This window comes from Cyanistes caeruleus, chromosome 1 (assembly GCF_971803275.1).
Source record: "Cyanistes caeruleus chromosome 1, bCyaCae1.hap1.1, whole genome shotgun sequence".
NCBI lineage: Eukaryota > Metazoa > Chordata > Aves > Passeriformes > Paridae > Cyanistes > Cyanistes caeruleus.
In genome coordinates, this window is record NC_141701.1 from 32899573 (window position 1) to 33027200 (window position 127628).

The 127628-nt window shown below is 39.1% G+C and overlaps 1 protein-coding gene and 2 long non-coding RNA genes across 4 annotated transcripts; 2 read left to right on the forward strand and 1 right to left on the reverse strand.

The window, feature by feature from the left end:
* Positions 1 to 15215: 15215 nt before the first annotated feature.
* MSC (musculin) lies at positions 15216 to 17573 on the forward strand. The gene is made up of 2 exons (XM_023921085.2): positions 15216 to 15796; positions 16531 to 17573. Exons 1-2 carry the CDS (start codon positions 15272 to 15274, stop codon positions 16615 to 16617), a joined length of 612 nt encoding a protein of 203 aa, XP_023776853.2. The 5' UTR covers positions 15216 to 15271; the 3' UTR covers positions 16618 to 17573.
* A 4163-nt stretch (positions 17574 to 21736) lies between these two features.
* Positions 21737 to 24553, reverse strand: LOC111924653 (uncharacterized). Its single transcript, XR_002861783.2, has 2 exons — positions 24357 to 24553; positions 21737 to 24008 (listed from the first exon to the last, which is right to left on the reverse strand). It is a non-coding gene; the product is annotated as an uncharacterized LOC111924653 (long non-coding RNA).
* LOC111924748 (uncharacterized) lies at positions 24534 to 112110 on the forward strand. Of its 2 annotated transcripts, none has more exons than XR_015285773.1 (4): positions 24534 to 25089; positions 102663 to 102862; positions 105145 to 105287; positions 105750 to 112110. It is a non-coding gene; the product is annotated as an uncharacterized LOC111924748 (long non-coding RNA). The 2 variants fall into 2 exon arrangements; XR_015285774.1 differs by lacking the exon at positions 24534 to 25089 and adding an exon at positions 90442 to 90719.
* The last annotated feature ends 15518 nt before the right edge of the window (positions 112111 to 127628 follow it).

Below are 127628 nucleotides of genomic sequence, written 5' to 3' on the forward strand. Positions count from 1 at the left end.
CTCTAGCATTTATAAGCTCTCTTTTACCTTTTCCAAGCTTAGATCTCAGAGATACAATTAATTAATTTTCCTTAATTGTAACACAAATAGAAAAGCTCTTGGCCATCTTCCAAGTTTTTCCCTGTTGTGCTAAGGTAATATCTACTTTTATGTCTTTTCTCATTTGTCCATAATGGGAGAAATGGCAGCCTTGCTTTTTAGCTTCATTACAATTCATTATGGAGAGAAGAGATCAAGCCCTTCAGGATGGTCTTTCCTCTCTTTTGAGTTTCTTTCCTTCTTGCATAAGGCTAGGTATTACAAATTGGAAATATAGTCCAAACTGGTATATTAATAAGTTCCATGAGTACTTTATTGCATCATTACAGAATAATTGGCCAACAACTGAATGTTCTTTTCTTTCACCTGAGTGTTGAATTTGATAAATTTACAAAAAATTTTAGTTTGTTTTTCAGAACGTAAGCAAGGAAATAAAGAACCTACCAGTTCCATGTAATAAATTTCACTGCAGGAGCTGAAACACCTGTTACAGCTGGCATATTTTACCACTGTAAGAAATAAAAAGGGAGAAAAGTCTGATGTTTGCCTACAGCAGCACTGCTGGTCTGTACCAGCCTTGGTCCAATACTCTCAGTGCACGGCAGTCAGCAGCAGCCACTACAATATGAGCTCCTCTGCTTTCACCTTACCAAGATTATTTTTAGGAAAGGAAGCTGATAAAGTGTTTAGAGCACTGACACTGTAGTATAAAAAGCAAGATTAAAGCATTGGCAGACTGTAATGAGCTGTGCAACAAAACAGTTTGCAGCGTCTCTCAGCAGTACTTTCTAAGACACTGATGGGCAAACACTAGCACTGTTGAACAAACAAAACTGACATCTGAAACATAAGCAGAGATGTGAGGGTGAACCCTTTGCTGAGAAAAAGGTTATATCTGTTTAAGTAATAGTTACTGCTCACACAGAAAAATCTATCAATTTTCACAGAGGTTGGAAGAATCATTGCAAATCATTTTGAACTTTATTGAAAGATCAAGCCAGGAGAACAGTGCTTCAGTACCATGTGAGGCTGATATTCCAAAAGCACCAAATAAGTGAGCACATCATGAATTAAGAGTAAAGTAGAGAGTTGTTATACTAGCTTGCAACTTACTTGGTAGAAACATCTCCTAAAGAAGGCAAAAACCTTCTGTTTACACCTGCACTAATTAGGTAAAATACTTTGTACAAGCAACAGAGCTTTGTCTCATGTAATTGATTAATAGGCATTGAAGTATACATAGTCTTAACTCCATAATCCTAATATGCCTCCTGAAACCAATAAAGAATACTTCCAAGCCAATGAACTTCACGGCCATGTTTTTATTTTATTAATGTTATTATTCATGTGATCAGTGCATTTTAAACTGCCTATCAACCTCTGTTGCTGTCTTTTGTCCCTAAGGAAACGTCATGCAGTGGTTACAAGGTGAATATTGTTAGCACAGTGTATATCAGTTTGAGGCTGGTCATGTTGCAGTAGATGTATGTCTAGTCCTGACAACAACATAAGACACCAGAAACATTGAAAAGGCTTCTTGCCAAAAATATAAAGAAATAAAAGCACAGCATACAATGTAGGCAACACAATCTCTGTAAGAAACTGAGTGAACTCAAATCCTCATGAAACAAAGACAATGACAGAGACAATAAAATGCCCTATCATGGAGGATGCTTTTTACCATAGCATTTGAAGAACTTTTAACACACTTGACTGCTGCATTAGCTGTCAATCAGTGCAGCCACAGATCCTAAATGAATTTCCTTCATAACTTTGATAACTAGTTTATTGTAATTCTGAATATGGTGCCATTTGTCTACCAAACACAGCTCCTATCAGAGTTCCACAAGTGTTCCTTCATGAGTTGTTTTTTTTTAAGTGACTTGTGAAAATATACCAAATCTTAAGTAGGTCCTAAGGATGAAATGCTGACAAAGTTCACAGTTATCTGTGGAAGACACACACAATAATACTGTCTGTAGAATTTGCATTTACTCACTAGTACTCATTAGCTTATTGTGCTTGTTTTATGTAGAAATAGCAGTACATGCAGAAGAGTGTGACATCACATTGAGTAACTGCTGCTAGTAGTGAAGTCACCATTATCACTGATGCAAATCAATGAATGAGAACTGTCTGGGTATGTCCCAGACAAGATGAGAGAAAGCAAAATGAAAGCAGAAGGCATGCAACACTGAAAACACAAGGCTGACAAAAAAAAAAAAAAACAAAACATAGATTTCTTGTCACCTTTTCATTAAATTACTCACTAAAAAAAACAGCCATGTCTGTATAACCAAGAATTTGAAAGTCACTAGCCATTTTTAGTGCAGGAATGGAAATCAATGTACTTTCCTGAAATCCACCTGCTGTCATAGAATCCATCTGGCTTACTTGGAGACATCTAAATTATCTCTACTTGAGAACCAGGGAAAGTAAAATATAAAATACAGAAATACAACCACTGTAAAGGTATGAACATCTATGGATGGGGAGACTCTTAAAAGATACAGGCAACACTGAGGGACTGACCCTCAGTGAGAGTCACTGAGGTTCCACAAAAGGTGTTCAAGTATTTGTCTGAATTGGAAAAATAAATGTATCTCCTAGTAGCAGAGAAGAAAATATAAGCATTAAAAAGCAGAGATACCAGGCCATACAAACTATGTCTGCACCACTCTGAGGGAGGAGATTCCAGAGAAAAGGGAAGATGGGTGTGGTCCCAGGTGTGCTGTGTGTTTATATGCCTGCCATGTGGACAACCTGCACACTGTCTGAAGGCAGGAAATGAGGACAGTCATGCAAACACTCAGGCCTGGATGTAAAGGATACTTAAGAAGCTTTCAGCTACATTTGAGATTATGTATCTGGATTTTCTGTCTTAACAGATATATGGTCCTTACAGAAGTTTCAGGATGGTTCCCAATATCTGGCAATTTCATTGAACTGAATTAAGCCAAGTTAGTTTAGTACAGTTTAAGCAGACAAGTTAAAATTTACATGAATGGATAATCAAATATCACAACTTGTTACCAGAACTGCTTTGGAAATGTAATACATGTCTGACAAGACAAACAGCCACAGACTTTATGGGTGATATTTCTATAATCACAAAACATGTCCTGTTTGAATTTGGAAGTGGGACACCACTTGAGAAAACAAACTGAATGTTAGAAATTTTGCTCTTTCAGCAGTCAGAAATGCAATCCAGGATAGTTTTGTGAAAGAGACAAGGGTTTACTTAACTGTGAAAATTAAAACAGGACAGGCATTTTAAGCTTTGGCTTGACATTTCAGTTCAGCACTCTGTACTATTTTATTTTGACTTAGAGATGATTTTGTGTGTTGAAAAGGGTTTTGTGTGTCATCACAAATCTTCGTTGATGACAAAATATTTTGAGGAATAAGACTACTGTTGGGATCCAAACCAGCTTATGAGACCACACTGCCAAACAGATGTGCATATGTCAAAGATTTATATTAGGAACAGTGGTTTAGAAAGCTTTCTTCTCAGACAAGCTCAGTGCAAAAGTATACAAAAAAAAAAAAAAAAGAAAAAAAAAGAAAAAAAGAAAAAGAAAAAAAAGAAACCCATCTTCAGAAGGGAAGGTGCACCCAGTTTAGAGACATTACTCATCCTGAGGTTCCATTGGAGTCCTGTAGAAATGCAACAGCTACGGCTTGGTTTTCCTCAAGAGCTGTTTTGATGTCCATACTGGCTGGACCTGACATAGGAAATTGATTTTTGGCAAGACACTTGTTATAACCACAGCTATTCACCAAAGCCAAGCCAAATGTTAATTTTTCCAATCCAACAAATCATTTTTTAATTTTGAAATAACAGAAGGAAAATTCATCTTATGAAACTGACAGAGGTGAGGAGAAATATTGACTCTTGATTTCCCCATTTGTTTAGACCACACATATACAAATGTATTCTACAGCTGTTTAATCATGGCTTTCTGTATTTCATATTTCAGTTTTAGCATAATCAATTTCACAAAATTATATCTAATTAAATTTATTCATTTCATCCAAAAAAGAAATTGTTGACTTTAATGGATAAATCACTGTTAGTAGCCGACAAATCTAGGCTACTAACAGTGGCTACTAACTAAAACCTAGCTAGGTTTGTGCCTTGTAATGTAGACATTAATCTTCAAGAGAAAAGAGGCAAAGTGGATGGAGATAGAGGACAATGCTGTTCACATCCTCTCTGTAGCTAAAATTCTGAGGAGAGTATGCCGTTAATTTTTCTCCTGGGAAGTAACAGAAATGTGCTTATGCACATGTGCTTATGCTTATGTGGTCCTTCTTTCAAAAAGACTGCATAATTTAATATTGATGCTTTTACCATTTAATGATAATAATACCCTTTTTTTTTTTGCTTTTTATAAATTATTCCTATAAAAATCCTGAATAAATAAAAGGGGGTAAAATTAAAAGCACTTTGCACCACTCACTGAGTAACACTTTGAAGTGATGACTTCTAAAATCTGATTTCTTAGTCTGAATGAGACTATGGACTGTTTTTTAGAACTTCATGAAAGATAACTATAAAAAGTAAGTTCAGACATAGAATGTGTCCAGTGATGGCAGTGAACGCTCCTCAACACTTTTCTACCTTTTCACTCCTCCTCTGAAGTGCCATGGAAATCTCCTTCACCCTTTCAAGAAAGATTTTTGAGAGGTCTGTAGAGGTCTGCAAATTTACCACTGCCACCCAGAAGGCTTTTTCTCAAGAATAATTTATATTTTTTAAGCTTTAAAATTTTCTCTTGGATCAACTAAAATGTTCCTCTAAACATCTCCAGTGAAGAACTGATTGCAATAAAGCAAGCTGCAAGAATATAATCTACTTTCTGTCTTCTTTGTCTGTTCATTAGTTTGTTTTTTTTTTTCCTTTGTTCCATGTGGTCATCCTCCAGACCTGGCTACCATCAGTTTTACACTAGATGAGAGAATTATCCCTACTTTCAGCTCCAGAACATCCCATTAAAGGGAGCAATGAAAAATCAGTTTGAAGTCAGGGGCTTTTCTAGGTCTTGAAATATAAAGCAATAAGAATATTAGAAACAACAGTCCTTTGCTTCTGAAAATAATGTGTTTTGATTTTTTAGTCAGAACAGAAATAGCAGCAAAACAAAACAACTCGTGTAAGTGATTCTCCATGCACACAAAACCATTTGGACCTCTGTGTGCAATCCCCTGAACTGCAAACCTCAGACAGTGACAGGAAAGATCCTCCTGCCTGCAGAGACACACATGTTGGTGGCAAAACTGAATGAAGAGGAAGCCAAGCAGCCTGGGTCTCCAATTAAGTATTGCCAAATTCACAGAGTGACTGAAGGTACTCAGAACAAACTTACATAGAGAATGAAGGATAGTTGACTACCTGCTTTGTCTCTAGATGAGTTTGGAGACTTATTTCCAGCTTATTTGTATACTAGAAGAGCACATTTGAAAGGGGGTAACTAGAAGATTTTTTGGTTCTGGTTTGTGTCTTCCTTGAAAAAGTGGGGAAATCCAGAGATGGAGGTAATTATAATGCACATCTAGACACACAGTGCTGATTTTCTCTTGCTTTTCAGATGGCAAAAATGTATAATGCAAAGCTTGATGTTAATGGTAAGGGACTAGAACCCAGACAATCAGGTGATCAGACTCAGCCAGTATGGGTAGGTCCTGCTTGACCAACCTGATCTCCTTCTATGACAAAGTGACCCAAGCTAGTGAATGAGAAGGCTGTGGACATTTTTTTTCCTGGCCTTCAATAAAGCCCTTGACACCATTTCCCACAGCATTCTCCTGAAGAAGCTGGCAGCCCATGCCTTGATGAGTGCATTTGTCACTGGGTGAAAACTGGCTGGATGGATAGGTTCGAGAGAGGAGGAGAATGGAGTTGCATCCAGCTGGTCACCATGGTTCCCCAGAGCTCAGTATCGGGGCCAGCCCTGTCTAATATCTTATCAATGATCCAGATGAGGGGATCAAAGGCACCCTCAGGCAGTTAGCCCATGAGTTTTCACATGCTTGCATCCAAGTTGCATGAGTGCTGATCTGCTGGAGGGCAGGAAGGCTCTACAGAGGGATCTGGATGGATCAATGGACCAAGGCCGGTTGCATGAAGTCAAAAAGGCCAAGTGCCGGTTCAAGCCTCTGGGTGACAACAACCCCCTGCAGTGTTACAGGCTTGAGTCCTGCAAAGCTGCCCAGTAGAAAAGGACATGGGAGTGTTGACAATGAGCTGAACATGAGCCAGCTTGTGCCCAGGTGGCCAAGAAGGCCAGTGGCATCCTGGCCTGTATCAGCAATGGTGTGGCCAGCAGGAGCAGGGCAGGGATTGTCCCCCTGTGCTCAGCACTGGTGAAACCACACCTCAAATACTGTGTGCAGTTTGGGGTCCCTCATGTGACAAACATGGAGGCACTGGGGTGTGTCCAGGAGCTGGTGGAGGGTCTGGCACACAAGTCCTGTGAGGAGCAACTGAGGTGACCAGGGTTGTTTAGAAGGGAGAAAAAAAGGGTCAGGGGAGACATTTTCTACCAGAAAGGAAGTTTTAGCAAGATGGTCTCAGTCTCTTTTCCCAAGTAACAAGTGATGAAAAAAGAAGAAATGGCCTCAGGTTGCACTGCAGAAAGTTTAGGCAGGATATTAGGAAAAATTTCTTCACTTAAAGGCTTAGCAAGCATTGGAACAGACTGCACAGGGAAGCAGTGGAGTCACCAGTCCTGGAGGTGTGTAAGATGTGTAGACATGATGCTTAGTGTTGGACTTGGCTGTGCTAAGTTAATAGCTGAACTTAATGAAATAAAAGGTATTTTCCAAACTAAATGAACCTATGACTTCTGTCCCACATCACAGCTTGGATGAGGACTCAACAACCAGCTTGTCTTCTGTCCAGAGCTGGATGTGACAACTCCACTGCCCTAATCCCTACCCAATATTCATAGAAAATATGGCACACAGGATTTACATGTACACTCAATGCAGACAACACAGTCTGCACATATAGTTTAGTGTATTCTGCAGGAGTCTTGAGTCTCCTATGAGCTTCTTAATCCACCCTTACTCTGCCCTTAAGCTAATGAAATTTGTCACCCCATGAATTTAATTAGGCTTTGCAGCAGAATATTGGGACAGTAAAAGTGGACATGGATTCCAAAGTCAGCTCATGGAAGAAAAATCTATCAGGGTCCATTACATTTAAAAACTAAACTTTTTGCTTAGAAAATTATTGAAACTCAAATTACTGCCTCTGGAAAGAGTTTTCTGGAGAAGACTATCACCCTGCTCTTGCTCTTTAAATACACTCTTCTGGACATTTGTTTTTAGCAATTTAGACAGGACTGGATTGAATTGACCCTACTATGATTCAATATAGTTTTTGTCCTAAATAATTGTCTTCTTAATTAAAAATAATCTTAATTTTTGATGTGCTCAAAAAGCAAGACAGAGGGTGGAATATGTTATCCTATTCCAAATATTTTATTCTTCCTGAATTTACATTTAAAAGAGTATCATGCATGAAAATTAGCATTGTGGCTGCTTGGAAAGAGTGAACAACACCGTCTTGGTCAGATAAAATTATTCAGCATAGTGAGAATGAGGAGAAGAACAAAAGAATAAAACTAATGTCTTTTTTTATTATTATTATTATTACATAGCCTGCTCTGTTCTGCTCCAGTTTTGCTGATCATGCTAGCATCATTGAGACACAACAAAAAGAGAGAGATGTCACAAAGCCTGTGTGCTTGCTAATCTTTGCCTCTGCCAAAAGGCAAAGTTACCCTAAGAAAGATCTTTCTAATCACATTTGTTTTCACTTCAGGCATGATCTCTGTTTCTGCCTGAAATTACCCAAGCACTGACATCTTGTTCATCTAAAGAACGCAGAGAAAGAAATGGATATCAGTGCAGTATTTCATTACTTAAGAATGCCTCCCACATTTTGGCATTTCATGTAACAAATGTAACAGGTGACATTTTGACCTACAAACTGTAATTCTTGCCACTCACTCCTAACTGTCTGAGTTGTGATACCAAACTTTGAGGTGGCTGAAATCAATTAAGATTAACTGCACCCTAAACAAGGTTTATGTTAATTTATCTACATCTCAGATGTTACAAATAGCTAAGTACAAAGACACTAGCTATGTATTTTGAGGTAAAGAATGGAAGCACATACCCTCTTCAATCTTTCTCTCACCTTTAAACCACAGTGATCTAAGTAAAATCATGTAAAGGATTGTTCTTATGTATGTTGGACATGACCTTATTCTCCTCACTTTAGTTGGGTTTGCTCCAGACAGATGGAAACTACATTTTTTTCTTTTAATGTAGGATAAAACTAAAATGTAAGTCATTTACATATTCTTGAAGTGAAACATCCCTTTGAATAGTTCTGTACTTCTTCCCTGGAAATTATCCATCATTACCACAAGTGACTACTTCTAATTGCAGAGAATTGCAGCCATCATCTATCTTCACCTATATCTTAGTTTGGCACCAGATGAAGCTTAACTTGTTAAACCTTTCAGATGTTTTTGATAAAAACAATCTGTTGTTTCACTAAAGGCATCATAAGGTGTGTTTGGACCTGACTTCCAATGTTTCTACTTATGCCAAGGATGTAGGCTTTGCTCCACATTATAGTACAACAGATATATTTGTTCCAAATCAATAAATTATGAAATAAAGAAATTAATAGATTATCCATCCAGGTCCTTCCCTTTATTTTATTACATAAATTTAATAATACAAAGAGGTTTCCAAACATAAATAACAGTCTTTTGAGACTACATAAATATCTGAAGCATTTGCTTTGTATGTCTCATCTCTGTTCAGGATGAGTGAAGTTTTAATTTTTTAAATGGTATGAGAAATCATACCTGTATCCTTCCTACTGCCTCTTGGAATGCTCTTTTAGATAAGGAAGTTGAGCAGTTAATTTTACTTTCCACGACATGATGAATAACAACCCTGAATATAATAGTTACACCTTCAAAGGTCTGTTAGTTGGTCTGGTTGTTCCTTTCTTGTCTGGAATGCAAGAGCCTGATTTTTCTACCATAAAGTGATGTCACAGGTGTTTTAAAAGCACATTTTTCACTCACAGAAGTGTTCAGTGTCTGATTAACTGATTATAGGCATCTGTTTGAGGGGGTAGGTTTATCCACATTCTACTACAAGTCTGGAATCTGATGAACTCACTGAAGCTGGTAACCATTCCCCCAAGCACAATAATAAATATATCTACTGTATCCATGACCCACCAGTTCCTCACAGACTTGGAGTCATTCATATTTCACTTTACTCTTTCGTTTTTTGCCAATAGCAGCCAAATAGTGCAGCCTTTATTAAATATTAATGCTGTGTGTCAAGTGCCCACAGAAGCAGAATGCACAGCAGCAAGATCAGGATCAAGATTGTATCCTAGAAGAAGCATGTCTATTGAATCTAAAAATCATTGTAAGAACCATATCATATCACATATCTCAGATCCAGAATTTACCCAGTAGTGATGGAGGTAATTTTATCAGTTTAAAATCTAGGCGCATTATAGGTCGACCAATTTAAATAGATGGGGAATTGAATATTATACCCAGTATTCTGTGAGGGGGAACAAAGGACAAAGTGATGCTGTCTCTTAGAAGAGGAAAAGCACCCATCCCAATCTGGCCAGCACTTGGAGCCTGAGTGCTGGTGAGGCAAGGTGTGGCAGCTGTCCTGCCTGGTGTTCAGAAGGCTGCCTAAATGCCTTCCATAGAAAATTTATTCCCTAGAGAAAATAAGGAATAATTTCATCAACGACTGAACTGCTGTGACTGCGGTCTGCATGCCTCGTGTGCCCTTCACAGCCTGCCCTCAGTACTGTTAATGACGTGATGCCAGAGTGGCGGAGTTCTCTTTGACTCTGGCTAACTCTGGGCAGTGATTTCCCTCCTCTTGCCCCCAGAGCTGTCTCACCGGCTGTGTGCCCCGGCTGAGAGCCCTCAGTGCCCTCACCAGTGGTTCCTGGGGCAGCCGCACTCCTCCGTCTGCCCTGCTGCAGCCCAGCCAGAGCAGCGAGCGTGCTGGAACATTCAAGCATAATGAAGCGCTGTGCTGGTGTTATCTCTCCCCATCTCTTCCGTCTTGCTCTGGTGGGCTTCCCTCTCAGAGTGAAACACAAGGAGGAGACTAACACAGTGTTTCCTCTTGCCTGATGTTTGCTTGTTATTCCAGCTAATTTGCTCCAAGAGAAGAAATAAACTGGGTTTGAAACAGCGCCGTTAATTCTGATCCTTTTTGACCAACTGCATATCTCCTGGCACCATTAAAAAATTTAGAATTAATGAAAAAATACTTTTCTTTTTTTTTTTAATTAAAGGAACCCCCTCCCCCCAATCCCCTTCCTCCCCCCGGCTGATTGACAAAGTGAGCAGAATCCGTGTTCTCACACCAACGGGTATCTATTACATGAGAACTTTCTTCTGGCGCCAGGAGGTATTTAGAGAGCTTGCCTGGCTATTCCACAGGGGAAATCTTGCTGAAAGTTGGGGATACCTGAGCAAAATTCACTGCTGGCCAAAATCCGGGCAAAGCAACGATCACACTGGATAATATCTCGTTAAGGTTATTGCACAAGAAATGCCGGGGAGAAGAAGCCGCTAACAGGGAGCGATTTCTTTCCTCGGGGAAGTCGCGCTCATCTCGCACTGCGGGGCGGGATCCCCTTCGGCTGAATTAGCGGCTCGGAGGACATACACGGGGGGTTGGTTGTTTGTTTGGTGGGCTTTTCCTTGGTTGGTTTGGTTGGGGGTTTTGACGGTGGAAGAGTTGTTTATTCGCCTTTTTTATTTTAAATTTAAAAGCATGTCTCCGCCTGTGCTCAGGGTTGCAGAGCGAGAAGCACGAACCCTCACCATAGCCCATAGGTAAAACCTGCCCTGCAGCCGTCCACTCAGGACACCAGTGACTGCTGCACTCCTGTGGGCCAGCAACCCCCTCCGGCCGTGTTCTCCTCCTGGAGCCGAGGGTTTCCTCGGCCCAAGCAGAGACCCCCGGCCCCGAGGCAAGAGAGAGAGAGCTCTGCCCGTCCCGCAGCTGGAGAGGCTCCCGGGAACAGAAACGGGACAGCCCCAGCTCGCAGGGAGCGAGGAGAGGGGCGGACAGGAGGGGTTTAACCTCGGCTTGTAGTCCCTTCACAAGTGAATCATCGAGCATGCCCCTTGATGGCAAGGTTTGCTCTCGCTAGGCAAAATAAATTCTAGTAAATTCTTTTTTTTTTGTTTTTGTTTTCTTTCCAGAGGTTCATTTATCATCATCTCCTGTGTGCTTTGTTTGACATGGCTTGACCCACAGATTTGATTTGATTTTGTTATATGGTGGAAAGCCACTTTCTAGGGAAGTCCATCCTGCTCCTAAGATACACGCACTCATTTCCAGCAACTCCTCCGTTTCTGCCTTCTCCCGTGATGATTTCGAGATCCCTTGGGCTAGTTCACATGGAGTATCCCCACAGAGCTGGCTGCCAGGGTTCCAGGACACGGGCACCACGGCGCTGCCTTCTTAGTAAAGCGACAAAAAAACAAGGGAATCCTTTAATGGTGCCTTGAGCCGTGCAAGACCTCGGGCTAAGGACAGGTACCCGGGGCACTGGCTGTAGAAAAGATCATTCCAGGTACAGGGGTTTTAAGTGGAGGCAAGATTGTTGGGAGAATGAGGGACAATCACACACTTCTCCCTTCGTTCTGTGCTTTTACAGAGAAATCTGAGCCAAGATGAGTCGTCTTTGCTCCAAGCTGCATTAAGCAAAGGTTATCATTCATCCACCTGCTTTTCCTACTAGACCAGCCATCTCCATCATCCATCACTTCGTGGCAGAAGCCTTGCACGGCCTTCACACAGCCTGGATGTGTGCTGTAAATGCTTGTAAATAGATGAAGACGAGCGCATTTGTCAGACGCAGTCCTCTCCTCCGGGCATCACGCCTTTCTCACCACCGCAGGAAAAACGAATAAAAAAAGCCCTTGTTACATTTAGGTCTTTCTGAGAAAGTGTAGCATACTTCGGGTGGGGCGAACTCGATAACTGCTGAGTTCGAGGAAAGGAGAAATGCCAAGGAAAAGCCGTATTTAAAGTACTTTATCGAGAGCACATCATCTTCCTCCACCCAGCTTTGTCGCTGCCAACACCCCATCAGAGGATGAGGGTGAAAGACACGGGGCTTTTAGCAGTTCGCCCTCCCATTCTCGGAGATAACCCGCGTTTTACAGACTTGGCCTCCGGTCATTTTTTCCTCTTTTGTCTTTTGCTATAATTTGTTCTGAAATTCAAGGAAGGAAATGAGAGGATTATACCCTCCAACATCCCAGGCATCCGCCGGGTTGTTAGGGCCGCGCTTTTGTCGCGGGAGCGGCGGCTCCCGGGCACAGGCGCCTCCCGGCCTGTCCGGGGATGTTCTCCATCCTCGCCGGTCCTTAGCTGCGGCATGGAACACCCTCACTTACTGCAAAAAGTCAAGAAGAGATCTGCTTTTCGTGGACTCCTCTTTGCTTGGTTGCATTTGTTTACCTAAATGCCTGGTGGAAAAGTGGGAGGAAAAAAGCCCACTTGGCCCCAATGAGCCTCCCCAGTTCAGGGATCTCCTCTCAGTGGAGAAAAGCCGATTTTTGTGTCCTCAGGGCTAACAACGGGGCAGAGGCAAAGCTCTCTGGGGGTGGGAGTCTCTGCAGCTGCTTTCCATGTAGGAGCTGTTCTAGCTGCTGCTCCAATCCCTTTACAAACACACACCGCAGACTTTGCAAACCCAGGCTGCCCCTGGACCTCGCCCAGTGTGCAGGGATAGACTGTGGAACAGGGAAGGATGCTGCCTCGGAGCTCGGGCACAGTTCGGGGTTTTGTCTTTTAAAGAAGAAAGGGGAAAGGGACTGCACCTGATGACGGTAAAGCATAAAATGCTACCTTGATATACCAGGGGCTTTCCTTACTCAGCTCACAGAGATCATAAAGGATCAAAGTCTTGACAAATGGAAGCATGATGTAATGCCCTGGCCCCATCAAAGACTTTATCCTGAAAATGATATCTTCGTCAGGGTCGCAGAAATTAGTGGTTTGATAGATGTGAGAGGAGTCAGGTCTGCTCAGTTACATCAGATGTAAAACCGAAGTAAATCCTGACTTCAGATTTACTCCGCTGCATTTCCCGCTTCCTTCACTAACCAAGAAGCAGGCAAAGACGATCTGAGGATTCAGCTCATCCTACTGCCCCCAGTGCTTTCATTAAATGAGTCAAGGTGTCCATTCATCCGCCAAGGCAGAAGCAGGCAGGAAAGGTGAGGTTTGACATTGTGGCTTTTAAGACCGGGTACCACTTTCTTCTCTGCTTAAAGAAATTCAGTACTTTCTTCCATTAATCTTTAGCAGTGAAAGCATTCAGCCTGCACCTGTATAAACAACCCAGATGGGGGGGAAAAAAGTAAACCTATATCTCTTCCCCTGCAGTATCTTTATGTATATATATATATATATATATATATATATATATATGCAGATAATGCAGTCTAATTGGGGAGAGAGAGCAATCCCCAAGACCAGTGTGCTGCCCTTTCACCGTGCAGCATGTGGGACCCAGCCTGAGCATCTACCATAGTGTCAAATCAAGTTCAAGAGATCCAGTTGCAAAATCAGCTGTCTGCATAGGTGGTTCAAGAAATGTCAAGTTTCACTTGGAAAGGCTGCCATTAAACCCGACTCTGATGTGGTTCTAGCCCCAGTGGGTGAAGTCGGGGTTTGCACAGCGTTAAGCGGCCTCAGCGAGCTGGGCTGGTGGGGAGGGGAGCAAAGCTCTGGGCCCAAAGGCGGCTGGCGGTGCCAGGAAAGTTGCGTGGCAGCAGCCGGGAAGGTTCCACTCGGTAGGGAGGGAAACGGAAGGGAAAAACCGTGAACAGAAATTGCGGGACAAGGTCTTTCCACCTGTTGTAGTCATTAAGTTCTTTTCTGAGAACTACATTTCTATTCCAGTTAATCGTATCCAAGCTCAGAAAGCCAGCAAGGAAACAAACGCTAGTTCTTCGTGTGTGCAAAAGGGAGGTTTGGGGGGAGGTGCGAGGGATACGAGTAGATAGTTGAATTTTTTAACAATATTTTTTTTTTATTTATGCCTCTGTTGAATTTGTATGCCAGCATTTCCATTGGATACAAGGTCCTCCATTCACCCGTGGACCCAATAAAAAAAAAAAAAAAATTAACCACAGAATTTGCTTTAGAAACCTGCAAGCAGCTCGGAAAGCTGTCTCGTTTAATTTGCCCTGTGACAGAGTTATACATAGCCCAATTAAATAGGTTTTAATTAATTGCTCTGAGGAGGGAGAAACCCTCGGACAAATTATATTCATTCGCTGCTATCTGGAGCTTCACCCGAAACTAAGGACACTATCAAACCACAGTACGCACATTCCAGCGACTTTTTGTATTGCTCACCACACACCGCACACCCAGCCCCCGGTGCCGCGTCTCCTGCTGCTCCTCCCGCCCCGGCGGAGGCACCGGGGCCGCACAGCAGCTTCCCGAGGCTGGGCAAGCCGGGGAAGAAAGAGCCCAGCGGGCTGAGGTCCAGTCTTGCCGCAGCGCTCGGCTGCGCCGGGGTTCATACGGTGGGAAAATCCCATGCCCTCGAAGGAAGGGCAAGAGAAAGAATGAGTGTAGGTGAGCTGACAGCAGAGCACCGGATCGCGCTTAGCCCGTGGACACAGGGAGAGGTGCGCTCGTCCCCGCGCAAACACTGGCGGGACCATCCCTGGAGATAATTTATGTCCTCCGCGGCGAGGAGAGGGGTCTGAGCAGTGAGAAAGGCGGGATGCCCAAGAGCACAGACAGACACGGAGACGTCCCGCGTGTACCCCCATGCGCGCGTGTGTGTCCCCACACAGGGGTCTGGCTCTGCGCACCGCCGCAGCAGCCGGACCTCGGGCCAGCGCGGAGAGGCGCCGCCCCCGGCGCGGGGCTCCGCAGGGCCGACCCCCGCCCCGCGCCCCTCTCCTCCCCTCCGCCCGGCAGATGGTTCGCTCCGCGGACACCCGATATATAGCGCTGTCAAGGGGCGCATCCCCCCTGCGCGCCCCCCCGCGCCCCCGCCCCGGCACGGACTCTCCGCGGCGGGGCCGCCCCGCTCTGGGCCGACTCGGCTCGGCCGTCCGCCCCCGCCTGCCTGCCGCGCTGCCCGCCTCCCCGCCGCCCGCCCGGGACCATGTCCACGGGCTCCGCCAGCGAGGCGGAGGAGCTGCCCGAGATGGACCTGCGGGCGCTGCAGCTGGACTACCCCCCGCCGCCGGCCAAGAGCCAGCCCCGCGGAGACCTCTACCCCTCGGGGGACAACTCCTCGGCGGCGGAGGAGGAGGAAGAGGAGGAAGAGGAGGAGGAGGAGGAGGACGGCGAGGGCAGCTGCGCGGCGGGGCCGGCGGGCAGCGGCTGCAAGAGGAAACGGGCGCGGGGCGGAGGCCCCGGGGGCAAGAAGGCGGCGTCGGGGCCCCGGGGGCCGCCGCCCGAGGGGAAGCAGTCCCAGCGCAACGCGGCCAACGCGCGGGAGCGGGCGCGGATGCGGGTGCTGAGCAAGGCGTTCTCCCGGCTGAAGACGAGCCTGCCCTGGGTGCCGCCCGACACCAAGCTCTCCAAGCTGGACACGCTGCGTCTGGCGTCCAGCTACATTGCCCACCTCCGGCAGCTCCTGCAGGAGGACCGCTACGAGAACGGCTACGTCCATCCTGTCAACCTGGTACGGCGCGGGGGGCGGGCGGGATGCGGCGAGGGGCGCCCCCGGGGAATCCCCGGGCACCGCTGGGGCCGATCCCCGGGCAGGGGGGCAGCGCTCAGGCCGTGCCCGCCCTGGAAGGAGCGGCGGAGCGGCCGTGGCTGCTCTGCAAATCCTCAATCACCGTGGGCGACTCCGGGGCCGCGCTTAGCCTTCGGTGATGGCGGGTGTGTCAGTCCTGGGGAGTCGGAATAGGGGACCCTAAAGATTACATTCCTTGGGCATTAGGCAAGCTTAGTGTCCGAAAAAGGAGTAACTCCGTCTGCGGGCTGGCCTGCAGCACAAGCAGAGCGTCATGAGTTCATCGGTGCAAAATTAAATGCCCGATGCTTGTCACAGGGTTAAAACATTTTCTTATATGCAGCAGAGTGATTATTTTGGAATAGTTTACATGCTTTATATTTATTAAATGACGCGAGGTTTCAGAGCAAGAGAAATGTTGCAGTTTGGATGTGAACATTGTTGCTGACTATTGCAAACCTTCTGTGGAGCGTTTAATTATAATGAAAAACGTAATGAAAATATTTGTTAGAGGAACTCGGCTCTCTCTGTGCTTCCCACAGGGACTAAAACATGATGACGTGTTTGCAACTGAACCAGAGTTAGACATCTATCAGTAATAAAGCTCCAGTTTCATACGAGGATAAACTTTCTTTATATTTAATATGAAATACCTTTTTTTTTTTTTTTGCATACAGACTTGGCCGTTTGTGGTTTCAGGAAGACCTGACTCTGACACCAAAGAAGTTTCTACTGCCAGCAGATTATGTGGAACTACTGCGTAGTCAGACTAAATTGAGGATTTCTTATTGTTGATTTTTTTTTTTTTTTTTTTAATGGGTTGGATATTTTTAAGAGCTGTGATTTATCAGCTCAGGACTAGAAGATGGGGCAAACCCCCATCTCTAACAGTGTTAAATCTGCATCCCTCATCATTCTTTCCCTTAGTGTTCTGAGGGCAGATTATTTAAAGCAGTAAATAATGGAGGTGGTTGAAATTAGAGGTTTTATGAACTGACTGCAGCAGCTGAAGTCTAAGACTTGGCTTCATCATTCTTACCACTGCCTGAGGACCTGCTGTTCTGAGGCATTTAAACTAATGGAAGAGGAATATAATGATATAGAATTAACAGCATGGACCAAAATACAATTCTACAAACTAACCCCAAACAGTGTTATTTGTATTGTAAAGCAAAACAGTATTTTAAAGTAGCTTTGAAAGTCAGATAGATTTATAATATATTTTGATGGCTTTTGTATTCATGGGTCTGGTTTACTGCAACTATGCAATTAGTCATACATTTTTTCTCTTGGTCCCTTTGATCAGCGTTTTCTTAAAAATGTGTAAGTGGACACATTCTGCTACAACCCATTGGAATTAAAGTAATTCCTTTGGTTATGTTTTGAAATTCCACATGTAAGAATGTGGGACTGTCCCTAGAAATGTGGCAGAGTTTCTGTGCCTTAATCTGGGAGGGAATTCTGCTTACTGTAAGGCCAGGGTGCATGTGTTGTAAAGACTGTGTTTGTATGATGCTGCAAAATAACAGGAATTCACAGTGTTTTAAATATTTTTCCTGTACTGTTATGCTTATCATTGAGAAGTTTACTCTCAAATGAGTTAGTGTCACATTTCCTTACAGATTCAAACATTGTAATAAAAGAGGATGCCATCAAATAACTTGCAAATGTAAATAACTCTATTTTTTTATAAATGACATTAAAAGCTTTGTTACAATGACTTACTGGTGCTGTGATAGTGTGTGACTGCATCCATATGCGAGCGTCTTTGTAATGCATGTTCTTGAAATCCACTTTTGTAAACACTGTGATCTTCCCCATCTCTTGAGGGCAGATACATCTTCAGCAAGAGTCAGATAAGAACACTTTCACCCCAAACATTTCATTTGAGGTGGAGCACTTTATCAAGCAGCAGGGATGGCCAAGTTTTACCAACTTAAAGAATGCTCTGCAATATTCTCTTCTGTGAAGCAGAAGAATAAATAAATGTAAATTAAGAAATCAATGTAATATAGTGTAATAGCTCCTTCTGCTGCTCTTTGGCATTTCCATCTGTAATGCGTTTTGCTTTTATCTGTATTTTTGCAGTGGGAAAATCAGATAAGTTTTCCTAGTTGAGAACAGAATTTTCCTCTTTTAATATTAAAACTCCTGAGATAAGATTTTATTTTTCTCAAAATATTGTATCAGCAGTAAACTCACAGTAAGGGAGGAAACTGAATTGCTTTAGAGAAGAAAAAGCCACCCCTTCCTAATATAAGCAGTGAGGAGGAATAAACATTTGTTTAACAAGAAACAGTTTAACCTAATTTGTTGCCAGGTCATTCTATGTCATAGACTTCTTGTTTTAAATACTGCATAGAAGACCAAGTCTGGCTATTGGTATGTCCTAGAAGTAGGTAAACTGCAAAAAATTGCTTTTCTTCTTGTGAAATATAAAATGATCCAGAGACACTACAAAATAAAATGAAACCACAGTCCAGGATCTGCTGAAATTGCTGCTTCTAGTGATTTGGAGGCAAGCTGTACAGAGACCATAATATAATTTAACTTCCATTTTTTCCAGAGAAAGTCTGAGAAGGAAGAGGGCTATCCTAATTTGCAGTTAATGTAGCTGAGGTGGGAAGTCACCTCATTTCCTCTAGGAAGCTTTATAAAATGAAAAGAACATAAACAATAAAGCAAAAATGAAGGACCTTTAGGAAGGCATAAGGTGTGAGAAAATACTACCAATGTTTATCTGGAGCCTAAAAAAAAGATTATTCAGCAGTTTAATGAAGGTACCGCTTGAGATAATTTCAGTTGTGATACTTAGCTGGTTTTGGCCTTGATCCCAGCTGTAATTGGTTAACGACTCTGGGAGATCAGAAAATCAAGGAAAGCTCGAGCACTTTAAACAGTATGGAAAGGTCTGTGTAGAGTGATGGGAAAAAATGTTCAGCGTGTATTCCCAAATATGAAGTGGTTAAGTAAATACAGTAGATCAAATCTGGAGGTGAGGAGTGCGATATGAAGAAAAACATAGGATTGCTTCCACCCATGCACCATACTGCATACTCTCAAGTACATTTTTCTTTGTGGCTGCATAATAAATAGAGATACTTCCTTCATAAAGTAATGAACGCACTTACTGCATTTGTTATAATAACAGACACAGCTATATGGTGGTGGTGTCCCAACAGACTGTCAGTAATTCTAGAACAGATGTAAACAGTGGTCACAGGTGACATTTCAGGCCAAAATCTGGAGAGAAAATGACAGCTTTAGATACTAAATGTTGTACAAGACTCAGATTTTTCTTTTACATACCTCTATACAGATATATATATATATATTGGTGTATACTTACTTCTCTTAATACAGCAATTAGGGATGTTTAGATTTCTTCAGTAAGGAACTGATATTTCAAATCATTAATTTTAATCCTTGGGTTCATAAATAATGTTTTTAAAAAGTAAATTAGTCTTCTTCTCTCTCAATGAGATGCATTATATGATTAGAAAAAGATCCGATAATTGAACAGGTTCCCTGTGTGTTTGTCCTGAGATGAAGGCTGCTGTCTTTCCAAGGAAATGTCAGGTAGATCAAATATTCTGGCATTCCTCACCCATAAAGACACACCAAAAATACATATAGTTTTGAAACACTTTTTTACTCAGCTAAAAGTCAGATCAGTTCTTTACATGAATGAGGTGAGTAAAGCATTCTAAAATGCTATATTTAAGCATTAATGGATTCCACTGATTGATAATAAAAGTCCCCTCTTTTTTTTATTAAGTTTTTGACAACCTGATATATTAATTTAATTTCATTTGTGGAGTCTGACTGTTTGGTTTGTTTGGATAGTTGCAGAGGTGTGAGGAAGGGAAACTTAAAATGAAAAACTACCTCACATATCTACAGTTTACGAGCACAGAAGGTAAGAAATACATATATTTTTATTAGATTTAGATAGTTTATGCTTGATGATTTTGTTATATTAATGTTCCTTGCACAAGGTAAAAAATGAACCCTTCTTGATCCCATAAAGTTATGCAGAATTTGCTGAAGCTGTTTTACAAATAAAATGCCAAATTACCTGCAACTGAGATTCAGCCAAAATCTGCTTCATGTGAAATATGACTGGCAGATTACCTGCATTGACTTCTGGGGAAAACAGTCCATATATAAAGAGGAATGCTTGCCTCCCAACAATATTTTTATGACTTTAGATTAATACAAATATTGTGTGATACTTTGCTTTGTTTCTATTCTGTGTGGGAATAGAGAATAAGGAGCAGATCCTTAGCCATGATTAATTAACCTTTCCTTTCTGATGCTTTGCTTACACAAGGAAAGTATTTCTCTCATATTGAAAACATTAACAATTCTGAGCAAAAGAAACATAGTTTGCACATAAAAAATACCTATGCCATACTTTTCCCTCTTAGTATCTTTATACATGCACTATTTAAAGAACTCTGAGATATGCTATGGATATTGAGTAAAAATTAGATTTTTTGGCTAAGTAAAGGTGACTATGTAAGATGTACAGTTGCCATAGGGTATCCCAGGTGAAAGAGGGAATTGAATAAATTATTTGAAGATCTCAATAAGTATCTGAAAGTTGCTCTGTCTTTCTTTATTGATCCTAAAAGGACCCTAAAAGGACCAGCTACACGATTCCATCAAATATAAAATTTTAGTTAAATATTTAATGTTGGTAGTGATATAGGCAGTTTGAGTATCAGAACTTTATATGAGCCAAGGAAGCTAAAAGGAATGAAGAAGGGGGTTTTAGAGACACTCAATATAAGTGTATAGTAACCCTATAAACAAATAATATATACATTATTTGGATGAAATAACATGGAAAGCTGACCATTCTAATGAGCAATAGTCACTTCTTCACAAGTAACTAATTCTATATAATAGTGAATTTGCACTTGAACCTGCAGGGCAGGTTCTCACCAAGACTTGTTCCAGTTATACCTAAGAATTAGGTTCCACCACTGGACAGAGTTTATCACACTCCATCTGAAGGATGTGCACAGAAGTGTTTTCTTCAGTGCACAGAGGACAGGTGCTGAGCTGCCTTGCAGACCCTAAATACCTATATCCAGAATTTTATTAAACTCTTTATTGCATTATAAACAGGGCTTTGGGATGAGTTGCTACATTATGCAGAAACTTGTGCTATCACAGTGCAGGCTGGTTAGGATTCAGGTACTAAGAAGGTATAGGTCTCAGTATTTTTCTTGGCCCTGAAAAATGTGTAAATTAGTAAAAAATAACCAAAAATGCCTCAGTTAGAATGCAGCATGTGAGAACCTTACTAAAGTTAAAATTCTTCCAAAAGTTAAGACAGCTGAAAAGATTAATATACTTATCTATCCAGCAAATCAAGCAAAACTGAGAACTTGTGGCTGATGTAGAGCTGAGGAATTGCTCCTGTAATGTAGGGATTCTGACAGTCTGGGGGAGTCTGAGACTAGAAATACATGGTGACACTCAGAAGAACTATAATTAACCTTGATGTGACTGGAATTTAGCAAGCAAAGGAAATCATTCTATCTTTTCATTGCGGTGAAACTATTAAAAAGAATTCACATTTTCAGGGTTAAAAATAATTCAGACTGTGGCAAGAAAAGCTCTCTATGACAACAAAGCAGTCAGAGTTGTGAGTCAGAATAATTACAAAAACATAACCCTAATCCAAGCAAACAGACTTTTTGGGACAAAAAGTCATGAGAATAACAAAGGATTGCATCACTGTGTAAGTATTCATGAAGGCCTGTGTAGTGAGCACAGCACGTATGAAGGGCACAGAAAACAGCACCTTTATCTTACAGGAATTCCTTACAGAAACAAGAAGAATAAGACCAATGGATGGTAATCCAATAATTAATGTATCACTTTTTAATTTTAATTCCAGGTTGCTGTGATGGCAGAAGCTACATTATTAGCACCTTAAATCCCATAATCAGTAAAAGATAAGAAGTAAACATAGGTATGACTGTTCATAGAAAATTTGGATTGGAACAGCACAAGCAATTAATATATTCTTTGAACTTTGATCTCTTCAAAGGGGACAACAAAAAATAAGATACATTCCTATTTGCTAGGAAGGTGATTTGAAGTCCTAAAATCTCTTATATTCCTGTGTGTGACATTTTCATAGTATGTATAGATATGCTTGAGACTTGTAAGGCCTATTAGGATAGTTCTGTATAACTGTGGAGGTTATAAAAGTTCACCCTGTGTATGCAGGAAAACCTCTGAGGCACTCAAACCCCAGAATCACAATTAAATTTCAACACATGAAAAACACACAACACTTTGGGTTGTGCCCAAGTTTTGCCCTTTTCATAGGAAAAAGAGCAAAATTTGTTGTGTTTGGGAAAGGATTGAGTAAACAGCATTTTGACATGAGAAAAAGAGGGGGGGGAAAAAAAAGAGAAAATTTAACCCTTTTCTGTAGGACCCCTGGATTAAAACTAAACTGCCAACTTGGTGAAGTTCTGTTCACTAGAAAAACTGGAGACAGAAACCAACCAACCAAAATGTACAAGTAGATCATTATAAAGAACCACCCCTCAAGAGTAAATTTGCCTTCATCCACTAGAAATGAAGTGTCAGCTGGAGGTACAGGGAGATAAATGTTTGAAATTCAGCTGTACAGATATTTGGATTACAAGTTTAGTGTTTAACAGAGTGACAGTGATGTTATGAAGCATGAGCTGAAAACTCTTGAAGGACAGTCTTGAGCTATCATATCCTGGCTAAGGTGTAACTATGTGCTATAAACAGAATCACACAGAATTCCTGAAACACAGTACCCACGTATGCATAATATGATTTGTACTATAGCCTACACTAAACCTGCCCCATGTAGATGTCACAAGTTAAAAAGAAATGGTGTTCAGAAGCATTCCTGAGCACTGCAACTTCTGTGTCTATGCTGTTACATTGTTGGAGAGGTCCTTGCATGGTTTGTGGGTTTGGTATGGGACGTGTGCCATTCTCCCAAGCACTGCCAAGACATAACTTGTGAGCCAGCAGTGGATAGGGATCATTCACAATATACAGTTTATGTCATAGTATTCTGGAGATTGAGAGTGCACAGTCATAAGTAGCATGAACACAAACTAGCCCAGGACAGGTGACCTCAAAGCCAGAGGACAGTCTTTGTAGAACAGCCCTTCATGCTATTTAGTACCTTAGACATACCCTCTGCATTTTAAGTGAAGTCTCCTGTTCACAGAACCTCCTGTGTTTTATATTTGGTTTAGATTTTTCTCTATTTTAGATTCTTCTGGGCAGAGAAGACCATGCATCCCTTCATTCTTGTGTATCTATCACCAAGAAGTCTGATATCTGACCAAGATATTACCAAACATCAGAGCAAAATGAATAAAAATCCTGACATTGCACTGTAGATCCTACTGCTGAAGCTGAATGGAATCCTTAGGATTGTAAAAGTTCTCTAAGAACACTGAGTGCAACCACTAACTGACTGCTGCCATGTTCACTACTAAACTGTATCCTCAAGTGCCACATCTATATATTTTTTTGAGGACTTCCAGGAATGGTGATTCCACCACTTCCCTGAGCAAAACAGGTAGGTGATTTAAGCTTTATGTCCAGCTCCCTTGTAATATATACCCTGGTGTGCAAGACAGTGGCAAGTTGAGCAGTGGATGGAAAGACAGCAGATCATTTTTTTCTGAGTGTAGTTTAACACTAAAATGTCACTGTACATGAGGCATCAGAGCAATACAACAACCTTTATTTCCTATTCCAGGTTTCAGTGGTTTCAAGCACTAAATAATAAATGAACACTTTTTTTTTCTTTTCACTTCTCAGATATGCCTTTACACTGTCATTATTGCAAAACCAAAAAAAAATCACTTTTTTTTTCTTCAACATTTAAGACAGAATAGACAAATTATGTTTTGCAGATTTTTTTCTGACAGCAGCTACTCTGGATACCTACAGACACAGAAAGACACATTTCCCAAACTCTGGTAATCCCAAAAAAGTGTGCCTCTGACCGAGTGTGGGGAGACAGCCCCGGGTGGCCTTCAGCATCTCTGGCTGGCACAAGTGTTTCCTCTCTGTCATCGACATGTGCCTGGCTCTCCTGCGAGGTGACTCCTGGAGAACTGGCAGCTGGCTGGGAGACATGAGCAAGAGGAAAAAAATTCAGGTGAAACAAAGAGAAAAACTCATTTGTAAAGAACCTGCAGATACAGCTGGAGGGGCTAGGATGTGTTTGGAAAAATTTCGGGGTGGGATGAACATACTCAACACTTCAAAAATATTTAATCCTCCAGAAAGAACTAGGGGGAGGTTATCTAGTTAAACCAGCTTAGAATCATGATATAGATATCATGAATGATAGAATAATTAAGGTTGGAAAAGACCTTTAATATCACCAAGTCCAACCGTCAGCTTGTGGCTTGATCACTCACTCCTAAGCATTACTTTATTTAATAAAGAAAGGAGTATAAGCATCAAATACCTCAAATCAAATCAAAGTCCTCTGCACCTGGTGCAGAGCGGGCACGTCTTTTCTTGGCACTGGGCAGCACCCGTCCCATTTTAAACTGTCCGAGAGTGCCGCCGTCTCCCCGCGGCTCCGCCGCCTCCCCAGGCGTGGCAGAGGCCCGGGCCGCCGCTGCCGCCTCGCTCCTCCCGCGGGAGCCCGGCCGCACCCCAGCAGTCCCGCCCGGCCGGAAAGCGCCGGGAGAGGCGGGATCGGCTCCGCAGGCGGGGCACGGGCGCCACCCGGTGGCTCCCTGTGTGAAGAACCTTTTCCTAATATCCACCCTAAACCTCCCCTTACACAGCCTCAGGCCATCCCCTCGGGTCCTGTCACCACAGCGCGGCCATCAGTGCCTGCCCCTCCTCTTCCCCTCATGAGGGAGCTGTAACTGCAGTGAAGTCTCCCCTCAGGCTCCTCCAGGCTGAGCAGACCAAGTGACCTTCATACGGCTTCCCCTCAAGGCCCTTCACCATCCTCACTGCCCTCCTTTGGACAGTCTTTAATAGTTTAATGTCTTTTTTTATATTGAGGAGCCTAAAACTGCCCCCAGCACTCGAGATGAGGCTGCCCCGGTGCAGAGCAGAGCAGGACAATCCCGTCCCTTGCCAGGCTGGCCATGCTGTCCCTGATGCCCCCAGAACACAGGTGGCCCTCCTGGCTAACAGGGCACTGCTGACTCAGATTCAACTTGCCATCAAGCAGAAACCAGGTACTTTTCTGTGTTGGTGCTTTCCAACCTCTCATTCCATACTCTGTCTGTACATCCAGGGTTGCTGCACCCCAGGTAGAGAATCCAGAACTTTCCCTTGTTGATCTTCATATGGTTGGCAGTCGCTCAGAGCATTAGGAATGGCAGCAGGAATGGTGTTAGGGCCCTTGGTGCCAGCGATGGCTCCTTCAATAAGCCCACAGACGGTGAGGCCTAAGGAGCCTCCTGCAGGGAAGTCTGTGTGTGCACAGGCTGCCGACAGCTCCAGTGGGCCCCTGAACTCCCTGAATGTCCCCAGCACCCCAGTTCCCTGCCAATGTGGTCAAGAAGAAACACAGGAGCAGGAAGTAGGCACAAAGGTGGTGTATGCATGGCTCTGTATAATGTAGCACCAACGGAGCCTTATCCAGAACAAAATAAAAGTATTAAAGGAAGATGGGAAGGAGAGGAGGCTCCCAGGATGCAGGGTCCAGGCTGCACCTACAGGCCTGTCCAGCTCAGCGTGACTCACTCCTGGCCAGTTTATAGCCACAGAACAATCTTTGTCCCAGCAGATTTTGTGTCTCCCCCATCAGGGCTGGGACACCTTGTGGTGAAGGGCCCTGGGGACACTCTACCACCTGCTCATGGTGTATTTCTCCAGCACAGGCTCCCCTGAGGCATTGCCTCTTTATATTGGCTGTTTTATTTGGTAAGTAATGAGAGCCTGTAATCCTGAATGGAAGGGTCAGTATGGAAAGGGACAGCTACATCTTGTGGTCAGAATGAGAGACAGGGAGTGTTCTCATTTCCTTGGCTATGGAATAATAGTGAACTTTTCATTTCTCTGTGCTTTACTTGCCTGATGGTGCTCATGTATATCTTGGGCTCCAAAAATCATCCAAAACTTTTATGAGTAAATAAAAATAAGTAAAAGAATTGGCAATATTTTGCTACTATGACTCTCTTTATATAATTAGAAAGTAACAAATATCTAATTATAGAAACAGAGTCTTAGTATGGCAATCTGTACTGATGTTTTCATAGACTGAGTGGTCCTTTTAGTTCATCTTTCCCTCATTTTTTTGCTTTAGATAAGAGAGGAAGAGATTATCTGTGGCTTCAGTACAAGAGACCTACTTGATCCAACCCCTTTGCATAACCTTCTGAAATTTTTAATGAAATGAACACAGTGTTTTGCATTCATTGCCGAACACTGGGTTTATACCCAAAGTACTGAGGTAGGAAAAGTGAGGCTGACCTGATTTCAGGCATTCAAAGCATCCAGTAAGGAATAATTTCTCAAAAGTCAGCTCTGAAAAGCTGGGGCCAGGACAACAGTGATGACATGGCAGTAATAATGCAGGGAACGTGCCTGGGGTGGGAGGGACAGGAGTCAAACTCAATCTTACACTGCACCATCACTGTTTCCAGCTGTATGCTGAGGCAATATGAGCAAACCTCATACATTCTCAAGGACCTGAAGCTGGCAACTCTCCAGCAATGGCCAGAATTGCAGTTGTTCAAGACACTTCATATTTCTTCCTTTTATTGCCTTAAACACAGAAATGAAAGAAATAAAACTTGTCCCGTTGCTTCTTATCTGGTCTGACAGCTCCTCATCCTTGCACAGGAATTAAAGAAATAAAACGTCTTCCTCTTACAACTTAACCTACTTCACATCTGCTTATATTAGGTAGCGGCTTCAGTCTTATCTCTCCAGACACAGAACAAGGGATGCAGCCAGAACAAAGAGGAGATCTGTGTCAGATAAAGAAAAAATGCAGAAAGGTTTTCTTCCTCCCCTATCCACAGAATGATTCAACAGAGAACTACTGACTGAAGTTAGGAAAATGTACCACTATCAGTACCACCCAGTAGGAATAGCAGAAATAGAACTGTGAGGATACCTAGATTTACTGTGTCCCTGTGTTCTTTCTTGTTAAGCAACCATTCCAGAAATTTGAGATGTCTCCTTATACCTTCACCTCTTCACTTTGACTCTCAGCTGATAAGCTAAAAATCCATATTGACTGGAAAATGTAGTAATAAAATACTGACTTGGATGAAAATGTTGACATCAGTGGGATAAGACTCATACTAAAAATTTAGCACATTGAGATTTTATCTCTTTCTGCTCTTTTAGTTTATGTTAGGAGCGGTGATCCAGCATGAAAAAAATTGCTGGTGTGGAAAAAAAAAGTCATTTTAGTACATCAGAAAAATATTTATTCCATTCCTGGAGCAAAGCACTTCTATCTCCTTACCCTATATTTCTTAAAAATTTTAGCAACTAAGCAAGCATCTTTAAGGAGGGCTGATACATCACTCCTTTTAGACTGATGTTGCATTGCTTGAAGGCAATCTCTGCCTTGTTAAGGATGTATCCCTGATGGTGGAGAGCTATGTTCTGGACAAAAGAAATCCTATCAACCCCTACAATCTGAATTGTTCCCTAATGTTCCTTGCACACTGAGAGCACAGATAATATAGAGATGAGATGTGATGACTGCCTCTCTGATTTGTTTTGGTTTTTCTTATGATTCCTTATGATTTTCTGACACTAGTTCCCCAAGCAGAACAGCTTCATTAGCAAGCTCCTTTCATCTTGACACTGAGGATAGTTTTTTTTTTTCCTTGCTGAAAAAGGTATTCCAAACCTTGAAATTTGTCCAGACAGAGTTTCAGATTTTATCTATAGACAATAGATTTGGACTAAAGATCTTGACAGTCTCAGATTGCAACAGATAGTAAAGAGATGATATAGGAGTACTCTTTAGGCAGCCTACTTTGTGTAGTCTATGAAAGAGCTGAAAGGCTGGGTTGCCCTGTCTAGAGGGTGAATTGGGATGTACAAAACCCTCTTCTCTCATCTGCTTCCTTAGATCTTGTTCACCTTGGTCTGCTGATAACTTAGGTGTCTAAGAAAATGTGGAATTGTTTTCTTTCCAGTTTTCTTAGGCAGTCTCTTGGAGATAGAACAAGGAGACCAACCCTCACCTTGGGAAGGGGCAGAGGATACTGCTTCCAAATCAGTGTACCTCTGCAGAGTCCCACATCTCTGACACAGAGTTCCTCCCAGTTCAAGTCTCTCCATCTCTGTTCTATGTTACCATATACAATGGACCTCAGGGTAAAAGCACATTTTATCCCAGAGTAAATTTTTATCATTTAGGATGCCAGCTAAACACAGCAGTGATTGTTTACATATGTTGGTAATTAAGTTTTCTTGAAGCAATCATTCTGCCAACTGTAATAAATCCTGCTGTAGGATTAAATGCTCATTTGAATCTTTAAGTTTAATCATTTTCAATTTTAATCCAAGAAAGAAAGAAAAGGCCAAGAAAATCTTCAAATATGACATTTAAAATATAAACTGTGGGATCTCATCTGAGTTCTTCAAAAGTAGATCATCACAAAACTGTGACTGCTGAAAGCATCTTCGACCAGTAGATTTCACAATATAAGCCTGCACCAGTGCATAACCAAAGTGATGGAACAATGACAAGAAATTATTATTACAGAATATTTCAGAAGCCCTTTGTGCTTCAGATTATGTATTTCCCAGACAAGTCAGTAGGGATTTTGAAAACCCCAAAACTTGTCACTAAAATTTTTTATGCTTCTGTGAAAAAAAAAAAAAAAAAAAAAAAAAAAAAGTCCCTTGAAACAACAAATTCTAAATGTACTGTGTGGTTTACCCATTTCCAGTAAACAGTGACACCAAGCAATATACTCACTCTTAAAATGATAAGGAATGTACACACCTTCTAATTTTAGGTATACGATTTAGATAGCAGCTAAAATAATTTGCAGAGAAACTGAAGCCCTCCAGACCTACTTTCAAAGACTTTCATAGTTTCCTTCCTATTATAGGCATATATTTTGTGTGCCTATATTTAAATAAATGGCCTTGCAGATCTGAAGCAGTGATACTGCTAAGCTCAACACCCCTAAAATGGAATAGCACAAAGGGACCTGACTCAGATGGTAGGGAATAATAGTGTCTGCCTACTGAGAGCTGGACATCCCAGAACCATAGAGGAGGTGAGAGATCCAGCTTCCCTCTGGCTCACTGGGGCAATGGGAGGAAAGGATGCATTAACAAGCTTCTTGTTAGAGTCAAGGGGTGGCTCTCAGTGAAATTGCCTACTGTTAACTCCAAGTAGCTGATGTGCCAGGCATATGGGCCTGCATCAGCACATGTAGGCAAACGTGCTCAAACCAAACCATACTAGAGTTGTTATGCGCTTGTCTGATCTTTTTAAGCATAACAATAACTTTTTTCACATTAATTTGAACCTAGAGCAATTTTTTATGTCCAGCAGTTCATTATTTGTGTCAAAGGGCACTTAGTGGGAAAGCATTTTTCTGAGGAGATTGAATTTGTGATGACAGGTAAAAAAAATTATCTTTCAAGAGGATGCATTTAGGCTGTGTGGGAAAAAAACGGTACAACCAGCATGTGAAATTTAAATGGAGGTTGAAGTAATTTGTCCAAGGAAACATTTGCTCTTATTTCATGAAGTTTGGAAAAATTCAAGCAAAGAAGGGGACTATAATACACTCCTTGTGAGGCACTAGTTCTGAAAATTTCAATGTTCATATTTTGTCATTCTATAAAACCTGAGGTTAAAAAACCAACTTTGCTCAGTTAGACTAAATCATACAACTCACTCAGTTCACACTTGACAGTTTGATGTAATATTGTTCTGCCTGAATTCATTCCAGTAACAGTTTCACACTACCACATAGCAAAACTTGCCTTATCTTTGAATCTTATTTAAGACCACTTAATTTAGAGCTTTAAAATACAGTTTTAAAATCAACCTATCATACAGGAAGGAAAAAACAAAACCCAACAAACCCAGATAAAAACTCCCAAAATGAACTTTAACAAAATTTCCTAATCAAAACAACACATTTTCAAAAGAGGTACTCAAAATGCTGGTGTTAGAAATTATTAGTGTCTGCTTATATCAACAAAACACACTGAATCCCACTGTACATTGTTCTGTTTCAATACACTGTACTCAATTGCCAATTTGAACCAGTACAGTTTTCGTCCTTTTTATCTGCCCCATAGACTTGGTAAAACATAACAATATACTAAGATATATTCTTTATTTTTTTCCATATAAGGCATATATCCAAAAGTTTTACTGCTCTATTTGGCATATATGAAAAAATATTTTGTTACATATATATTATGCAGAAGTAAAAAAAAAAAAAAAAAAAAAAAAAAAGGTAGATAAAGTGTTCAGCTATCCAGAGATTGGTATCTGTGAGAATTTGGCTTTTCAAATCTTCAAAGGCATAAAAAAAACTCCTTTGTTTGCACATTCCAGGTCTTAATCCATAGTCAGACAACTAGATTTATTTTCCTACAGCTTCCACCCTCGTATGAAGCAACTTTAAGAACAAAAGACTGTGAGTTACAGAAATTTAAGGGCTAAAGGTTTGGGTTTTTTTCTGTTGTGCCTGTAGTATTATTCTGATACCTGAGCCTTCAGTTCATTTAATGAATTATTGTTATGACAATTTAAGATTCTCAGAACACCTGCTAATGTGCATCAAAATCCACCATCAGGGAGGAGGATGCAGTTTTATCCACATTGTCTTTGCTAGAAATTTCAGTGACCTTTAATTCTTATAGTGTCTTCAGAGGGCAGAATGTTCCAGATTCTTGTAGTCCATTGTGAAGTTAAGATGGAAAATATAAGCTGTTGTAGCTGGAGAAAATAGTTGTTGCAGCCAAATATCTCTGCCTTTTGTATCAGTTTAGACTGTTTCTAAGCTTTAAAAATTGCCTTTTCTATACATTCTCACCTTTCATTAAATGTCTGCTTGTAGATTCTATTTTTTTACTTCAGTTATCTTAAGAAACTGCTGACAATTTTTTGTTTACATCTGTAAACTTTTTTTTTTTTTTAAATTAGTTTAAGCTCAGGGAAGAGGAAAATCTCAAAGGGCAGATCAGTTTCACTCTCCATGCTCATGGGTAAATACTATATCTAGTCTGTAGTTAGACTGGATCTGAGTTTTGCTGCAGTTTTGTTCACCTTTAAACAGTTTTCATTGACAAAAAACATGTTAGCATCTCTCATCTGACTGCATGAATTAAAAGGTTCAGTTCCATTTCCAAGAGATTAGTCTGACTGAAGCCTATCTTCCAGAGAAGAGTCAGGCCTCATCTCAGTGTTGCAAGAATCTACCACTACCTGTTGCAACTGCTGCAGTAGCTATTTAAAAATGTGTGTGTTATGCAAATTCATACACCCCTGGCTTTTGGGTTGATTTTTTTTTTTCCCCTGCTTGCAAGACTTCTTCTTCATCTACCTCTATATGATCTCCAGGAATTTTGTAGTAGGGAAAAAAATGGTTGCAAGAAGGGAAGCAGAGGTTGAAATTATGTTTTTATTTTTACTGCTCCCAGGGTGTGTGGAAGAGGTACCTAAGTCCTCTTCTGCTTTCCGAGCTATTTTACTAATCCTCAGCCCACTTACCCTCAGGCACTGATCCCCAGAGCCCCCTGCGGTCAGCCAGGAATAACAAACACAAATTTGATGCTGGTCTATCTTCCACCTCCTTCTCCTGCTCACTTCAGTAGCTAACATTCCCAGTCTGTATCATACAATTCAGGAGAAGCTGCAGCAGTGACCAGTTACCTTCATGGCCATTGAACCTCTGGTTTGGATCTGGCCTTAGGGAGGTAATTAATGCCATGAAGAACATTAATAATAATGTTTGGGTGGGGAAGAGACATCTATTTGCACTTCTAAACTGCAAGAATACAAGGTAATCTTTGTTCCTAGACAACCATCTAGCAATGCTCTCCCGTATCACTGTTCTGTTTTATTTTTTAGCAATAAAAAAAAGAAGTGTTATGACAGATTTTTGACTAGAGATGTAGAAAAATAGGATAGGTTTTCCCTTCTAAGTAGTGAGCACAGAATATAAATTTGTATCAATCTGTTGTGGTGTCTGAAAATGTTTTATTGGCAACGTGTCAAGCAAATTTCCTTCCTTCCTTCCTTCCTTCCTTCCTTCCTTCCTTCCTTCCTTCCTTCCTTCCTTCCTTCCTTCCTTCCTTCCTTCCTTCCTTCCTTCCTTCCTTCCTTCCTTCCTTCCTTCCTTCCTTCCTTCCTTCCTTCCTTCCTTCCTTCCTTCCTTCCTTCCTTCCTTCCTTCCTTCCTTCCTTCCTTCCTTCCTTCCTTCCTTCCTTCCTTCCTGCCTTCCTTCCTGCCTTCCTTCCTGCCTTCCTTCCTGCCTTCCTTCCTTCCTGCCTTCCTTCCTTCCTGCCTTCCTTCCTTCCTGCCTTCCTTCCTTCCTTCCTGCCTTCCTTCCTTCCTGCCTTCCTTCCTTCCTTCCTGCCTTCCTTCCTTCCTGCCTGCCTTCCTTCCTTCCTGCCTTCCTTCCTGCCTTCCTTCCTGCCTTCCTTCCTGCCTTCCTGCCTTCCTTCCTGCCTTCCTTCCTGCCTTCCTGCCTTCCTGCCTGCCTTCCTGCCTGCCTTCCTGCCTTCCTGCCTTCCTTCCTGCCTTCCTTCCTGCCTTCCTGCCTTCCTTCCTGCCTTCCTTCCTGCCTTCCTTCCTGCCTTCCTGCCTTCCTGCCTGCCTTCCTGCCTTCCTTCCTTCCTGCCTGCCTTCCTGCCTTCCTGCCTTCCTGCCTTCCTTCCTTCCTGCCTTCCTGCCTTCCTTCCTGCCTGCCTTCCTGCCTTCCTGCCTTCCTTCCTGCCTGCCTTCCTGCCTTCCTGCCTTCCTGCCTTCCTGCCTTCCTTCCTGCCTTCCTTCCTGCCTTCCTGCCTTCCTGCCTTCCTGCCTTCCTGCCTTCCTTCCTGCCTTCCTGCCTTCCTGCCTTCCTTCCTGCCTGCCTTCCTGCCTGCCTTCCTTCCTGCCTGCCTTCCTTCCTGCCTGCCTTCCTTCCTGCCTGCCTTCCTGCCTGCCTTCCTGCCTGTCTTCCTGCCTGCCTTCCTGCCTTTCTGCCTTCCTGCCTTCCTGACTTCCTGACTTCCTGACTTCCTTCCTGCCTTCCTGCCTTCCTGACTTCCTGACTTCCTGACTTCCTTCCTGCCTTCCTGCCTTCCTTCCTGCCTTCCTTCCTGCCTGCCTTCCTGCCTGCCTTCCTGCCTTCCTGCCTTCCTGCCTTCCTTCCTGCCTTCCTTCCTTCCTGCCTTCCTTCCTGCCTTCCTTCCTTCCTTCCTGCCTTCCTTCCTGCCTTCCTGCCTTCCTGCCTTCCTTCCTTCCTGCCTTCCTTCCTGCCTGCCTTCCTGCCTTCCTGCCTTCCTGCCTACCTGCCTGCCCGCCTTCCCTCTTTTTTTCCTTTTTTTTTTTTTTGATGTTCTGTAAATATGAATAGCTTTGTAGTGCAAAGCTCTTCTGTGGAAGAAAGCTAATGCTCTTCAGGTTGATATGTTGAGACTCAAATAATTTTCATATTTTCTGACTTTGCTATAATTGGTCTAAAAGTCAACAGTACCAACTTGAAATGGATTTCTGTGTCTTTCAGTTTCTGACTGGGACTCTTTGAAAGAGAAGAGAAATATTTCTATACCGCTACTACAAGAGTGGAATGTATATAAATGATAGTAATTAATGGGAGTACTTTGTGTCCTTACTGATCTAGCAAATTTATGCCTTTCATTCTCTCTTGCTATTAGAAACAAAAATATTCTCAAAATTTTTGGGCACACTGAAGAACACTTGACATGAATATTGCTGAAGCTTGGAAGAAAAGAAAACTGGCCCTGAGTTTTTTTGTATATGAAGGACAATAGACTAAAGTAAAAAAAATAGACTGATTCCAAATATCCAGATGTAAGATAAAGGAAAACAAACCAAAACAAAAAGCCTACAGCAAATTCTTTTTCCATATAGGCTTTATCTATACCATGTAGACAGATCTCTTGATGAAGGGCTGAGTTTTATAGAATGGAGACAGACTGTCACACTCTTCAGGAAATTTTCAATCTCTTCCATTCTTTTCTTAGGGACATTTTGCTCTGAGTCTTGTGCACTGAGTTAATTTAATTTGCCTAGTTCCTAAACAGATCTGTTAGCAAACTCAAAATACGGACTTGAAACTATAAGAGAACAAGAAGTGTAATGAGATACCAAATTGTTAGTACAGTGATTGTTACTGCCTGTTTCGCAAGGTGTCTGTGGTCCTCTGAATAGAGAATAGGGATAAACAGGGTATGGATGGAGTGATTTTGTTCCTAAAATCAACTCATTTTCATCTTAAATAAAACCCAACACTTCAGAATTACCATAAATGCAGTGAGTAAGAAGGTATGAAATCCATTTCTAAAATATACAAGATGCAGAAAGGGTAGAGACAAAGCTCCTCTGTTTTAATCATTTGTGCTGTAAAATGAAACTATTGGGAAAAAAAATCTATATTGATAATCATAATTAAATATATATGTAAAAGGCAAAATTCATTTTAAGACTAGCTTTTGAATTGCCATAAAAATTGATGATGGTAGAATCTGTGGGATTTGTTCCCATCTATCTCTAGTCTATAGCCTTGCAAAGAATTGAAAAGCCTGCTTTAAGGTGGTAGACACAGAGTGACTTATTCAAGCTCCTTGCTTTCACTTAAATTACATACCAACATGTAAGCAATGAGACTTCTCTCTGTTTTCCCCTCTAACCACAGCCTATGTGTAAAACCAGGTAGCAGAAATTTTAGCCCACATCTCTATTAAATTGGGTAATGACTATTCACCATGCAGTTTTTGGCAAGTACAGACGGGGCAACTGTTCAAGAAAAACAAGAAATTTCCTGCTGTATATGAACTGCTCATAAACACTTGAGCCCTGGCAATTTTTACTCAAACTCTGCAGGTCTCAGATGCCTAGTATTAATAGAGACTGCTAATTACAAGCAGTGTGGTTAAAGCAAATGCTTAGCCATACAGAACATTAATTGACACTGTTTTTGGGGAGAATGAACGTCTGTGTGTGTGGGGAACTGTTTTCCCAGTGAGAAAGCTCAGGTCGCTGCAGTTTTTGCTGGGTTTATTCATATTTTCCCAAAGCAGGTCTAGATTTAGACTACATTCTCTCCCTTAGAAGACCAAGGAGGGAACTGTGATTCCTTTCTGGCTCCCACGGTTCAAGGTGGGAGGTAGTCCGATAAAGGCTTATTCCCATCAAGTTTCCACAGCCCTACTGGCCAGGGCTTTGGGGGTGTGAAGTCAAGGTTCAGTTCACTGCCTGTGCTGTAGCTCTGCTACTCTACATTCCTGTGTCTCATGAATTGTACCTCCTGCCCCTGTGCCTCAGTTGGCTGTGCTGGGCATCATGGCAACACAACTCAACCAAACAGGATGTCCTATTCCTGTCTGAGTTATTCAGAGGGTTTGTGCTAGTGGATTCCTTTATTCATCTCATATTTCTCACCTCAGAACACAGCACAAAGCACAAAGCCTGTCTCTGGAACAGGAGATTTGCTGGCTTGTTCTGGCTGCTTCCTACCTAAGGAGTTGCCATTTTAACTTTTGACAATACTTGAAATCCCCTTCAGTCAATCTACCAGCTTTTAGGATGAAATTAAGGATGATAGGACTACCTTGGGCCAATAGCCAGGAGACTTTTTAAAATGAGTTAACCAATCAGAAAATATAAGGCATAGTGGTCATATACATCATATACTTACACAGAGGAAATGCTATTAGATGTGATCCCAAAGAATTTACCCTTTCCAGCATAAAGGGAGTTGACAGATAAACTATCACTAGTAAAAGCAAATTCTTAGTATACCATGTTTGTCCAGTGTCTTCTACTAGGTGGGAAGAATTTTACCTATATGACGAAATTTAAAGAACAGAGAGAAAAAGCCTAGGAAATTGCTACAGAAATTAAAACCTTGTCTGACCTAAGAAAGAAAAAAGTGGATTCAAACGGTTAATGACACAAACAGACATATTTGTTATTGTGGAGGTTTTTTCCTCTGAATTGTTATTGTCCAGACAGTAAAAACAAAGTGTTGCAGAAGAAAGGAGAGAGTCCTTCAGTTTAAGAAGAATTCTGTTACTTTGCACAGCGGAGTAGGGCTTAGGATCCAACAGGTTTCTAACAGGAGTCATGGCTGATGGGGTTGTATGGTGGGGCTGGAACAAGACTGAGGGAAGGACAGCTGAGGTAGTTAAGTTTACATATTCCTGTCTCACTCTAGAGTGGAAACACTTAAGTACAGTGGGGTGCATTCTAAGCCTCTCTATTTAAGGTAGGTAGGCTTTGCAGATGAACTGTGTAGTCTGCAGTGTGTTGTCTTGTAAACCTGCAGAGATGAAATGCCTGAAATAAAATGTTGCTGAAAAAACCATTTATATATTAAATAATAACAGGATCAGCTTTACATAACAACACTATAATCTCATTTGATTAGTACTGATTGGAAAATGGACACTTTACACCTCCCCTCTTCCTGTACAGAGCACTGCAGTCTCTCAGGTATTTTTAACTCTGAAACACTACATCCGAGTGCAGATTTCCCTCTGTACAAGAGAGGGCAGCCTAGTCCTGGTAATAGTACCTCCATAGCTCAGGACATCTGGAAAATCTGTTACTTTATTTGTTATGCTTGACTGTAAAAATTACTGCGAAAATTGCAAATTAATCTTTGTTCTTCATTTTATGGGGGACCGGAGGCTGCTCTAAGACTCCTTAAGGTTGAAGAAGAGTTACAAAATAAAATCCTTTGTTTTATTCATGGGAAATTCCTGCTAATGTGGTACAAATATGTGGGTTTCTTCAGTGATAAATTACTTTACAACTTGTAGTGTGAAAGCTGAGCTGAATCAGAGCCCTATGTCTGGATTGATCTCATCAATTTTGGTTCCTCAGCAGGGATTTGGCTTTTGATCACACACTTGTTAATAGATCCAAATATGCAGACACTATGGCCACTTGTGTTTAAATCCTTGCTGCTTGGGTTCATTTCATGCATTGCTTTTAGGTCTTAAAAGCTGAGAGGTGCAGTGCAGGGTCAGACTGAAGGTCTGCATTGTCTGGTAATCTGTCTCTGGGAGCGGTTATAGCAAATGCTAGGGAAAGGACTATAACAGAAAGGGTTGAACACAGAGGGATCGTTGTCTGGCATACCTTCCACCTTCCAGCAGTCACTGGTCTAAACCAACAATTTCTTGAGCCAGAGTTTGTATCTTGAGAGCCACTCTTTCCTTCCTCTGAGGACATTCCACGTGCTCAGTATACCTGAGACTGGGAAGACAATTTAAGTATTTTTCTTATTTCATTTTAAGAACAGTTTTGCTGCCTGAGAAGGACTTTCTATATTCCCAAAGCTTTCAGAAGTTAAGCCAGCTCAATCTCAATTATGCCCTGCTGTCTACTCAGACTGAGATCTTGTCCAAGTTTTATTTCCACCAAGTAACCTTCCTAAACTTGGGTATAAAAGGTATGTTATTGCTTGTTGAGTCTTTGTGCAGTACACTCCCATTGCTGCCTCAATTCTATCCATTTATTTTCTATTTCAATATATCTCACAATACTTATTTATCTGTTTCAAAGATATCTCTGGCAGGAGTGTCCTTTCTGCATTGATGTCATCTTCAAATAATAAAAAAAAGATCTGAAATAAAACATTCAGCAAAAGCCCAGACTTGGGTGACTTGGTTGCTGAGATATGGAAGACTGAGTTTTTGGAGGTGGCAATAATCCTCAGAAAAAATGCTACATCTCATTATACCCTTAAAAGAGAAAGGGGAAAAGACAGATTCATTGCCAAGGCTAGGATAGATAGGAAAAAAAAAAAAAAAAAGGAAGTAAAAATGTTTGGAGAAAATCTTCCTCATCTGCCTTTGATCATTCAAAATGTCCCACAACTTTTCTTGCTCATAATTCTTGTCATTAATGCATGTAGTATTAATGTTGCACACTCTGGCTGCTTGGGCCTTGAAGTTTTCGTGGATTAAGTCACCCTTACTTTTAGCCTTTTACATGAGACTTCTCTTCCTTGTTTAGGATATTGTGAGGCACAGAAATGAAAGGAAAGCTCGTGAGTGAAAAGTTGAACACTAGTTGGGCTATGGCTATTTTCTGTTCGATTTTTGCCACTAATCTTAAAGCTTCTGCTATGCAGACTATATGGGTAAATACTGGTAATCTTCACTGCAGAGCTGCCTTGCTAAAGAGAGGGGGTTCTGACATCCCTTGCTAGCACATCATTGACATTAACTTTCATAACATAACATTAACTAACAGAATAAGGAAACACGTGCCTTCTGAATTTTCCTCTCTTAAAGCAACTCCCATGTGATAAGGTGTTGGCAATGTGTGTATTTCTCAGTACACTCATTACAGCATTATGGTGATTTATGGATGATTTATGGATCAGCTAAGCCACACTCTTGGTGTGAATGCCCTGGTTAGCTGTGGAGGTGATGTGTGCTTAGAAGGCAGTGATTTTTCTCTAGGACTAAGTTTCAAACCCACAAAGTTCAAATGGGTTCAGAATTTACTCAAACACATTCTCACATTCCTTTATTTTACAGACAAGGGTAATGATCCTAAAAGCAACTGCCCTGCAGCATCACTGGAGTGAAAAATTGAAGGGTTGTTTTCCAAGTAATCTGACTCTATACAGCTGGATCAATAGTCAATATTGCCAGGCCTTGGCTGCCTTGCTTCTACCTAATTTTTACCATTGAAAGTCAAAATAAAGTCCAATTTGGAAGACCCTCCAGAATTTGGTGAGGAAAAGAGGACAAGAAACAATACCTGTTGTTAGTGTTCTCTACTTTTTAGTATACAATATGCATTGAAGATTGGAGCATTTCAGTAGATTTATAAATTGGACAGAAATGTGTGAGTCCCTTTAAAATTAAGAGTTGATTCCTATTATTTGCAAATTAAGACACTGGTAGAGCATATGTATTTCAGCAAAATTATCCCAAAGCTGTCCAGGTTCATGTAGTTTCACATTTTTAAAATGCCATATAAGTTAGTACTGACCAGTTTTTAATGCTAAATTTCAACCTTTAGTAAATCTAACTTTTCTAGTTGTAATTTATACTCTCTCCCCAAAATTGTTTGAGACAACTTCAAATGTACTTACAAAAATCCCTCAAAAAATTCGAGTAAGCTTGAATCAAATGAATGGAGACCTTGGAGCACAAAAGTTTCAAAAGTTTGTGCCAATTTTTTTTTTTTATTTTTTTTTTCTTTAATTATAAATTAGTCCCCTTGTCATCCAGTCATATGCCTTGAAAGTTTCTTTGATATAGAAGTGAGGTGTTTTTTTTTCCCCTCCTCCTTTTAGCCCTCTGGAAAGTCTGTTTCTAGGTAATACTGATGTGCCATGGGGTTATCCTTTACAGCTACCTCCAACAGAGACATAACAGAGACGCAGTGGGTACTGGTGTCTTCTGCATCAACTGCCTTATAGCTGCCAGAGTGAGGGAAGCAGATCAGACAGTCAGGGCTTTATGAAGGTCAGACCCAGACCTAAGACTAGTCCATGTTACAAGCAGCTACTACCGCGACACAAGATGTCTTTGTGGCAGCGCTGCTCCAGTCAGTCTGCATGTTAGAAGTGGAACAGTAACCCGACAGGGGCATGGGTGTGGCATGAAAAAGTGTTTTTCTAGCAGCAGAGGCTCCTGACCAGCAATATGTAGCAGATTTGTGACTACAGATGCCACTTGGGTGGTGCAGACTGGCTCTGATTGCTCTCAAGAATTTATCTGAGCAGCTCTTTAGAAATTCCACCTGGCGAGAGTTATAACGTACCTTTTCAGGACATTGTTACTGACTTCCTCGAACATCTGTAAATAGCTGGTTTGTGTATGTTCATGCACCGTGGAGGATAGAGTTTAGAATTTTTTTCTGAGGTTATCCTTTTAACACAGGGCCAGATTGTCAGGGGGGCAGATTTATGCTGGAGAGAACTGTTTTCTTGACTTAGTGGGTGGCATTCTCAGAGCTGAATAACAATTTCTTTGTTTTATTTCTTTTATGGTACCTTTACTCCTATGGAAAGGACCCACTGTGTCCTTTTATATGTGTGCCTTATACATGAGCAGATTGTTCTCCCGAAAGTTATGTGTTTTCGTTTTGAACACTGCTTCTCTCCCCAGCCTTTACTAACATCTCCCAAAAATCAAATTTAGAAAACCCAACCCAGAAATATATGGGCAGGTTGACAATGGCTGCATTCATTTTGGAAAGTCCTTACCCAGTGGCTAAAATGAAAAGTATCAGTAAAAAAATTATTCCCAGTCTTTCTATATTTTTTCATGGATCCTTTTAGCTGCTTCTGCACAAGAAACAGAGAGAGACTGTAATAAGTCATCTCCTTTGCTACAAGAAGCTATAATTTTGATTTTTCCCATGTCTGTATGACTTTTTTTTTCTGTTGTTACTTCACTTTCAAATTTAGACTCCACTGCACCAAAATTATAAATTTGATTGTTGAAACCTAGAAATTAGTAATGGAAGTTGTACTTTCTCAGAAGCAAATAACTGGATTTTAATTCATATATATCTACAAAAGAAATCAGAAAACAAAAATTAAACAGAAAATGTAACAATTATATCTTGAAATGAAATTCGCAAGCAAAAGTAGTTGATTTCATAGTGTTTAGTGGAACTGGTAAGAAAATGTGGGGATGTAGTGAATAGGGACAAACAAGAAGATGGTGGATTGCTTAATATTCTAATAATTTCACTAACAGTTTTCAGTCAGGAGCATTTGTCTTGAGGTTTTGAATATTTCCACTTGGATTCTTGAGTGATTTACAAGCTCTGCAAACCTAACTGGTCTTTTTTTTTTTTTTTTTCCTTTGTTTTATTTAATTTCTGAAAGAAAGGGAAAGTGACATGAAGTAGTTTAATTACACTTGGCTTCAGAAATTAAAGGTAGGAAATTCTAAAATATTGAATGTTCATTGGTAACTTTTCACCTGGTGATCATTCCCCTGACATATTATTTAGATAAAATTTTCATTCTTTTTTTTTCTTTCTATATTCAAACATTTTGTTTTTCCTTGTCTTTTTTCCCACTAATACTAATTAGCATTCTCATAAACTCTGATACAATAATTAGTATGCAGCATTAGAAGAGTTACATAGGAGGTATGAAAGTACATTGTACTTAAGTTCCTTATTTAAGTCTACATGTGACAATAAGTTTTTTTAATGTGACCTTGCTTTCTATATGAACAACAATTTTCTTAAGATTCTTAAGATAGCTGGTTTTGTTTTCTTTCTGTAAAATAAAATGCTTTCATAAGGGTATGAAATATTAAATTTTGGATAAATAAATCACCCATTCAGTCCATTATGAAAGTGTTTAACATAAGTCTGCAGTCTATTTCTGATTACTGTTGGTTTCTCCAGTTTCTCAGTTCTTCACCTGTGAATTTGGGTTCTGTGGGCTGGAACACATTTGTTGTTGCTCAGAAGACATGTGCCAGATTTGTGAAAGACTGTTTCTTCTCTCTGTCTTTTGGAGTTTTTTGTTTCTAACACAGTCTTGGAAAATAAAAGGGTCAGCTTGAGATTTTATAGCCCTTTCTTGACTTTACTCTGCCTGACTCTTAAGAAACTATTTCACTTTTTTCTTTTTAATCAAGATCTGTAAAATCTCAATTTACTGTTTATGTTTATCCCGTGGACTCATAGCAATTTTCTTTGATATATCTGTACTACCTACATATCAGAAAGATTTCAGAATTTGTACCACACGTAAGTTATAAGACATCTATTCCACAAATGCACTGAAACCTGTGCTTATCATGGAGGTATTGAACTACAAACGTGCTTCAGCACTTTGATGACTGGATAAAGTCTAAAGCTGCTTCAAATGAGCACACACCTCAACTTTTTTTCAAAGTTAGACATTATAAAAGTACATTTTAATGTCTGTTGAAAAGTGGAGAAGCTCTCAAAATGTTGGTAGGAATGATGAGAGCAGGATGAGCAATCCTGGACACATACTGTACTTAAGGCAAATGCTTTTCCTTACCAAGTCCTTGTTGTAGGTTCCTAATATGAAATTCTATGTATCTGCCTTAATATGGTTAGGGAAAAACATAGTTTTTAAAATTGTAATTACTTTCCTATCATATTCCTATATCGAGGGTAAACCAGCTCATGGTTTGAAAGAATGTCCTGAGTATTTGGCAGGTAACTTGGAGCAGAAGCAGCAGCAGTGGGCTGTGTTGGTGGTCATGTCTGGGTAGACTAAGCAGGTGCTAAACCTTGTGATACCCTTTGAGGAAATAGTGATTGTAAGCAACCTCTCAAAGGAGAGAATACAGGAGAGGAATGTGATGCTAAAAACCCAATCATTTGATGTCTTCTCCTCCAGAAATAAGCTGCTTTTCAGATGGTAGGGTCCTGACTTGCACAAACCCTGCAAAACAAATTCTTTGGTCTTTTCTCTATAGTGCTGACATTGAATTTTTACAAAGGTTGTAGTTCTGTTTTCAAAGACTTGGCTTGGGCTCCAGCTGCTCAGCACAAAGCAGTACAGAGTAAGTGGTGCCTCTGCACCATGATCAGGTTTCCTTTTTAAGACATTGGCAAAGGCTTCCCAGTAGCTGTTGATCCCAGCAGCTCATGTAAATCCAGCATGTACCCCATTTTCCTCAGTTATTTGCAGTGCAGAGACTGTATCGTAGCCAAGTCCTCTAAAGTTCTTCTTTAAGCAGCAGAATGCACCCACATTTTCTCAGTCTGCTTACATCAATGTGGGTTTTGGCAGAGGATCCACCCAAGGAACAGGCTGAGGGTCTTCTCTCCTGTATTGGTTTTCTTTGGAACAGCCTACAAATAGTTTCCATTCCTTATACACAACTCTGGCTCCTCAGCTCACTAGAGAAAAATTAACACACAGAGGTGTCCTTGTCCCCTTATGGCTAGCTTCCACTCCATTGTGAGCCACATAGCTTCACTTTTTCTACCCTTTCCCCACTCTTCTGATTTTTCTCCCTAAGAACAGCAGCTCCAAAGCATCAATAAGTACAAAAAAATTTGTAATTATATGAACTTATGTAAATGAGGTGCATCAACCCCCTGCAGTGTGTGATTTACTTAGATCAATGAAGGCTTAAGTAAGTGATGTCTCTAAACAACACCTTCAAACACACCCAGGTCATGTGACTACTGTCAGTCCCCCAAACCTATTTATTTCTGGTTTTGTAGCAGACCAGAACAGTCATGCATCTGCAGGTCCTACCTGTCTTGTCTAGAAGGTATTAATTAAATAGCAAAACAGATTCCAGAAGCAAAATTTTACCTTTGACCTCTTCCAGCTAATACCATTTGACATAAATTACTACCTGCCGTGTTGTGCCATGCTGTATCAAAGTAATCTCACACTTTTACTAGATAACTACCTTTACAGGAAAGCTATCATGTGCACAATAAATACATATTTTTCCTGTCTTATAAATCACTGGATTTAGATTTTTCAGGTGAATGGTAATATGGTGACAGCAGTGGTAGCCAAGACGTAGGACCTTGTTGCCTTTGCATGGATCTTCAAAGAAGTTCAGGAATATTATCATTTATTATGATTACCCTTGTAAGAAGGTAACAGGGACCACATTCTTCTGCCTTATAGGCTATTTGGAAAGAGAACTTGATGATCTTAGAGAGGTTGTTTATGATCTTCAGACAGAAGGTGTTACAAAACTAAAACCTTTCCTTCATACTGTGCAAGATGGTATTTCAATGGTGTCACCTATATCTTTTCAAAATAGAACTGGAGAGCAATTTCAGATTCATTCATCTTTAAACTGGAAGGAAGCCCCAAGAAATGTCTAATTTGTTACTAGTAGAGTAAATCACAGAACCTAACCCAGGCATATTTGATCCATACGTAATAAATTATGACTGAATTTAAGAATTTTTGTCCACAAAGACTCAGAATTGCACTGTTTCTTCAATAAGAGAATACCACAGGTAAGACAAACACAAATCATTTAGGAGAGAGCAAAATATTCAATCAAGATTAACCTTCAAATAAAGAAAGTTTCTTTTCTTCAGTGCTGCCACGAAAACAAACTACAGCAATGCAGGGTTAAGCAGCTCAGGCACATCACTGTGCTAATCCACCACTATTCCTTAGTAGTGTTAGTACAGTACTCAGCAGCTGTTTGGCTAACACAGTGAGGAAGTAAAGTGACTGGCTTCACCTGCAAATGTCTGTGTAGTCTTTTCTCCATAAAGATCTGCTGAGAGTGGATCTGATTCAAATGCTTCGAAGCTGTGCCATATGTTTTTTCATTTGAGACCAGTGAGATTGTTGCAGACCTCTCAGTGGGACAGAAACTTTGTGGCTGCCCACCTTGAGACTGACTGTAAAACACTGGCTTTGATCTCAGTGCCCTGAATTAACCAGAGCTCTAGTTATAGGTGAAATTGCCTCCCCATGCAGTCAGCCACAGCTGTGCTGGAGGAAGGGATGAGGGTGGGACTGTGGTCTGTGAAAATGAGATCTCACAGGAGTCCGGTTCCTAGGTTTGAGCAAACATCTACAGAACACAAAACAAACTAAAATTTTTAAATTTTTGTCATAGCAAAATGGATCTGGGTATTTTCAGAATCAGCTAAAAGCATGACCTGGATTCTGAGGGTGTTCTGAAGTTCCTTTTCCAAAGCACAAGTATCTTAGAACTTCTCAGCAATGCTATTGTACAGTTTATTTATGTTGTAGCAGAAAGGTAATATTCCCCTTTTCTCTAAATTACTTGGAAATGGTTGAACGATTTTAATGAAATTTTCCAAAATAAGTCAGCCCAAGACAGACACTTCGTCTGGGAACGTTCAACCCAAATAGTTAAAGGTTGGCACAGTTTTATAAATTACTTAAAACAGTATCTTATAATGGTAGATGCTGGGCAGCCCAGCTGTATTTGTCGCTACCAACTCTGCCCAGACTCCCTAAACTGTCAGAAAGTGTTTGTGTTTCAGAACATTATTTCTACAGTCTATTTGAATTGGCAGATGTTTGTTTTTTAGCTGCCAGCATTACATTTTGCTTGAGATAAGTGAGGTGCTGAAATTGCAACTCAGAATGTGCTTGGCTTGTAGCAATTTCAATTTATATCACAACTGTGACAAAGCAAGTGGATTCACATTTTTTGTTTTCTATTTTAAGTGTAGGGAGTTCTGTGCTGGGCGAACCAAGGTCTGCAGCACACACTGACCATGTGAAGGCTGGCTGGGGTGCCTTTTCAGCATGTTGGCTCTAATCCACATGGAGTGAGGCCTCAAGCAGGTGCACAGAATATGACTACTCACCTGCTGGAAATGTTTGGTCCAAGTATTTAGATTCTGTGTGAGTGAACTGGCTGGGGAGCATGAAAGACACATCAAATTATGAAGGGTGAGGCTGTTGCTCATTCTGTGCTGGTGGCTGAAGTACTGCTCATATCTCTGCACCCCTTACACAAATCCTGTTGATGATATGGGTGCTCTTGTTTTTCTATTCCCTCCTTGCAGAGTTCTCATCTATCAGGCTGGCAAAGGGAGCTTTCCCACTCTGAGTTTTGTGCAGTTCCAGGAGACAGTCTCAATGGCTACTGTAGAGGTCTGAATGGGCACAGAGGATCTTTTGTTCCCCCCAAGGAACCAACAGTAAATTGATTCACAACTGAATACCAAACACACAGGCTTAAAGGTAAAACTGCCACTTCCTGGCTAGGAGATAAAAAAGAAATCACCTTTCTCCTCATAATCATCAAAGATGGAGAAGGAAAATTCCAATTTTTTAAATAAAAATATATATAGTTTAGATGCATATACATAACATAGAATGTATGTTATATATAGTTAAAATTTATGTGTACAAAAATTAATAATTTTATCAAAGGATTTCAAATTTTCTTTAATTCTGATTCAATGAAGTACATTGTCAAGAAAAAACATTTAGATTGTTGCTTCAGGTTAAGAGAAAAGCAGAATTATAGGAAATAGAAACATTGTATTTCATGTTGGTTTTTTTATTTAGTTTTATAAAGTGGAACTGAACATAACATTCAAAAATCAGTGGAAAAAGCTGCACAAGATGTTCCATCTCATAGAGATCTTGGACTTTTCATTTCCCACAGAATTCCAGAATCCTGAAAGTTACCAGAAAACTGGAAAAAATATAAATTCTTAAATGATTCATTTTAGTTTTGAGAGACCTATTCTGACAGAAATACCTGCTTCTGAGTTTCTCCATGCGTAACTAATTATATACATGTTGAATTAATCCTAACAGCTGAGCATTCATATAAAAGACTAGAGAACACAGTGTGAGGAGTGTTTCTTGTACGGCTCTGAATCTCCATGGCAATCCCCATTTCAACACAGCTGACCACAGTAAGGAAGCTGTGGCAGCACCATCTGCTGTGATATACACAGAGCCCTGCATGTCTTCTCCCAGCACAGATACAGCTGTGGCTGTGTGGCTGAAAGGTGTTAGCTGAAATATCCAGCAGCTGCATTATATCTTTATCTTATCCCTCACCTGGGATCATTACTAAGCTCAGGAGTGTTCCCTATATAGGTATGCCCTCGCAATGCTTTTGGCAGATATGCTCTTCAGATAGTGATACCTGTGCAAATTAATTGGATCATTCCAAACTGTTCTCCATATTACTCTGGAGGCCTATAAATAATAGTTCCTTCCTTATGTTTGTGCTCTGTTTTCATATGAAATGGTATTTCAGCCCTTTCACTAGATGTCAAATATCGTTCATAATAGAAATAATATTTCATGATCTAGGATATGGTGTAGGTTTTGGTATGTTTGAAGTTACACTTCTTTATTTGGACATCTTTAAAATGTGTTGCTGCATAATTTTTTCTATCTTTCTAAATGTTTTGTAATTCTTTTTCAAAGGATTGTGATACTCTGTATTTTTCAAATGATTAGAAAACAGTTGTTAATAACCTTGTCTTTATTTAAAATTAGGCAAAAATTTCTGTTAAAAGACACATTTTTCTTCTGTTTGCAAAATCTTTCTTTGTTTGAAATCCCATATTCCTGTATCTAGCTAAACTTCCTGGGAAAGTCTGAGTAAAAATGCTTTGGCATGGGAAGATTAAATGGTATTTTCTGAATTAAAATATTCTGGTAGTTGTACTGGCACAGCTACAATGGCCTAAAGCAGTGTGTAGATAAGGAGTGCAAGGTCCTTTGTCTCTGCATTGTTATGAGTACTCCAATAAAGCCGTTTGAGATCTGGCCACTGTTGTGAAAAATTCCTAGTGTTCTGTCCACCCTGAGCATGTTTTTATATGCCACTGGACTGAATGCATTTTACTCTGTAAAACAACTAAATTTGCTTTTTCCAAGGAAGAAATAGCAGGAAGTCTCCTGAAAAAAATAGGATGTAAAATTCTCCTTTGTCTTCATTTATGTTGGGAATGCCATATCCAAATCTTCTCTCAGTATTAGTGAGATCCCAGCACAGGGTGCCATGCTGCTTGAAAAGTTGCTATCAGATGTTAAACTCTGTTGGGTTGGCTGTTGAGTATCCCACTAGGCTATTTGGAGGAGTGATGGTGTTAACTGGGGCATCAATCAGTACTGCCTTTTCACTTCTCTTATCTTTTCCACTCACAAATATTTTCTTTGGTATCATTAATTGCAAAAGGAAGTGTCAAAAAAACCAAACTAAAAAAAACAAACAAAAAAGAAACAATAGTGCAAACAAAGATTAATCTTTTTTCTCTTCTTAATTCTCATTCAGCCTCGCCTGGTGCAACTCACTGAGAGGTGACTTCTTCCCCTATCACACACCTGGGCACATGCAGGACTTCTCCCTCCCATGCTCCTTCCTCCCACACCATGGGAAAGCCTGGTTGTCCTCAGCCATGGCAGGGGCCCAGAGTTTTCCTGCTGTGGCATCTCAATACTGCTGCAAGACAAATAAAATCTGTTCCTGGCAATAAGAAATCTTGTGGCCTTGACACAGAGACTCCTGACCATCTCTTTCTATTCTGAAGACTAGTGGAAAGAACAACATCTGAGGAGAGTGCAACAGGTGTCCCTGAATCTCAGAAGTATTTCCATTTAATTACACAGCCAGGGACTGTGGGACTCATAAAGTTTCTGTATTTGCACCTTCGTTTGCTCTTTCACTTGCTTAGAAATGCTGCAGCTGCAGAAAGATTTAAGAAAATCTTTTCACCTTATAAAAACTGGAAATATCAAACCCTGGTGGGGTATCTAAAAGGTGAGGTTCTGGTGTAAGAATTTGTTTAACTGGCATATTTAAAAGCGAAAGTAATAAACAACATGGAACCTCATTTTTGTATATCCTGTCAGGTTTTCAGGTGTATTGAAATGAGAGCTGAGTGAATACTGCTAAAAGGACATTTAAACATTCATTCAAAGGCTTCAAATGGCTGTGGTAAGATTTTATGGGCTTTGCTAAAACATACAAATGAAAAAGTTAGTTGACAGGGAAATAGCAACATTTAAATAAATATTCTGAGGGTTTCTGTAGAGCACACCTGAAGGCATATTCAGTTGGGGTTACACCAGTTGCCAGCAGTAATATTTATATTTGCTTGAGGAAATGCAGGCCATTTTGTGAACTACTGATTTAGATGCTGTATCCATCAGGCTATATTCTGATCTTACTTGATCAAAGAATCTCTAGGTGGAACCATGACACAAACAAGAGATATTTATGGAAAGCCAAATGCCAACTCCCTGCAAAACTGTGCAGCCAATTCGCAAAATTACTGAGAGAGAGCTCTGAGCTCATGGACAGATAGATAGATAGATAGATAGATAGATAGATAGATAGATAGATAGATACATAATGTCTCTAAGTTACCAAAAAAAATAGGGGTTCAGAATGAAAAATGATGAAGTAACCTGTTCTCATCTAAATTACTTCTACATGTACTATTTTTATATCTCCTTTGAATCTACTAAGCAATCACGAGTAATGAAATTTTATTTATCTATTAAGTATTATATTTTTTTAGTCAGAATTACATTGGATGCTCATTTTTCCTTAAAACATTTAAAACCAATATATTTTATACCAATATTTCCCTCTCTATCACAAAAACCTCTATCTAGGAACTTTTTTCCTACTCACCTGAATACTTTTAGAATATCCAGTTCCCTGCAACCACTTATGAAGTAGTAAAGTGCTTCCTAGAACCTTGTATTATTTTCCATCAGCTCACTGCATGCTTTTCAGCACAGATTGGAAGGAACTTTAAGTCGCTAAAAAGTCATCAGTGAAAGGATCCTAAATATGTTAGATCTTAGCAATGCTTCTCCCTGAGGCAGATGAACCCCAGTTTATAATTCTTAAATGAGACCACAGCTCAAACTCTACTACATTTACCTTCAAAATATACTTCCAGAACTATTTCAGGAAGGAAGCAAAGATATGATGTTTCCTTGTAAATAGTAGTTTGATTACACTAGTAAGATATGTACTCAGGGAAGTATTAGGAACATTTCAAAAATAAATATGTCTGTACTGTCATCCCTTTAGAAATATATTGCATGTCTTACAGGATTATTTTTCAAAACAAGTTTCTAATGTTTTGCTTTTCTAATTCAGTACAGACATATACAGAACTGGTACTAGTCATTTTAGGAGTCTCTTATGCCTTTTCATGGCTCTTGACTCTAGATGAAAGAATTCTGTCTCTTTGAAGGTTGTAAAAGTCATAAAAGTATAACTATAACACATTTAAATCTATTCTTGAATAGCACTAAATGGATTTCTCTGTGTCTGTGTATCCATGCTCACTTGAAATATGTCTACATGCATATATTTTGTAAAGAGAAGGAATGAAATTTGGGTACAAAATGTACCTCTGTTCAGTAAATTTAAAGCAGTGACTTCATCTTAGGAAAAAAATGGAGATTTACAGATATGTATATCAAAATGTGTAATTATTTGAACAGAATGGCAAGAATTTGAGTGGAAGTTTAAGCTATGAGATATTCATTCAATTGCATTCAAAATGAAACCATTTTATAAATTTATGCTGCATTTTCGCCATCAAGGGCAATATGCTTAGCCTATTAAGTTTTATTTTACTACAAATTCCTGGCAGATTTCCCTTTCAGAGTCTCATCAACTGCAATGCTAAAGACACTGGGATCATACATTTATTCATAATACAATTTTTTAAAATACATGACCATAAGTTGGATTTTACAATCTTGTTTTTCTTATTATTTTTCTTGTAGTAATAACAGATCTGAAACATCTATTTTATGTTAAAGAAACAGCAAATCTGAAGTATCAACAAGAGGATACTATGTGTCTGTGCATGCCTCTGTGTCTTGGAAAGATCTTCTTGAATGGCAAAAGCTTGCTAATAAATATTATCCATTTGCTCCACAGTTTTCTTTTTCTTCTTTAATTTCATATGGCTCTGAGAGGATTGTAGCTCTTTGCAGAGTACACAAAAAATCACACTTTTTATTTCTTTTTCTTTTTCCTAAACAAAAAGCCTCACATTGATTACCCAGCCCTGGTCTGTGGTTCATCCAACCAAAAAACATCTCCTATGAGCATTAATTTAATTTATTTTTCATATTAGCTGGATCAACCATAGGGAAAGTGGAAGGAATAATCTTATATCTAAGGTTTTTATTTGCCTCTTTCTGGTCTTTCAAATTGGTGGGGAAAAAATGGATGGCACTAGTTTCATCAGCAGCTCTCCCTTACTTGGCTTCGTTTTAATTTTGTCTGGCATGAAGCAATGAAGCCTGTGTGAGTTATTACTGTCTCATGTCTCAGTATACAATTAATTTTTTTTCCCATTCCAAACTGCCAGGGCCCGGCTTTCATCCAATCTTTACAAAAAGGCTACTGTGTGAGGGGGTGGTTTTCATTCTTTTTCCGATCATGAAGGCAGTAGTGTAGAATTTTCTTATTTTAAGATCTCTCCTTCTGAAGAAGAGAAAAAAATCTTGAATTAGTAAGTTCTAAAGTGACATTATCCTGTAGGTAGGGCTGACTTTTTTAAAAGGGTCAGTGTATTACATAACTTTTTCCTAACTAAATGCTATCATAGGTGATAATTTCCCATCCTGCATATTCTTCTTCACTTGGTTTATAAAAAGGTAAGTTCATGCAAGTAATTGCGTCTTGGAATCTTTATATTAAATTGCAGGTTCGACATCTAATTAACTCTATTAACTGCTCTTGAAGTTATTATCTTTAAAAAATCTGAGTCTTTAGTATACTGGTCAGCTTTATAAAATTTCCTATGATTAATTTACCTGCAGATTTCTTTTATCAGAGGAAAATGGCTTTGTTTTGAAAAGTATCAAATGATATTCTGTATTTTAAGTCCCTATAGGATGCCAGTGCTCTGGAGTCAACATAAGAAACTACTCTAATTCAAATAATGTAGTTCAAGACCTCATTCAAATTTGGGCTTCTGTAATAAGAGGTTTCACAGTATAAACCCTTTTCAAAAAGAACCCAAAAACATATCTTTTACACAGACTCTGGTAATTCCAGTATTCAGATCCTGGATGATGTAGATTATGCACTTGGTCTGTGAAGAGGTCTTCTATTTTTTGTTCCTTCTGTTTCCATGTGTTTATTATTCCAATGGAAACCATTGTGGTGGTATTCACTGCTTACACTTCCTTTCTGGCTGATATTTCTCAGAAAGGTATAAGAACAGTGTGGTAGCTAATTGGGGAAAAAAAAAAGATGTATTGGGAAAGAAAAAGATGGAAAGTGAAGATGGAAAGTGAAGAGTAAGGAATACATGAAACTGATTAGAAATGTAACAGAACCCCCACTAAACTTTCTAAAAATCAGGTCAGTTATGATAACCAGTTGGCAGGACTTGGTCCTGTGTTTAAAGATGTAGCATCAGGAATAGTCATCCAATTCTATGTAATTTTTGAGCTAGATGATACATGTCTATGCCTTCACCAGTGAATTTCCATAGCTGCTAGAATTATCTTAGGTTGTCACTTCTTTGACCATGTTAATCAATTAGATTTCCATTAAGCTTCTTTCTGCGCACTAAATAGTTGCCTGCCTATCCATGGATGGCATCTGAATACATCTTTAAGGTAATGACTCTTTCAGTGGCACAGACTGGATATGAATGTAGGAAGAGAATAAAACTGTAAATCATGTCCAGATGTATCAGAAAAATTTTGAGATACATGAAGCTCTTCTTCATGTATCTCAAAAGATATCTCAAAGAACCAGTTTCAGTCTTCTGTATTTTTATACTCTTAACATCACCTAAAAGACACTGTTCATCCTCAATCCCCACCTGGGGCCCCTCAAACAATTACTATGAGCCCTTCATCTATGCCATCCTAGAATGTGTTGGAGCAGTCCTGAATTTTCCCTTTCACTTCGGAGAACTTTTAGGCCTTTACATATTGCTTGATAAATGAGAAAACAGTTAAAATACTGACTTCAACAGGCACAAAAAGGGTTGAAAGAACAAAGATTTCCTCAGCTTATGAAAGTTTACCCCAGTGATGGGAGGTGAAGATTCAAAGATTTCAGGCAGAGTGTGATGACCAGGTTGCCTTAAGCACTGACCTTACCATGAGCAGCAGGTTAGACTAGGTGAGATCCCTTCCAGCTTAAACTATCCTCTGGTTCTGTGAGCCTTTGGGACTCCAGCTCCAGAACACAACAGAGGATTATGAAACCAAATCTTCCTATAACCTGAAAAAGCCTATGTCTACAAGAAAGCAACACATTTACAATGCAACCTTTCTTCCCGATGATCATCTGCTTTAGGAGCTTACTTTTCTGAGTACTGGGTTTTGTGGTTCTCATTCCTAAAATGCTGATCTGCCAAGCACAGTTTAGAGTGTGCAGTTTCATTTGGTGGTGAAACAGCTGTACACCACTAACCCTTCTGTTTGGTTACATTGCTGCTTCAAATGAAGGAGTAGTGTCGTTTGCTAAAGCCTGTTAAATCATACAACTCCTAATCATTCCAGCATTTCTTTTCTTGGGCATGTAATTTTTGTTTTCCCTAAATGCACATATTGCACAAATGCTTGTGCTGACCTATTCATTGCCACATTTCAAGTTTCCATTTCTAGTAAATACATCTGATCATTAATAAAATAAATCAAGATGGGAAAAGTAAAGAACTACCTCAGATTAGGAACTGAAAAAATATAAATAAATGAAACTAGGAATATTATTAAAATGTCAGTCTCCAGTGCTGCTTGAAGATAGCAATAGAATGTTTCAGCAGTGCAGAATACATCTATCTGTTGATGATTAAGTATAATTGTTGATGTAATTTCAGAGAAATTAGGTAGAAATATTTACCAATTTTTGTTAAACAGGTCATAATTGGAGGGTTCTGTGAAAAGCTCACAAGCAATCATGTTTAAAACAGCACAATTGAATACATTTATAGAAACAGGATCACAAAGGTTGGCAGTGCTTTTCTGCTTTTCTTGATGAAAATAGGATGCATATATCACTTAGGACATAAATGGACCTTTGACATATTAAAAATCTCTAACAGATCCATTGTTGCACAGCTGGCCTCCACATGCATCCCGATCTGCACTTTGCAAGTCACCATATTTGATCATCACCTCAAGGTCAATACGAAAATGTTGCGCCGTTCTGATCTGTGGATTTTTAAGGACTTCCTGACATGCCGCAAAAGTGACATAGATGTCATTCATGAAGATGATACTGTTACCTGCCTAGAGGTAGAGCAGCTGCTCTAACAGCATAGTCTCTTTGTTTTTCAGCTGATGTTAAGAAAAGGTCAGGCTAGAGGCTGCAGAATGACATGTCAACTTGCAGCATGGGACAGTGCTCAGGGTGCTTCCTTTCATTCAATTTGGAATGCAACTACTTGTAAATTGGCTGGTATTTTGTCCCTCTCCACTAGCTCTTTGTTATGATTGGTTAATAATTATTTGAGTGAGTGAAACAGCTGTGTTAATCTGAAAACAGAAGAGGAATAAACACAGAAAAATTGTTTAAATATGATCTAAACAAATAGGCAAGTAGGCATTGCCTGTGTTTTTGCTATCTTGCTGACAGATGTGAAACAACCATTCAAAAAAACTAGGCAGCTTGAAAAGGACTTATCAGTGTAAACATTCTGAGGTATTTATGTAATCCCCTACCAAGCTTGTGAGAAGTATAAACCACCTTGCAGTATTTCTATCATAGTAGTAATATAATTAATGTTCTTAGTGTATCAGCTAGTAAATTAAGAAGATAATTTTGTTTTCTTTCATCCTTTAGCGTTGATAGTTGGATTTCTACAGAAAAATATCATATATGAAGGCTCAAGTCTTCTCAGCAGTAAAACCAAAATTGATTTTTTCCCCAAGAAGTAAGATAAGGCCTGTGGTGAAAGTAATGGTAGAGATACAACAAAGAAGGGTGAAAATTCAGTCTTGCTGCTTGCAGCAGCTGGAGATGTTGATGAGTGCTGGTGGCTGCTGGTGCCAGAGGAGGCCTGCCCCAGTTCCTAGAAACAGCTGCTGCCCCATCATGGCTGTTTGGTCTCATCACAGTAGCAGCATCTGGGTTAGATTTTCAGAGTTTGGGCTGTGCAAAATAAGTGACTTGTTATCCCTAGCAATGTGCTGTCATAGTTCTGAGTGTGTTTTGAGATGACTTTCATCACCAGAGTGATCAAATGTTTGTTGTTAGTACATGAGTGCAAACTGGTATTTCAGGGATAAAGTAGTTGGTGTTACAGATTCCCCATTGAGAAAATGTGTCCCATCTAAAAACGTGTTTCTTTCCTTCCTTCTTTTTTCCACCTTTCACAGCAACGTCAGCATGGTAGAAATGAAAATCCCTCCACAAGGGAGAACATTTCTGGTATTGTAGAAACTTCATTGTAGGAGACAAATCTACAACAGGACTCAATCTGCTTCAAGATGAACTTAAACAAATTTCAAAACAAAATGTGACTTTTTAAGTGAAGGTAATTGACAATCAGATTTCCAAGGGATGTTGTAGATTTGTCACCTGGCATTTCTAAAACAAGATTTTCTGTCTTTCTGTTATAAGCACTCCATTTTGACCACCAAGCCACTGAGTTCTGTTATGTTGTAGGGAAAAGTAATTATCTTCAAGGTGCGAACAACAAGCAAAAATATTCTGATTTTTGCTGGACAGTTCAGACTAGTGATTTCTTGTGAGTGGCATGATTTTCTAGGACTAGGTAGTCCTTTGTAAGATTATTAATAAGATTCTATAGTATATACACATAGCTGACCTACTATGGTCAAGCACATGTGTCCACGAAGGACCTCAGTCCTTTCACCTTTGGGCAATATTGCATGAAGGCTTATCATTAAACTTGAGATGATTGTCCAGGTGTTGCAGAAGACACAGTTCTCCAATGCATTGCAAATGGCATGAGGAATCTTAATTTCTTCTGGGTTCATCACACAAGTTCCTTGCTGTCCTAAAGTAATATCTTTTAACAGGCAAGACATCCTTCATAAAGACCCACTCCAGGCAGCAAAAGTCAATTTATTTCTGGTGTTTATTCTGTTGTTACTATTATTATGCTGCTCCTGCTCACACAAAATTTTTGGGTCTTGCCTTTTTCTGGGAAAAGATGGAGTAATATTATGCTTAATTTGCCAGATAAACCAGAATTTTCTGTTTACACCACTTACAGCTACTAGTCTTATGCACTATTCAAAGCTGCTATCATAATGGAAACTGGACTTACTTCAGCTGTTTGGGCTTTATTTTGCCATGGTTTTATAATAATAATCTCAGGGCCAGGGACAGACAAATTACTGAGGTTTCTGATCATGCATTTACAGATTATTTCTTACATCTTCACTTAACAAGCACCAAAAAGTAGTTTCTTGTTATTTTCTTTACTGGTCTGTGCTGCTGAGGAACTCAGATGAGTAATCTCTATGACAGGTGAGAGTGACCATTTGAGAAAACAGGCTCTAGGCCTAGTAGCCCTGAAGGCAAAGCATCCTAGCCTAGAGTGAAACCATGGATTAGTCAGAATTCAACAATTTAAAGCTTATACATTCAGAAAAGTGATAACAAACTTTTATTTTTAGTGCAATAAATTCTTGGGGGTTTTAGATTAGAGTAGGAAGAAAACCTGCTGACCCTAATGGGTTATTACTCAAAAAAGCATCATTTTTTGGATCGACACAGAAGCTTTTAAAGACACCCTAAACTTTTGATGCAAAGTATGTCATTGAAACAATTTTTCTTTCTGGCCAGGGATAGTTGGCTCTAACTGGAGACCTTCAAATTCAGCTCATTTATTAATAATTTTTATTATAAACAAATGATTTTTCTTGAAGGGAAAGAAACCTCAAACGTTTTATAATTCTAATTTTTCTAATGCTTAACTTTTTCTCTGAGAATGAGCTGGAATGTATTTGGGTTTTTTCCTTGGAATACAGATAAAGTATTTCAACCTGATTTAAACTCACCAAATTAACTTTTTTTTCTTTAATAATAACTTTGGTTTCCATTTTATATGCAAATACACACACAAAAAAAGCTCATTTAAAAAAGTGGGACAAATAGTCAGTTGGAGGATAGGAAAAGATTTATCTGCCTGACTCCATTTAACAGGAGAAAGAGGTTAATGCTTAACTGTGCATTTCTGTGAGGCATTTGTTATTCTAGCAATTAAACACTTACAATAAGCACTATATATGTCTTCACTGAATCCTAATTTAATCCTCACCATTTGATGACACGTCAGACCTCATCAATTTTACACCTTTTTTCCCCTGGAATGAGTTTTCATTTACCAATTTCAATCCAATTACTCTTGCTCTCCCATTTCATTAGGCCTTGTAAATGTGATCCCAAAATACTGCTGTTAACGACTGCTAGCAAGACCTCATAAATATATTTTATAATTGATGGATGTTACATAACAAATGAATGCCTTAAAAATCATGTTGAAAGGCATTAGAGCAGCATTAGTCTTAGAGGAAAAAGTGAAAACCTCTCTCTCCACATCTGGAAATAAATTCAGTTCGACAGTGTTTTCACTTGTTGTTAAAAGTTCTCTGTTTGCCTGTTGTGCTTGATAAGTTATTAGAGATGACAGACGGCATTTGACTGAAATTTACAGTCAATTACATATTTTGAACTCATGCAGAAATTCAGAATTGTACTGAAGTAGACTGAAAGTTAGCCTAAAAAAACCCTGGAAAAGATAAAATTTAGATATTGTATGTAATGTTATAGATTTGTTCACTGAAACCCAACAGAGGTCAAAATGTATGATGATGAGCACATGTGCTAGTATTTGGAAAGCCTAGGTGGAATAGAAATACAACTTCCTCAAGAATGATCACAGTTCAGCTGCATACTCAGTTGTTATAGATATGCCACTGGAGGGTGGCTTCTGCCAGGTTTGTGAGTATGTATTTTCACATTTGACTAAGTGGATTTGCAGCAACCAGTTGGCTTGAAAACAGCTCAGGGAGGTGATTAATAAAAATAGGTAGAATCATAGAGTGGTTTGGGTTGGAAGAGACCTTAAATATCATCGTGCTCCAATCCCCTGCCATGGGAAGGGATGCCAGCCACTAGATTAGATTGCTCAAAGCCCCATCCAGTCTGGCCTTGAACACTTCCCAGGATGCAACGTCCACCACTTCTCTGGAAAACCTGTTCTAGTGCCTTACTATCCTCTGAGTACAGAATTTCTTCCTAACATCTAATCTAAATCCCCCTTTGTTCTTAAAGAAATAACATAAATGTTTAAAATGTAAATGTTTAAAATGTAAATGTGAAAACCATTCCCCCTTGTCCTATCACTACTTGCCCATGTCAAGTCTTTCCCTCTCTTTTTTTTTAAACCCCCTTTAAGTACTGAAAGGCCATGATGAGGTCACCCAGAAAACCACTGTGTGTAGTCCAAGCTACTTTCATTTCCTGGGTTGAAAGAGGTGACTTTTATATATAATGTTTAGTTAACTGAATAATTCTGGGAAATCCTCAGCCATACTTTCTCTGTCTACAGTAAAGTTGTAAATTTAGTTCCTGACATGGGTGAGGCTAGGTATGCAACCATTTGGGCTGGAAGGGATCTTTGTGGACATGGCCCCAGCCTGTAGTAGTGCATAGGATTTTTTTTTGCCAGAAAAAGGGTTTGGCATTTCCCATTTTTGAACCTCTTGAATTGATGACAGCCATCTGTATGGTTCTCCTGGTCATTGATGAAGATATCAGAGAGCATTATGAAGATAAACAGAAATGAACATGAGCAGTGACATATCAGTCCCTGAAGGATGACATTCACAACCAGACTCCAATTGGACTTGTAACTGTTGACCATGCCTCTCTTTTCCAAGTGTATGGCCAGTTTTTCAGCCACATTATAGTTCCCCATACAATCCATTTCCCCTCAGTTCAGGTACAAGGATGCTGTCAGAAACAGTATTGAAGGTTTTTCTGGAGTCAGGTACTGCTTTCTCCTCATTCAAAAAAACAGATATTTCATAATAGAAAATAGTCAAGTTGGTCAGATGTGATTTTCTTTGATAAATCCTTGCTGGGTATTCCCAGTCACCTTGTATTATGTGCCTTCCAGAAAAGATATACCCTAAATTTAGGATGAAAAGCATCCTCCTCACAGCTTGGTTTGGTTTTTTTTTAATATTGACATGGCATTTGGCTTTTTCCAATATGCAAAAGCATACTGCAGTCGCTTATCAAATGTCTTTCAATTACTTATTCCAGCTCCTTTGACATCCTTGAATACCTTCTGGTATTACTTGGTGGACTTGTATGTCTGACTTACTTAAGTAGCCCCAGCTTTATCTTCCTTTGCTTTGGATAATATCTGTCTCCTATAAACTCTTCTATAATGAGTAGAGATGAGGAAGGTTTGTGAGAGATGAAGACCAAAGAAAGAAAGGAGTTGCTATCTAAGTTTTTCCCATATCCTTCAGCACAGTATAGTCTGTTGCAGTAAGAAGTGGAAAATTTTGTTGAATCTTGATTTTTCTACCAATACACCTATAGAAGCTTTTGTTTTTCATGTTCCAGATTTCATTCCACTCAGATAAAACCTCAGCCACATTTTAACCTTATTAATTGTATCTCTGCTTTATATGCCTCCTTGCTTGCCTGTTCCTGCTTTCATCTCTTGAGCATTTCTCTTTAGCAGTTTAACTCAGGTTGCTCAGCCAGCCCTTCACCTGGCATGTATGCACATGTTCATGGCTACTCAGGTCTGAGTGGATGATTCTTGTCCTTTGAAGATAATGTCCTTGAAAACGGGCCAGCTCCCCTGGCTTCTTTGTCTTCTTCAGGACTGTCCCTTCCAGTTCCCTGAGAAATCCAAAATGTAAAGTCCAGGACTGTTTTCAACTGATTGTCACGTTTAATTCTCTCCAAATCTTAAATTCTACCATATCCTTGTTAATGCTGCAAGCTATCACATCTGCATCCAGTGCTACCTTAAGCACAAGTAGCAGATCCATAATTATGGGCTTCGTCCCTAGTCCAGCACTGCATTAAAAAAAATTGTCTCTGATCATCTCCAGAAACATGGATTGCTTCTAGGTGCTGGGAGGCAGACCTTGTGATTGTGAGACTTGTTCACCTCCTTTTCTTGGCCTCAGCACCTGTTCCCAGACATAGGGAAAAACCTATGAATTCAAGACACTTCTTTATACAGATGGCCAATAGCCCTTCTTGTCACCTTTGCTTGTCTTTCCTCAGCAACCTGTGGGTCTCAGTCTCCTCTGGGACTGAAAGGCAGCATTCCTCATTATAGCTTGTATGCACATTTTTTCTGTGTTTTGCCAAAAAAATCTTTGCTTGAACCATCAACTAATGTTTTTCTAAAATAAATTAAGAACACATTCTTCATTTTTATCCCTACTCTCTGTCATGCACATCATTTGGACATCAGGATGTAAGCATGCGGGCTCATGTCTTGCCTGTCAGACTTGCAATGCTTGTAGTGCACCAAATTCACCTCTGATAAATCTTTGCAGCAGTCGGCAACTACATCACTCAAGGCCTCTGTGACAAGTCTCAATTGCAGTCAATCCATAGAATTTCTCCAGGTATTCCATCTTTGCAGAAGATTTGTCCCTGTATGTTTCCTTGATTTATTTTCACCCTTCACAGAAAATCTCCAATACATCATTTGCCATGAAACTGGCTGTTACAGGAGATGAGATTATGAAGAATAATTGCTAACAGAAGTAAGCTGCTTAAAAATCATTAATGCAGCTCAATGAAAATCGTTATTAATCTTCCCTTGAGAAAAGTGATCTATATTTAAGGTCCATGGTTTTTTTTCCTACTAGTTTTCCTTCTTTACTTTTCTTTCTGTATTCCTTCTCAGCAACACAGGTGATACTTGAATATTTGTCTGGTGGTGTTGCTTCAGGCTTTAGCTGTCAAACAACTTTAAGGGATTATGTGTTGATAACAGGAGCAATACTGTTTCCAAAGGTCTAATAAATCAGAGCAGCTGTCCATTGCCAGGGAGTCCAATGTGCTCCTGCACGCAGACTGCGAGACCTAACACACCTGCACACCCAGAAAGGGGTGGCTTTAAGTCCTTGAGCTGCTCTAATGATATCAAATAGACCATTTACTACTGACTGAACGTTCTGTGATTGTTTCTGATGAATAATTACTATTAGAACAAGCCAGGGTCTTTCATGGAAATGAGCTTCCTGCCTGTCATATAAATAGAACAGACATAGCATAACTTTCTCAGCCCCTGATATAAACTACTTCTACTGCTTAATGTTGAAGTAAATATTTTTATTCGCTTCTTTCCAAGTAAATGTTATGGATTATTCAAAAGTTCTATTAAACAATAAGACATTTAACATGCTTTTTGGCAATTTTTATTTATTTTTCTTACTTTCAACTCCAATTTGCTGTACACACAAACAAGTTAACTGTTTTAGTATCTATTCCCATGATTTTGGAGCCATCACAAAACATTATTTCATGAAGAAAAAATTTAATTTTTATATCTCAATAACTGAAATTTAGTTAGAATTGACAAAAAAACCCAAAACACCATACTTTGTACTTTTCAGTCTTGCTGTCCTCCAGATTTGCAAAGTACTCAAATCTTTCAAGCCAATATTTATTTCTGAAAGTGAACATTTATATGGACGTGCAAAAGTGGAACTAAAGGTCATAATTTAAAAAAAATTGTTTCTGTTAAATAACTCAGCTTGTTAAAGATATAATGTATGTTGAATGAAGGTCACATTATTAGACTTAAAGATGATAATATATCAAAGTAACCTAAGGAAAAAAACTCCTGTTATCCTGGATAATTCTAAAGGAAAAAAAAAATGTCCTTTTCTGAAAGTAGTATTGTGCCAGATTTTGGCAGAATCCAGAATGTTAACTGCTGTAAAGCAATGGAGACTTGCATAATAATGTGTGCTACACAATATTTGAATTAAGGCTTTGACAGGATTTATATATGGATATGTCACATGAATCTGTGCATCTGTGACCCCAACCATAACTAATGCATTTGCCTATCTACACACTATTGTGGGAATATTGTAGACAGGAAATTAGAGTATTATAATTTCTGCTAAAAGTATCTTGGGAATATTTTTTTAGGAGTCATTGTCAAGAAGTGCATCTAAAGAGACATCTGTTATAACATCCCACAAAGTCCACGAATCTGTACCGTAGTAAACTGTATCAAGTTATCTCCTTTCGATAGACAATCAGTACACCTGAGAGCCAGCCTTTCCTGACAGGGCCATTTCATCTGATAGAGTATCAAATGGCTTGTTGATTATTCTGACTTCAAAGGCCAACGGTGCTGATATCTTCAAGGTGGTCTGTAATGCCTGAGTGATGAGGCCACCTGTCAATGTGACTGCAAAATTAAAGAGAATCTGTTGGGAAATGGAGGGTAAACTTCCTCTCCCTCAGATTAGCCTGATTAGCCTTGAACAATTTAACTTCTACAAATCAGTTTTGTAACTATGGGAAAATAATTTATCAATGGCTACTTTTTTCTTGGGACAGGGAGGGGGAAGTTGTTTATGGTGAGTCGTTCTGCAAAATGTGCTCACCTACTTCAGAACCAGTTTTCCATTCACTGAGTTACAAAATAAAGACAATTCCTTTACAGTTCTATCGGTACTTGCAGTGGCGATTTTTTTTTTAATGACAAAAATAACTATTGCACTCAGTCTTGTTCTTTTCACTCATTTTAATGAAAATGCTCTTTTGAAGATAGCTGAATGTCAAGAACTAAGTAAAAAAAAAAAAAAAGGTTTAATTTATTAAATAATAAGCTCATAGCCAGCAATAATTTCTTAGCTAACAACTAGATCATTTTAATATTTCTGTTAGGAAGTGGAACAATATTTTGCATTCAAGGAGGAAGATAAAAGCTGGCCTTCTCATTAAAATAGGGAAGAGGAAGCTGTAAAGGACCTTTAAGTCCTTTATGAAATTGGGGATTATGTATTGCAATCTGGAACATGTTTCTGCTTTTATTTGCCTGTAATCATAAGTAAAGCAGGAAGCTGCAAGTGGAATCTCAGTATGAGTGTGTTAATACAACTTGCTGATGTTTAGGCTGTCCCACAGCTTGCTCACTGCCACTCCTCTGCCAAGGAACCAGGGCTCATCCCTGTCACTATCAGGGGGAATGTGCCCATTCCATCCCTGAAATGGAGATATCTCTATCGCCTGACAAGTGCCTCTCTGGGCACTTGTTTGGAACACACAGTCATGTCACGTCACTCACTGAGGTGGACTAAATATTGTTTTAATGACAGTCATGTGCTAGAAAAGAAGACTATCATGTTGGGCCTTTCAGTATCTCCTCAATCCCCCATTTCAGGAAGTTTAGACAGATCTGCTGTTAAGTTATAATAGTCATGTTCACAGGAAAATGAACACTGTTTAGCCACTCAGGGCAATCTTTGCTCCATATGTAGGAGCTGATTTCAAGAAGCCATCCATCAGTAATAGGGGCCTCATCTGCCTATGAGATGTTTTGCATCTCCAAATCATAATCCTTTGCAGGATCTAAATAATTTTAAAGGGGGCAGAACACAGAAGAACAGTGTTGACATAAAAATAAACACACAAATTGGTCTTTAATCTATTTTGGCTGAAATTATGTGGGATTATTTTTTAAAGTCTCCTTTTTAGTTTCTCACAAGTGTTATGTGCAGTGATTGCCTCCAGCAGCAGCACAGCCCTGTCCTGATCTACTGAGCCAACCCTGGGCATGAAGTGTGTACCCAAGGGTGCAGTGATGATGAGGAGCTGGCACTACGCAGTGATCTCAGCTCTGCACTGGCAGCCTGGCCCATGGCTCAGGCTTGCTGTTCATGTAGTCCCATGGGAAACTGACAATGGAGCATTCTCCTGATAGGATCTATGACTCCATGGAGAGAGTGGCTTGGGTTAAAGGAGATTTTCAGACTAGATTTGTGACCCTGCAGAGGTCCCATTTCTGAAGCAGTCTGTTCCTGAAGGACAGGACCCCATGGACAAAAGGGACCCACCCTCAAGCAGTTTATCAAGAACTGCAGCCCATGGGAAAGACTCAGGTTGGAAAAGTTGGTGGAGGTCTGTCTCCCATGAAAAATGTCCCATCCCTGCTGGATCAGAGGAAGAGTGTGAGGAGTCCTCTCTTGGAGAGGAAGGAGCAGCAGAGACAATGTGTGATGAGCTGACCACAACCCCCATTCTGTGCCACTGCAGGGAGGAGGTAGGGAATTTGAAAGTTAAGCATAAGAAGAACAGAGAAAGATATTTTTAAAGTTCATTTTTATTTCTCATTATTGTATTCTGTTTTTATTGGAAATAAACTAATTTTCCCAAGTCAATTTATTTTTGCCTGTGAAAATGACAAGTGATCTCTCCTTATCTTGACCCACAACCCTTTTGTTATGTTTTGTCTTCCCTGTCCAGCTGAGGAAGGACATGATAGAGCAGTGTTTAGCCAGGGTCAACCCTGTATTCCAGTAAATGCTAGGAGATGTGCAAAACTAATAATCTCCAGGTTCAAAAGTGAATTTTTCTGTAAATCTTCATGACTGAGCTGGAATTTATCAACCCTGATAAAGTCCTGACAGTAATGTTTAATTTATCCAGTGGCTGGGTTATTTTTTTTAGTTAATCACCTTTACTGTGCTATTACTTAGACCTGCAGGACCTTTTAAATTTATCAAAAGAATTGCCATTTTAATCTGGAACCTGTATGTATGCTGCCATCACTCCTTAGCAGGCTCCTTTGGCAGAGCTGTTAGCAAAGTTTGTGCACTATTGATTTATTTACGTGCCTAGTTTTAGAATGCACAAAGCAGTGGAAGTGAAGAGCAGCAGGAAGGCATTATCAATATGCACGTGTGGCTTTGAAGAAAGGCATTTGTTCTTGCTTCATTTAGCCCTAATAGGAAAATTGAGTCTAAATTGGGACAGCCACAACCTGCTGTTGAAACAAATGGTTCTCTAGAGATGGCCAGCGAGGCCTATTTTCTTCTAGGCTTTGATTTACTTGTTTAAGAAATCTGATAGACACGTCTACAAGATCTCTGTCATACACATATGCTCCTGTGACTGATAAGCTATATTGCAATCTGCTCCTCACTTGGGCCACAGATCAGGCCTTGCCCCCTACCTGCATATAATATTTGCAGGAACTTAATTATTGAAAGAGTATTGTTCTTTTACCAGGTTTGGCTGAAATCAAGCAGCAGGTGCAGAAACTACTGTGCAAAGGAGAGAGACAGAGACAGAAATATAGATCTAAATAGACATTCACATGGAGACACAGTGTCTCCATAAGACTGACTCCAATGGGAAAGGAGCCTAAAATGACTTAAGACTTTTCTATTACAGCACTAAAAAACAAATCTAGAGACAGAAGTATTGAAATAAATCCAGCAATAATTTGGCATAGCTGCTGATGTAGAAAGTCATAGGAGCAAAAGGAAGAGATATACTGTTTTGACTTTTGATACTCATTTTCTATAGTAACCCACCAATGCCCAAAGGAGTTGGCACATGTTAATAACTGTCTTGTTATGGGACAATGTGCCCTACTATCATTAAAATTTAACCCCTTCTCAAAGTAATTCTGCTATTTTCTATCTCAGCCACAAAGCAATGAGAGAATTGAAGTGTCATTTGTTCACACATGGGTGGTATGTTGCTGTTTGTGATTCTTCTGCAAAGTTCATGAATTAGTTCAGTTAATTCTCCCTCTGTAAATGGAACTGTAAAGAAGGTTTTCACAATGTGGTACCTAGCAGGTAGAGCAAGAGTAAGTCCTCCAGCTGTCATCTCTAAGAGACAGAGATTCTGCTCCTCTAGCACACAAATAGTTACATGCAAGGCCACAAGAGTCAAAGTGTGTGGACAATAAGTTTTGGGGCACTGATAAATCAGTAACACCACCAAGACAGCTGATTTTCTACTTCTAGCAATGGGCAGAGGAAGGCATAGGGTTTCTGCTTAACACTGTACAGCAGATTATCCAGAGGAGGTGGCCTTCCCACATGAATTAAAACTGCTGAAAATAACTCCCTACAGGCAACCTCAAACCACACACAGCTGGTCCTTCAGCACTTTGTGTATTTTTTATTGGGCATATTTGATATAATTTTAGGGTTTAAGTTTGCACTTCTATCATGGAAAATGAACTTCTTTTGTCTTTTTCAGTAGTTTTGGAATATTATTTTCATTAGTGACCTTTTTTCCCTTCAGAAAGATATCAGAAAAAAGGGCTTACAGACAATATTTTGATTCCTCCTACATATTGTCACTCTTTCAGAAATGTCTGCAAACTTTTGGTGTTAAAACAGCATCTGAATTATCCAAATAAAAGTAAAAGAAAATTTTAATCTGTTGAATGACCCAGAGAACGAAAAGATGCATTTCCTAGGTCATGAGAAAGTTAATTGTTTGTGTGTGGATACTGGCCCTACTTGATGAAGCTCTGTTGTCTTCCAAAATATCTCAGGCAGAAAACCATCTTTTAATGCCAGTTATCTTGCATGGAGAAAAAATACTGTCTTTTCTTGTTCTCTCTAGTTTTGTCCTTGTGATTCCAGAAGCATTCTTCATGTGTGTCTATTTTTCTTTCTGATTTTACTAAGAAATTTCTAAAAATAACACTCTATAAGCAAAGTTGATTTTGTTACTTGCATAAATAGTATATTAAACTTACTATTCTTTATCTGGCTCCCCTTTAATTATTTTTCATTCTTTAAATTTTGGAAAGACTACATTGCTTCCTAGCTATTGTTATTTTTAATTCAGATGTCTTACTTTCTTTTACTTTCCAAACAAAATAGTCGTAGCATATTTAATCTTTCCTCATATTGAGGTCTCTCCAGTTCCCATGACTTTAATTATTTTTGTTACTTTTTCTTCGGATATAATCTGCATATTAGGCTTAAACTCCAAAAAAATCAGTCATTGCCTCACTAACCTCTGCTCAGTTTCCAGTCCTTCTTCGGATGCTTTCTCACACTTCATTAGGCCAAATCTGGATGCAAAAACTTCAGAGGAAGATTCTCCAAGGAGAGCTTCTCTTTTTATCATATTAACCGTCTTTTACTGCAGCTGAAGAACATACTCCATCCTCATGTAGTTACTCTTCCAACCCACTCACTTCCCTTCTATATCTTTGCATTCCACTCTTTACTCAGCAGTGTACACGGAGTACTGCTATTTTTAGCTCCTAAATATATAATTTAGCATTTACTCACATTGAAACTCATCAACTATTTATTCAACCATTCCTTTAGTGTGTTTAAATATCACAGAGAACAATCTATACCACTTAAAGTATTAGTGTTACTTAAGATTCTGCTTTCATCAGCAAAGTTTATCAGTGTATACAAAGATCATCAGGATCAGCTGCTGACACCTCTTCCCTGATTTAATACAGTAAAGTGATGGGTTCAGAAATGTACTGACTGATAGTTAGCAAGAGATATCTGATGTAAATTAAAGAAAGAGCAATTGCCTTTATCATTAAAAATAAATGCTTCTGAAATATATTATAACCACAGAAACGAGCTGGGTATACTTCCAGTGCTAACTTTGTAGTTGCATCCCACGAAGTTTCTCATGAGGTTGTTGAGACACAAGCTGAAGTAACTTCGGGTTGCTGGTGAACCAGGAGGATTAAAATTGTATCCATATCTATATAAAGTGGTAAGCTCAGAAGGTGAATCTTCTGTGGAGGAAAATTCAAGTAAAGGATGGGGGGCATATCTGTGTGTGTGTGTGCGTGTGCATGTATAGAAATATCTACATGTACGCAAAGTAACTTCTTTTTCTCCATCCTATAACTATCTTTGCACACTGCAGAGGGTACACTCCAGCACAGCCCTTTTCTAACAGCATTATATATGAGCATCTTTCTTTCAGGCCCTTCTAAGTAGATGCAGAATATCATGTAGGTGATGCAATACTGAATGCATTGTGCTTGCTTCAGGGCACTTGCTCCCAGATGTGTTCCAGCTCTCTAAGCAAGGTGCTTGATTTTCAGAAGAGACACAGACACCTGTGGAGAGGCATGAAGATTGTTTCCTTTCAGGCAATAAATCTGGGGGAACGCTGAGCAACATTTTAAATATCACTATTCTCAAATATAATTTGTCCTGTACTTGTGATCCTGGTACAGAATCTTTTCTTCACTTATTTTTATAATCAATCAGAACAATATAATAGTTATTTTGAAAAATGAGCAGGTGAGAAAAGATTAATGAATCTGATAATTAATATTCTAGCTACTGAGGCCATCATAAAAGCTGTGAGTGGTCCAGAGCTTCAGATTCACCCTCTTCTCCCACACATCTCCCTGAAATGTTCCCTGAATCCAGAAACTGTTTTGAACCTCGCATCTTTTGTTTCCTGTGTCTACTGTATAGGAAATTCTTCTATGATGAGGCCAAAACAAGCTCCCAAGAGAAAGAGTGCATATTCCACCTAAAAGGCATGGAAATCTTCTGAAATTTTGTAAGGAGATTTAACATAAAATGCAGAACTAATCCTCAAATAGTTGTAAGAGAAGGTGCACCCAGAACAAGAACTTCATTACTATGCACACTCTGAGCTATCTAACCACTAATTGGTGAGATCATAGAGGTCCTTTTGCCTCTAAGAAGGCAGATATCTTTGCCTCTATAAATTTTAATGAAGAAGAGCGTCATATATGCCAAATTTCCTACAATACATGCAGTGACTTCACAGCTAGGGTTTCTTATGTAGAACCTTGGATTTTTCTGCCATTAAAGACAATAGAATCTGGGTGACTGCTCTGGTCTTAAAAAAAAAAAAAAAAGACAATTTCTTCCTTCCCAGATAACCAATATAAAAAAAACAATAATTGCTCCAACACTTTGTGCAAAATTCTCATTCATTAAATATACTTAGAAAACTTCTGCTGGCTTGAATTCTTAAAGATAGTTAAGGTGATATAACCTTATATAAGGGTCTACTGAGTACCATGAAGCTGAGCAGTGATACCTGAGGGAGTTTCTGAGAACTTGGAAAGTTCTCACATGCAGAGTGAGAACACGGAGAACTTGTGAAAAACTGCAGAGCAGTAGAGTCAATACTGAAACATCTTTAAGACAGAGCTATTTTCAAGACTAGAGTTTTGAACATGTGATTTTGAGGAACATGTTGCTACATGTTGCTCAAATCCTTTTTTAGGTACCTACATGTTTTTCTGAATGAAAACAAAAGTGGTAATACTGCAACACATCTGGCTTTTGCACGTAGAAAAGAAATATTCTCTGGCAAATGCTATGAACTCATTTACCACATAATTGCTCACCTGTAGTTCCATATATGCTGGATGGCATTTTATTCCCTAAGACCCTTGAGATTTCCAATGTAACCACATTTTTCCTCACCTTCCCATCCCGATTTATCTTCACGATAATTTAAAAGATCACCCAATATACTCCATCTACATTAACAATGTCATGTTAATAAATAAAACTCTATTTCCAAAACCCAAATAAAATTACCAAACTTTCCCATGTAACTCCCACAAAGCTGGATTCAGTGCTGACTATTGCAAATTGATTAGTAGACTCTTAATGGTTATTAAGTTATGAACAAAACACATATTGATTTAAATAGCAGCTTGAATTTTGAAGGCTGCATGCATGAAAAAAATACAGTATGCCATGATTTAGAAATGCAGTGCAATTAATATCAAGACCTAGGAGACTAAAATCTACCTTGAAATAGCCAAACATATAAGTGCTACTAAATCAAGGCCTTTATTTTCCTGTCTTTGTCTTTCCGATGTTTAGTTTCACAGTAAATGAAAGAGGCTATTTGAAGTGAGGGAGAGAAGAAGACAGGTCTGTGACCCCTAGATAGACCGTGGAGATCAAAGGCAGTCTCCATATGTGTTAGATATTATCTTTTTGAGGCAAGTGGGCATAATGTTTTGTGATGCAGCAGTGTGGAAACACACAAATAACCTGGTTAGTGACCGCTGAGAGAAGAATGATTGACATTGTGTTTGAAAAGCAGTAGTAAAACCATGGAAAAAGATTTAGTTTACAGAAGGGTCCTTCAAAGCTCTGTAGTGCTCAAAAACTGGTTTAATAGAAAATTCCTAAGATTACATACATATCATAATTTCAATGTTAAAAATAATAGGTTGCTACAACTAACAACATTTGAAAGCCAATGTCCTCTATAAATCTATTAGTTTAAGGTATCTATCAAACTACAATTTCATCACATAGATATTTTTGCTGGTTCATTTTTTTCCTTTGAAGTACATGCACAATTTAGACTGTATCTACTTGAGGACAGTTTACTTGTTGCTTTACAAAATGAGCAGTGTCAGTAGAAAATGACAGAACTACTGGGAAACATGATTTTTTGGTTGGAACAGTGGATAAATACAGCAAAGTGACTACCCCATTACCGTCAACACAGAAAAATATTCTAGTATGGGCACATATGTCTCACTGCATAGAGATGTCAGGATGGTAAGGGCTTTACCTAGATGAGACTCAAGCTCAGGTGACCAACACATTTAATCTGCCCCTATTGACTTTTTCTCTCTGTGCAGAGGTACATAGCAGTATTATTCCCTCAGAAAGACCATGGAAATTCATTTGTGTAGTCTTCCAAGTTTACACTGAAGGGAGTGAAGTAAAAGTGAAAAGGATTACTGCAAAGGATATTCTATTAGATGAAAAACTTTGACAGTTGTTCAGGAAGCCATGCTGCAAAAGAAAACCTCTTTGTTTTAGCTCTGTTTGCCAAGTATGTTAAGAGGAGAATGTTGTCAAATAGCTGAATATCATCAAAATCAGCTTAAGAAGCCTTAATGCCTCCCTGTCTGCACATCAGTCACCAGTCTGAGCTTTTGAAGTTCCCCAGTTCAAGAGCTAACACAACCAAAGGTGAATATGGTTACAGCCCCAAAGTTGAACTTGACCTTTAAGTAATTCTTTCACTTTTCCCTGCTCTCCTTTTCAATTTACCATTCACTTTGCAAAGCTGGAAAATGCATTGTACATTTTTATTTTCAATATGATTTTTGTTGATATTATTCTGAACATTCATTTTAATCTTCATGTTATTTTTCTTTAAAATATATAGTTTTTAATCCAGAACACTAGACATATTGACTTGATTATCTAGTTTATTATACTTTTGGTATATCCAGGCTGCCCAAGCACCTGCAAATTCCTTTTTTGTAATAATGGAGAATTCTGAAGTTCCTTTTAAGAATGTATAACAATAGCTGGAAAGTTTATTTCTTTTTAATATATCTGGAAATGAACATTGAGGTCCTCTTCATAATTTAGAGTGAGATGGAAACTACAGAATGCTGAAGCCATGAATTATGTGGAATGCAACACACATTCTTCAGTAAATCCAAATATAACAGAGAACTGTTCATAATCTTTTTACACTAAGAAAAGTCCAAGAAAGCCTTGTCATTTTTGTTGACTTTAAGAGGCTGCTGCATCCCTATTTTGCAGCGTTCAACCAAAATTTATCTGTAGGACACGCCTGCAGAGTAGCTTTGGCTATACATCAATTGTGCTTTCCCTACCTGTTATACACTTTGGCCAAGGTCAGGCCCTTTTACAAGCAAAAACCACGCGCCTGTACATAAATGTCTAGCCCACAGAGAGGATGTGTGTTCCCTCCTTAAAGACTATGTGGATGGAAAATAATGGAGTGAACCACAGAGAAACTTAGCCTGTAGCCAGTCACTCACTTGCAAAAGAGCAGTAGCATTTAACAGTTACCACATCTCATCAGTTTATCATAATACTTCACCTGAGATGATTACGTCTCCCTGTGACAGCACTTCATCTGTTTCAGCAGAGTCAAAAAGATTAGATTAATTCTTTGCTGAGAGAGATTTGAACTGACTGATGTTATTTGCACTGAAACAGCGCCAGGCTGTACTTGGCCTTTGCTGGAAGAGTGTTAGTTAGCAAATAACGGATGTAAAAGGGCACCTGTAGTACTGAAATTTTCCCTCCTCAAATCTTATTTTCATGAGAGTTGATAGTGGCTATTTTGAAAAAGGACAGGGCTTAAGTTATTTGTTGAGACACCAAGAGTATCTCCTGTGAGATTTTCAAATACAAATAGATATTGACAAATCAAGCTTTGGTACCTCTCCAAAGTTTAAATAGCTGTGGAGATATGAGTTTAATCTCATATCTCATAAGACAGTTTAATCCTCTGTCTTTAAAATACTGGACAGAATATTGTGAAGGGGAATGGCCACATGCTTCAGCATCAAGTGTTTTAACTAATGCATGGGAAACCACGCATGCACCTGCCAAGTGTTCACTAGGGGTAGAGATACTTCAACTTGTCTTGTCCTCTGTCCATTAGTGAGATGCATCAATGAGTTCCCAAAGGAGGGACCTCAACAAGCTCTTAGCATCCACAAGGATGACTGTCACAATATAGAAATCTTGGAACTGAAAAACTGGAATAAACAGTATTCCTGTCAGTGAGAAAATAAACAGACCACTTTATACATATACACATATATAATATACCCACATCAGTATTGAGGTTCATTCTGTGTAATATATTTCTAAGGTACAGATAGAATATGAAATTATTTTCATTAAATGCTGCATAAGGACTATTTTACCTTCTGTGAAAATATTTACAGTATACCCATTCAAACTTCATGCATTCAAGCAGCAATAAATAACTCAAAGAACAACAAAGTGTGAAGAAACACATCATCTGGTCTTTAGACTCATGAAGAAGTAGACTCTGCAGAATTAGTTCTCCAGGAAAGACTACAATAAAATAAAATTAAAAAATACCTAGCTACTGCAAATTTTCTTATTTTTTTGGCAGAAGAAGCTGTTGGTTTTTTAATCAGGAGCATGATTCTTCAAATTCATTAGTAAAGTCAGTCTTGCACCTAACAATAAAGTTGATATACAGCCTACTATCAAGAAAGTCAATAATCTATTTACAGAGAAAACTCTCTTGGCATAAGAAAGAATTCTCCTTCTTCCATCATGTTACAATTTTACAGAATGACAGCCATGATCCAAACCTTCATTAAAACACCTTTATTTAAATGTCTTTAACTATCCTGTTTCTTGCTTCATGTTCAGGACAAACTTTTTTCTATTGATATAAATCCTGGATAATTACACTGAATGTGGATTATTTCAGATTTATGATTAGGTAAGTGTGAATATTTAATATTAAGCCTCTATTAATTCTAGGCAAGATGTTATTGGTAGCTGACCTTATTAGCAAGTGATGTTTAGATTGAGGCAAACAGATAAACAGATATTAAGTTTTTCTATCTTAATGTATGGAAAATGTTATTGAAGACTTATGCAAAAATGGTGAATGGAAAACCCCAAGCAATGCAAGTCAGCAGTTTAAGAACAAGATAGAGGTATGAATGAGTTATATGTTCTACAGTTTGACATAAAACTTTAATTAAAATGTGAAGCAAAATATTAGGGAGAAATGAAATAAATTATGAGAATGTGTCTCAAATTTCCACATTGCAGCTCGAAAAACTTCTTGTTAATTTGTTGTGATCATCTCTCTTGTATAGTTTACATTCTGGTCCTTCCTTCAGCACTTTTGTACTTGTATTTATTGAGGAAGATCATGCAGGTCAAGTGACAGACAACATGTCCCAGCCTGTGTCTAAACCAAATTGCTATGTGGAGTTGTGGCCTTAACAGTACAACAGTGACAGAGCAAATCTGGCCCAGGTTTGGTGGCCCTCTAAAGCCCTGCAGAAAGGAGGGAGTGTGAAGCTGGTTGCACTTAGCACAGGCAATAACCAGCACATTTGCAATGAGATTGCAAACTAATTCCAAATTGTCGGTTCCCCTGTCCCCATTCTACAATCCATACCATTGCTGGCAAGGGTCACTCACCCTTGCTTTGTAGCTCACTAGAGATTTAAATAGACAAATATAGTTCCTGCTAAACAAATCAACATTATCAAACTATTTAAAAGATGACAACACGTTCCTGCAAATAATCCTTGTGGTTGTAATACACTTCACCTCCTCCACCCCACTACACTTCCCTCATGTCTTTGTTTTTTAATGCTCTAGTCACCTCGGAAAACCTGACTTTTTCCCTATGCTGCAGGCGAGCATTAATGTTTGGTGGAATGTTTTAATAATTCCATCTGTGTGGGAAATGGTTTACTCACTTCAGAGAAAAGGTTATTTATCAAAGCAGGTTTGATAGTCCTTCCTCTTCATCTAAGGTATCCCAATAGTTTATAAATATGGTAAACATGCCCAGACATCAGGATATAAAGAGGCAGAAAGCTGCTCTAGCTGCAATAAACTCGTACTTGTAAATAGCTTCTCCCTCTGGGTCCCCTTTCACAGATGCTCTCCTATGAAAACACTGCAGTTTGGCAAACCTGCATTCTTCGACAAGCTCTTAATTAACAGAGAGTTAGGCATGTCCTTTCCCAAAGATTGGAATGCAGTATTATTGGCCTGCCACACAAAGTCATCACATAACTTAATGAGCCATTGGCACTTTAATTTTATAACACACTTCCCCAATTAAGCTCTCTAGACCCCAGACTTAAACAGCTGTCCACAGCTGTTGGAAAGTGATTTATCATTGTCAGTCTTTGCAGCCAAAACATTCAAAGGTGCAAGTTTTCAATATCACTCAGTAGATAAACATTTGTCTGTTTTCTTTCATTTTAATGCTGTTTCAATAAACCTTTATGCATCAATTTATATAGTTTTTGTATCTATCCTATAATATGCAGATTCATGTTAATTCTGTATTCTCTTCATGTGCACCCAAGTGTGTCAGGGAATACAGAAGGACATAATCTCTAAGAGTGTTTTGCTTCTGTTTCTAAATGGGGGCTGAAAAGCTCCAGACTTTCAGTATGATTGGTCATACAAAAGCACATGCTCTTGAACATGTCTTACAAGCAAACATTTAGACTCTAAAGATATTCAAATGAAGTTGTGCTTTAAAGTGCTGACCTTTCCTTTTTGAGGCAATCTTCTAGTTGTGTGATACTGTATCATAAAATAGGCTGTACAGTTTCCTGAAGAAAAAACTGAACAAATGGACTTAAGAATTCCAACCAGCAGGATTCACTACTGAAACATTCAAAGGGGTAAGCATTCTGGACATTTGATTAGACAAACATTCAACTCTTATCCATTTCAATACTGTTGAAAAGACATTATGCACATTAACCTCACTTTTCATACGTATCTTACCTTTTCAACTTTAAATACAGAATATTTTTTTCTGCATTCTTCTATACAATACCTTCATATAGTTGGCCACATTGACTTGGTATGCTACACTCTACATCAGGGTGAAGTAGAAGGTATTTTGGTTAGAGTAGGAGATAAGTGAAAGAGGCTACTTTATCTGGCTACCAGAGTTTAACACAAATAGAAAAAGATGATAAAATTAATTTCTACAATGGATTTAAATAATGGATTATGATCTTGCACACTCAAGGATGGTGATTTTGAATCTGTGATTGCAAAGGATCTCTTTAAATTGAGGGCTGAACAACATGAACTTTCCCTTCATTTGTATTTACTTATAAATCCCCTATCTCCTAATTTATAGACGTGTGCCAGGGCTATGGGAATAATGCACTACATAAAATGAAATGTGGAACTCAGGTGTAGCTTTAAACAACATTGGCTGGTAGAAGCACATTAGGCTTGTTTTCTACTCTCCAGAGTGCCAGAAGTTGAGCACACCAAGAAAAAGGACCAGTCAGCAGTTTCAAAAGAAGCAATCTCAGAGCTCAATTTTTTGCGTTCAATTACTCCAGGATATGGTAAATATCAACAAATAGGAATATTTAAATAACTAGATGGAAAAAATGTGCATAAAAGGAGTCTGACAATAGTTCCTAAGTACAACAGCGCAGATTCAACTTTCAGCTCAGGAAATCCCCAACAAGAAGATTCTTTCCAGAAGCCAAAGGAGAGGGACCAAAATCATGTGAGGTAACTTTTTATACTGGATCCATTCGTAAGTATTCAGCTCTGGACTATTTCCAGAAAGCTAGAGGATCCAGTAGCCACAGCCATAAGTAAATTTAGCATATCTTTGATGTGATCCACAAAGACATTAAGTTCCCACAAACTATCCAGGAAAACAAAGATACTTATTACCTCAAATTCTCAGCTCATATCCATATGGTCTTTAGTAAGCTTGTTTTCTCATATCTCAAGCGCTGCTTTGCACAAGATAATTGCCCATAAAACTATATCTCAAAACTACGTAACTTCCTACATAGGACTAAAACTCCTCTGCAAAAAGAACAAAATTCCTTTCAGGACTGCAAAATATGGTCCTATGCTGTCCTACTTATCTCCAATGCAGATTCTTCAATCTAACTGCAATTAATATTAGAGAAACACAGTTTTGTGCACAATGTAGCAAATAAAACCATACCTAAGTAATACTCTGTGCCTAAACTTCTCTTCCTGGGAGAAAGCTGAAAAGGCAAAGCAAACACAACATCAGCCTGTCAAGGTACAAAGCACATTTCTGGGAACCACTTTACTGAAATGGCCTGAACAGTGAACTTCATTACGTTCACAGTTGTGTTCCAAGTAGAGAAAATGTCCTGCTTTGAGCAAGGTTAGTTGTCCTGCTTCCAGGAAAGGGACTGTCCAAGGCAAGGCAGGGTGTAGAAGCTGAAGTGAGAAAAGCTTATTTCTAAAAGGAAGAAGATTTTCTCTGGGAGAAGGTTTCAATAGACAACACTGACAACATTGAATGGCATAAGAATTTTGATTTCATGTGGTAGGAGCAGATGCAGTGTGGTGTTCTAGTAAAATGAGCATTGCTTTAAACACATCTCAGGCTAGCCCAAAAACTGTCAGTAGAGTCAGACTCTATAGAACTTGGTGCCTTTTTAGTATGCTTCACTGCAAAATTACCATGAAACGTATGGATCTTGGTAGACAAAACTAAAATAAATCTGCTATGTTTTTTCAGTTTTAAAAACAGCCTTTCCAACAAAATTTTCCTCAGCTGTAGAATTAAGAAGAATCATAGCAACATTTAATCATACATACTTCCTTGCATGTAAAATTTAACATAATCCACTGAGAGTAGCAGACTAATATCAAAATTTAATTTTCAGTTCTACTCTGTTTTATGAGATGTTATCCTTTTTCTTCTTTAGTCAGCTGGCACCTCTGAATGACATTTTCCCACTGAACTATTTTTAGCTGAAGTAAAATCAATATTAGTTTGAAAAACTGAGAAAGGAAAAAAATACTTCAGCATTTTTAGCTAGCAGATGTTGGAGAGATAGAGGGAAAGTTTTTTGCTAACATAGTGTTTCTCAAGGATAAACAATGATTCAATAACACATTGATCTAAAGCATATTTTGCTGAGGAATTTACAGTATCTTTATCACACCTATTGAAGTTACACATGGCTGAGGTGAGATGCTGCAGCCAAGTACAGGTGACTACCCTGTACAGAAAGAAGCTTGCTGCAGACCTGCATTCAGCTTTCTACAGCTTTAACCTGGTCCTGCCAGGACAGAGGGACTGAAAATTCTCAACAGGGACTGAGTGGGCAAATGAGTCATGTAGGAGCACACCTAGCACTTTGTCTTGAACCAGAGATGAGCACACAGGTAAATACCCTTGCAGCACAGTCTCATAGTGTATGCGATCTTACATCCTCTTAAATCTGACACATCATTTGTATCTCATGTGGCTACCGCAGATTTAATTTCTTGCATTTTCTTTTTCACTTGAGAAAGGATATGATATGACTCTATGATTCTATAATAGAATCCAGTTATTTTTGTTCACTTCCAAATAGTATGCAAAGTCCCTTATCCTTGCAGACAATGGTGGAAGGGTAAAGCAAAGATATTTTTTTCAGAGAACTCTGTACCTCTTTGAGCCAGGACCTAACTAGAAAATTCCTTCTTCAAACATTTCCTTTGCCAGCCACTTACAGGACTTGTTCCTGCTCTCTTCCCTGGCCTTATAAGTTTTTCTTCTCTTTGTTGCACACAAAGTGTCACCCAACTAATACACAGTCATGCTTGCTATAGCCTTGGGTTTTGACTCAAAATTCAGCAAAACATTAGTTTGCATCCTCTGCTGCATCGACTGCACTTTTATGTGGCCTGTAATTCTAGTTGTTATTTTTTAATTGTTTCCTCATTAATTAAGGGATTTTTGGCTCTTTCTTGAATGAGAGTTGCGCTGTTTGCCTGCTCGAAGAGCAAGAACTTCTTTCAGCCTCTGCTCTTTACCTTCACATGAGAGAAAAGACTTCCATGCCTTCCTTTTTCAGAGAAAGACAAGAAAAGACAAGATAGGATGTGATTTTCCTTATGTTGGCCTGGAAATTACTTTTGTACCTGTAGCCAGGTCTCCTGGGTCCCAACTCCTGCACAGCTCACCTTGCACCATGCCACAGTTTCTTCTGTATGGTTAATTTTTCAACACAAAAAAATGTTTTCATCATGATGTTGCAATTTTCTGCACATTTGCAAAAATGTATGGAAAGGGTGGCTGCAGTAGTCAACCACTGCTAGGTAATGTTCTATTCATTTTAATTTACAATTCATTAACCATCAGTTCTGTTTACTGAATCTTGGTTGGGATGGTTCAAAATTTCTTTGACTGATGCAAATGGGGAAAAAATAAAAAAATACATTTGGAATTAATGTGAATTGACTAAAATGTAGGAATGATATATCAAATCCATTAGAGATTTAATAAAAGACTTCTCTGTTGGCCATCAAATCAATTAATATTTAATTATGCTCAATCTAATGAATTATTTAAGCATGTAAAAATTACTTGTTTTGTGTGAGACTTGGCCTTTCTTGATTTGTAAAGTGATGTGTAGAAGCCTCTGAGAAACTTCTTGCCTGTGAGTATAAGAGGACTGTATTCCTCTGTGCAAATACTCACTTGCGTGAACATTTGTGGCATCTGAGCTTTTCCTTGTAGATTTTGGCTCTTTGTGAACATCCACAAACTGGGATTCCAATAATGCAAACACTTGCATATCTGAGTTAACACTGTGCATATGAATAATCTAATTGAACTCACATGCGCAAAATTATTCACATATGTTTGTAGGATTGTGGCCAAAAGAATATTGATTTCTATGACATATATTTATTCATTTCACATCATTTAAGATGAGCCTGAGCCACAAATTGCTAGCTTAATGCTGCATCTTCTCAAAGTGTGGTGGGTGTGTTCTGAACAAAATCATGGTCCGAAACCACCACAATTAACGATTTATATATTTCATTTTATTGTCTATTCTTTTTTTTTATTCATCAGAATATAATGTCCAACTCCAATTAGTAAACAATACCAAAATTATTCATTTCAACTCCCTATGGCTAAGGAAAACATAAATGTGTATACCCCAGTATAATAGGAAGACCAATTTAGTAACTTACTACCTTAATGTAATGACCCTTTTCCTCTGAGAACTGGCTTTGACTCCAACCTAAACTAAGGCAGAGGAAACTCATTTTGACTGTAATGGCTACATGTATAATGAGATTAGGCTGACAGAATCCTGTTCTCTCTTTGCAGCCCAAAGGTATTTGATTCAAAACCTCCCTCTTTGCTTGGAAGGGGAAGGTGCTAACATTGGACTTGCTAGTCCTTTACCAGTCTACTCAAAACACATTTTCTTTTTTATTCCATCAAACTGACCTCTGTAATAAAAAATACTATACAAAAAATGTTATCTAATGCTAAATCTCTAGATAAAGTTGTCTCCTAAACCAATAAACTCTGTTAAGCCTTCTAAGAAACCACAAAGAACATGCTGTTTTATGGTATATCAAATTAGGGCCATAATCTTTCATTTCCTGGCATTCATACATACTTAATTAACTTATTAATTTGGTAACTTCTATCCACCCCAGCTAGCATGAACATAAGAGAAAAAGAAGAGATTTTCAGTTTAATGTTGGAGAGTGTATGTAAAATTTTAAGCTTCTGCAAACCATTTTAACACAGAGGGTTACAGAGATGCAGGTATGTAGCACAGCAGCCAGATGTGCTGAGACACACTGTAAAACTCTTTTACTCTGTCCCTGTGTAATCCTTTCTCCAACTCTAAGGAGCAATAACTTTCAAGACAAGAAAGGTCCATTTTGGTAATTAATTTTACTTCCTTCACCTAATTATTTTTGCTCCAGAACCATTCTAGTTTCAGTTGCAGCCTCACTTTGTGAAATGCATCTTACCCTCAATCAAAACTTCAGTATTGATGGATCAGCCATGCTTTGAGAGGGATTGTTTCAGCTCTTCCACTTCATAAAATACTCATCTTTTTCACTAGTTGAAAATATTGTGCTTCCTCTGTGGGGCTAAAAAGCTCTCTGTAGGAGAAATCTTTTTCACATCAATATTTCTAAATTGCTGTCAACAACTGCCTGTTAAGACTTGTGATCCAGGGCTGCAGCCAGTGCACCATTGCATTTCCTTGGGACAGCAACATATACTCACATGGTATCACTGGAAAGGATTTTTCAATTTCAGGACCAGCTATTTTATCAGATTTCCATCACACCTCTTTAACTAGGACTTTTTTATCAAGGTTTTACATTATTTAAAGAATGATCATCAGAAAACACTCTTTCTGCATGAAAACGACTATTTTATTTTGGTGGAAAGCAGAGCACCACTATTATCTTAAAACTGCGTATAACTACATATTTTCCAAAGAATTAAAGTACAAAAAAATCAAAGGACTACAAGCTTCCCTAATTTCTTTCAGGAAGAAACATGCACAATGGTTGCTGAATCAATCAGTCCCTGTGTGAAACAAACAGGAGTATTGTTCAACATAGAACTTCTCCAAGCACTAAATCCATCAGACAGAACTTATTATTCACAGGTTCAGATTTAACATGTAGTGAATCTCTTATACTTCCTGACATTCTTGTTTCTGATCTCCTGTGATCAGTGCTGCTTCTTAACATGGCCTGTGGTGCACCGCAGACACCATTACAAACCTGCTGTTAAATCAATCACTGGGTGGCACCCAAGAGCCAGCTAAGAGATGTATTGAATTGCAGACACTCTCTAATACACATATTTTAACAATTTCCTCCGTCTTCAGTGAAATTATGCTAATATTTTAGTTGAGTTTCCTTAAGTCTGGAACTCAAATTAAGTCTGTCTGTTTCGTTTTTATGATAGTGCTTGAAATCACTTGCAGACAAGGGGTTGTTGGACCATGAGATTTATAGTGGCAATGCCACAAAGGTGAAACACATCCTGAGGAAGAGGAAAGCAATCTGTATAGCCAGTGTTTTCACTGCAGTAAAGTTTATAGCAGTATTAAGGGAATGGTTACAAATCAGTTTGATGGTGTTGATTTCATTGAGAATAAGTATATTTACACTTGCAAGCTTTCTCTTAATAATTTTCAGTATGTTTTACACAATGGGGTTAGTGAAGGTTGAATCTGAGCATATTTTGGGAGTGACAAAATCTGTTTTTCTTTTTCCCACCCATCCTTCTACTCTACTTCACAAAAATGGTTTTATAACAGTTCCTAAGGGGCTGAGTCAAGGTTCAGTTATTTTACTGAGGCTCACTGATGTTTCTGAAGATGCTGCAGAATCTTTTACATTCAGATGCTTTTGGTTATGATGTAGACATGTGTGGGAAATAAAATAAAGTGTATGAGTACCAAAAGTCATCTACTTCCTCTATTGGCTCCTTACCACCAATTAATTACCTGCAAGGCTAGGGTTAGATTATATGATTTCCAAATAAAAGCTTTCTAAACGATGCAGGTTATAATAATTTCTTTTCCCTGCTGGAAATTGAACTGTTCACACCTCATTGTGCCTCTGTAGCATGCAAAGTTGTCACCTGCAGAATATCTCTAAATTCAGTCATTTGGGCAAGGGGGAACCCTTAACACATAAATATGTAACAGATGTGCAAGTGTAGTTTGGGATGATTTTATATTAGATAGGGGCAATAAACCAGATGACTTCTTCAGATAATATTCCAGTTAAGAGATAATATTTCTTGAAGGACACTTGGATCTGAAAACTCTTTCCAGAGTAAATGAAGAACTAGCAGCAGCTAAACCAGAGCCAGGGAGTAAAGAAAAAAACCAAAAGGTAGACTCGGGGGATTTAATTACTATTTCCAGCAATAGCAAGAGAAGGGTACATAAAGGGGAATTATGCAACAGCAGCTGCACCCAGTGAGAAAGGGCAGCTGGGGAGTACCCATTACCAGGACAGGGATGCTGGTCAGCAGGCAGAAAATGGCAGTGGAATACGTATGTCAGATACCCATTTCAAAGGTATATTATCTAAAAATGGATCAGATGGTAAGGGCTGTGTGCCCTGGACTGCAATGAACGTAAGTCCGTTTTCTCTCTCCTTCTCTCTTCAAATCTGTCAAGAGCTGTTCTGCAGCCAAGAATTTTACACTGTCAGCCCTTCAAAAACTTGGCTGTTGCTGTTGTGGTGTCCTTGCACATCATGTTCAAAGTCTGCCCTCAGCAGTCCCACAGTCCTGAGCAACACAGGCATTGAACTCAGCATTTCCCACTACCCACCTACCCCCCACCCCCCAGCTTTCCCCTTCTCTTCTCCTACTGCTTCCTTCACATAAACCAAATTTTTGTGTCTTTCCTTTCCTAACTAAAACAGGCTTCCAATTAATGTTTGCCTTTAGGATGGTGTACCCTCCACAGTGTGGAGCAAGGCAAGGTCACAGACCTCACTTCCTTCCTTAAACTAAGTAAGTGCAATTGTACAGGCCACACAAAGATGACTGTCCTTGTTCCTCCCTGCCTTTGTTCATCCATGCAAAAAATGCCTACAATCCGACCCCAAAATAGAAGGGCAATCACTAAATACACATCTGAAATGATGACAAAATCATCTCTGACACTTATGAGAACTCTGCTTTAAGATATAGCCATCACATGCTTAACTTCTGTCCCCAAATAATGTGTAAGAAAAAGTCAACATGCCTGCTTATACACACTTGTTTGGAGTATATTAAATAGAACATCAATGGCCTGAGAAATGAGAATTCTCTAGAGATAAAGAGGTTAAGTCTTTTCATATAACAAATTGAGCTTCTATATAATTCTTAAGCTTTTTTATTTCAAGGGGTAGGAAAATGGTCTAGTTTTAGAAGCTAAAATACTTTAAGTTAAATCTTTTCACTGATTTTCTTTATAATGAAAAAATATTGTACTTTTATGGAGAGCAATGAATAGTTATGGTAGTTGCCTTTTTCCTCTCATTTTAAAGAACAATAGGTCTATTCAAGAAATATGTTTTTGTTCTTTTTATTGAGTAATTTAAATATGCTAGTTTCCAGTTTCCTTATTTTAATGTTTGCTCTTTCCTTAGAATAGAAAATTAATAAAAAACTCTTATTCCAGTACCGCAGCTTGGGACATTATTTTTCTTCAGCTAATTTTTTAATAGTAGAGCAATCATAATATAATGTCTTTATATTGAAGAGATTTCTTCCTGTTCTGGTTCTTACAAAAATATAATTCATAATAATGAGAAGTATAATGTCAGCTTCTATAAAGTTTCTGTGCCCCTGTGCAATGCACACTCAGGGATGATTTTCAATTGGCAAAACCAGACTGAAACAAGAGAAAATTGTTATCGTTTATTCCTGGAAAAAAATGTTTAAACCACAGGGACGTGGATGTCAATGTGCATGCTCATCTGAGGAAGAGTAACTTTGCTCTAATCTCTGTAGAACTCAGTGCATCACTGAGTTTGGGTTAATTTCTGATTCATACCCTCCTGGGTGACACCAGAGCTGGTGCAGGTTAAGGGCTTCAGAAGCCAATTAGAACAGGGAGGGCAAAGCCTGACTTGACTTCGGTACATAAACACTACTTATCAAGGTATGGTAATACCTGATTCACTCAAATATGGACTTTCCAAGTATGAGTTAAATACAAATATGTTTTTCTACATCATTAACTTGAAACCTGACTCTGGTCTGAGTTCAAGAGTGCACACTGTGAGATCACAGTAGGACTGTATCTCTAACGCAAGTATCCCAATGTGCCAGTATTCTGCAGCTGAGAAAATGGCCAATTTCCCCCAAATTCACATTTGCAATGTGACAGTGAATGCTGAATAATCTGTACATGACACAAACAGATGGCCTGTATGTTGTGTTGTTTTAATCAAATTTTAATTAGCCATTGGCTAAAAGTTATTGTAGTATCTAAGTTCTTTATTTGACATGATGGTCATGATAAAGATGGAAGAGCCGAATTAACAGAATGCAAGGATTATTTTCTTGAAAACTTACAAGAACATTTGAATCTGGCTTTAATGTGCTATAGGAATTACTGAAAGCAATAGTTTTCGTTTATTCTTGGACTGCAGGACTTCGCTTTCTTTGCTTATTGTAAAGGATCCACATGACTTGTGAGCCCTCTGTGGATTCAGAGCACACTGTGCCTTGAGGAACAGCAGAACAGGAAATCTGTCTGGAGAGGGCTCTTTCCCTTAACACAACAGCTGCTTCTGTTCAATGTGTTTGTTCAACCTCAGTCAGATCTGGTCATTTAAGAGGTTGCATCTTACTACGATAACAGGTCCAATGGCATATTGTCGTGGTTTAACCCCAGCCAGCAGCCAAGCCCCTCAAGCTGCCGCTCACTCACTCCCCCACCAGCAGGACTGGGGAGAGAATCAGAAGAGTAAAAGCTAGAAAACTCATGGATTGGGATAGACAGTTTAATTGAGAAGCAGAAGTCATGTATACAAAGGAAAGAAAAACAAAGAAATTATTCACTGTTTCCCAGGGGGCACCCAGGTGTTAAGCTATCTCGAGGAGAGGAGTGCTCCTTCATGTACAGGGAAGACGAATGCCATGACTCCAGAAGTAACCCGTTTCTCCTTCTTGCCCCAACTTTATGTACTTAGAATATCATCTGGAATATCTGGTTTGTTGGTTGGTTGGTTGGTTGGTTGGTTGGTTGGTTGGTTGGGGTTACCTGTCCTAGCTGCATCTCCTCCCAATTTCCCATGCATCTGTAGCTAATAACTATTTTTTCAGCAATAAGTGACTCATTTCTTCAATGAAATTACCCATTTCTAGCATTCAGTTCTCATATTTGTCTCACAGATGTCCTTCAGTGATACCAGATTTCCCAATGACTAAAACAAACTGTATCTGCCTCTGTAGTTCCAGTTGCCTTTTCACCACGTTTAACTGAATGCTCATACCTTCTTTCCTCTCCACCTCTGTGTTCATTCTGCACTAAATATAATAATAGCATTGATCTTTTCCTATTTTATGAAGGCAGATGTTTTTCTACCCCATTTCTGTCTATCAGAAGAGTCTGAGAGGGGCATAAGGTTATTTTCTCCCTTAGGAGGCCTAATCCACAAACTCACCATCCAACTCCATGCCAAGAAGTAATATATCCTATGCTTTTTGTCTAAACTGCAGTCATTCTGCCACCTCCTAGCCTATACATATCTAGCACTAGGCAAATTATATGGAGAAGTTCCAAGGCTACCACAGTATTTTCAATATCAGATTGGAAGTATATTATTTTTCACAATGCCGAAATAACATACCAAGAGTAGTACCCAGTTAGTAGCCACCAATGAAAATGTTGGCCCTCTTCTAACAGAGCTGAGTAGAACACCTGTCTTGCTCTGAATGTCCACTTCTCACCTTAGAGCTGCTCTTCCCTTAGTGTTCTTGTTTAGTATGGAAGAATCTTAAACCACTGCTCCCAGGCATCAAAATTGTTTTTTGTCAATTTACATCACCTGCATGTACCTAGCAAGCTAGTTTTTTTTCTGGGACTTTAAAAGGAACCACATGCTTCATTTTGTCTGCCAGTCAGGTTAAATAAAGTTAAGGGAAATAGTTCAATACTCTGTGATTTCTGTGGAGACAGTTACATGCCCCTTGACTTATGTTGCAGTTTCTACTGGAACTCCCTCTCAAGATCATGTCTAACCTTAATGCTTGATTTTTATGGCAGTTCTAATAGGCTTTCAAAATTAGCCAGATAGCCAAAAAGCTATTCAAGCTCTCTCTTTGGTTGTTATTTGTAATTTTCTTCTCTCTAGCCTTGATAGATAACCCGTAGTACCATCAAGGCTTTTTGAGATACCTTGTTGTGATACTCTGTTTAATTAATCCCTTTGAGTGCATAAACTCTTCAATGGGGTTACTCACTTCTGTTTAAAATACATGAAAAAATAATATTTACCTTCACTTTCAAAGCCATCATACCCTACTTCCAGCCTACTTATACATCGCTTTCACCACTAAATTGAGTCTAATTGTAATCTCATCCATCAGTGACATTTTTAAGCAAATTCTATGCTTTCTTCCAGAAATAGAAAAATTTTGTCTCCATTTCTTCATAAAGATACCTCAGAGTTCAAAGCTCTTCTTTACTGGGATGGCTCTCAGAAGTGAGCCATGTAGCCAAACCTCATTTACTGTTGTCTTGCAGTTGTTGTCTTGTGAGTTCTTTAGGGCACAGAGAAATATGGGGATTCCTCATATAATGCAGTCATAGTCATTGTTCCTAACTGCTTTGATAGCACAAATAATTATTCAAAATAGCAGTTTGCAAAGAGTTGCAGCTGTCTAATTTATCTAAAACACTGAAGGATTTTTCAATAAGGCTTTTCCAGTTGTGAAATTCAGCATGAGTCACCACATCATGAGTCTCTTACTGTTCTGGTCACACAACAAAACCTATCAATCAGCAGAATTTTAGAAAGCCAGATGTGTTGATAGGATAGCTTTATAGTCAGGTGATTTGATAGATTATGAACAGTCTCATTTGCATATTTTTATCTTAAATGTTTGATATGTTTATAAATGGCTCAACTTTAACAAGATCAGGCATTTTTTACTTTAAACAAAAACATGAATGATTGAAATGGAAATAAAAACTTTTTTTCCACGAAGATAAAATTAATACCATATATGATGCCTTGAATATTTCAGGAAAACTCAGAAGAAAAAAATACACTGAAGAATAAATGTGCTACATATAAAGGCATACTTGTTTTGGACGTTGGCATTCAATCTGTATTATTAGTTTTCCATTGCTGGTATAGTAAGTATTGCACAAAAAGCTTCTACACTGAAATACCAGATTATTAACTGATACAGAAATTCTCATTCACTTTGCATCTCTCCTTATGGTGTAGATACTCTAATGTTCTTTCCCCATTACTGGAGATTTTAATTTCAAATTGAAAGAAAAATCTAAGGGTTTTTCCTCCCAATATTCTTGAAATACGATATTTCTTATGGGACCATAGTGTTCATATAATCTGCTGGGGAAAAAATAAAGTAATGGAAGTAGTTCAAGGTCAGTGAGAACTTTCTGAGATGTAGCAGTGCTCTCCTTCTCTGACTGCCCACTCTTCAACTGTTTTCTTCTCATTTCTTCTCATTGAAGAGCTCTTGGGATGCTGAAGTGCCCCACAACTCTTCGAAGCCATGACCCCCCTGACCCATCCCTCCCACAGGGCCTACAGGCCCTCACTGACTCTGCATGTGAGAATGACTGGAAGCAGTGATTCTCCAACACTCATCTGAGGAAGAAATGAACAAAAATTCCAAGCCACTTGTTTTCAATAATGACGGAGTAAAAGCCACAAGCTGGTAAGTCTATAAGGTATCAGCCTGCCTGCAACCCACAACACCTCCAAACCTACCACTTTTTCCAACTCCAAGGACAAAAAGTTTCTTCCTAAAAATGATTTTCTTTGCTCAAAGCTACTATGTCACCTGCTGCCTACATTCTCCAGGGACTTGTCCTGCAACAAGCTCAAGAAAACAACTGTGACTGGTGTTCACACAGACTGAGCAGACAGATCCAGCCTCCTCCTGCATCTGTTGCTGTGGGCAAGAGTACTCACAGTCCATTTGATCTCTCAAATTCGCAGGACAACTTATTGTGTGAATAGAAATACTGAATATATACATTATCAATGGTTTCTTATTGTTTAAGCAGAAGACTGCTGCCTGACAGAACTTTGAGTTAGTAAGTTATATTTCACACTGCTTTTCTTCTCATTTTGGAAACTAAGCACCAGTTTGAATAGTTACAATTGAAGCAACAATGTGATGAAAAGTATTATCCACTTTAGATCTACTTAAACTTGTCACATTCAGTAAACACAGTGCAGAAAGAACAGATAGGAAATTTAAATGGCCTTGCAGTAAATTTATATTAGTCCAAACTGCTTTTTTAAATGAGGTCAGTAGGGTGCATTTTCCATTTAAGAGAGTCAGCCAGACTTAACAGAAGACATTATGCACATGTTGGACTTTTCAGAGAAGCAAAAAACACAGTTAGCAGGCAATTTAAACAAATACTAGGTTGTCAGTTAATCCTTATAACTTCATGGCAGATATTTATTGTAAAGTAGGGTTCACATTGTTTAGACCTGATTTGATATTAATGTTTTTAATATCAAAGTAGTAGTGGAACACAGACTGAAGTGTATACGCAATACTTATCTACCTAAGCATCTGTCAAATTCTGGGGTAGGAAATATGCCACTACTCCCATTTTGCTGTGAACTGTGGGTGGTCAAAGAAAAGGTTTGGTGGTATTAATGCATTTAAAATTAAACTGTGGCTAGCAATCACTAGTAAACATGTACAGTCAAGATACTCACCCTCACACTGGTGTAAATTTAGAATAGCTCCACAGGTTTAAGTGCATGGCTCAAACTCACAGCACTAGAAAGTGAAGCTAAATGCAGTCCTGGTCTTATCATAAGTAAATGAAGACTCTCCTGCTTACCATCTCCTTACCACAAAGCATTCCCAAATAATAACTCCTGGGATCTTAAAAATAAAAATTTAAGATGTCTACTCTCCTATCATAGCTGACCATATGCTACAACTGCCCTTTCCTCTATGGCTTCAGACATCTGCAGGCAGTGAGAGCAATTTTATTAAGCAATGCAAATGGAAAACCAAAACAGAGAAGCACACAGGGGTGATCTGATGTGGCAGAGCACAAGGAGAGCAGCCAAAGTAAGTGTTACAGGAAAAGGAAATGCAGGCGACCTGTGTTCTTCCTCTCCCTGTATTTTTAGACATGCCCCATGTGAGTGGTAAAAAGTGAGGATGAAGGGTACTGCTGGGGCAGAGGGCTTCAGGAGAGAATGGGGAATAGTAAGGTTATGTCCTGGGGCTGCCTGCAGGAGTTTCCAGCCCCTGAACAACCAAAGAATATCTTACAGTGCAGGAAATTAAAAGTAAGGATTTTTAACATGTACAGCTCAGTAGTTCAGTGGGTTGTCCTCAGTTCACAGGTTTTCCTCTAGGGTTCTGCAGGTCTTCCTTTTGTAGAGGCAGCTGCTAATTGCTGCCTCTTGTCTGTCTTCCTACCCTTTATATGTGAGGAGTTTTCTAACCATGTTTAATCCCATCTTGCATTAGACAGAAGAGTGAAAAGTTGTGTGAATTGTGCTTCCAGAGGAATTCCCACAGTGAGGGAGTGATCAGTGCTGCATAGCTGTCTTTTCATGCTTTATTAATAGATATTTATATTCCATAAATACCATCTCATACTCTGCCCCTTTCCTACAATGCCACCACTTTACTGGGAAACCTAAAGCCCCATTGGTCCTTTAACTCCCTTTTTACTCTGAATCCAAAGTAAATAGCATTGCATTGAGAAAGATTGTTTGAAAGATTAGGTTACTCAATTAGAGGGATTTATTCTACCTTACCAGCTTCCTTATAAACATTTTCATTTGAATTTTCAAGGGCAGTAGTCCATTCTCATAACAGGCATGGGCCAGGCTCCACATACCAGCTGACATTTCTTCATGTGGTTTTTCTTAATCAAAATTGAAAGCTTCTTTTACCGAGTCACATGTTCACATTGGCATGGATGTAGGCCACCACAGAAAGCTCAGAAAATCAAGGTCTCTGTCAATACATTTAGACACCAGCTGATGCTCTACATAAATGGGAAGAGTGGATGCTCCTACTATCCAGAAAGGTGATAAGTAAGTATTGCTACTCAGTGGCTAAGATAGAGGAACAGTGATATGAGCATCACAGAGTCCCTTACTAAATTTCTTCCTGGAAGACAGCCATCATTTCCTTGGAAACAGCAGTGTTGAAAGCTCAATAGCTCTGACTCACACAGAACTGTGCATCCAGAGTTCCCTACACTGGTTGAGACTCCTAATGATATTACGAAGGGTTTCTTTATAGGTTTCATAGACTCATAGGACAGAAGGAACCCAACTTCCTCTGCAGTGTGGGCTATCACCCTCCCCTGAAATAATTAACTGGAGTAAGTGGAAGTAAAAATCTCTGTTTGCACAGTTAGGACACGATGGAAAATAAACTCTTTTTGCATTGCTAACCAAGCCAATAGTTAAACAAAGCTTGCCTTCACATCCCCAAAATCCTTTTTGTTTTATAAGTCAAGTAAATAACATCATTTGAGTTCACACTTGGTTGGAATTGACACGGTACTGCTCCTCCAGTATTAACTATCCTGGAGCTGTTAATAAGAGATTTTGATTAGAAAGATATAAAGCAGATTTCTTAGCCACTGAAAGACCGTAGCATAATGGCCATCCATATGTGAGATTGATGCCTATTTCAGGCTTGCTTCGAATGAGAGGCAGATATATTTAATGAGGAAGCAGATAAATTTAATGAAGGACCTTAAGGTACATTAAGGGCAAACAAAGGCTCCCCAAGGGGCTACACCTACAATGGATGGTGGTTATGAGATTTTTAGACAGATATAAGTTTGGCCTATTTGCATATCAGGGGTTAATTCTCCAATTACAGCTTCAGGAAATGAAGTCATATATCCCCAGTTGGCTCCTCCCCCTGACTCACTTTTGTTTATACTTTGTGGGGCCTGAGACAGAGAGTGTTCTTGGTTCTCAGGCCTAGAAAGATTGTTTTGTCTGACCAAAATGTGGAGAGCTTACTAACACTCTATATGGAATTTAGTTATACACTAATTCAGTACAGAATCTGAGAAATATAAAAGCTAAAATCATAAGGCATCAAGATGTGTCCCCTTTACCCGAAGTAGAAAGGGAAAGCAGTGAACAGCACATCAGCCCAGCACAGAAAAAGAAAGATATATGTTTCTCAAGGGAGCATCCATATAATTAAGGTGAGCATGTGTATAAGATTTGCATAGTCAGAAGCTTACAGAGGGAAAGCAATTATTTTAAAGTTAAGATAGGCCACCCACTCAAGGTTAAAAGTGACATTACCTGTCACAATAGAAAAAAATTATGTTATTTTTGGGATAGCATCTGGATAGTATCTGGACCTATCTTCTAGGAACTTGACTAGTCCCTTTGTGAGCCACTTCAGGACTTTGACTGTCTCAACATTCTGCCACAATCATTTTCATAATCTAACTATGGTTTAGCTCAAAATATTCCTCCTTTGATTTTCTTGAAATGCAGTGCCTAATAATTTCATTGAGTTCATTGTTATTACAGAAAATAATCATCCTCTGTTTGTTTCTCTGTTTGTTGTTAATCTTAAAGACCTAATCTATCAGACTCTCCTATCATATTTTATGGGAATTCAGAGACAACTCTTTTCCCAGAAGAAGCTCCTACCCTACTTTTCCTCTCACTTCATGGAAGCTGGTGTATGTTCCTAACCACCCATGTTTAGTGCAATGGGGTGCCAGAATGCAGAGGCTATTTAAAAGGTGGAAACATCCAGCTTTGGCATAATTGTGTTTCTTGTTTCTGATTCTTTCTCCACTGTTGTTAATATTATATGGCTTTAAGACCAGTCCTTCATACTAAGCTGGCCAATTTATCTGGCAAAGGATGAATCCCAAACTTCTTTCTTGACTGGTCATATCTACTCTGGAGCTTTTGTATGGGACCATTCAGGTTGTCTTGTTTGGTACAGGCAGTCTGTCAAACATTTTGGTTTTTTAATAAGCCTTGCTATCAAGAATAAGACCAGGATGAAGGATTGAGGCGTTATCACTCTAGGAACTGGGACAGCAACTCAGAAAGGGAAGATAGGAAAATGACTTTGTCTCAAGCAAAGAGAACAGAGGATAGTTACCTGACTGACCTGCTCTTTTTGAGACCTAAGATGAAATATCATTTTGAAAACACTGTAAAATATCAGAATGGGTCTCAGTGACACATCTGTCCCAGTCACTCTGACATGCCATACTATTGCCAAGTATCTGTGCCAAGACACACCATACTTCTTTTCTGCAATGATTGCATTCTTGGGCTAGCATAGTCAAAGCTGTTGATCTTTGGGACACACTATAAGCCTACTTTATTCCTCAGTCATTAGTGGTTTTCTAGAGAGCTGAGAGCAGTTATAATGGTAGGAATGAGAGGTATTAGTGGGTTGCCTGCTGTATTTTGTAATGTGGATCTTGGTTACTTCAAGCTGTACTTTTGTTATTTTTTTTCTCTTCATAGGGGTGATAACTGAAAATTTCTAAATCACTTGGAACTTCACAGAGGCAATGCTTTCAGGCTAGAATAGTAGAAATAAACAAATAAATATAACCTAGCTTGTTTGACACCAATGTCTGGAGTTAGCAGGCACCACACCAGTGTCCGGTTGTGCTGACCATCCTGATGCCACCAGAGCCAGCAAGTTGTTTCAGGGCCTGAGCCAGCAGAACTGGCATCAGGCACCATTTGCAATCTCTGCTCTGCCACATCCCTGAGGGGTTCCTAATAGAGTCCAAAACTACAGTACTTTAGTAATACATCATCAGGGTGATGAATGTAAAGTCTTTCTTCACTTGAACAATCCCCTATTATCTAAAAGCTCCATGTTAAAAAGAAATATTTGTCTTGAAGGAAAAACATTTTACTGTTCCTCATCTGTTTTTACAAATCCACACTTAGTCTGGCAAAGATATCCACTGTCATTTTAAATGAAAACTGACTGAATGTTGCATCAGTTTAAAATTAACTCATACTGCAGTTAGAATTTATTGTAAGACAGCTGTTTTTTATTCCTATTTTTTGAAGAGAACATATGGATTATGACAGAATCTATTAAATATCTCTGGAGTGTATCTGGGAAGCTGTGTCATTTTACTCTGAACTCTATCATTGAATTTCTGTCTGAACATCTTAGTCTCCTGTAGGCTCCCATCAAGTTACAAGAAGATAGAAACCAGAAGAGTGTTTTGTAAGCATGCCTGAAAATAAAACTGGATGAATGGCAGTTTTCTTTCTAAGGCTTTGTCTTACTTGCACAGTTGACATTTGAAATAAGTCCAGACTGCTCCTTTTCTTGCCCCAGTTAAAACAGATGAAATGTGCTCACTTGAATGTGTGAAATGGGGATCATCAACTTTTCACCTCAAATCTGAATTATCTGGTATGATGGATAACCTGTTACACAGCAGTATCTGTTATAGAGATTAATGGCCTGGTTTACCAACACTTTTATTATCTTATTTGCTATTCCTAAACTTTATGGCAAATATATTTCTGTCACTTTGTTCATTTTATTGTGTTATAGTAGCAGTGTTTTCATATTCAGCAAAGCAAGAGAGCATTAAGACAGAACACAGCTGTCAGCCCACGCCTGCAATGCCCTCCAGCAGTTTCAGTAAGAGGGTGAGTGAAAATAGCTCACTCAGTGGAAGCTGGATGGATGCTTTCTAGGCAGGCAATTACCTGGCTGGGAATTTGTGGAGGAAACTGTGGTTAGTGCCCCTCCTCTCCCGAAAAGTGCATGGGATCTTTAGCAACCACAATGGTCAAGATTTCAGGGTTTAGTTTAATTATGGGGAGATGCTCCGTACCATTAACACAGAGGGGAAAGGAGGGGTAGAGCTTGGTATGTAGAGAGTGTGTGTGTTTTAAATGCCATTTGATAGCCTTTAAAAGCTCTGTGTTGGAGCAGCTCAGATGCTTTCTTGTTTAGAAAACTTATGAAGCAGAAATTCTGTTGAAAGAAACTTCACTAGAATACATTAAGATCTTTCATTTGTTGGCAGCTGACATGAATCTTACTGGTGTTTACAAAGAAGAAAATGTAATGTTTCATTTTATTAAATTGCAGAATTAGTCTTACTTGTTGCACTGTTGCAAACTTCTCAAGTGTTTCACTCTGCTTTGTTTTAAAGTATGCCTTGTGTTACTACCTGGTAATTAAGGCACTGATTCTGTAAACAATGTCCCTGTGAGTTGACGCTGCCTTCCTTGTCTGTACATTTTAAACACCACATCTGCTGACACTAAAGGCAAATAGTCATTATTATGAACTGTATGGGTTTTGACTCATAAGAATTTATAGAATCCTTTGTGTATGAGAGAAAAAAGCAGAGTTTGACCATTGAGCTCAAAGCTATTTTCAAAATTGGCAGTAAAAGGCATTTTCAGACATAACAACAGGAACCCTTTTATTTTATGTTTCCAACAATAAATACAATATCCCTGAAGACAAAAGCATTTTTCTCATATTCATTTTCATCAGAACAGATCACCAATTCATTTTAGAAAAAGCTATGTTTAAAGAAATACAGCATAAAGTAGTTAGAAGGGAATTAGATTATTTGAATACATGAAGATTCTCTTAAGGTGAAGCATTAGTGAAAAATTTCATCACATTGACCTATCAACCACCACATTTTGCACTGATCACACATTTGTGACTTAAAGTGGAGACATGTATCAGACTGCTGCTGACAAATCCAGTTAATTTTGTGATCACAGAAAAGCAGCATATCTTTCTGGCATAATTTGAACTTGCAAACAAGGCAGAGAACCAGCATCTCTGGAAACTTTTGCAAATACAGCAACATGCTGATGCAGATCTACAAAGCAGGAATAATTCTTAAATTTGCATGAAGAACAGCTGTAGAAAAAGCTTTCTAAGGGAAAAAAAAAGATTGTAGGAATGATAGTCTAGGAAACTGGTGTGCTAAAAAGGCATAAGGCTCCAGTGTACTAACCAGTCCATGGTCAGTGAAATTTATGTAGTGGAATGAAGTCTGTAAATTGCACTATTCACTTTTAAGGTTATACAGCTCAGAGTACTGTTCATATTGTTTCAATATTTAACTGTGGTGAAAATAACTTTTCTTTGTTTTATCTGCAAAGGAAGCTTATTTTCCACAGAGATTCCAAGAGTCAGCTTTATCCTTAAAATATATCCTACTGAGCATCTTTTTTTCTCCAATATAAGTGATTCGGTGGTTTGAATAAAGGCCCAGCAGACTGTTTCACCATGAATACAGCAGTTGGTGATCCCCTCCACACATGACCAGGAGATGGAAAAGGATCAAGCCTTTTACAATTATAAATCATACAGCCTCTCTGGAGAGGCAAAGGAACCACTGCACGAGATAAAAAAGGGTAAAGGAAGTGCTTCACTTTGCATTTTGCAGTGCTACAAACGCATTCTGTGTTGTCCACAGTGGAACATCTGCTCTCCCACCACCTCCAGTAAGAGACCAATTTCCTCTCAAGTCAGCCCTGCTGTAGTGGAAAGACAAAGACTCTTTGTAGTCAAAATAAAAGTAAAAGGTAATGTATTTCAGGAATTATGTTTATAATAAATCCAAAAGAGCTAAAATATTTCAGCAGAACAACGGCGAGTAGTCTAACTACTAAATGCATCTCCAGTCCAAGATCACTTGGACTTCTTGCAGTCAGCTCACCTTGTTCCCTCTTCTATGCATTCTCCACTAAATGAGGGTGAAGGAAACTTCAGAAAAACAAGGGGAAAACCATATCACTGCTCTCTTGAACTGCCTTTGGAGCAATGAGAAATAGGGTTTTGAAAATTTCCTTTGTTTCATCCAAGAATATAGTCCAGTCTTGAAGACTTACTATATTAATAAGTCCAGTCTTCTATTGCCCATTCTTTAAGACATTTGTCTTTCATAAGTCTTTCAATTTATGGGTATGTAAAGAGAGAAGTAGAAAAAAATTGGATGGACATTCATTAGAATCTGAATGAAAGAGTATTTTATTTCCCCAGTAAAAATAAATTCATTCTCATAGAATCATGGAATATTTTGGGTTGTCAGAGACCTTAAAGAGCATCTAATTCTAATCCCTTACCATGGGCAGGGACATCTTGCACTACACCAGGTTGCTCAGAGCTTCATTCACCCTAGTCTTGAACACTTCCAGGGGTGGGGCATCCACAGTTTATATCTAATTTAAACCTACTGTCTTCCACTTTGAAGTCATCCTTCACTTGTCCTGTCACTATGGCCTTGTAAAAAGTCCCTCTCCATCTTTCTTGCAGGTTCCCTTACAGGTACTGAGAGGCCCTATTTAGGCCACTCCAAAGTCTTCTCTTCTCCAGGCTGAACAATCCCAATTCTCTCAGCTTTTCCTCATATGAGAGGTGCTTCACCCCTCTCAGCACATTGGTGTCCCTCCTGTGGAGTTGCTACACCTGGTCCATGCCCTTCCTGTGCTGGGGACCCCAGAGCTGGACACAGCACTCCAGGTGGGGCTCATGAGGGCAGAGCAGAGGGGCAGAATCCCCTGCCCTGGCCTGCTGGCCACACTGCGTTTGATGAAGCCCAGGACATGGCTGGGTTTCTCACCTGCAAGTGCACATGGCTGGCTCCTGTCCAGTCTCTCATCTGCCAGCACCCCCAAGGGTGCTCTTGATCTGTTCACCCCCTGTCTGTATTGAGACCAAGGGCTGCCTTCACTCAGGTGCAGCACTTGGCAGGTGGTCTTTTTAAACCTTGTGTGATTTTCATGGACCCACTTCTCAAGCTTGTCCAGTTCCCTTTGGATGGCATCCCATCCTTTTGGGATGCTCTCATTAAATTACTCTCTAAATTGTTTTAACTCACCACTTTACAGTGCAGTTTTGGAGAAATTTGTATTAGTGTAGAGACACATTTTAATTTTTTTTTGTTTGGCAGCTGTGAATGAAATGAGAATATGACTGTGCAAGGCAGACAGGCAAGTGACTATCAGTTTCTGAGGGTGGTTTTGATTTTCTTCTTAATAAAATGTTTTCTTAGAAAGACACTGAATGAAATTCAGCCTTGGTGTGGCAACAGGAATTGCACAAGTGCCAAAAGGAACAACTTGAGCTGCAGATGATAATTGTTCTCTTTGTGGGTCTCTATGCATCTACTATATTTGGGTTTCCCTTCCCCACTGGAGCTTTAGAGCTACAGTTGGACATTCTCCTAATGGTGATGTGTTTATTAGATGCAGTCTCTCACCCAGCTCATCTTCCCTACCTGTAGATTATTGTGGATCTCAGGAATTTCTCTGAATAGTGGTTGTGAATAGGGAAAATAGGGATTTTGCTTGTAGAGTGTATTACACAAATTATTCTCTTTTTTCGGCATGGTGGATGTTTAAAAAGAGTATCAATAGGCCTCTTAGGAGTTTTCATCTCAATCCAATGCTAAGCTTAGCTGTTGTACTTGCTAATTCTCAGGGTAAAATCTCATTTGTTCCACAAGACTCTTTTTCTTGTTTGACATGTGTTCTCCAGTGGGAATTCCATCACCCTTTGATTTAATTCTTCCAGATGTTTCATGCATCCTATTAAGAGCCAGTTCAAAGAAAGAATAGTCACTGGTCTAGAAAGCAGTTGCATTTTCATTGTTCCAGGGAAGGCAATAATTTTATGCTAGGAAACAGGAGCAAAAAAGTGTATGGGTAGTTGAACATACATGTGTCTAAATGTATACATATAAATCAGTAATGAAGAACTCCCTAAAATCTTGTCAATTAAACCCACTGGAAATATACTACATTTAAGCAGTAAATACATACATGAAAAAAATACATTCTCTCTGAAGGTAACAGTATCCTTGGGAATGGAAGATTTAGGGCTTTTAACTTCTCCCCTTTCCACATAATGATTTGCTTTGTGTTTATAAAGGGGTGTTGTTACAAAGAGGGGTAGTTTATTGCACCTGAAAGTCATAATGCCCTCATGAAAGACTGTAACTAAATAGACATTTGTAGAACAGATTTTACATTTTTGTACTTAAAGCATTGTTACACTTTAAATAAGAAAAGTCAAAAGTGTGGCTGAATCTTCATGCTTTCTCAGAACCTAAAGGTTGCTTGTATAGTAGTTATTTTGTGAATGTTTCCATATTGCCTATTTTTCTTACTTCCTGTAAGCAAATTCACTGCACACATCATTCCATTCCTATCTTAATGCTTTTTCATTATTACCATAAAACTATTCTTTAGGGATCATAACCTTTTTTTCATTCGTTCATGACTTTTAGGTTTGGGAGCAAGGTTTAGTTATCTTTATTTTTCAGCACTTTTGGCATAATGTTGTGCCTTTCCTGTTGCTCCAAAGAAAAATCACAGCCTAATTTCTCATCCTAATTGTTAAAGAGTACATCCAACACACTTTCATAGTTCACTAGACTACACAAGTTCAAATTACTGTGTTATCAATTAATTCTTTTTCAAGAGCCTCTTCAGTTCCAGCTACTCTTCCTTTCAGGTATCCTGGAAAGGCACAAACATCAGAATTTCTGGCAGAAATTTATATAATGAAAAACTTCCCTTTTGTCTCAAAAAAAACCCCCAAAACAAAACAAAAACAACAAAAAAAGAAAAACAAAAAACAAAAAAAAAACCACCAAACAGGGAAAATATTTGATATCACAAGCTGTGACACCAAGTCCTGTACATTTTCAGTTTCAGCTCTTTACTTCCAATAATTTGTCTCCAGATAATATATGACATAATGATACATTCTGTATAATAGGACAGATTTTGCTGTGATGGAGTTTCACTAGTAAATCAGGTGAAATTGCACTGATTGCATGAGATTGCAATTAGTCTCTGGTTCAGCATTCCTTGTGACCTGACTATTGTAAGAGCAGAAGGTGTTTCCCTCACTTACACATGGTACTGTGAGAGGGACCTGACCTGCAGTGACTGCAGGAAAGATGTGTGGACCAGCTGTGCTCAGCCTCCATGCTGCTATCCACGAGTCACCTGGATCTTGTCCTTTGGGTTGAAAGAAGGACCCACCTTTCCATTTGCCATGTAAGAAGGTCTAGAGCTGAACATGTAGAGTATCCTATACCAGAAGAGTCACCCTCAAAGTCAAAATATCTGTGAAAGAGCATCAGAGCCACACTTTGTTTTTTCAACTTTACTGTCATAAATGTGTTGAAAATTGAACTTGATAATTTTTGCTCAAAGTGGTCTAAAATACATTTATCAACATTTCTGTGAGCTTCATGTTATGAATATTAATCTTTCTGAAATGGAGCATATGTGCCAGACTTATATTTGTCCCTGTAGAAATATAGCAGAAAGAAACATGTGGATTTAACTCTTTTGAAAGAGTCTTTCTGAAACAGCAGCCCAACACAGCATCTTCAGACAATCACATCTAAGACAAAGTTCTCAGGTCTTACAGAAACTGCAGCAGCAACTTACTCTACAAGCATCAGTATTTTTTCCACCTTAGTTGCTGAAAGAAAGATCTCCAGTTTCTTTGCCCTCACAATTTATTTTTGACAAAAGTGGAAATATTTTAGAAAATCTGGGTGAGTCCACCCTGTGTTAGCAATAAGTCAATGTTTTGGCTTGATAATTATTGACTTAGGTACAGAAGGAGACGACTGAAACCTTCCATATGTGACTGGCAGTTAGGTTGTTATGGATTATTAGGCTCACAAAAAACAACTAGATCACAATCTGTAATTACTTGCACGTGGCAACAGACCTTTTTGGTCTCTAATACTAGAACATAATGCAATCAAATGGCTACAGGTGGGACCAAAATTACTTTTTAAGTGTGTAATTGTTCCCTGAAGCAAAATAATTCCTTATGGTCTTTGTCACTTCAAGCCTTTCAGCTGAACATCTATCCTCTTCATTCACAAGTTATTGGGTTTGATAACATCCACTAATTTTACTGCTGATCTAACAACTATCAATAAGAGTGACACAAGGAAATCAATTCTTTAATAGAAAAGAATAGAAAAGAATGAAAGATCTGGAGAGCTCTTCCAAATAGGCTGGGTTAACACAATAGTCCCTCCTGAACGTGAAATTATGGATGTAACCCATATTCCTACTGCCTTATCTGAAGTCAAGTTTACCCTTAAGTCTTTTAAAATATATCCTATGTTCACTGAATATGTGTGCTCGTATGGGTTGTTTATCTCCTCAGGTTAAAAAAGATGTAAGAGACTGCATTAGAGTCAGTCTTTAGTTCCAGTGTTTTTTATCTCTTTTCCAAAATAGGATAGTTGATAGTGATTAGTGGTGGTGTATATATGAGGATACAAATATTTTATTTGGGTACAGTCTGTAATTAGTTCTTCTTATTAACTTTGCTTCGCATTCATCCTTCAAGCCTTACCCCTAATGATGGTGTTGTTATTTAGCTCTTAGGAAAATAATGTGATACACTTTGGAACACAACCGCCTCTGAATTATTTGAAATACTATTACTTACAGCTTATCCATGTCCTGAGGGCCAAATCATATTTGAGTTCCATTTTAACAGAATAGAACTTTTCTTAAGAGGGATGTGTTAGACTAAATATTGAGTGAGTGTAACACACACTGGTAGGGTAAAATGGAAGGGAGGAGCACCTAGGAGGAGAAAACAAATGGAGGAAGTTGCATTTACATGAATGTTTGTTTTTTTTTTCTTGAGAAGGAAGAGCAGATCAGTAGCAGTGGTCCCCAGTCATCACCTGCACCATATGTGCTCAAAACAGTGACTCCTGATTGCTCCTTTTTTGTTAGCAGAGGTTTTACTCCAGCTTGGAAAGAAGAGGGATGACCCAGTGTGAACTGAGTAGGGGGTAAAATGAGTGACAGAAGGATTCAGCAGTAATTCTGCATTTCCTTGATTTTGTCAGTTTAAAGTTGACCTCTTGACATTAATGTAGATTTTGTCATTTATTTTTTATGCCTGGTGTATCTACCTTAATATAGGGACAACAGTTCATGCTGAGTGTTTTATACATAATTTATATCCAATACTAAAACCCTTTGTACTGCTTTAAGGGGTTATAAATTCAGTGCAGCCTAGCGGATATGTTAATGCAAAACTCCTGGCCTACACATTTTACTTGATGTGAATTGCCTATGGTTTTCCACCCTAGACATTTTGCCAGCAATACAGACAAAAAAAAGAGTTACAGAATGTATCAATGAACGATAACAAAAGCTACCTTCTTGGGAGTATTCTCATTTCTAATAATAATTAGCCAACAATGTTTGGATCAGATATTCATTGTTCACATTATTTTATTATCCACAAAGCAGTGTTATTTCCAAGACTTGTACACCATCCAAAGTTGTGGTTGTAGAGAAGTGTAACAACATTATATCCAATTTTATTGAGCTCCAGTCATATCAAGTTCATGAAATACTGAGAGCTGTATTTTTTCTTATTTGTTTACACTTTGGCTAAAATGATACAAACCCACTATTATGACATTTAAAAATCCTCCTAAGTGTACATTGTATTCTGTGAAATAAATACTATATATCTACTTCATCCTTACTGCTCTATTTATTATTGGCCCTTTTATCTCTGCACAATGACATTAAGGATGCTTCCTAGATGTGGCAAACATAGTCTGTTCCCACCAGAACTTGAACATTTTGGGAGCTATTCTACAGATTTTGCCCAGTATACTTTTTGGTTTCACAGCTTGCGGACTAAATATTAAATTATGATGTGACATCACAAAATAGGGAGAGAAAAGTAGAAAAAGAAGCATGTGCTGAGCCAAGACAGAGCAGTGCATGCTGTTTAAAGGAGCTGAATTTGCACATTTGGAGTGCTAGTCTGGGTGTTGGCACACATCAGTGTGCATGGATAGGAAATATCATGTCTGCTATGGGATCAATAGTAAAAGGAAGACACAACAGGACTGGGTCTTTAGTTTGGAAATCTCTGGTGATGCACTCCTTTATGTGTGTGCAAACGTGGTCCCTCCATCACCTAGAGGTTTCTTTCTTCTCATGCAATCTCCATTCTTTGCATGTCTACAGTGGAGCCCCTTCATGATGAACTTTCCAGGTGGAGACACAGCCACGCTGTGGAGCTGGTGTGGAAGTAGACAGGCAGATACCAAATGTAGGCTTGGTAAGAGAAGTGAAAGATGTAGGAAATTAAGTAGGGCTACATGCAGCCATTTTGGTTCCATTAGACTCTCCTTTTGCAGCAGGAACTGGAGGAGACCTTGTGCTGCTCCAGCTCTGCTGTAGCAGAACAGAAGAGGATCAGAATGCTGCTATTAAATCTCTGGGTCCACCAGTTTCCCCTTCCTTCAATAGCTGCTCAATGATGCATAGGATCATGGCCTCTCTGAGTCCAAGCAAGGATGGCTTTCTCCCCACCAAAACCCCAGGGGCATCCATTCTGTACCTCAGAGCCTGCTTTCATCTCCTGGAGAGGGAGAAGGAATGAATCCAAGAAAACTGGAAGGGAAATTTGGGAAGCCAGAGTATCATTATTGATGTTATAGCTTCTCATGAAAGGCTGTAAGGGATCTTTAAGGTTTAAAATAAGCTTTCAAAGCTTTGGTTTTACGTTCAAATAAAATAAAACAAAAATTAAATGAAAAAGGGATTTCCTTATGGACACAGCTTCTCTCTAAACCACATGGGAATTTTGATCAAACACAGAATCTTGAGAAAGTGCATTGTATTATGCACAACATTTCCAACAGCCCCAAATTTCTCTTTGCAGCCACTCATCCAGGTGCTTAACCAAACCAAATATATCTTTAATTCATCCAGTCCTGAAACCTCTCAGTCCACCCTGTTAAGGGTACAAGCCTTTAAGAAATACATAAATTTACTTTGTAAGTACTGTGGAAATATGTCCAATGTGCCTTGTAGTGATATGTACACAAAAAACTGTCATCCCACGTGGAGTTAAAGCAATACTGCCTTTCTTGTTTGCCAGGGAAATTGTTTGTTTGTTTTCCTGAAGGGGAGCACAATTGTTCAGACTGTTGTAAACTGAGTCAAAAGAGATTTCAGCAAAGAGTTACGTTTCATTGAATTATTTGTGACAGCTTTGATTAATTGCAGATGTGTTAATCAGATTTTTTCAATTTCTTATTAACTACAGTACCTTTTTTTTTCAGGATCTGATTTTCCTTCGTTGCTGGTGATAATGTAAACCTGACCTGAAGGCTGGCTTTGGTCCAGCCTTGGCAGCTTTCAGTCACTGCACAGAGGAACAGGTAGCCTCTGGCTCTTTGTTTGTTTTAAAATTTCTGTGATGATTGTGATCTGGCAGAAAGAAGACAGATGCAGATCTTGTTTTAAACAACTGTTGTAATGGGTAAGTTTTGTAAAATCCTGTAAAGCCAGTGATGAAAATAGGACAACGCTCCTCTGTCATTACACTCCACCAAACGTCAAAGATCAGAATCTGACCTGTGTATTTAGGGAAAAACTCCCCCTGAAAATTAATTAAGACCTAGGGTTTTAAAATGTCACCAACATATATATATATTTAAGAGATAAAAGGAAAAAATTACTTTGAGGTTACAATCAACACTTAAGTTAGTATAAGTCAATTCTGTTTATTTTACTTACAGGCAGCAAGCAGTATCAGATTTCAACACATCACACACCTGCATCTTCAGGGTTTGTTTGCTTTCCATCCCATAACTGCATTCAGTAGACAATAGTCACAGTCAGTAAAAATACAATATTTTCTAGGTTAAAATGAATGAAAATCCACATCTGAGTTTTTAGCGTAAGTAAACATTAGAGATGATGGGGGAAATTTGGGATATTGCAAACAGTCCACAGTTATGTCCTCAGGTTGCACAGAAACCAGATGAGTTAGCACCAAGGCATGATCAGTAAGTGCTGATATTTGCCAGTGGGCTGCTGCTGCTGCAAGTCAGGTTGTCACCTCTAGGAGTTTTTGTACTCCTACTTCAACATGGCAGTTCAATTGAAAATTCAATTTTTCTTTTCAGGGCACAAAAATGTCAGCAAGAGCTAATAGGCTTTTTGTTTCTCTTTCCTTATATTGCTTATATATGAGTCTTGACCTCCTGAAGTCAGTAAAAGGACTTTGTTTTTATGGAGCTTTGGATCTGCTTATTAAGTGCACAAGGGCTTTTGAACAGGAGGGCAGAACACAAAGGTCCACACTTGTGGACATCTCTACATTGTGTAATGTACACAGACATTACAGCAGTGTGTCTGTGTGTACATGCAGGGGTCTCAGAGGGAAAGTGCTCTTGGGTTTTGGGGCTTTCTGTTTGGTTTTTTTTCCTCAAGGAGAGGGAACTCCTCACTTCAGCCTGAATGTAATTCATCAGTTCAGCTTTTAGAAAAGAGTTACATAAAGAATAATGAAAGTTCTGATAAAAATATGTTAGCTTTCCAACGCATCTTCTGACTATTTGTAAGTAATTGAGGGCTATTGGGAGGAGACTTTCCTCTATTTATCTTTCCTTTTTAACTTGAGGTTAAGAACCTAATAAATCTCTCCAAGTAGTGCCCCTTCACCCCACAGACATCTTGAGCAGTACCATTGAATTTCTGTGGCATGCAAGTAGAAACTATCACTCATTACAGCTACTTCATAAAATTACCTGCATGCTGTCTTTCTGCTTTTACTGTTTTTCCCTTGAATTGGTTGAAAAATGTAAAAAATAGTTCAAAATAGAAAAAGAAGGTGTGATAAAAATGTGGACTATTAGACTGTAAGGAGCTCCCAAGGTACTGGAAGGAGTTTCCAGAAAAATCCATAGGAAGCACCCCCCTCTTGGGATTTTTTTAAAATGTCTTTAAGCTGGGGACTTTAAGACAAGTGTCTTCTTAAAAGGGAAAGATTTTTAATTTTTTTTTCTTGGCAAGAAGGGCAGGAGAGCAAGTCCTCTAATACCCATGAAGTTCAGGGATCAGTAGGGCAAAGCAGCTCAAAACCTCCCATGGCCTCCACATGGAAAGCTGCTTGACTTCAGACTCCCCTGACTGTCGGTATCAAGGTGTTCTCCAGACATGTTGCCACCAGCTTGGAACAGGAGCTGGCATTCCTGTCAATTTACTGAAATATACCATTGGAGCTTCCTGCTACTCCTGCTCCAAAATATTCCTTCTTCCTAAGTCAGGCTCTGCTTTATGGGGTTGCTAGCAAGCATCTTGGAAGAGGATGCGTGTTCAAGAGCAATCCCCCCTACATCTCCTCCTGTGGTGGGAGTTCAGAGTTTTCCTTCAACTCTCATGCATTCTTCAGCCCATGAATATAAGGGTGGAGAATACAATTGCACAGAAGTGAACTTCAAAAGCAGAACTATTAAACTGTGTCTTTTTCTGTATGAACTTGCCATGATTTGTATGGAAGATATTTTAATTTCCCAAAATGAAGAGCAAAGGAGACAAGAGGAACAGTTGTAGTGAGAGCCTACAGATCATTTTCTTACTGACAACCTATGTCTGCTTTTTTTGTAAAACTGAAACTATTAAGAGACTCATGTTTTCTGTCTCTTTTTCTCTCTCTCTTTGATTCTCCTTGTCTAAGCCCCCCCTTTTCTTTTCCTTTTTTTTTTTTTTAATCTTCTTTGGCAATTTTGTTGCTGGAATTTAATATTTCTTTTCCAGACAATCTTTCCTGTAGCCAATAGCAGGAACATTTTCTGCATTACCCCCAACTTTGTCATGATGAAACATCTCCTGTGAGATCAGACCTGGCTCCTGATTGCTATCACCAGCTGTTGTTACCAAGAAACCTGGAGACTTTCCAGGTGAGATGTGGCAGATTTCAGCACTGTACTTTAGATATTGAATCCAGTACTAGTTTAGACCCTGGTGTTGCCCAAAATGGAAAGTAGAGGAGGAATATTTATTTAGACAAGAAATAACTGCAATATTCAAATTTTTTTTCAAGGATTTTTTTTTTAGTCATGCCTACATTAAAGTTTTGAACTGATAGCAGGAAAAATCTGGTCCTTCTTTAATCCTTCTTTTTTATTTTACCTATGGCAGAAGAGAAAAAATATTTTGAACTTTTCTCACCTACTCCACAGTTAAATTTCTTGTGTTGGAAACTTGGCTGGCAGGACATGTGGTGAGATGTAAAAAAAAAAAAAAGCTGGATGATAGAGGATGCTAAAACTATTCATATTTGTACAGAAAGACAGTTGTTCTAGTTGCCTGTAAAATTCTTGATTACCACTTGATTATTAGTCTTTTATTTTTATTCCTAGATAACCTGAATGTTTTAGTACCATCAATGATGGATGATATTTTTCTGCGTCTCTTCTGCCGCTGTTATGCGGTGAAGTTCAGCCACTCTGTACAAAGGTTAGACCCAGTTAAAACAGACTGTTAATTATTTATGAGACAGCAAGAAGACCAATGGGACTTCAACTTGTCCTTCTGGAGCAATAATGAGACCATTACAGTCTATTTAACACCATGAAAAACAATATCCACAGGTGACCTTTCAGAATCATTGCCAAGTTGGATTTATGGCCATCATGTACTCTCACCAAGGAAGAATATCAAAGAGGGGCTTAAAGTTAAATTGGCACTTCAATTGGTAACAGCATCCTGAGGTTTGATAATAATAGAATCTCTTCATGTTCCTTTATTTTGTTTAAGGGAGGGAATGTTTCTCACAGAGAGAATCTGATAGCTGCTGTTGTTTCTTATAAATTCTGGGAGCCTACTGAATACTCTGGGTATGTGCTGTGATATGACATAACGACAGTGCTGAGATATTTCTGTGTCTGTACATACAAAACATCTGTATGTGGAGGAAAACCTCAGCACTCCATTACTTCAGCCACATAGTCCCCAAAAACAATGCCAGATTTTGAAAGACTAAAACCTTTTTCAGTAGTGCTCAGGACACTGATGTACAAAAGCTGAATACCACCATCACCTCCCAGGGATGAGAATTAACTTAAAAATAAAAAATACATAAAACTTTGTTTTCAATTAGTAACTAAATCAAACTAAAAATATGGTTTGCCTATCCTTTATGTTAGCAAATTATACTGAGGTAGATACAATTTCAATCCTGATCCCTAGGTGGGCTTGAAGAGACACGTACATCTATCAGAATGGTGACTATAGAAAGAAATAAAGACTTAATCTAAATGCTGTCACTGAACAAAACAGCAGTGTGTAGAACACATGCAGCTGTGAAACTGCAGATGGAATAACAAGGAAACAGAAGCTAACTGCATGTCTTGAAACAGATGTGAAGCAGAAGGGGCATGTTCCAAGCAGCTGATTAAAAAAAAAAAAAAAAAAAAAAAAAAGCTGCATTGAATGAGTTATTGTATTTGATTGCTTATCTAAAAAATAAAAAAAAAATAAAAGAGACACAGAATTTCGAGAGATAGGCTCAGTCCTTGTCTAAATGACTGTACAATGGCATGGCTGCAGCTTCTTCATGTGACACAAGAGCGTGACCCACAAGTACCAGTGCCACAGGAACTGACAGAGAAGCCAAGGCTGGCACTCAAGGAAACCTGAATTCAGGCAGAAGACACAAAAGTAACAAGATGCTTATTCATCTTCTGTCATGAGCATCACATTCAGGGTCAAAGAGGTAAAACCTTCCACCTTCTGTCTCGTCTGTCTCTTTTTCACCAAAGGACCGATAGGAATCTTTTCCTCCCCTACAGATAGGGTACTGGAAGATAGTAGTTTTTTTCACCATAAGGATCTGCTTAACTCCTTTGGTCATAAGCCATTTCTTCATGTTGTCTCAGGCTTCAGATATGAGCAACATTGACTCTTTTGCAAAGCTCTACCCAAGCATTCTCTTCCTCTGCGTCCAATAATCCATCTGCCTATGCAGCTGTATAGCCTCAGCTGTCCTTGCTGCTGCTGCTGGCCATTTTGTTCCCAATTTCTGTCCCTAATTACCTTCTGCATCACCATCTACCTCTGCCTCCAAAGAGTCCCTTTCAGCCTACCAGAAAGGATTGCAAAACTCAAGCATGTGTCTTCTCACTACTGCCAGAGCCTTGACCTGTTTCATAGATTCCTGTTTGTGCTGCCTAATGCTGTAATGGTAATATACATGTTATCAATAAATAATGACACAAAACTTCCAAATCTGAAGTGACTGCAGATTCAGCAGAAATTTTTGTGACTCTTTTCATATTGAATAGTTTCAAGAGCCTCACACCTTCTGGAAAGGAGGAGTCTACTGAACTCCTAGTCAGAAAGTGCTTCACAAGGAGCATTCTGAGGCTAGAATTACCAGATTTTGCTTTAGGGCACAGAACCTGTATTCCTATTTGCCTTTCACAGTTCAGAAGCTAGAACAACTACATATCCTCCTATAACTCATTAGTAGTAAGGAAATTGTAGGATTAAGCATAGTATAACCTTCTCCTTCTTCCACTTACTTCTAAAATCCTTGAACTTTGTAATCTGGACTTCTTTTCTTTTGTTTTCTTTTCCTTTTTTCTTTTTTCCTTTTTTTTTTTTTAAATCCCACAGTAAATTAACTGGAGACTATTCACAAGTTAAATATTAAATGCTCTTATATCCGAGATCACCTAAATCCCAGGAACAATGTTGGCTGCTTTCCAATTCAAAGGCCCATAATCTGTATATTTTTTTCCAGTTCACTTTCAGAGCTCTGTTTAATCCCATATAGTATGGTGGTTGTCCGCAATTCAGTATTTTAAAAAGTCAACAGACATTTAAAAAAAAAAAAGCCTATTATTTTGAGAGTTTTTGCATGTGCATAGTATTTGTGGTCTGCTCTTAAAGCCCTCCCAGATTCATCCTTTCTTTTCCACCCCCTTGCAAAACCTGATACACCATGTCAAAAGCAGAGCCAATGTTTGAGGAATAGAGTATCTGTCCAAATGGTTTCATCTGAGTTTTCACTTTGGTTCTGTAGAGTACCTGCTGACAGGGAGCAGATTCCTCATTTCCTGCTGTTCTACATACAACTGCATTGTAAATGGAGCTCCTGACATTGTCTCTGTTACTAAGATAGGGCCACATCCTCCCATCAAGTGATCTCTTCCTAAAGTACTCATTTATCATTTTCATATTCCACTTTGAAAAAACCAAATTTCCAGGGAGCAAAGTACCTGAAGAGAACAACTGGGAGAGAATGTTTGGATAGCAAATTATCCAGAGACCATCAAGTTTTGTCTATTCATTTATACAGGTTCAAGAGAAATCCTGATCAATGGCTGCTTACTCCCTACCCTCAACCCCCAAACTTCAGCAGAAACAATTTATAAGGAAAAATTGATTTTTGAAAGAGTCTGCTTGTTTGTTTTAAAAAGACCACCACAATGTGTAAGTTCTTCAGAGGCTACTCTTCTTCAAGGCAAGTTGCTGCCTTGCTTTCCAAACTAGTATAATAGGGTTTTTTTTCACCAAAATTAAATACTGTATATTTTTGATCTGCCAGAGTTGCTTCCAGAGCACAGGGAGCTGTTCTGTCTGAGCAGCAGCAGTCACCCTTTTTTCCTGACTGGCAGACACATGCTTTTGGTAATTGAATGCAGCTGTTCTCCTCTTTGCCCCTTCCTAAGCTTTTGAAGGAAATCCTACTTAGAGAGATGCCTGTGCCTCCAGCAGGGATCCAGAACACGAGGGAACGCTGACTGGAAAGACTACATTTGCAAAGGGCAGCTGACCCCATTCTTAAATCTCTGCAGAGAATTTGGGATGTGTGATGTCACAGCGTAATTTCAACTACCTGTGTTTCAGATTCTAAACAGACAACTGGAATTTCTTTAAAAGAAATCCACAAGTGAGACAGCCTTCTGCTGTCTTGAATGGAGGTGGAAAACTATTTTTACAGTGAGATAATGATCATGAAATACGACTTCTGTAGGCATCTATTGACACCTCATCTATTACCTATTTGCACAGTTGCACTCATAGAGAGGTCTAGGGGGTAGAAGTGTCCTCAGTGATGGAGCTCTGGGTCTGCGTGGCCTCTCCCATAATAACATGAAACTATTGATGCAAGTCAGCCACAAAATACAGCCATAAAAAGCAAGGACTAAAATGAACTTTAAAACTTCTATTTGTTATTGGTAACGTCACCAGCAAACACAATTTTATGTTAATGCCTTCACATGTAGATGAGACACTAATGAGGACTTGGGACTTTGATAAGCAAACACATATTTCAGCACTGCAAATTTTGGAAACGGGCTTTTAGAACAAAAGATGAATTTTCTATAAATATAAATGAATATACTGTGACAGCTAATGGAAGGAACAAAATTAATATCAGAAATTAAGTCTCAGGAGAGGTAATAATAACAATAGCAAGACCTCAATAAAATAATCACTTTAAATTATGCAATTCTGCTGAGATATGCCAATGGAAGCATGAGTGACAAGGGCAGTGGAAGTCCTGTAACTTTTAAAATGGATTTTAAATTAGGCAGATAGCTTCATTGTCTCAGGCTACAGACACAGGATCCAGTAGATATTGCTCAAGGCATAAACCCAGATCAAATCTTGCTGCAGCAGCAGTATAAAAAGGAGCACAGAACATGCACTCAAAAGCCTGCTGACCAGCCATTGAAGTGAGGGCAGATGAAAGCCCCTGTTTGCTTTTGTTTCAGCCAGCGGTACAGTTCTCAGTGTATGGGTGATGCAAAAATAACTCTTGAGGATTGTGTCAAGGATCTATCCACAGCATTTTAAATAAAGATAAGCTGATGTTCTAGAGATTAACTGCATTATAAGCATGTCTGCAGTACTCTATGGAGTGAGGTGCAGTGTTTCCTGAAGCAGGGTTAAAATGTCCTTACTCCTGCAAAATGACATATCAGCCAAACTAATGAACAATTCCCGAAGTACTAAAGAAATTCAACTCTGGACATGAGGAGAGGAGACTTCAGGCTTCTCGGGAATCAGAAGAAAAGTCCCATGGTCCATCAGTGCTGGTCACTTTTTAACATCACCTCCTAAGGGCACAGGAGCAGGCAGTTCCCAAACTGAGAAGTCAAGCAGGTGAGGCAGAAGGCTGGCTTGGTTGAACAGGAATCTTCTCTTGGAAACAAGGTGAAAAAAGAAGGTGCATGTGCAGTGGAAGCAAGGTCAGGTGACATGGGAAGGACACAGAAATGCTGCTCACCACAGCAGGGAGAAAACTCATGTGGCCAAAGGACTACGGGAGTTGAAGTTGGCCAGAAATGTGGGGGACAGTAAAAAATCTTTCAAGTATACTAATGGCAAAAGACAATGTAGAAAGAGCATCTGCCCATGACCAGATGGGGATAGTCTTCTCACAAACAGGAACAGAGACAAGGCAGAGGGGTTTAGTGCATTCTTTTTTGTCTTTTTTGTCTGTCTGCAGCAACAACAATGACAGACTGAGGTGGGGTCAGTGCCCTGAGCTGGAGGACCATGACTGCAAAATGCTCAGCTCCCAGACAACCCTGAAATTGTGTGAGATCTGATGCTTCAGCTGGAACTCTACAAATCTACAGGGCCTCATGGGGTTTATCCAAGAATCCTCAAAGGGCTAGTTGATGTCATTCTAAAGCCTCTCTTGATGATATTTGATCTGTCCTGGGATTCTGGAGAGGTCCTAGCTGACTGGAAGCTGGTTAACATTGTCCCAGTTTTCAAGGAGGGCAAGAAGGAGCAAGAAGGGCAAGGGCACTGGAACAGGCTCCCCAGGGAAGTGGCCACAGCACCAGCCTGACAGAGCTCAAGAAGAGTTTGGAAAATGCTCTCAGGAACATGGTGTGATCCTTGGGGTGTCCTGTGTAGGGCCAGGAGTTGAGCTCAGTGATCCTGATGAGACTCTTCCAGTTTAGCATATTCTATTACTCTATGGGTTTTAGAAAACTGAGATAGAACTGTCTCAGGCACACCTACACCACCTCAAAAGGCATTAGCTGCTGTACACAGGCAACTTGTGTCCACAGTCCTAAAGACAAACTCTTCCACAGGTAGTTACTTACAGTTTCACTATGTTAAAAAATCTGTCATGGTCCTTCACATGACTCTGGCAAAATTTTGCCCTCTGACTCTGGTAGCAAACTCTTCTGTAATTAGAAATCTGGGAAGAATTAGAGCAGCCTCCAAAGTATGAGCAGTTTTTACACTGTTCTCATGATTTTATGAATATCAGTGAGATGGCTGCAGGTGAGGATAGATCACAACTCTTGAATACTTATTTGTGGGAAGAGGGGGAGAATCTGTTAATATAACAATACTTCTTGTCCTTCGCTAAAATAAATGTTCTCAAAAGCTGAGAACAATGTTAAATTGCTGAAGCCAGAATTTCTTGAGGGGAAATAAACATTTTTCCACTGTCTTTTTTTTTTTTTTTCTACTCCTTCATTTTATTTTTTTTCAGCCTTTGAGAATCTTTTGGCTGCAGCAGCAAAACTGTCTGCAGGAAAAAAAATTAATTACTGATTCCTTCAGTTTACACTCTGGCATAAATTTTTTAAACCTTGACTGTCTTTATTGCATTCTGAATTAAAACACTTCTGATGAATGTAGTGATTTATTTATATTTTTGTTGTTTCTGTTGGCACTTTGTGTTCATATATTTTTTTAACTACTTATTATAAAATAAAGTTACATGCTGATAACTTTCAATCAGTGCAGTACTTTTAAAACCACATGTTTACAATAAAACAGTGAGAGCTTTGAAATCAAAGTTAAACTCAGATGAAACTAGGAAAAATGCTATAGAAAGTTTTCTGTTATTATGAGTCTGATTCTGCCTGAGTTAGGCCAAAATTCTTTTCTAATCAAAAATTACTCAACTCTGGACTTTCCCCAGTAAGTCAGTTAAGATACTTCACATATGGTCCTTTCAAGAAAAGCAGAATTTGGATTTCTGTCTCCCCTTTTGGTTTAAGTAATGAAAAATCCCAAAAGCTGAAGAAATTGAGCCATGTGGGTAAAAGACTGCCTTATAAGACTCAAGGTTTTCATTCTTTCACTCTAAATGTGAGTTCTGCTCCCTCTATTCTTTATTCATTTTATGCTCTGACTTTGTATCCTTTTACAAGGGGATTTTGAAAGTTGGGGGAGACTTTAAATAAAAGTCTCTCCCTAGCTGCATTAGAAGTATGGAATACATTGAATCACATCAACTCTGACCTGAGATGGAACAGCATTTTTCATCCTTACATTTTTGGCAGATTTGTATTGTGTTTTGATGGTGGGAAAAAAAACAATAAATGGCAGAGACAAAAACATCACTCACTGGTAGCCAGACCTTTTCTGAGAAAATATAAACTAAATTAATGTTCTCTGAAGATTTCATCTTGCTTTAATTATAACTTAATAATGTTCTGACAACTTATTTTGAGAAAGGTAAGAAAAGTTAGGCATGTATCAGCTTCAAAGATGACCCACACTTTTAAAACTCAAATTTTATAACTAAGAAAAGACATTTTTGGTGTGCAGTTTGGCTCATTTTTAGTTACTGGTGTCTGGTTGACTGAATTTCAAGCTCTGTGAGTGCAAACTTGGCCTGTGCTTTCTGTTCTGACCACTTGAGGGAATCATTCTGTAGCTGTGGTCCGTAATTTTTGTTTTTGCACTAAGGAAGTAAGAAAAATTATATTTGTTGCAGAAAGTTTTCCAACTTTACTTCAACATGAAAGACATCACAAGGCACCGGCTCAGAAATAAATTACTCCCTACATACTAAATATCCAGGAAGGGAAAAAAATGTTGATAAATGAGAGTCTTGGGAGTTGCTAAGTGAGGTCCCTGCACACAATTTATGATCATGCACTCTTGGACTTCAGAATGATTAATACAGCTAATTCTCAGTAGAGTAAGAGCTGTTTTAGCCCAGGAGAGAACTGTACGCTATTGTTTATAGAAGCAGATAACATCAAAGTGGCCCACTGCTTGTGTTAAGCAAATAGAGAATTCTGGGTCAGTGCAAATTAATCCTAAAGGAGTAAGGAAAAGTTCTTAATGACTGTTAGATCAGTGTGTTATCACTTTTCATACAACCAAAAATGGTAGAACTGTTAATGAGAATTACAAATGGCCTCTCTGGCCACAACGTGCTGGCAGCTGTCTGTGAGAATGGTGACCATTAAGTTCTCTGGTGATCTGTAAATATGACATTTGCTAATGGAGTGAAGAAGCTTTAGGCAATTTTCTGAGATATTTATGTGATTTTAAAATGGTCCTTGGCAACAAATACACAAAGTATTTTAAGCTGTAATTAGCAGAGCGGACCAAAAGCCTTAAAATCCTTATCTTCTATTCATACTGTAAGATCCAGTTTACAGAAATAAATTAATTGAATTTATACATGAAGTAACTGTGGGGAAAAAAGAAAGTTTTGTTGGCTGTGTCTCTTAAGATGTGCTTTCACACAAAGGTAAGTGAAGCACGCACTCCGTATTTGTTAAGAAGAAATAGGTTACATTTCACAGACTGACAGTACTGCAAAATCAACTGCAAACTGCCTTAGAAGCATTGTTTTGTTCCCTTGAAGCACGATTTAACAGCTTGAGTCTAAAAAATAAACATCCTTTTTTTGATTTTGTGAGATGGTTTGGGCTGGTAATGATTTCTGCATCTCTGTACATATCCCAACCCATTATGATTCTGTTCCAGTCCTTCTGACATGATCTATGCACCACAGTATGGGATGTAGCAGGGCTGTTGACAGGTATGGAGTGGAAATGGGATGTAAGGGTACACTGGCCTTGTAAGCTCTGGGCTTCTGAGCTGTGCTGGCAGAGCAGAAGGGCAAAAGTCTCCTCAATTCCAGTTATCAGGTCTGTGCCTGTTTAGAAGTCATCATAAAACAGTATGAATACTTACTCTCTAAGTATGATTACTACAATTTAACTCTCCCAGTATTGTTACCAAAAAATTATTTGTCTGTTCAATTTGTTTTGAAATAAATTGCCTTGCTTCACACAGGATCATGACATCAATAAACTATTTACATAGTTATTAGGTCCTCTGATATATTGCCCTCTGGTACAGTGGCTGTCACTCAGCAAAGATCACACATACGTTTCAGTGCTTTGCAGAATATTTGACCCTTAGAGTAAACCCTTTTCAGAATGCAGTAACAGCAAAAATAGGTTTCCCCCCTTGACTTACAGCTTTCCTTTCTACTGCTTCACATCTGGGGTGCATTTTTACATATGGAGGTATTTTTCAGTGTAAACCAAGGATGTGAAATCCCCCTGTGTGGATACACAGAGGGAAAATGTCCTGCACAGGACACCAGATCTTTTTCTCCTTTACACTGATACCCCTACACTGGAGAGTTCTTTGTTCAGGGGATGCAACAGAGCAGAGCTGTAGCAATCTTGTTTTATTCTAGTATCAGACTTCCCTGAAGACCTCTAAGCTCTTTTGTACATATCTGGATGGGGAGGCAACAGAGATCCCTATGTATGCTGTGTGGAGTAAATGAACCAACTTTTTAGCAGCACACAGAGGAATTCAGATATTTGCCAAAAAACTTTGGTGGGAAAAGTTGCTGACTTGCAAAATGAATAGTCTCCCACAGGAGACTTTATTTAGAAGTGACAAAAATCTCCCCTACACAAAATGAAAATTCGTCTTCTCTTCCTCTCTTTAGCCCTTCTCACTTAGTTTGAGGAAGACAAGCAGTTTTCCCTCTTATCCATGGTAAATCAGTCATCTAACCAGATGGTAAAATTGCACACAGCCTATCATCTTTGTCCTAGGGAAAATGACTGTAGGTGTCTCTCATGCCCACTGTCCTATCAGTGCTTAACCAAACCATTTAAATTTAATTTTTCTAATCTTCTCATAAAAATCTGTACCTTCTGCCCTTTAACCAGCTCTGAACTCACTCCAGTACATCTACATTTTTTGCTGGTATGTATCTAGAATTAAAAATAGTGTAATGAGTGCAGAACAGAGCCACAGGGTAATGGGCACACAGGGAAAACAACTGTTTTGGACTGGGGTAACCACTGTCTAGCAGTTGATTTACAAACTTTATGTCTGAAATGGCAAAATGAGATACTTTTCATTTGCAGATAAACTTCTGAAATCTTCCACCTCCACTCTAATTCCTAGGAAAGAGAGGAACAAAAGGAAAGCAACTGCTTGTGATTCATCTCTGTCTGCCTCTCAGAACACTGTGTGCAGACCCCTTAAAATACTCTGCAGACTTTCCTGTGCCTGGCTTGTCCTGTTCACCCTTTCTAGCATCATCTGAGCAATACACTGTGCAAGTGGCCAGTCTGACAGCTTTCATGATGCCGAAGTTTATGGCAACTGTAAATCTATTAAGCCACAATTTGCACTTAATAAAATGAAACAGCAAGTAGTTAAATGAAAGCTCAATCCTAAACTGGACAACATTTTTCAGGAAAAGTCATTGAGCCTGCTGTTGCTACCGCTGCCTTCCTCTGAGAAATTCAATCGTGCTGATTGAGGAAACCTGGAGAGAGCTGGCTATTCCTTCCTTTGGTTTGTAATTGCTCCGTAGACCATTTAATCATCTGTAGATGAAACAAAGCCCGTGCTGTGGAGTCCCGGAAGGGCAGGCATGCGCTTATCAACTCCTTCTTACCCACCAAGCAGAGCTGGAAGCTCATCCTGATGCTCTGAGCAGCCCTGCTGTCGAAGCAAGGAGCTGAGAGCAGATGGGTTCTTCCTGCTGTCACTACGCCAGCCTTCCTGTTTGCCTTGATTTCATTACAGCAAAGCCTGTGCAAGCCAATTTTTCAGGAGCGGGGTTTTGAGCACAGAATGAAGGTCTTTCTGCCTGAGGAGGCAGGCAGATACTGAGACACTCGCCAGGACAGGAGCTGCTTGATGCTGTCTGGATGAGAAGAGATAAGCACTGGAAGTTAAATAATATGAGCAAGGATTTACTGGCTTCTGTAAAACACATTCCTCTGTCAACCTTAAAATGTCTTTCTTCATACCCCTGACTCTGAATGTGCTCCATATTGTATTATTGCTGAATGACCAAGTGGATGGCCCTGTTTCACAGATGAATAGTCTGGTCAGAAACAGTTTCATTAACCTGAAGGGGAAAAAAAAAAAAAAAAACAAAAAAAAAAAAAAACAAAAAAAAAAAAAAAAAAACCCTGGCCAGGGAAGGCACTAAAAGGGAGTTTGAAAACCAAAAACCTCATCCATCATACTAATTGGTTTGCAATATTAGCCTTTATTTGTGATTTGAAATCCACTTCCTCCTGAATATGGGAAATTTGCTTAACAGCTCAGGCACTACACATAACCAGGTACAGCTTGATGCTGCCCTGTCCTTCTAGCTCTTTTTCTATTTCTTTTTCTATTTTCTGTACTACACCAAGAGAATGCAGCATTTAAAACAGAGTTACAAGAAATGCTCCTGGGAGGGCATTTCTAGGCACACAGCTTCCCCCTTTCCAAAATTTTTTGTCAGGAAGGATTCTTATGAGGATTTTTAATTCACAAAAAACACTCAGTGCTGACTAATGCTTGCCAATTAAGTCAGCTCATTGAATCAACAGTTTCCTGTTACCTGTTCCTTCAGGTAGAACAGCGGCTGATACCCCTGCCCTTTCCCAGGCTTCTGTGCAGGGACCTTTCCTGACTGAAAACAGTGGGGACACCTGTTTTCTGAGCTCGCAAGGCCAGCACCTGAAATCCTAGGAATGGGCCTGCTATTGAGTAAAGGGTGCTTGATAAGGCAGCCACTGTGATAGGCAGCGGAAATTTGATGATGAAAGGAGATGCCTAATAGATTAATCTGGTGTGATTTGCCAAAACACAGGGTTTTCTGGAAGATTATCCACACTCGCAATAGGAAGCCCTTTGTTTGGTAAAAGTCCCCACTTATCATGGTATTCTTTATCTCAACAAGAAACATAATGGTTTACTTGTTTACATGCATGGCAGATATATTCAGAGCTGGGCTTAGGAACTGTGAACTCCTTTTTATTTGAAATGCTTCCAGCAGGCAGGTTATTAGCTGAGGGGGAACAAGCAGTTGGACACACATAAAATTTAAATCTGCCTTGCTTAGATTGGCAAAAATGAATGTTATTTCATCCACTGGGAAAATGTTTTACTTCCTGCTCAGATACTTTTGGAAGAAAATCACAAGCTCATTTGTAGCCATCATATATGTATGTATATATTTTTTTAGAGTTAAGTGGTATGTCTACAGAAACGTATTTGTTACTTTATACCAGTTATTTTCCACTAATATTAATTATTTTATTAGCTTGTCTTTACTTCTTCAATTTTGCTTTGCTTACTATAAAATGTGACTGATGGTTTTACATTATTTATACTGAATGTGTGGCTGGAATCTAGCCCTTGATGTACCTTGGATAGAACTGCTTTGGTTTCTGGAACTGATTTTTAAATACCTTACACATCCGGAACTGCAGAACTACCAAAGCACTGTGTTCTTGAACTCTGAAAATAAACAAAAACTGCCGTGTTAGAAAACTGCTTTATTAAAACCTTTTTTTAGCAATCTGATGTCCACAAAGTCTTTCACAGTGTGCAGTATTGAGCTTGCTGGATCCACAGTGCACATGCTGCACAAAGAATGCACATTTTATTAAAGGAGCTGGAGCACCGGAGTTTGAGTGAATTGTTTTCCTCTGCTCCTTGGCAGTTGTGTACTGTGTGTACCATATAGGATTTACATTTTACTGGCTGCAGGGGCAGCCAGTTTCCATATCATATAAAGTACAAGGTGAGGTGGGTCACTTCAAAGAGGACTTAAAGAAAGGGAAGGTAAGTAAGTGAACTGCTTACCCTGATGCTACAGGATTAGTTATGTGGACCTACCTCAGCAATCCACTGCAGCCAGCATGAGAGTGAGGAAGGAACAGAAATTGAAAAGATGGGGAAAATGGGTCTGGAAATCTGATAAATACACCAAAAGAATAGATGTCCAAAGATTTGTCTGTCTAGACCAGTGGACAGCTGCAAATGGGAGTTAGTGGCTTGTGCAAATGAATCCAGCACAGTGAAACGTTACGATGGAGTAATGTTTGGCATAGACAGAGGATTTTATTTTACTTATAGGACATATTTTATGGTTTATGAAGATATTGGGAGTCTACTTTCTGTTTTCTTCTTCTGTGTTCATAGTTTACATTACTTATTTTACAATGTGCTCAGGCACACATTGTACTTTTTTTCTGTCTGCTCCAAACTTTGCTATAGCTGAAGGTGTGCTTAAAGCCAAGTCCTGCAATTCAGCCTAGTCAGTGCACAGCTAAAACTGAGGAGTGCAGGGTTTGGTTGAAGAAAGTGAAAAATCATCACAATCCTTGCAAAATTTCTTCTTTGTGCTTGAGGTATCAATACATTGTCAGTAAAAAACACTTCAAAAAAACCCAACAGTTTTCTAATGTCTTTTCCCATTGTTAAGTTTTGCACTATTTTCACAGGAGTGTCTGAATAAAGTCACATTCTGGAATGTAACAGCATCTTCTGTCCACAATCAATGGGATGCTCTCAGAGGAAAGACCCCAGCCAATCCAGAGTGACAGCCATACTGACCTGTGGCAGTAGGGACAAAAAACAACTTTTAATGTGTTTCTTGGCACTTAGTTCTTTCTTCACATTTATTAAAACAATTGCTTCTAGTTACTTTCTATATTTTTTTTATTTAGGCTGGTGATTCAAACATTCTAGTAAAGTTGAGATAATTAAACATTTTAGCCTATTAAAGCACATGCTTCCAACTGAAAAATGAAAACATCTCTCATTAGGGTAAGTATGGTCAGCCTTACTTTTTGTATCCCTCCCTCATCTTGAGCTTTTCAGTGGATGTTTCTAAAAGGTTCCTTGATTTTATTTTTTTTCAGACGATGGAGGTATTGTTTTGTTTTTTTTAATTGGTTTGGTTTTTTTTGGTTTGGGTCTTTTGCTTTCTTTTGTTTTAGTAAATGCACCACATCCACTTCTTTATTATTAAAAGTTTATGGTTATATCACCAGATGCTAAAAATAGAATATTTCCTTTTCTATAGACTGTAGAAATATATTGTCTGATTAGGACTTCTCCTATAAAGGACCTTCTGGGTTAGTCAAGTTTCTGCATGTCATAGATAGTTTATGGCTTTGCGACCCAGCCCCAGGGATAAAATTTGCCTGGTGGTGTTACAATGTACTCAATTAGAAGATAACTTCTACACATAACTTCTGTCTTGTTATTCTAATGCCAGAAGAAAAAGTGTATGTTTACATCCCAAGTCACCTGCAGGAACACGTGGTTCCTTGAGAAAAGGAAATACAGTGCTAAACCGAAGAAGTGCTGCTGCCCCATGCTATAGCACAGTGCACTCCTGAGGAGTCTGCAGCAGTGCTATAGGTCAGAGCAGAAGTGTTGAACAAACCTCCTGGTTGTTCCCATTCACTGTGTTTGCAGCACAGAGTGGTCTAAGAGCACATTCCACAAACATGTTTTGGATGAAACTAAGCTAGCTGTGCTCCAGGACTGTACCTAATTCACTCCAATAGCTCACAGGTAGTTAACAGGTCCCAGACCCAGTCACAGGCTAGACCAAAGCAAAACCCCTCTGATACTCCTGGTCCATGAGATCAACAGATTTCCTCCACTGATCCGCTCATAGCAGCCCGTAGTACCTGCTACTGTACACATAACTGTGTGACCAGCACTAATTTTGCTATATGGAAGGATGTCTACGTGAATAAAAACACAGCAGTGGATTTCAGAGCAGATTAAGATCTCCTGGCACAAACAGAAGCACTGCATACTGAACAGGGTGGTTTGCTGAGATTCAAGGCTTTGGCTGAAGCAAAATGTCTTAGCAAATGCATGGAGTAAGTCCTGACACTTCCACACAGGGTCATTTGCTGCACGAGGCTACTTCCCTTCAAACTTACCACTGCGACAGACATCTGCAAGCATGACTTTAAACATATAAACACTCTGTTTCAGATCACTGCCCTGTGTTGTTGTGAATATCCAACACAGGAAAATATCCTAGGGATGCATGGAAAAAATTACATGTATAATGATAAGGTGGCAGGAGATGGCACATCTTTGAAGAGTAACACAGTTATTTCAGTTTACCTTCAGTATTTCTGCTTGCCATTAGAGAGGGACAAGACAGCCCATTGGTGCTGAAGCTCATGGATTGCTTTTTTGCTTTGTTGCCCCAGTTAGGTCTAGTAAAAGATACCAGCTCTGCTTGCAAGCTTTGACTCGGTTGTAAACTTAGATCATCCAAGATACAACAACAAGAGGACAAACTCCACATAGTGCAAATGTAATTTGCAGGGTCAGCATGAAACTGATCCTGCCTCTTGGATGAAGAGAGAGCTATATATGTTGTGTCACATCCACGGAGCTGCCAGCACCTGCTAAGAATCTTCAACACAAACTGAAGCCAAAGTGAGCTGAGGTCACGCTTCAGGCATGCCAGGATGGATGAAGTCATTGTGTTCAGCCACTCTGGCTAAATGCAGTGGCAATGTATACATATCACACACCCACAGTCCTCTGTCCATCCTGTTCCAGTTGTCCTTGGTCCTGCATTATGGAGGATATGCAGGAAAGGTACCCCCTTGGCTGTATGAAACAGCTACAAAACTGTTTTCCACAATGTAGATTAGGTACAAACCCTATATACATGGCCAGAATTTAGGTCATCATATTTTCAAGGTTTTCCAGAGGATATTAAATATGGCTGAAATTTATCTTTGAAACAAGTGGGTGAAGTATATAATATAATATTAATTTAGTTCTACTGACATCCCTAATGGGAAGACAAATGTCGCAGAAATCTTTACTAAACAGAAGAATGACTTTGGCATTTCAGCTCTCCATCACTGGATCTGAGGAAACAAAACGTTTATTGTTCCCAGGTCTCTGAGATCTTAAAAAAAAAATCTTGGTTTTTTGGCAGCTGAAAATAAGAGCTTGCAATTCAGACAAAGAATTATTGTTTCTGGTGCTCATCCAAACAAATTAAATACAAAATAAAAAGTAATATACTTCTGTCTGTACCTTAATACCAGTGAAGTCTGTGCTCTAGTTTTCTACTCCTCAGGGAATAGATTTGTCTTCTTTTGCTTTGCTCATTTTCACTGTATCACAAGAAGACATGATATGTGGCATCTCTTCACTCTGTCATTTAGCTGCACACATCCAGGAATTGACACTGTAGCTGAAGGTCACCAGACCTATAAAATTGTTATGATCTTCACACAGCACCTCACAGTCTTTCATGTTAGAGGGACCATTATGTTGTTTGGTGTCTAGCATACCACAGAAGTGCAGCTGTTTAATTTTGGAGCCAGTTGACAGTTCCCATGAGCAGCAGCAAAATGACAACTGTTTGACTCGTGCTGTTTGTCCCCTCCATGTGTCTACTTTCCTGTCCCTAGCCTCTGCACCCTGCCCATGGCTCATCACAGCCTGCAAAACTTGATGGAAATATGCTCAGTTCTTCTCTGGGGATGAGTCACCTTCATAGTGTCAGCCTTGCAAGGCTCTTCACTTAAATCCAAACCACCACTGGAGAGAGATCCCTCCATCCCTTCTCTATCCTCCTGCACAACACACATGGCAGGAGGATCTTGGTTGTTCTCTGCCAGTTCAAACAAAGACTGATCAGAAGGAATGGGCATTCCCATTGCCATCTTTTTCTACCACACAAAGCATGATCATTTATAGTAATTTACAATAATACAACTTTGGAAAATATATATTGGAGGGGAAAGTGTTGTTTTAAGAACTACACGGAATTTTCAACATTCAGCTAAGAAAAGCGCAGTCAAATTTTAGTGGTAAAATATTTAAATCCCTGCATATTTGACAGATTATTCCATGTGAATGATTATGATTTGTTGTCAATGTCACCATAGCAGCTACACATAAACATATACACTCTAGTCTGACTTCAGAATAAAGTAAGTTTTATCTTTATTACCTGGTACAATACCAAGAATAGAAGTATCCCCTTTGCGTTCTTGAGAAACAAGACACAAAGTTTGCCCTATTTTTTCTTTCACTTAAATAGTGAGAAAATTGCAGTGTAAGCTAGCCAGAAAATGTTGGCAATTGCATGTTGGATAGACTTGAGGGATGAAATACGAGAATTACAGAAACAAAAATTAAGTATGTTGTCAAGAACAGAAATTTAGATATGGTAGCTACCCTCCTCGAGATGGTAAAAAAAAAAAATCATGAAAATTAATTAAGTTTCTAAGGAGTGATTCAGAAAAGGAGAAAGGAAGTAATGAAAGAAGAAAGCCTTGAGACACCATGAGATGAAGAGGAGAGGCAGTAAGTGAAAAGAGCAAAGGAAAGCAAGTAGAGTGGCTCCAGAAGCATTAGGAAATCAGAGTTGGGAGAAACTCAGTTGTCCAAAGGAGTGAGTGACCACAGGAGATCAGGGATAGAGAAGCAGCAAGACAAATCCCCATGAGGAACATGAAAACACTCCAGGAAAGCTGGTGTGGAAAAGGGCATATGAAAGGGCAGTCCCTGAGACAGGGAATGAAGAGGAGACAGAAAATGGTGGGCCCGTGAGGGAACTTCTCAGTCCTCTCTGCATGTGGCCATGCCACCTCCGCCCCTCTGGCCCGGGAGGAGATGTGACGGCAAGTTGCATGGCTGTAGGTACCTAAGGATCTTAATTTCCCTCCCTCACAGAGAAATTTTGTTGCTTTAGGTCCATCTTGAGGCAGAAGAAAACCTTTTCGTATATTGTTGTGTGTCTGTTTATCTTGTGCTGAGAGCAGGGTCAGAACAAGCTCCTTTTGCACTTAGGCTCTCTGCACTCTGCATCTGAAGGCATTTAAGGGTAGGGTGTCAGCTGGAGTCAGGTCTCTCCAACTCCCACACAGCCAGCCAAACAAGAGAGGTTGCTCCAGGCAGCAAGTCAGGACTCCCAGCACAAATTTCTCTTGACTTCCCTCTGGCCTGCATAGGGGACCTGAGGATTCCAGCCCCTGGGGGGTTAGAGATCTCTCCCAACCAGCTCCAGATTTCTTATGCTGGAATCAAAAGCTATAGGGATAAAGCAGTTAAAAGCTTAACTTTGTATATCTACCAGGACTCCTCTTTCCCCATTTTACTTTTTCTGAGCATGTCATCTCTTAAGCACTCTTCACTTGGATTAAAAATGGTGATACATCAATTGCTTCTAAATTTGAAAATACATATACAAAATAATAGGAAGCTAACTTTAGTCATCTAAGAAAAGCTAATGTAACTAACTCGTGGTGTAAAGGTTAGCATGTTGTCCTTTAAAAAAAAGCTAACATTATGCACATTGGTGTAAAAATACTGTAAGTCCTGTTTCAATTAAATTACTTCATTGAAAAAGCCATAGCATGGCTTTGCATGCTAGTATTTATTGAAAGTGATGAATTATCCAAGGATTATACATTATAAACATGAGACTCAATATCTAGGAAAGAATGTAATAACTACCTTAGGTATATTTAAAAACAAGCTGTTCCAGGAGTAGTTAACAGAGCCTGAGCCCCTCTATGTTTGTGTCTTATATCCTCTGCACGTTCCTACTGTATTAACCCTATTCATCTCTCACATCCCCACTTGATAATCCCTTTTGGCAAGAGGGAGAGCAGCCTGAAGCTGTCCCAGAGCCCTGGGTGAGCTGGCTGATGTGAGGCCATGAGCGTTTGAGTGCACTCAAAGCTGACTTTGCCGAGCAGGGGCCAAGTTACCTGGAAGAACAAATATGTTTTTTCTCTGCGATCCAACCACAAATTTTCATGGCAGTTATTGGAACTTGGGATTTCTCCTGCTTTCTCAAATGTGGTTGGAATTGGCCTGAGTTTTTCTGAGGAGATTAAGGGGTAGTGGGGGAGAGAGAGTGAGAGAAAACAGGGCTAAAAATAATAATGTTTGGATTTTTCCAGGCCATTTATTATGGAATATTAGAAAATATTTAAAATTAGAAATATGTAAAATAATACCTTTTTACCCCCACCAAAAACACACAGTAATAGACACAAACAAATTCTTTTTGTCTTGATCTAGTAATACATTTTCATATACAATGACATCTGCATTTTCTTCAATTCAGAGTACATATACTTTGAGGTCTGTATTTTTCAACTCCCAAAAGGATGGAGAACACACTAGGAAGCCTTTTGGACTGTGGGGGGAAAAGACACTGTCCAGTGTGTGGGTTATTATGGGTATGAACCCACAGCTGTGTGAGGAACACATTGATAGAACCACATCTGTTTACATCAGCTGAGGATCTATGATTTTTCTGAAATAGTATGTTTCCCAAGACTGTCTAAATGATTTGGACTTAATACTTGATTACATGACTATTTTAAGAACTCTGCAATGGCCCATAAGAAAAATATTGCTGTCTTTGGCAGTCTTGTCTAATTTATACTCTAGGTTCCACAACTCTTAGTGATACTATGTCTTTGCAAATGAAAGGGATTCAGTAGCCTTGTGTTCACACTACTCATCAGTGAAGCTAGTTACAATTTTGGGGAGTTAAAAGCCTTTATTTAAAGTAACCAGGCCCAAAGGCTGGTGCATGGGCAGAACTGAAAATAGTAGGTCTTGGACTGAAATTCAGGTCCTATATACTAATGCCAAAAATCAAGATAGAGTAGGTTCAGGACAGCCCTGACTGCTTTTGACGTTTTGATGCCATAAATAAACATCAATTACTATTTGTGAGAATATTGCCTTCCTTCAAATTCATGGTTTCAATTGGTTTTAATTTGGCTACTGCCTCTTAATTATAATACCTGTAGTCTCTTTTCCATGCCTACCTCCATGGCTCTGAATGTTAGAGGTGCAACACACTAGATCAGCACATGGTGGATGAGATGTAGAGGCATCTAGAAAAAGTTTTGATGTTCTGTTTGTTGTAATTTATAGTTTTCACAAGTGTCATTCTAAAGGAAGAGATTTAGCCCCACACACATTTATCTCTGCCTTTCCTCTTACCACATCCTGTATTTCTGATTCAGCATCTCTGTTGTTTTGCTGTTCTTGTGTCACTACAGAATGCCACCATTTTATACATTTAGATGTCTCTGGTGAAAAGAAAAAAGAAAAAGAAAAAGAAAATGAATCAATATAAACATTGGCTTTGCAGAGACCTGTAATGGGCAAATGGCCAAGGAAACTCTGCTGCAAAGTAAGTGATGCCAAAACTTTTAACTTTCACTGCCTCCAATACACATCAGTCTAATATTCAGTTCATCAGGAAAAATATGGATGACTTAGAAATCTAATTACATTGACCTTCAGGGGTGTTTTTTTACTTGCTGTCACTCCAAAGTCAGCAATACAAACTCTCGGAATATGATCTTAGTGCCCATAGTCCCTCGCTCTTGCTTTTAAAAATTAATGATAGTGCATCTGTCCATAGTCCAGATCTCAAGATGCCAAACTTTTATTCTCTTTTTTTGTTCCCACAGGAATGTTGCTGGATGCATGGATGGAGCTGAGTTTTCTTCAGATTAGCTTTTTGTCTATGCACTGTTTCACATTGAAAAAAGAATCATATGTATGGAGAATGAACAACTTTATAGGGAAATAATGGTTTTGTCTGTTCTTGATTTCTTACGTATTCAGTTACTTTCTGAATATATCATATGGATTATTGTACTCCAAATGCATTTTGGTGTAGACATCTACCAACACAATAATCAGTGGTGTTTACATTACAATCAGACTTGACTCATGCCTGTAAATTCATCCCATTTTACTTATTTACACACAGATTTTCTTCCCACATTTTCCCCCAACAGACCACATATAATGCAAGGAATGGTTCAGGAAATCTGAACTCAAATCTGCAAAAGTTATAAAATATCAGGATAAGGCTGCTGCTTAAGGTAGAAAAATAACTGGTAGCTGGGATTAGGAGGTGATCAGCCGTGGACTAACTCTGGAGGAAGATCTGGGCTACTGTCAATGTATTTCAGCCCTAGAAACAGAAAGAAATTTGAATGGTGACCATCAAGCATCCCACACCTCCTTGACTAGATTGTGAATCAGCCAAGATAAAATGGGCTTTTAAGAAATGGCAAGAGAGAGCAAGCATCCACTGACATGACATTTTACATAGGAGGTGAAAATTACTTCAGGCAAAAGGAAGGCTTGAATGTGCAAGCTGAAGCTACCTGTATTCCAAATCTCATTCAGTTAATATTTCAACATATGGAAATGACAACTGCAAGTCTTGCTCTCTGTAGACAGGTTTGTTCTTGAAATTCTTTAAAAGATAGATTTTGAACAGCAATTTTTCATGAAATTTGGATGAAGATAAAAAGAAGGGTCTGAGACAAGCAACAAAACCAAAATTATTTCAGGTAGAGACACCATTTGAAGCACTGAAACTGCCTGTCCCTAGTTCTGCCACAGTACCTGTGTGGCTGGTGTGGAGAACTGAATTTCAAAAGGATTGAAAGCTGTGGAAAACACATCACCCCTCAAACCCTTCCCAGTCTATCTGGAAGGCCAAGTGACTTGATCCACAGTCTGGCAGTGTATGAAAAAGCCTGTACCACTGGAAGCACCAATGGTCTCCTGATTCAATGTAAAGCAAAATCATCAGGCAAAGATCACAGGTGCTCATGGAAACATAAATTCAGTGAAAATTACCCAGAGGTTGAATTTAATTGGCAATCACAGCATTGTTTTGTCAGGTCTAATAGTGACTCACCATGCTAAAAGTCTAAATGCAATGGCACAGCAAAATAATAATAAAAAAAAATATGTGGTCAGGAAAAGCATCACCAAAACCTCACAAGGAAATATATCTGGCATTGAAGTGCTAAAATAAACACTTTGCCAAATACTTGTTGGCAAGGACAAGCTCTCATTTAAGTTTTTAGAATTACAAAAAAATTATTCTGTTATTTGTAGCTTTGTTTTCTGTGTATGAAAGGTACTGTGCTATTTCTTTATTATCCTTTTAAATTGGTGAAGTTTAGATTTTGTTCCACTCTGAAATTATCCTGAAACATACCCTGCACCAGAAGAACTGTGGACAAAAAGTATGCATAAAGAGTTTAATATCACAAACAACACCAGATGGTAATTAATTTATGTAAAATGCCATAATTAATGCACATTGTAGTGTTGTGGTAAATACATTTTTTTAAAAAATTAACACTCATGAAGCAGATTATCTTTTTTTCTGT

Bases quoted from the DNA above. Each gene is read 5' to 3' on its own strand.
- MSC (XM_023921085.2), top strand. From the start codon at position 15,272: ATGTCCACGGGCTCCGCCAGCGAGGCGGAGGAGCTGCCCGAGATGGAC. The intron at 15,797-16,530 runs GTACGGCGCGGG...TTTTGCATACAG, and splicing joins ACGTCCATCCTGTCAACCTG to ACTTGGCCGTTTGTGGTTTC.